Here is a 144179-nt window from a genome sequence, read left to right as displayed (position 1 = left end):
TGTCATCCAAGATGACGTCGCTTGAATTCCGATTGGTTGATAGAATTCCATCAGCCAATCAGAATTAAAGGTGAAAAAAATCCTATTGGCTGATGCAATCAGCCAATAGGATTGAGCTTCAATCCTATTGGCTGATCCAATCAGCCAATAGGATTGAGCTCACATTCTATTGGCTGTTCCAATCAGCCAATAGAATGCAAGCTCAATCCTATTGGTTGATTCTAGGCTATGCAGACTGTTTGCTTTAGTTCCTGGGAAATAAAAACAGGGTTTCCCTGAGATCCTTAGATTCTCATTTTGATTCTGTTTTTATTTTCATTCTCTCCTTCCCGATTTAAGATGAGCAAGTCTAAATGTTTTGCGTCAGTTTTCCAGTCAGATCAACCTTTTTATGGGAAGCTTTGAAGATAGATTTATTCATGGCTCGGCTTGGAGTGCGATTTTAGTATTCTATCAAAGATTTATTGATGATGTCTTTATTATTTGGGAATGTGACATGGAATTGCTTCTTCTATTTCTAGAGGATATAAATAATAATGATAGGGGTCTAACTTTTACACACAAAATCAGTAAAGAAGCAATGACTTTTTTGGATGTAGAAGTCAATATTGTAGATTCCAGAATTAAAACAAAGACATTTTTTTAAAAAGTGAATTTGAATAATTTCATCCATATGGAGAGCTGCCATCTAGATAGATTGATTAATAACATCCCCAAAATCTAGTTTCTAAGGATTAGGATGAACTGTTCAGAATTGAGTGACTATGACATACAAGCAGAACATCTAAAAAGAAATTTAAGGAAAAAGGATATAATAGTGAAAATATAAAAAAAGCAATAGAGTTTTGGAGAGAAACTAACAGGGAGAGTCTATTAATAACGGAAAAGAGAAGCGATGTAGCAAATGACGATATAGAAAACAAATTATTTATCCCGTTCATAACAAAATACAATTCACAAAATAAATTTATAAGATCACTTATTAACAGACATAATTAGAAAGGATAATATTCTGGAGATAGAGATAAGAAAGCAAAAAATCTAAAGAACATCTTAGCCCCAAGCGAGTTTAAAAAGAAAAAAGAGATGAAAGAGGTTAATTTGTATGGAGACAAACTACATGGTTTCTTTCCATATTACAGTTGCACAGCCTGTAAATATAGTGTCAAAACCCAAAAAATTAAATCAAAAGTGAATGATAGTGAAATGATAATTAGAGAAACCATAAAATGTAAAGACAAAGGAATAATATATATGATAAAGTGTCCATGTTAGAAGCAGTATTTTGGTCAAACAAAAAGGATGCTAAGAGATTGTATTAGAGAACATATCTGCAATATAAAGAATTGATTTGAGGGTCATTTGTTATCTAAACATTTCAAAGAAGCACATAAACCTAGATTTAGAGTTTTGCGGCCAAAGGGGTGCGTTAGCTACGCGTGTTTTTTTTCTAGCGCTGCTTCTAAACAACGCTGGTATTTAGAGTTCTCTGAAGGGCTGCATTAGGCTCTAAAAAGGGAGCGTACAGGCATATTTACCGCCACTTCAACTCTCAATACCAGCATTGCTTACGGTAGCGGCTAGCTGGAAAAACGGGCTCATGCACGATTCCCCCATAGGAAACAATGGGGCAGTTTGGGCAGAAAAAAAACCTAACACCTGCAAAAAAGCAGCGTTAAGCTCCTAACGCAGCCAGATTGTTTCCTATGGGGAAACACTTTCTAAGTCTGCACCTAACACCCTAACATGTACCCCGAGTCTAAACACCCTATACCTTACACTTATTAACCCCTAATCTGCCGCCCTCGCTATCACTGACCCCTGTATTACACTATTAACCCCTAATCTGCCGCTCCGGACACCGCCGCAACCTACATTATACCTATGTACCCCTAATCTGCTGCCCCTAACATCGCCGACACCTAAATAATATTTATTAACCCCTAATCTGCCCCCCCAACGTTGCCGCTACCTTACCTACACTTATTAACCCCTAATCTGCCAACCGGACCTCACCGCCACTCTAATAAATGTATTAACCCCTAAACCGCCGCACTCCTGCCTCGCAAACCCTATAATAAATAGTATTAACCCCTAATCTTCCCTCCCTAACATCGCCGCCACCTAACTTCAAGTATTAACCCCTAATCTGCCGACCAGACCTCGCCACTACTATAATAAATGTATTAACCCCTAAAGCTAAGTCTAACCCTAACCCTAACACCCCCCTAAGTTAAATATAATTTTATTCTAACAAATAAATTTACTCTTTATTAAATAAAGTATTCCTATTTAAAGCTAAATACTTACCTGTAAAATAAACCCTACTATAGCTACAATATAACAAATAATTATATTGTTGCTATTTTAGGATTTATATTTATTTTACAGGCAACTTTGAATTTATTTTAACTAGGTACAATAGCTATTAAATAGTTATTTACTATTTAATACCTACCTAGTTAAAATAATTACAAAATGACCTGTAAAATAAATCCTAACCTAAGTTACAATTAAACACTACACTATCAATAAATTAATTAAATAAATTAACTACAATTACATACAATTAAATAAACTGAACTAAATTACAACCCCTCCCCCACTAAATTACAAAAAATAAAAAAAGATTACAAGAATTTTAAGCTAATTACACCTACTCTAAGCCCCCTAATAAAATAACAAAGCTCCCAAAAATAAAAAAATTTCCCTACCCTAATCTAAATTTAAAAAGTTTACAGCTCTATTACCTTACCAGCCCTTAAAAGGGCTTTTTGCGGGGCATGCCCCAAAGAAATCAGCTCTTTTGCCTGTAAAAAAAACACAATACCACCCCCCAACATTACAACCCACCACCCACATACCCCTACTCTAACCCAAACCCCCCTTAAATAAACCTAACACTAGACCCCTGAAGATCTCTCTACCTTGAGCCGTGTTCACCCAGCCGGGCACCGATGGACCAAAAGAAGACATCCGGAGCGGCAGAAGTCTTCATCCTATCCGGGCAGAAGAGGACATCCGGACCGGCAGACATCTTCATCCAAGCAGCATCTTCTATCTTCATCCATCCGACGAGGAGCGGCTCCATCTTCAAGACCTCCGGCGCGGAACATCCTTCTTCAATGACGACTACCCGACGAATGAAGGTTCCTTTAAGTGACGTCATCCAAGATGGCGTCCCTCGAATTCCAATTGGCTGATAGGATTCTATCAGCCAATCGGAATTAAGGTAGGAAAAATCTGATTGGCTGATTCAAGTTCAATCGGATTGGCTGATCCAATCAGGCAATCAGATTGAGCCCGCATTCTATTGGCTGATCGGAAGGATGTTCCGTGCCGGAGGTCTTGAAGATGGAGCCGCTCCTCATCGGATGGATGAAGATAGAAGATGCCGCTTGGATGAAGATGTCTGCTGGTCCGGATGTCCTCTTCTGCCCGGATAGGATGCCGCTCCGGATGTCTTCTTTTGGTCCATCGGTGCCCGGCTGGGTGAACACGGCTCAAGGTAGGGAGATCTTCAGGGGGGTAGTGTTAGGTTTATTTAAGGGGGGGTTTGGGTTTAGAGTAGGGGTATGTGGGGGGGTGGGTAATTTTGTAATTATTTTAACTAGGTAGCTATTAAATAGTAAATAACTATTTAATAGCTATTGTACCTAGTTAAAATAAATACAAAGTTGCCTGTAAAATAAATATAAATCCTAAAATAGCTACAAAATAATTATTCGTTATATTGTAGCTATATTAGGGTTTATTTTACAGGTAAGTATTTAGCTTTAAATAGGAATACTTTATTTAATAAGAGTTAATTTATTTCGTTAGAATAAAATTATATTTAACTTAGGGGGGTGTTAGGGTTAGACTTAGCTTTAGGGATTAATACATTTATTATAGAAGCGGCGAGGTTCGGTCGGCAGATTAGGGGTTAATACTTGAAGTTAGGTGGCGGCGATATTAGGGAGGGCAGATTAAGGGTTAATACTATTTATTATAGGGTTTGCGGGGTGGGAGTGCGGCGGTTTAGGGGTTAATACATTTATTAGAGTGGCAGCGAGGTCCGGTCGGCAGATTAGGGGTTAATAAGTGTAGGTAAGGTAGCGGCGATGTTGGGGGGGGCAGATTAGGGGTTAATAAATATTATGTAGATGTCGGCGATGTTAGAGGCAGCATATTAGGGGTACATAGGTATAATGTAGGTGGCGGCGATGTGCGGTCGGCAGATTAGGGGTTAAATTTTTTTATTATAGTGGCGGCGATGTGGGGGGGCCTCGGTTTAGGGGTACATAGGTAGTTTATGGGTGTTAGTGTACTTTAGAGCACAGTAGTTAAGAGCTTTATGAACCGGCGTTAGCCCAGAAAGCTCTTAACTACTGACTTTTTTTCTGCGGATGGTTTCTTGTCAGTAGAGGGTCTAATGCTCACTTCAGCCAAGACTCTAAATACTGTACCGGCGTTAGGAAGATCCCATTGAAAAGATAGGATACGCAATTGGCGTAAGGAGATCTGCGGTATGGAAAAGTCGCGGCTTGGAAGTGAGCGTTAGACCCTTTCCTGGCTGACTCTAAATACCAGCGGGCGGTAAAAAGCAGCGTTAGGACCCCGATAATGAGAACCCTAAAGGTATGCTTTTTTGGGGAGTGAAAAAAATCAGCAATAATCACAGAGGGGAAATATAGAAAAAGATCTGCTATATAAGAAGGAAGAATTATTATTTGAATTTAAAAGTTTACACCCGAACGGTCTCAATGCAGAGTTAGATCTAAATCCTTTTCTAAATTAAATTAGATCTAATTAATCCTAAACAAACCTCATCTGAGAATAAAATATCAATACTATTATTCAGTAACATTTATACTGTCTTGAATCATTCCTGTATAATGTTTAATTTAAGTTGATTTTAGGTCAGTAAATATAAACTAATCTCCACTTAAATTTTTAGCTGGATAATGAGAAGCTAAATTATTTGCCTAGATCTTATTTGTTTAATATATAGATATATAATACTGTTCAAATGTATGCAAAATGTGGACGTTAAAAACCTGAAAGAGAATGAAAGAATGTATTGCTTCTATGATTTATAACAAACAAACGGTTAGATTACGAGTTTTGCAGTATGAGTGAAAAAGCAGCGTTAAGGCTCATAACGCTGCTTTTTCACTACCGCTGGTATTTTGAGTCTTGCAGATTTAGGAGCACCAAACACTTTTTTGGCCTTAACGCAAAATAACTGTTACAAACTGCTGTTTGTAACTGGCCCTTTAAATGGAAAATTGCCCTGCTTCCCTGGATTTTGGAGAAGCCTATTTGCCAGCCTCCTTCCACATGACTATGGCCCCTGGAAGATTGTGCCCCTGAGAGTATATTGACTTTTGTTGGGTGTGTGTGGCCCTTTGGGAACCGTCTGGGGACATATTGTGACTTTAAGCCCCCTTTAAGACTATGTCCCCAGACCTGTGAAATGACTTGTCCCTGGCTTTCTCCCACTTGGTTCAGTTTCATTGTGTGCCATTAAGAGTTACATTTTGTTCAGCTTCAAGAAACCTATTCTAAATACAAGTCTGCTGGGATTAGCTCTAATAGGTTTAGTGATCAACTTTCCCATTGTCTAATCAGACTAGTATTGATAAGGTGGACTGCATTGTTTTATTGTGTGTAAAATGTTATCTGCTGAAGTAATGTTGTGGCCTGTCAAAGGGAGTGTCTCTCTATCTAATATCAAATGTGTGATGGGGGATTTTATGCCTCCCCCTGAGAGTGTCCTGTTTGCATGTAACCTCAATAAAAAGGAGGCTGTGTGCTCCAGCACATGAGACCTATTTTTGACCCTCTAACTTGCAGCTTTGACTCATGTTTGTAGGGGACAGCTTATAATCACTACAGGGATTGCTATGTTTTTCATACTCCCTTAGCTACAGGGATTGCTACAGAAGGAAGAGGTTCGCCTACTGGAGCCTGGTCGTAGGCAGAGCAGACGGCGAGATACCAGCCCAGCAGCGGTGGTTCATATAGTCTGCATTACTGATGGTGGCTGCGCAGTAGTTATAGTGTCCACGGTGCTGCTGCTCCTTTGGTGAGCGCTAGGAGCATCCTTTTCTACGGTCCAACTTCCAGCCAGCCTGGAGGCAACCGTAACATTTGGCGGCAGCGGGGGGATTGGCGTCCTAGCGCAAGGAGCAGCACCACAACAGCACTGGTATCGTAGGAGAGTAATTGAGGGCAACGCTAGCCACTGCGCAGCGTCCCTACCTACAGCAGCATGGAGCTGACAAGATACTGGTCAGAACCATGTGAAGAGCACCTCAACCGGATCCGTCGCTATGAGGGCGCGGATTTCGTTCCAGAGGTAAAGAGGCAGCTAGTCCGATATGGTCCAGACCCTGCGCAGGAGGTAGTCAGTCGCATCATCCGGGAATTGGATACGGAGAACAAAGCGGCACGAGCCTTTGAGCGCCAACTGTGGAGTTTGAGGGTATGGACACCTGGTCTCTCTCCCCAGCCGCAGCATGTTCCACAGGGAGAGGAGAGCAGCGACCTCCCTCCCCAGCGGCAGTATACTGTGCAGAGGGAAGAGACAACCGGTCTCCTTCCCCAACCCCAACCAGAGATACCAGAGGCAGCAGGCCTCATAGACTGGTCCTGGGAGGACCCCCAGCAGGTAGGTGGAGATGGGACCGCAGTCTCTCTACCGGCCCTACAGGGATGCTGGGCAGGCGGCCCAGATCCCCAGCAACAGACCCAGCTACAGGGAGGGGAGAGCATCGACCTCCCTCCCCAGCTGGAGTGTGCCTTCCAGGGAGAGGAGACAACCGGGTCTCTCTCCCCAGCCGCAGCATGTTCCACAGGAAGCGGAGACCATCGACCTCCCCTTCCCAACGGGCCGCCGGAGTATCAGGAGGAGGAGGTAAGCCAATCTCCCCCTCCCCAGCTAACTCCTAACTTGGGCCCAGGGTTAACAGTGGAGATGTTAACCCCCACTGACCCCAATGTTCCCTTTGCCACCGGGCAGGACTATGCCCCAATTCCCCCAGCAGAAGAGCTGGCATCAGGACAGAGCACTGCTGGCCTCTGCCCTACAGACCTTGTCCTTGTTACAGAACTGGCCTGCAAACCCCTCACCCCAGCAGAAGCGCTGGCACCAGGGCAGAGTGCCGCTGGCCTCTGCCCCCCAAGTACCATCAGCTATTTGCCCAGCTGCGCCAGGAAGGCTGAGGATGCTACACTTTCATCCTACAACCTGGAACTTACAGGCCAGTACTACGTATTGTGGGGGGGCTACTTTGCTGCTAACGATTATTTGTGGGTGGGTTGCGAGACTAACTTAGGCACTGACCGGCAGAAGGTCAGGTGCCTGGTTAGTCTCCCTCCAAAAGGGGAGATATGTTACAAACTGCTGTTTGTAACTGGCCCTTTAAATGGAAAATTGCCCTGCTTCCCTGGATTTTGGAGAAGCCTATTTGCCAGCCTCCTTCCACATGACTATGGCCCCTGGAAGATTGTGCCCCTGAGAGTATATTGACTTTTGTTGGGTGTGTGTGGGCCCTTTGGGAACCGTCTGGGGACATATTGTGACTTTGGTGAACAATGCCCCCTTTAAGACTATGTCCCCAGACCTGTGAAATGACTTGTCCCTGGCTTTCTCCCACTTGGTTCAGTTTCATTGTGTGCCATTAAGAGTTACATTTTGTTCAGCTTCAAGAAACCTATTCTAAATACAAGTCTGCTGGGATTAGCTCTAATTAGGTTTAGTGATCAACTTTCCCCATTGTCTAATCAGACTAGTATTGATAAGGTGGACTGCATTGTTTTATTGTGTGTAAAATGTTATCTGCTGAAGTAATGTTGTGGCCTGTCAAAGGGAGTGTCTCTCTATCTAATATCAAATGTGTGATGGGGGATGTTATGCCTCCCCCTGAGAGTGTCCTGTTTGCATGTAACCTCAATAAAAAGGAGGCTGTGTGCTCCAGCACATGAGACCTATTTTTGACCCTCTAACTTGCAGCTTTGACTCATGTTTGTAGGGGACAGCTTATAATCACTACAGGGATTGCTATGTTTTTCATACTCCCTTAGCTACAGGGATTGCTACAGAAGGAAGAGGTTCGCCTACTGGAGCCTGGTCGTAGGTCCAGGGCGCAGAGCAGACGGCGAGATACCAGCCCAGCAGCGGTGGTTCATATAGTCGGCATTACTGATGGTGGCTACGCAGTAGTTATAGTGTCCACGGTGCTGCTGCTCCTTTGGTGAGCGCTAGGAGCATCCTTTTCTACGGTCCAACTTCCAGCCAGCCTGGAGGCAACCGTAACAATAACTTATGCAATTTGAGTAAAGTCTTTTTTCAATTGGACTTCTATAGCGCCGGTATTACAAGCTTTTTCTGGGAGGCCAAAAAGTGAGCGGTACAGCCTATCCCGCAAGATTTGTAACGCAATCTAAAGTCAGTAGTTATGAGTTTTACGCTACAAAGCTGTAGCATAAAACTCATGACTAAAGTGTTAAAAAGTACACTAACACCCATAAACTACTTATTAACCCCTAAACCGAGGCCCTCCCGCATCACAAACACTAAAATAAAATTATTAACCCCTAATCTGCCGCTCCCGACATCGCCGCCACTATAATAAACATATTAACCCCTAAATCGCCCCTCTCCCGCATCGCTAACACTAGTTAAATATTATTAACCCCTAATCTGCCGCCCCTAGCATCGCCGCCACCTACATCTCCCGTCCCCAATGTCGCCACAACCTACCTACACTTATTAACCCCTAATCTGCCTCCCCCAACGTCGCCGCCACTATAATAAACATATTAACCCCTAATCCGCCGTACTCCCGCATCACAAACACTAGTTAAATATTATTAACCCCTAATCTGCCGCCCCTAACTTCACAGCCACCTACCTAGAGTTCTTAACCCCTAATCTGCTGCCCCCAACATCGCCGCCACTATACTAAATTTATTAACCCCTAAACCTAAGTCTAACCCTAACCCTAACACCCCCTAACTTAAATATAATTAAAATAAATCTAGATAAAAATTCCTATAATTAACTAAATAATTCCTATTTAAAACTAAATTCTTACCTATAAAATAAACCCTAAGTTAGCTACAATATAACTAATAGTTACATTGTAGCTAGCTTAGGGTTTATTTTTATTTTACAGGCAAGTTTGTATTTATTTTAACTAGGTAGAATAGTTACTAAATAGTTATTAACTATTTACTAACTACCTAGCTAAAATAAATACAAATTTACCTGTAAAATAAAACCTAACCTGAGTTACACTAACACCTAACATTACACAATTAAATAAATTACATAAATTAAATACAATTACCTAAATTACAAAAAAACCCCCACTAAATTACACAAAATAAAAAATAAATTATCACATGTTTAAACTAATTACACCTGATCTAATAGCCCTATCAAAATAAAAAAGCCCCCCCCAAAATAAAAAAGAACCCTAGCCTAAACTAAACTACCATAGCCCTTGAAAGGACCTTTTGCGGGGCATTGCCCCAAAGAAATCAGCTCTTTTACCTGTAAAAAAAATGCAAACACCCCCCAACAGTAAAACCCACACAACCAACCCCCCCAAATAAAATACTAACAAAAAAACTTAAGCTCCCCATTGCCCTGAAAAGGGCATTTGGATGGCATTGCCCTTAAAAGGGCATTTAGCTCTTTTTCTGCCCAAACCTTAACCTAAAAATAAAACCCACCCAATAAACCCTTAAAAAAACCTAACACTAACCCCCGAAGATCCACTTACAGTTTTGAAGACCGGACATCCATCCTTAACAAAGCCGGAAGAAGTCTTCATCCAAGCGGCAAGAAGTCCTCAACGAAGCCGGGAGAAGTCTTCATCCAAGCTGGCAGAAGTCTTCATCCAGACGTCATCTTCTATCTTCATAAATGCGGAGCCGGTCCATCTTCAAGACATCCGGCGCAGAGCATCCTCTTCAATCGAAGTCTTATTCCCGAATGAAGGTTCCTTTAAATGACGTCATCCAAGGTGGGGCCCTTGAATTCCGATTGGCTGATAGAATTCTATCAGCCAATCGGAATTAAAGGTGAAAAAATCCTATTGGCTGATGCAATCAGCCTATAGGATTGAGCTTCAATCCTATTGGCTGATCCAATCAGCCAATAGAATTCTATTAGCCAATTGGAATTCAAGGGCCCTATCTTGGATGACGTCATTTAAAGGAACCTTCATTCGGGAAGAAGACTTCGATTGAAGAGGATGCTCTGTTCTGGATGGATGAAGATAGAAGATGCCATCTGGATGAAGACTTCTGTCTGTCTGGAGGAACACTTCTGCTGGCTTGGATGAAGACTTCTCCAGGCTTTGTTGAGGACTTCTTGCCGCTTGGATGAAGACTTCTCCCGGCTTCGTTGAGGTTGGACGTCCGGTCTTCAAAACTGTAAGTGGATCTTGGAGGGTTAGTGTTAGGTTTTTTTAAGGGTTTATTGGGTGGGTTTTATTTTAGGTTAGGATTTGGGCAGAAAAAGAGCTAAATGCCCTTTTAAGGGCAATGCCCATCCAAATGCCCTTTTCAGGGTAATGGGGAGCTTAGGTTTTTTTAGTTAGTATTTTATTTTGGGGGTTGGTTGTGTGGGTGGTGGGTTTTACTGTTGGGGGTGTTTGTATTTTCTTTTACAGGTAAAAGAGCTGATTTCTTTGGGGCAATGCCCCGCAAAAGGCCCTTTCAAGGGCTATTGGTAGTTTAGTTTAGGCTAGGGTTTTTTATCTTGGGGGGCTTTTTTATTTTGATAGGGCTATTAGATTAGGTGTAATTAGTTTAAATATCTGATAATTTATTTTTTATTTTGTGTAATTTAGTGTTTGTTTGTTTTTGTAATTTAGGTAATTGTATTTAATTTATGTAATGTATTTAATTATTGTGTAATGTTAGGTGTTAGTGTAACTCAGGTTTGGTTTTATTTTACAGGTAAATTTGTATTTATTTTAGCTAGGTAGTTAGTAAATAGTTAATAACTATTTAGTAACTATTCTACCTAGTTAAAATAAATACAAACTTGCCTGTAAAATAAAAATAAACCCTAAGCTAGATACATTGTAACTATTAGTTTATTTTATAGGTAAGTATTTTATAGGTAAGTATTTAGTTTTAAATATTAATTATTTAGTTAATGATAGGAATTTTTATTTAGATTTATTTGAATTATATTTAAGTTAGTGGGTGTTAGGGTTAAGGTTAGACTTAGGTTTAGGGGTTAATAAATTTAGTATAGTGGCAGCGACGTTGGGGGCGGCAGATTAGGGGTTAATAAATGTAGGTAGGTGGCTGCGAAGTTAGGGGCGGCAGATTAGGGGTTAATAATATTTAACTAGTGTTTGTGATGCGGGAGTACGGCGGATTAGGGGTTAATATGTTTATTATAGTGGCGGTGACGTTGGGGACGGCAGATTAGGGGTTAATAAGTGTAGGTAGGTTGTGGCGACATTGGGGACGGGAGATTAGGGGTTAATAAATATAATGTAGGTGTCGGCGTTGTTGGGGCAGCAGATTAGGGGTTAATAAGTATAATGTAGGTGTCGGCGATGTCAGTGGCGGAAGATTAGGGGTTAATAAATATAATGTAGGTGTCGGTGATGTCGGGGGGCGGCAGATTAGGGGTTAATAAGTGTAAGATTAGGGGTGTTTAGACTCAGGGTTTATGTTAGGGTGTTAGATGTAAACATAAATTTTGTTTCCCCATAGGAATCAATGGGGCTGCGTTAAGGAGCTTTACGCTGCTTTTTTGAAGGTATTAGACTTTTTTTCAGTCGGCTCTCCCCATTGATGTCTATGGGGAAATCGTGCATGAGCATGTAAAACCAGCTCACCGCGGCTTTCAGCAGCGCTGGTATTGGAGTGCGGTATGGAGCACAATTTTGCTCTACGCTCACTTCTTGCCTAATAACGCCGGGTTTATGAAAACCTATAATACCAGCTCTGTAGGAAAGTGAGCGGTGACAATAACGTGCAAGTTAGCACCGCACCCCTCTTACCGCAAAACTCGTAATCTAGCCGATTGGGTGCAGTTTTGATTGACAGTACAAGGAACCAATAATAAAAATAGTCAAGAAAAAAAAAAAAACTATAATAGAAGAGAAGGACCACACTAAGAGTATCTTGACAAAGGTTAAGGCTGAAATGCGATATCACAAACAGAGCACTCTGTTTACTGTGGAACGAATCCAAGCACCGTCATTGGCAGAGGAAGGATCACGTGATCCAGAGACGTCACAAACCCGAAAACGAAGAGAAAGTCAATTGGAGACACGACAAACATGCTACTCAGAGTCACTGCACCACTCTGGATAAGTCAGCTCTCACAAACGCCTAAACCAGATAACCAAACTAAAGGAGGAAGCGGGTAAGTGAACTGTGCGTATCAGTTCTACACTACTGCATAACCTGACTTCCCAGGGGGAAATAGAAAATAAGAAGAAGGTAAGTGAACTGTGAAGAACGGAGAAAGGGTGCCCACTTAAAGAGTATTCTACATTTCAACTTTTTAAATATTTATTTTATGGCTATCAACATTTCAGAGACACTAAGGGAAATTGTTTTTTCTAAGCCAATTAGATGAAGGAGTTGAAAAGGGGTATATCAATAGAAAAAAAGCTGAATGTTTATGTGTACAATACCCTAAGACACCTGCTTTTCATCTTTTACCCAAGGTCCACAAATTCCTGGAAGACAGAGGGAGACCTATTGTCTCTGGGATTCACTCTGTGCTAGAGCCACTCTCTGAATGGGTGGATAGTGTGTTACAACCTATGGTTATCCAGCTGTGGAGTTACCTCAGGGATACCAAACACCTGTTGAATTTATTTGCTGATTTTAAGTGGGAGAATTGCCATAGCTAGATAACCATAGATGTTGTTTCGCTCTAATTCCCCATACTTGGGGTCTTATGGCAGTAGAATATTCCCTGGCATCCGCTACCTATTTTGATTGTGACCAAATTTCCTTTTTTGTTAGGGTGGCCCGTTACCTGCTCGAACATAATTTTTTTGAGTTTGAGGCGTCATTCTACCTCCAGAAACGCCAACCTGTTTCTAGGTTGGTGGGAGGCGTCCCACATCTTTGGAGATAGAAACCGTTTTAGGTCATCGGTAGTCTTTTATAAAAGATTTATCGATGACCTGATTTTGGTGTGGAATGGTACCCAGGATGAGACTGTTTTGTTTTTGGAAAGCTTGAATTCTAACAAGATAGGAATGCAATTTACTATGGAATGGCATAAAACTACCATTAATTATTTAGACATTACGTTAATGTCTGATAATTGCACTAATAGGATTGAAACCAGGACTTATCAAAAGCCCATAGCTAAGAATAATCTGTTGCATTCCTCGAGCAGTCATCCTAAAAACACAGCTAGAGCGATTGCCAAAGGGCAGTTCATTAGAATGAAACATAACTGTTCTAGAGAGGCTGACTTCAGTGAGGAATGCAAGAGATTGAGTGAAGACTTACTCCAGAGGGGTTATGATAAGAAAATTATAACACACGCTTTGAAAGAAGTAAATTGTATCCCTAGGAGTAACCTTTTAACAGAGAGAATATTTGAGTCGAAAAACTCTAAAAACAATTCTAAAAATAATTCTAAAAATAACTTAAAAAATAATTCTAAAATCACAAGTCACTTTTGTAACAAGCTACAGGGATCAGTATCCACAAATTTGTAACATTGTAAAAAAACATATGCCTATCCTTTTGGCGGATGCCAAATTAAGGGATACTGCCAATCTAGGGTGTAGATTTTCTTATAGATGGAGTATGACACTAGGTAACATATTATCCCCTACAGTCCTTCCGAAAAAAGAGACTGGTAGCAGTTGGCTAACACACAAGGGTACTTTTAAGTGTGGTAGCTCGAGATTTAAAGCATGTGATTATATACTGACCAGTTCACAATTTGAGTCATATTGAACAGGAAAAAGGTTTGAGACATCTCAGTGTATTAACTGTAGCATGGGTTTTATTGTATATCTTATTTCTTGTGTTCAGTGTAAGCTGCAGTATGTTGGCGTCACCACTAGGGAGGTGAGGTCAAGAATTTGTGAACACTTAAGTAACATCAACTGTAAAAAAAGATGGTTCTGCCCTAGCTACACATTTTATACACTGACATCAGTAATAAGTAGAAACAGTAAAATGGCAAGCAATTGAACTTGTGGGAACCCCTAGAAGAGGGGGTGACAGAGTCAAAGAGTTATATCGCAGAGAAGCTTTCTGGATATTTAAATTAGAGACAAGATATCTGAAGGGCTTTAACTCAGCTTATGACATAATGAATCATTGGGGAACATTAGAATATACTTAGTTAGAATACTATTCTTTTATTCTTTTAAGCTAGATTAGAATTATTTTTCCATAGTATATAACATTATGTGGAGACAGTAACTCTTTCTATTATTTCATGTTCATTAAAGTGGTAGGGTAATTTGCTTATAACTAACTTACACAGTTTATACTTATGTAGTTAACGGTTTTTGTCTGTGTACAGTATCATTGCCATTATTACCATTTTTCACATAATTAATAAGGGGTTTATTAATTGTAGACATTAATAATATATATATGTTTTGCTTTTAAGTATTTACTTTAACTTCTGTAATTATATAAGATATATTTGACAGGTATTTACTTTAATGGGTAATCCATTAGTACCGCTCCTAATAAGGTATATGCAGGGTAATTTAAAGGGACACTGAACCCAATTTTTTTCTTTCGTGATTCAGATAGAGCATGCAGTTTTAAGCAACTTTCTAATTTACTCCTATTATCAAATTTTCTTCATTCTCTTGGTATCTTTATTTGAAATGCAAGAATGTAAGTTTAGATGCCGGCCCATTTTTGGTGAACAAACTGTGTTGTTCTTGCTGATTGATGGGTAAATTCATCCACCAATGAACAAGTGCTTTCCATGGTCCTGAACCAAAATAATAGCTTAGATGCCTTCTTTTTCAAAGAACAAAGAAAAATTGATCATAGGAGTAAATTAGAAAGTTGCTTAAATGTGCATGCTCTATCTGAATCATGAAAGAAAAAAATTTGGGTTCAGTGTCCCTTTAAGAATATCTTATGATCTGATTGTATGAGTCTTTATAGCGATAATTGTAATTTTCACATATATTGAGCAGATGGATACATATATTGAGAAGGGAATAATATTTAGGGTATGACTCTGTATCCATTTTGATATTAGCATAGCAAATTGTAGCACCAGGTGTATGATTAAAGTTTGTTTGATAAATGCACGTAGAGCACCCTCCCCCCACTATCTGTGAGTACAGGGAAACCCGAAATGCGTCCTTTGTCAGGGATGTGTGTTGCTCTCTATTGTTTTTAATTCATTTTTTGTATGTTGTGCAGCCCGCGGTGGTTACTACATTCTTTTAATGAATAAAGTCAAATTTGTTTTCAGAGTCGTTCTAGCCTTTTCTTCTTTTGGATTGCTGCCATCTTGAACTTACCTATGGGGCTCTTTAAACTCCAGTCGAAACAATGGAGTTTCATAGGACCTGGCATTCCAGAGTTAGTTTGGCGGAGCGTGTAAAACGCATTTGTAGTGTTATCCTCACTCAGGTTGTGCGGCTAAACTCCTGCATACCGGATCATTGCCCAAGAAGATTCTGCAAGTGGCTGAGCATGTAAAACACTGTGGAAGTACTGTATTATCCTAGATATAGGTTTGCGAGAGCATCTGCACTTCTGATTACTGCATATGAAGATAATGTAAGTGATTTATGCTTACTTTCACTGCATGGTTGTTCAGTTTTCTACTTGGACATTTACATATTTATCAACTGGATATTGTGTAACAGTCTAGTTATTTTAGGAAGGCAGGGCTAGTGCTGTATACGCCATTGTTGCTTTTATTCAAATTCGAATGTCACATTCAAATTCGAATATTACATTTATAAAACACAGTACTAGACTAGAAAAACTATTTCGGATTTGAATGTGACATTCGATATCGAATGTCACATTCAAATTCGAATATTACATTCGTAAAACACAGAATTAGACTAGAAATTCTATTTCGAATTAGAATGTGACATTCGAATTTGAATGTCACATTCAAATTTCGAATATTATATTTATATTATATATATAATATATATATATATAATATATAATATTATATTTATATTATATTATATTTATAAAACACAGTATTAGACTAGAAATACTATTTTGAATTCGAACGTAGCATTCAAAATCGAATATTACATTTATTAAACACAGTTGTAGACTAGAAATACTATTCAGAAGTTTGAATGTTACATTTGAATTTGAATGTAGTATTCAAATTTAAATATTACATTTAGTAAACACAGTTGTAAACTAGAAATACTATTTCGAATTCAAATGTGACATTCGAATTCGAATGTGACATTCAAATTTGAATATTACATTTCGAATGTAACGAATAAATCCAAACTAATTCAGATTTATTTGGTACAAATGCATTCAGATTAGTTTAGTTTCATTGCTAGGATTCGGAAATTCGAATGGAACGCACATGTCTATTACTCATCTGCTATCTAACTTGTTGTTTCTCCCGGACCGTGACGTTTGTGCAAAAGGGGGATGCAACGATTAGTTGATTGCAGATGAGGATCGACTCTTACCCGTATAGCGTTTCATGTGAAATATCTCTGAAGATAATTATATACTAAACATTTCATGATTGAAAGTCTCATTCATTTTTTAAATTCTATCGTATGACTTGAGCTAGTACGCTCAACTTTCAATTCACTTTATTGCCACACCAAACTGAAGGGTGTTTAATTGTATCTGTTGGTTTTAGCCTATTTTAGGAATGGCCTAGGGCTGGAATTGTATATTGCGTTAGGACTGGACTACTCTTACCTGTGTGTGCACTTGATTGTTCTTAAGGAGTTTCCCCTTGCATGTTTTTAAGCTTTAATAAATTTTGAACCTTTTTTTATTTTGCTATGGATCGTTCATTTTTGCTGGGAACCAGTGCGCACCTCCTCTGGATTCCTGGAATTGTATATTCCCTTCAAGTTTGATTCCTTGTGTCCTTTTTTCAAAATCTATTTTGTATAAGATTAACTAAACTCTCTGTGATTTCTTTAAGAAATAGTCTGTCCATCATTTTAAGATCCTATGGATTAAAAAAGTAAGTTCCGTATACAGTCTCACTGGCTGCTCAGTCATTTGATGAAATCATTAATAAACATACTATGATGTAGTCCTGCTAATATATATTTTTTTGTTAGACAATAGTCTTGGACAGTCTTACAATTAACTGACTGCTAACAATGGCTATAAAAGTATACTTACATATATTCCCATTGCTATATAAAGTCTTGTTTGATCCTGATCTGGAGCCTTGTAAATATATTTCAATTGGCATTAGCTTATTATGCTTTTGTGTGAGTTTGTACATCTCTGTATATGGGCATGTGTAGGCATTAGTTTATTATGCTTTTGTGTGGGCTTGCACACCTCAGTATATGGGCTTGCATATGCCTTAGTTTATTATGCTTTTGTGTGGGTTTGCACACCTCCATATATGGACATGTATACGCGTTAGTTTATTATGCTTTTGTGTGAGTTTGCACACCTCTGTATATGGGCTTGTATACACCTTAGTTTATTATGCTTTTGTGTGGGTTTGCACTATGGTTGCACCGATACCATTTTTTTAAGACAGAGTACAAGTACCGATACTTTTTTTTAAATACTCGCCGATACCAATTACCGATACTTTTTTATGTCATGTGACAGTGTCCCAAGTACAATACAGACTAATGATTTAAGATAGCTTCATTATAATTATGAAGAACTGTAACTCAAAAAGACATTATGAAATAATAAAACTGTTTTATTTGCTTGTTGTCACAAAGCAAATATTACATTAAAATATATTCCTAATAACAACAGTAAATAACCAATGTAATATCACAACCAACAAAAAGTGCAATACAGTAAAAAATATACCAGTGCACTGTTTAAACATGGGGAACACTATGTGCTAGCTTACATTTGACTGGTAAGATTTACCAATGCTCTCATTACATGTCCAACTCCATTAAAGTCTACTGAGTTGGAAATGTGAACAGAGCATTGGTAAAGCTTACATATTAAATGTAATCTAAATCTAGTCCTATTGTAAGATGTGTGTTCATATGAATTAACTTAATTTTTTCTATAAACACTCCTGCAATTATATAAGCTAAGGATGTTCTTCAGAGTACAGTATGTTTTGAGCATAATTGTGCAAGATAAGAACTAGCAGTATAACAGGCAATCTAGCAATTAAAATATTTTTTCAAAAGTTAGTAGCAAGTTCTTTTTAAGGAACAGCATCTCTGTATGTTCAGCTATACGTCTGTTTCTGCTATCAGTAATGTCGTTTGATGCTAAGCTGAACAGTCTTTCACTTTCAGCACTACTGCATGGGGCAGAAAGATAATTTTGGGCCATTTTAGCCAGAGCTGGAAATCTCAGTTTATTAACTGCCCAGTATTTCAGGGGTTTGTCTGAACGAGGTAAAGTGATCTCTCTTACAATAATACAATACAACAGCAATTTGTATTGGCAGAACAGAAGTGAACCATTTTTAGTTGAGTCTCCACTACAGCTTAAAATGAAATGGAAACATGCAGTTTGAAAAAACTCCACAAGATAGCGTATGGGTAGGAAGTGGAGATATCGGTTTAAGTATCGGTTTAAGTATCGGTGCATTTGCATGAGTACAAGTACTCATGCAAATACTTGGTATCGGCACCGATACCGATACTAGTATCGGTATCGGTGCAACCCTAGTTTGCACACCTCTGTATATGGGCTTGTATACGTCTTAGTTTATTATGCTTTTGTGTGGGTTTGCACACCTCTGTATATGGGCTTGTATACGTGTTAGTTTATTATGCTTATGTGTGTGTTTGCACACCTCTGTATATGGGCTTGTATACGTGTTAGTTTATTATGCTTTTATGTGAGTTTGCACAACTCTGTATATGGGCTTGTATATGTGTTAGTTTATTATGCTTTTGTGTGGGTTTGCACACCTCTGTATATGGGCTTGTATACGTGTTAGTTTATTATGCTTTTGTGTGGGTTTGCACACCTCTGTATATGGGCTTGTATATGTGTTAGTTTGTTATGCTTTTGTGTGGGTTTGCACACCTCTGTATATGGGCATGTATACACATTAGTTTATTATGCTTTTGTGTGCACAACTCTGTACAGTATCTCACAAAAGTGAGTACACCCCTCATATTTTTGTAAATATTTTATTATATATTTTCATGTGACAACACTGAAGAAATTACCCTTTGCTACAATGTAAAGTAGTGAGTGCACAGCTGTATAACAGTTTAAATTTGCTGTCCCCTCAAAATAACTCAACACACAGCCATTAATGTCTAAACCGTTGGCAAAAAAAGTGAGTACACCCCTAAGTGGAAATGTCCAAATTGGGCCCAAAGTGTCAATATTTTGTGTGGTTACCATTATTTTCCAGCACTGCCTTAACCCTCTTGGGCATGGAGTTCACCAGAGCTTCACAGGTTGCCACTGGAGTCCTCTTCCACTCCTCTATGACAACATCACGGAGCTGGTGGATGTTAGAGACCTTGCGCTCCCCCACCTTCCATTTTAGGATGCCCCACAGATGCTCAATAAAGATTAGGTCTGGAGACATGCTTGGTTAGTCCATCACCTTTACCCTCAGTTTCTTTAGCAAGGCAGTGGTCATCTTGGAGGTGTGTTTGGAATCGTTATCATGTTGGAATACTGCCCTGCGGCCCAGTCTCTGAAGGGAGGGGATCATGCTCTGCTTCAGTATGTCACAGTACATGTTGGCATTCATGGTTCCCTCAATGAACTGTAGCTCCCCAGTGCTGGCAGCACTTATGCAGACCATGACACTCCCACCACCATGCTTGACTGTAGGCAAGACACACTTGTCTTTGTACTCTTCACCTGGTTGCCGCCACACACGCTTGACACCATCTGAACCAAATAAGTTTATCATGGTCTCATCGGACCACAGGACAGTTCCAGTAATCCATGCCCTTAGTCTGCTTGTCTTCAGCAAACTGTTTGCAGGCTTTGTTACGCATCATCTTTAGAAGAGGTTTCCTTATGAGATGACAGCCATGCAGACCAATTTGATGCAGTGTGTGGCATATGGTCTGACCCCATACCCCTTCAACCTCTGCAGAAATGCTGGCAGCACTCATACGTCTATTTCCCAAAGACAACCTCTGGATATGATGCTAAGCACGTGCACTCAATTTCTTTGGTCGACCATGGCGAGGCCTGTTCTGAGTGGAACCTGTCTTGTAAAACTGCTGTATGGTCTTGCCCACCATGCTGCAGCTCAGTTTCAGGGTCTTGGCAATCTTCTTACAGTCCATCTTTATGTAGAGCAAAAATTTTTTTTTTCAGATCCTCAGAGTTCTTTGCCATGAGGTGCCATGTTGAACTTCCAGTGACCAGTATGAGAGAGTGTGAGAACGATAACACCAAATTTAACACACCTGCTCCCTATTCAGACCTGAGACCTTGTAATACTAATGAGTCACATTACACCGGGGAGGGAAAATGGCTAATTGGGCCCAATTTAGACATTTGCACTTAGGGGTGTACTCACTTTTGTTGCGAACGGTTTAGACATTAATGGCTGTGTGTTGAGTTATTTTAAAGGGGACAGCAAATGGGGACAGCAAATTTACACTGTTATACAGGTTGTAAACTCACTACTTTACATTGTAGCAAAGTGTCATTTCTTCAGTGTTGTCACATGAAAAGATATAATAAAATATTTTAAAAAATGTAAGAGGTGTACTCACTTTTGTGAGATACTGTAAATGGTCATGTATACACGTTAGTTTATTATGCTTTTGTGTAGGTTTGCACACCTCTGTATATGGGCATGTATACACGTTAGTTTATTATGCTTTTGTGTGAGTTTGCACACCTCTGTATATGGGCATGTATATGCGTTAAAACAAGACGTTAAGAGGGTGGTGTGCACACGGTACACACCACACTCTAAGGGGGCGCTATCTAATGTATAACACCTACAGCAACAACACATATAAGTATAGCTAAGGCTGTTAACAATGACACAATTTATACATTCAAAAATTCAAACCCGAATGAGTGGAAATGGGCATATGAGTGTATGCAGATATCACACAAAGTCCACAACAGATCTTGAAAAAACAAGGATAAAGGCAGCTCTCTGTCATAGGACGGTCATCCTGATGTAACGTGGTCTGAAAAAAGAAGAGGAACAGAGGCGCCAAGCATGGCCTAGTAATGTCAAAACACCAGAGCACACAGGACCAACAAGATAGAATATACTCACAAGTGAAGTGCACCCTTATGGTGCTATTGTAGCAGACTGGAACTATAAACGTGGTCCAGCTCACGTCACCACCAGCTAGAGATCCGAAACCAGATAGAGATCCGATCATCTGGTTTGGAATCTCTAGCTGGTGGTGACGTGAGCTGGACCACGTTTATAGTTCCAGTCTGCTACAATAGCACCATAAGGGTGTGCCTCACTTGTGAGTATATTCTATCTTGTTGGTCCTGTGTGCTCTGGTGTTTTGATGTATATGCGTTAGTTTATTATGCTTTTGTGTGATTTTGCACACCTCTGTATATGGTCATATATACTGTACGCGTTAGTTTATTATGCTTTTGTGTGGGTTTGCACACCTCTGTATATGGGCATGTATAAGCGTTAGTTTATTATGCTTTTGTGTGATTTTGCACACCTCTGTATATGGGCATGTATACGCGTTAGTTTATTATGCTTTTGTGTGATTTTGCACACCTCTGTATATGGTCATATATACTGTACGCGTTAGTTTATTATGCTTTTGTGTGGGTTTGCACACCTCTGTATATGGGCATGTATAAGCGTTAGTTTATTATGCTTTTGTGTGATTTTGCACACCTCTGTATATGGTCATATATACTGTACGCGTTAGTTTATTATGTGTGGGTTTGCACACCTCTGTATATGGGCATGTATGCATATTAGTTTGTTATGCTTTTGTGTGGGTTTACACACCTCTGTATTTTTGCATGTATAAATGTTAGTTTATGTGTGATCTAAACCTTTAGTTTTTGTTCTTTCTGATTTGCTTGGTTTCTTTTGCTACTCCCATGGAATCCCATCTTTAAAATGTACCATTTTTTTACCAAATGTATTTACCATTTGAACAGAAAGTTATATTGATCAGTATTTCTTTAGAACTAAGTAGCTTATAGGGCATAAACCCAAAATGAACCAGTGGCAGACACAAAAAGCCAGTATAAGAGTGCTGCCAACATAACAAAATATACATACAGGGCTAAATTACAAGTGGAGCTCTATATTTCACTTTCATGAAAGCGATATTAGCGCTCCACTTTGTAATACCAGCGGACGATAATATGCACTGGTATTACAAGATAGCCACAATGCGAAATTTGCCCGTTTGCGGGAGCACAATAAGTTAGAGCTCCACTTGTAATCTAGCCCATAGTCTCTAATATTACAGACTAATTAATACATGTATTAGAGAGTGGTTATTGATAAAAATGAAGTGGTTAATGTTATAACAGAGCATACACACAGCAACTAGTTGCAACTAGGCTTAATGATAAGAGCAGATAAAAAGTGTTTGATGGAGATAGGAGAGAATAGTGACGCATGGAGATATTCCAATGTCCTCAAAGCAAGTTCAAAGTTACCCAAGGACTGAACCTTGCAGAGATTAAGCAGAGAGAAGGCATTTTTTTTTATACACAACCGTACGTGTGTAGGTCTAATTGTAGATTATCAATAACTGTGTATCAATTAGACAAGTTCTGTCCTAAAATGTATAATATAATCCACTGAATGTTCTCATATTTATTATCTGCAGGGGTAATTTTTGCAATTACAAATTCATATTGCATACATTTTTTATAGTATATTTTTTAAAACTTTGTTCTCTAACTTATTTTTATTCCTACTATTTTCATATCCTCAAAAACTGGGGATTTTTTTATGCATAATATAATAATATACCCTTCATTTGTTTGGTTGCTTTGCTTTTAAGCATATCTCTCTAGACTTGCGTTTTTTTTATTTGTACATACACTCTGTACCCTAATACATTTTCATTGAATGTGATCTTATCAAATAATACATAGGGCTTCATTTATATAGCAGTGCGTGCTGCTTTGGAGGCCGATCGTTTCAGGCTTTTATGTGGCGGATTGAAATCATCCCGATCTGATCCGATTGGGATCATTGACAGCCTCTGCTAACGGCCGCCAGTGAACAGGGGACGGCATTTGCACAAGCATTTCACCAGAATGCGGACAGTGTATGCTGTCTGTATTTAGCAATTGTCGAGCAAATCATGTCCGCTCGACAGTTAATAAATCTACCCCATAGAGTGCAAAAGATTACAGTTCTTTTGGTAAATAAAAATGTGTATTTAGTTACACAGAATTATGGTCATCTAGAAAGATTCTGCATAGATAGACAAAAATACGAGTGGAGCGCTAACAGTTATGTGTGATCGATAAAGGGTTTATCACGGGTGTTTTTACGTGTGTTGGGTTTTTCGCTCGTATTACTAGTTGAAAGTAAACATGATCGCTTGAGCATAATTTAAGGTAATGTTAATTGGGTTAACTCGTCCTCAGAGGTCTGGTATGTTGTTCTGCAAAACAAAAAAATGTCACAAAACACATCATAAATACATAACAAAGTACATTTACAGTCATAATATCAGTGTGTAAAAAACAATATTTAAAAAAAATAGTGCCTGAATAAAGGGCTCAAAGATATGAGGTCTCAGGTGTAAGAAAAGAAAAAAAAATGTCAGGAAAAGGGCTTTAACATAGACATACATACATAAACATGTCTAAAGATTAATATTTATATACAGGTATGTCCATATTTGTGTACGTATGTATTTATGTATTTATATGAGTATATATGTATTTCGATAAATACTTATGTACACATATTTACAGTAGACATATATGTATATATATATATATATATATATATATATATATATATAAATATATATATATATATAAGTGCATTGGAGCCCTTTGCTCAACATGAAAAAAACATATTTATGCAATATTCATTTTTAATAAATATTCTGCAATCCTCCAACATACAGAAAACAGGCTGTAGTCTTGTAGCTATTAATACAACATACAGAGACCAAATATGTAGCCTATATTTTAATCTTCATAGACCAAATAGTCCAAAATACATAGGGTCAGATTACAAGTGGAGCGCAAAATATTGCTTTAGCTAAAGTGATATTTGTGCTCCACTTTCTAATACCAGCACACGTTAATGTGCACTGGTATTACAAGTTTACAGCAATGCGAACACAAGTTCATGTTCGCATTGCAGGGAAGCATTGGCGCTCATGAGAGCGCACTTCCATAGGCTCCTATTGGATAGATACACATATATATATATACATAAGTATATATGTATATAAGCATACACATATATATTTACTGGGGGGGAAACAGACCATAGACCGCGATGTAAAGGCACTTTTCAGTGCCATTTTTTCTAACACCCCTCACCTGCCAACTTTAAAGCCCCAAAACTGCCTAGTGCAGTTTTGTATTAAAAAAAGCTCCCACTTGTAATGGCTGGTTATTTATTGTGCACCTGCAAACGGTCAAATTTGCCCGTTTCCAGGCGCGTAACAATTAAGCGCTCCAGTTGTTATCTAGCACTAAATGTGGTTTGTTGGAAAATGCTAAATGTTGGCCTACTTCAGTTAATATACCGTAATATGCATAAACGTATCTATAAATTGAAATGATATAATAGTATCAGGTATAGAGCTATTAGTATGAATGTGTATTAATTTAGCTTCATATTGCCACCAATTTCTCCCTAGTAGTTTATGTGGAAAATATTGTATATCATAAACTGTGAGTATGAATTAAACTTGGCAACACTGATATAAAGGTACTTTTTTTTCTATGTACCACAATTTTCGGTGTCATGCAATTATGGTTAATCTGCCCTAAAATAACTGTTGAAAATATATAGCTTTCTATGAAAACAGTTCTGACTTAGTCCAATCTCTATTGGTTAAATATATATGTCATCTAAGTTAATAAAGATCAAACTAAGCAACAATGATTTGGAAATTTCTGCACTATATGCTAAAAATAATGTACTTTTGTGTAACACATCAGCAATTAAATAAATTACTTTTATGGGGACTGGAGTAATAGCAGTAATGCTGAGAACAATCAGTTAGGGTTGTTGGTGCTAAAGAGTCCAGGGTTAATTAATAAATATTTCAATTATAGTGGTACCTATAATTGTGCCCAAAAGTGTTCCCAATAGATTCCTGTGCAATTATTGTTAACTTCAGGTTAATAAAGATGTAGGTACTAATTTGCAGCAGTTATACATGCAAGTTATATGCTAGCAAAAGTGTATTTCTAACACATTATTACTTTTTCTTTTTACACTTGTTTGTGCCTTTTATCATCATAGGTGTCTAAACATCAGTATTGGGTGGTCGTTAGAACCAACTGTAAGAAGTTGTTGTCACGGATACCAGACAGTTAAGGCTACCCGCCCCCCCCCCCCCCCCCTACAACCTCACCCCTGTTGTTTCTCCGTGGTTTTGGGCTCCTCAGAGCAACCACCATCTCTGGAAGCTTTTGTTTGCATGGTTTTGTGTTCCAAACTTGTTAAGAGAAGAGCTGGTGTATAACCAGGAAAACCCTCCTAGCCTGGCCGGGCTCCTGGAACTCCCGGTCGGCCGCCTCACAACAGACACCCGCCTAACCCCTCTCAGGCTGGCCAGGCTCCTGGAACTCCCGGTCGGCCACAGGACAGCAGGACATCCGCTAAATTTACCCTTGGTCGCTCCAGCAGCCCTTTGCCCCAGAGCTCCGCTCTTTTGGGGATTGGTAGCCCCTAGGGAGGACAAGAGCTGGGGGAATTATCGGAGGGGAGCTCCTTTGGAAACCGGGGGTTTTGGACACCCCTAACCCCATAACTTCAACAGACTGTAACTCCGGTCCCCATTAACGAATCATGCTGATTTTTAGACTGTGGCATCTGGGGACCGAGAGCTCCACCAGGATCACCCCGAAACCACCACCCCTGTGTCCTGGGATTTTGTGGGACTGTGGCTGCTATGGAAGTGACGGTCCATCTGAAGGGGCAGGGATGGCGGGAAAATTGTGGGATTATCCAGGGTCTTATCAAGATGAGCTGTGTGTATGAAAGGAGTGTGTGTTTTCAATAAAATGAGTTCCTGTTTCCCCTGAATGCTAGTATGTCTAGTTATTTGGGTGGGCTCCTGCTAAAATCACTTTCCTGGGCTACATAGCAGCCTGTTCCAGGCAGAGGAAGGACCCTCTGGCAGAGCTACCTAGTCTGGGTAGCCAGAGTCTGCCATAGGGTGGGACCCTGAATACCGGTGCTGTCGGGCATCAGGGGTGACTACAGGCTGTGGTCACTTGCCAGCTACATAGCTGCAGTCGGCAGCGAGGAAGCAGGACCCATTTGGTGGAGCTACCCAGTCGGGGTAGCCAGGGTATCCGTCACAGTTGTTATTATTTAATGAACCACAAGGGCAGCAGGTATGGCGTTGGCATACAACTGACATGGGCTGCAGGTAAGGATGTCTGATCTAAAGTCCTGATGTGGGCATACAACTTACAGGGGATGCAGGTAATGGGGTCTGATGTGAGGCCTGATGTGGTCATACAACTAGCAGGGGCTGCAGGTAATGAGGTCTGATTTGAGGCCTGATGTGGCCATACAACAGACAGGGGCTGCAGGTAATAGGGTCTTATCTGAGGTCAGATGTGGGCATACAAATGACAGAGGTCAGAGGTCAGATGTGGACATACAACTTAAAGGGGCTGTGGGCAATGGGGTCTGATCTGAGGTCTGATGTGGGTATCCAAATGACAGAGGCTGCAGGTAATGATGTCTGATCTGAGGTCTGATGTGGGTATCCAAATGACAGAGGCTGCAGGTAATGATGTCTGATCTGAGGTCTGATGTGGGCATACAATTAACAGGGGCTCCAAGTAATGGGGTCTGATTTGAGGTCTGATGTGGGCATGCAACTGACAGAGGCTGCAGGGAATGGGGTATGATCTGTGGCCTGATGTAGGCATACAATTAACAGGGGCTGCAAGTAATGGGGTCTGATCTGAGGTCTGGTGTGTACATATAGCTGACAGACGTTTCTTAGCTCTGATCACCTGCTGCTAGTTCCAATATTTTTGTGGAGGATTGTTGGACAGATCGGGACAATTATATTCTGTTGCTCCTCAATATCAAACTTCCGATTCCACATCACAAAACAGCTTTTTCTCCCTGCTTGTTCTTGGTTTACAAATCGAATAGGGCCAGGTAAACTACTGTCTCTTAACGTACATATGTTCGTAAGCCTATTCAAGGAGGATTCCGTGTTCACATTAATCAGCAAGATTCCTTTGCAGGTATGTTTGGTTACAGTCAATCTAGAAAGTGCCAGAAGCAGCGAACAAGCTTATAGTTATGCTCATTACTCAGAAATAAAGGTATCCAAGTGTTTAATTATCTAGATGACATTCTAATTATGGCCCCTTATAAGGATCTTGAAAAGAAACACATAGATGACACATTTGTATTCTCAACCTGGATCACCTTATGCCCAAACAAACATGTGCTTTCTTAGAAGAGTGTTGGGACTTGTTTAGACGTAGGTGTCCTACCAGAGGGAAAACCCAGTCACCATGCCTCAGCGAGTTCATCACATTAAAGGGACACTGAACCCAATTTTTTTCTTTCGTTATTCAGATAGAGCATGCCATTTTAAGCAACTTTCTAATTTACTCCTATTATCAATTTTTCTTCGTTCTCTTGCTATCTTTATTTGAAAAAGAAGGCATCTAAGCTAGGGAGCCAGCCAATTTTTGGTTCAGTCCCTGGACAGCACTTGTTTAATGGTGCCCTGCTAAAGATGTGCTTGCAGATAAAACCTGATAGTCCCATAGGAAATGTGCTCTCTTGTAAACAGCAGAGGCAGAATTCAAACCTACAAAGAGAAGAACTGATTTTGAACAATACAAAGAAACAATATCTCATCAAGAAAATGAGTGAACAATACTCAAATGTCATTATTTAATGTGCTTTGTAAACAAATGAGTCTTGTTTTGGAGGGTTTAATACATTTATTGAATGTTGGTTTGATAGATCTATTGGATGTTGGTGAAATACACAGAATAGATTAGTGATTTTAGATGTTACCAAGTGAATGGTGCTTGGTTCTGTGTTCCTTATGTCTTATTGGGGTCAGTAACCCTTCCAAGAAGCAGAGGCATTCCACTGATGTCACTTGCTAGGATGAAAAAGAAAGGTTTCTGAAGACTAAAAGTAGAGACTGTGCGAGCAAGAGAGATAGACGTAGCAGCTGCTGCAGTGACACCCTCTTCCTTCACCTCCAGAACAGCATGTTGGATAACATCATCAACTACAATATCAGTTTGGTTCGATAGAGCACAGAGGTCCGGCGAAGAGAAGAGATCATAAAAACCTGGTGGCACAGAAACATGCAATATTATTTTAAATTGCTCTGTTTTAGGTATGGTGGAAAACAAGACCCACATTTATCAAGTTGACTCTTTTTAGCTCTCCTGTGATCCAAACCATACTTTAAAGGGGCAGTGTACACCATATTTCCTATAACTGCATATAATAGACACTACTATAAAGAAGACTATGCACAGATGCTGATCTAAAAACCCAGTATAAAACCTTTTAAAAAACATAATTTATGCTTACCTGATAAATTTATTTCTCTTGTGGTGTATCCAGTCCACGGATCATCCATTACTTGTGGGATATTCTCCTTCCCAACAGGAAGTTGCAAGAGGATCACCCACAGCAGAGCTGCTATATAGCTCCTCCCCTAACTGCCATATTCAGTCATTCGACCGAAGACAAGCAGAGAAAGGAGAAACCATAGGGTGCAGTGGTGACTGTAGTTTAAAATTAAAAAATACCTGCCTTAAAATGACAGGGCGGGCCGTGGACTGGATACACCACAAGAGAAATAAATTTATCAGGTAAGCATAAATTATGTTTTCTCTTGTAAGGTGTATCCAGTCCACGGATCATCCATTACTTGTGGGATACCAATACCAAAGCTAAAGTACACGGATGAAGGGAGGGACAAGGCAGGTACTTAAACGGAAGGTACCACTGCCTGTAAAACCTTTCTCCCAAAAATAGCCTCCGAAGAAGCAAAAGTATCAAATTTATAGAATTTTGAAAAGGTATGAAGCGAAGACCAAGTCGCCGCCTTGCAAATCTGTTCAACAGAAGCCTCATTTTTAAAGGCCCATGTGGAAGCCACAGCTCTAGTAGAATGAGCTGTAATCCTTTCAGGAGGCTGCTGGCCAGCAGTCTCATAAGCTAAGCGGATTATGCTTCTTATCCAAAACTGAAAGAGAGGTTGCCGAAGCCTTTTGGCCTCTCCTCTGTCCAGAGTAGACAACAAACAAAGCAGATGTTTGACGAAAATCTTTAGTAGCTTGTAAATAATACTTTAAAGCACGAACCACGTCAAGATTGTGTAATAGACGTTCCTTCTTTGATGAAGGATTAGGACACAATGATGGAACAACAATCTCCTGATTGATATTCTTATTAGATACCACCTTAGGTAAAAACCCAGGTTTGGTACGCAGAACTACCTTATCTGCATGGAAGATCAGATAAGGAGAATCACATTGTAAGGCAGATAACTCAGAAACTCTATGAGCCGAGGAAATAGCTACCAAAAAAGAACCTTCCAAGATAAAAGTTTGATATCTATGGAATGAAGAGGTTCAAACGGAACCCCTTGAAGAACTTTAAGAACCAAGTTTAAACTCCATGGCGGAGCAACAGGTTTAAACACAGGCTTGATTCTAACTAAAGCCTGACAAAATGCCTGAACGTCTGGAACATCCGCCAGATACTTGTGCAAAAGAATAGACAGAGCAGAAATCTGTCCCTTTAAGGAACTAGCTGACAATCCTTTTTCCAATCCTTCTTGGAGAAAAGATAATATCCTGGGAATCCTGACCTTACTCCATGAGTAGCCCTTGGATTCACACCAGTAAAGATATTTACGCCATATCTTATGATAGATTTTCCTGGTGACAGGCTTTCGTGCCTGAATTAAGGTATCAATGACTGACTCGGAGAAGCCACGCTTTGATAAAATCAAGCGTTCAATCTCCAGGCAGTCAGTCTCAGAGAAATTAGATTTGGATGGTTGAAAGGACCTTGAAGTAGAAGGTCCTGTCTCAGCGGCAGAATCCATGGTGGAAAGGATAAAATGTCCACCAGATCTGCATACCAAGTCCTGCGTGGCCACGCAGGCGCTATCAAGATCACTGATGCTCTCTCCTGCTTGATTTTGACAATCAGACGAGGGAGCAGAGGAAACGGTGGAAACACATAAGCCAGGTTGAAGGACCAAGGCGCTGCTAGAGCATCTATCAGCGTTGCCTTGGGGTCCCTGGACCTGGATCCGTAACAAGGAAGTTTGGCATTCTGGCGAGATGCCATGAGATCCAGTTCTGGTTTGCCCCAACGATGAATCTATTGTGCAAACACCTCCGGATGGAGTTCCCACTCCCCCAGATGAAAAGTCTGTCGACTTAGAAAATCCGCCTCCCAGTTCTCTACACCTGGGATATGGATAGCTGATAGGTGGCAAGAGTGAATCTCTGCCCAGCGAATTATCTTTGAGACTTCTAACATAGCTAGGGAACTCCTTGTTCCCCCTTGATGGTTGATGTAAGCCACAGTCGTGATGTTGTCCGACTGAAATCTGATGAACCTCATTGTCGCTAGCTGAGGCCAAGCCTGAAGAGCATTGAATATCGCTCTTAGTTCCAGAATGTTTATTGGAAGGAGTGTCTCCTCCTGAGTCCACGATCCCTGAGCCTTCAGGGAGTTCCAGACTGCCCCCCAGCCTAGAAGGCTGGCATCTGTCATTACAATTGTCCAATCTGGCCTGCGAAAGGTCATTCCCTTGGACAGATGGACCCGAGATAGCCACCAGAGAAGAGAATCCCTGGTCTCTTGATCCAGATTTAGTAGAGGGGACAAATCTGTGTAATCCCCATTCCACTGACTGAGCATGCATAGTTGCAGCGGTCTGAGATGTAGGCGTGTAAACGGCACTATGTCCATTGCCGCTACCATTAAGCCGATTACTTCCATACACTGAGCCACCGAAGGGCGAGAAGTGGAATAAAGAACACGGCAGGAATTTAGAAGTTTTGATAACCTGGACTCTGTCAGGTAAATCCTCATTTCTACAGAATCTATTAGAGTTCCCAGAAAGGAAACTCTTGTGAGTGGAGATAGAGAACTCTTTTCTTCATTCACCTTCCACCCATGCGACCTCAGAAATGCCAGAACTATGTCCGTATGAGACTTGGCAATTTGGAAATTTGACGCCTGTATCAGAATGTCGTCTAAATAAGGGGCCACTGATATGCCCCACGGTCTTAGGACCGCCAGAAGTGACCCCAGAACCTTCGTAAAGATCCTTGGGGCTGTAGCTAACCCAAAGGGAAGAGCTACAAACTGGTAATGCCTGTTCAGGAAGGCAAACCTGAGAAACCGATGATGATCTTTGTGTATCGGAATGTGAAGATAAGCATCCTTTAAATCCACTGTAGTCATGTATTGACCCTCATGGATCATAGGTAGGATGGTACGAATGGTCTCCATCTTGAATGATGGGACTCTGAGGAATTTGTTTAAGATCTTGAGATCTAAAATTGGTCTGAAGGTTCCCTCTTTTTTGGGAACCACAAACAGATTTGAGTAAAATCCCTGTCCTTGTTCCTCCTTTGGAACTGGATGGATCACTCCCATAACTAGGAGGTCTTGAACACAGTGTAAGAATGCCTCTCTCTTTATCTGGTTTGTAGATAATTGTGAAAGGTGATATCTCCCTTTTGGAGGAGAAGCTCTGAAGTCCAGAAGATATCCCTGGGATACAATTTCCAACGCCCAGGGATCCTGGACATCTCTTGCCCAAGCCTGGGCGAAGAGCGAAAGTCTGCCCCTTACTAGATCCGATAGGGGGCTGATACTTCATGCTGTCTTAGGGGCAGCAGCAGGCTTTTTGTCCTGCTTACCTTTGTTCCAGGTCTGGTTAGGTCTCCAGACCGACTTGGACTGGGCAAAAGTTCCCTCTTGTTTTGCATTAGAGGAAGTTGATGCCGCACTCGCCTTGAAGTTTCGAAAGGCATGAAAATTAGTCTGTTTGGCCCTTGATTTGGACCTATCCTGAGGAAGGGCATGACCTTTTCCTCCAGTGATATCAGAAATGATCTCCTTCAAACCAGACCTGAATAGGGTTTGCCCCTTGAAGGGAATGTTAAGCAGCTTAGACTTTGAAGTAACGTCAGCTGACCATGATTTAAGCCATAGCGCCCTGTGCGCTTGAATAGCAAAACCAGAATTTTTAGCCGTTAGTTTAGTCAAATGAACAATGGCATCAGAAACAAAAGAATTGGCTAGCTTAAGTGCTCTAAGCTTGTCAAGTATGTCATCCAATGGGGTCTCTACCTGTAAAGCCTCTTCCAGAGACTCAAACCAGAAAGCCGCAGCAGCAGTGACTGGGGCAATGCATGCAAGGGGCTGTAGAATAAAACCTTGTTGAATAAACATTTTCTTAAGGTAACCCTCTAACTTTTTATCCATTGGATCTGAGAAAGCACAACTGTCCTCGACAGGGATAGTAGTACGCTTAGCTAGGGTAGAAACTGCTCCCTCCACCTTAGAGACTGTCTGTCATAAGTTCCGTGTGGTGGCATCTATTGGAAACATTTTCTTAAAAATAGGAGGGAGGGAGAACGGCACACCTGGTCTATCCCATTCCTTAGTAATAATTTCTGTAAACCTTTTAGGTATTGGAAAAACATCAGTGCACACCGGCACTGCATAGTATTTGTCCAATCTACACAATTTTTCTGCCACTGCAATTGTATCACAGTCATTCAGAGCAGCTAAAACCTCCCTGAGCAACACGCGGAGGTGTTCAAGCTTAGATTTAAATGTAGACATATCAGAATCAGGTTGAATCTTCTTCCCTGAGTCAGAAACATCACCCACAGAAAGAAGCTCTCCTTCCTCAGCTTCTGTATATTGTGAGGGAGTATCAGACATAGCTCTTAAAGCATCAGTATGCTCTGTATTTCTTCTAACTCCAGAGCTGTCTCGCTTTCTTCTAAACTCAGGTAGTCTGGATAATACCGCTGACAGTGTATTATCCATGACCGCCCCCATGTCTTGTAAAGTAAACGCTATGGGCGCACTAGATGTACTTGGCGCCATTAGAGCGTGAGTCCCTTGAGCGGGAGTCAAAGGGTCTGACACGTGGGGCGAGTTAGTCGGCATAACTTCCCCCTCGTCAGATTCCTCTGGTGATAAATTTTTTAAAGACAGAATATGATCTTTATTACTTAAAGTGAAATCAGTACATTTGGTACACATTCTAAGAGGGGGTTCCACCATGGCTTCTAAACATAATGAACAAGGAGTTTCCTCTATGTCAAACATGTTTAAACAGACTAGCAATGAGACCAGCAAGCTTGGAAAACACTTTAAATCAAGTTAAAAAGCAAAAAATAAAAACGGTACTGTGCCTTTAAGAGAAACAATTTTTGTCAGAATTTGAAAAACAGTGAAAAAAAGCAGTAAATCAAACGAAATTTTTACAGTGTGTATAATAAGCTAACAGAGCATTGCACCCACTTGCAAATGGATGATTAACCCCTTAGTTCAAAAAACTGATAAAAAAAACGATATAGACATTTTTTAACAGTCACAACAAACTGCCACAGCCCTGCTGTGGGCCTACCTTCCCAAACAAACGACTTTGGAAATCCTAAGAGCCCTTTAGAGAGGTCCTATAGCATTCAGGGGACTCCTGGAGGAAGCTGGATGTCTCAGTCTGTAAAAGTTACTGTGCAATAAAGCGCTAAATTAGGCCCCTCCCACTCATATTAAAACAGTGGAAAGCCTCAGGAAACTGTTTCTAGGCAAATTTAAGCCAGCCATGTGGAAAAAAACTAGGCCCCGATAAAGTTTTATCACCAAAGTATATATAAAAACGTTTAAACATGCCAGCAAACATTTTATATTGCAAATCTATAAGAGTATTACCTCTGAAAGTAAGCATGATACCAGTCGCTATTAAATCACTGTATTCAGGCTTACCTTACATAAATCTGGTATCAGCAGCATTTTCTAGCATTTACATCTCTAGAATTTGTTTTTTAACTGCACATACCTCATAGCAGGATAACCTGCACGCCATTCCCCAGCTGAAGTTACCTCTCTCTTCAGTTATGTGTGAGAACAGCAATGGATCTTAGTTACAACCTGCTAAGATCATAGAAATCACAGGCAGATTCTTCTTCTATTTTCTGCCTGGGACAAAATAGTACAACTCCGGTACCATTTAAAAATAACAAACTTTTGATTGAAGAAAAAAAACAACTACGTTTCACCACTTCTCTCTTACTACCTCCATGCTTGTCGAGAGTTGCAAGAGAATGACTGGATATGGCAGTTAGGGGAGGAGCTATATAGCAGCTCTGCTGTGGGTGATCCTCTTGCAACTTCCTGTTGGGAAGGAGAATATCCCACAAGTAATGGATGATCCGTGGACTGGATACACCTTACAAGAGAAACTTACTTAGAAGCTCCAAGTTTAGCACTGTTGATGAGGTTAGACTGGGACAACAAGTGAAAGGGGATGGGAAAAAAATGAGCAGCCCCTCCCCATTCCCTGCATATGAAAAGACAGATAACATAAATAGGAGCCACCAGGAGTCCTGTAAACACATGTGACATAGTAACATAGTAACATAGTAGATAAGGTTGAAAAAAGACCGAAGACCATCGAGTTCAACCTATACAAATCTAAAATACTTACAAAAAGCTCCAGTTAAGCTTAAATAACCCACTAAAAGGTGACACATTTAATACTAGCAATCATATCCATGAATTTTGTTTATATACAGAAATGTATCCAGACTATTTTTTAATGTATCTAGGGTATTGGCATTCACTACCTCCTTTGGTAATGAGTTCCACAATTTTATTGCTCTTACAGTGAAAAAACTTTTCCGTTGCAGGAGATTAAATCTCCTTTCCTCCAACCTTAAATTGTGACCCCTTGTCACAAACAATTTTCTTGGAATAAACAGAGTTTCTGCCATCTCTGTATATGGGCCTTGAATATATAAAGTAATCATGTCACCTCTCAAGCGCCTTTTTTCTAAGGAAAACAGACCCAGTTTGACTGTATACATCATAAACACTCTGGGGCTTGGTTAGGAGTCTATAAAACAGCAGAATTTTATTAAAAAAAATAAGCAAAGCTATACATTGTTACAAAAACACTACCAGATTGGCTACATAAATGGATCATCTACAAAACATTTATGCAAAGAAAATTATAGTGTACAATGTCCCTTTAAGTGTGTTGAGCATGAGCAATTAAACTAAAAACAACTACCATAACAAGTGAATAGCTCTAATATTGGTAAAAATTTTGTTAAAAAATAATTTCACCCTTTAATTTAGAAATATACAAAGTTAATCTGTAACATTGTAATATAAATAGGCACTGTTATATATTGAAACATTGACTCATTGTTTTATATACATTTCAAGTTAAAGGACATAATACTCTTCTAAATCATTTGAAAGTGATGCAGCTTAACTCTTAAAATCTGACAAGAAAATATCACCTGAACATCTCTATGTAAAAAAAACTAAATTTATGCTTACCTGATAAATGTCTTTCTTTCCGGATATGGAGAGTCCAAAACATCATTCAATTACTAGTGGGAATATCACTCCTGGCCAGCAGGAGGAGGCAAAGAGCACCACAGCAAAGCTATTAAGTATCACTCCCCTACCCATAATCCCCAGTCATTCGACCGAAGATAAATGGAAAAAGAATAACACAAAGGTGTAGAGGAGCCTGAGGTTTAGTCAAAAATAATTGTCTTAATAAAGGGTGGGGTCGTGGACTCTCCATATCCGGAAAGAAAGAAATTTATCAGGTAAGCATAAATTTTGTGTTCTTTTCTAAAATATGGAGAGTCCAAAACGTCATTCAATTACTAGTGGGAACCAATACCCAAGCTAGAGGATACAGAATGAACAGGGAGGGAGAACAAGACAGGCAGACAGAAGGCACCACTGCTTGAAGAACCTTTCTCCCAAAAGAGGCCTCGGCCTGACAAAAAGATTGAACATCTGGCACATCTGCCAGACACTTGTGTAACAAAATAGATAATGCAAAAATCTGACCTTTCAGAGAACTGACTGACAACCCTTTCTCCAGACCTTCCTGGAGAAAAGAAAAAATTCTAGGAATCCTGACCCTACTCCAAGAGTAGCCCTTAGATTCACACCAATAAAGGTATTTAGGCCATACCTTATGGTAAATTTTTCGAGTAACAGGCTTGCGAGCCTGGATCATAGTCTCAATGACTGACTCAGAAAATCCATGCTTAGACAGAACTAAGTGTTCAATCTCCAAGCAGTTAGCTTCAGAGAAACTAGATTTGGATGGAGGAATGGACCCTGAGTTAGAAGGTCCTTCCTCAAAGGCAACCTCCAAGGCAGTTGAGAAGACATCTTCACTAGGTCTGCATACCAGATCCTGCGAGACCATGCAGGAGCTATTAGAATTACTGATACTCTCTCTTGTTTGATACGAGCAATAACTCGTGGAAGGAGCGCAAATGGAGGAAACAGGTATGCTAGAACGAAATCCCAAGGAACCGCCAGACCATCTATCAGAGCGGCCTGGGGATCTCTTGACCTTGAACTGTACCTTGGAAGCTTGCCGTTCTGTCGAGACACCATCAGATCCAACTACGTCACCCCCCATTTGAGGGTTAACCTGGAGAAAACATCCGGATGGAGAGCCCACTCCCTGGGATGATATGTCTGTCTGCTCAGGAAATCCGCTTCCCAGTTGTCCACTCCAGGAATGTGGATGGCAGATAGACAATTGTAAGCTTCTGCCTACTGAATAATCCATGCCACCTCCTTCATGGCTAAGGAACTCCAAGTTTGTCCCTGGTGGTTGATGTAAGCCACTGAGGTGATGTTGTCCGACTAAAACCTGATAAACCAGGCTAAGGACAATTGAGGCCAAGCCATCAGAGCATTGTAAATCATTCTCAATTCCAAGATGTTTATGGGGAGAGCAGACTCCTCCAGAGTTCATAGTCCCTGTGCCTTTAACAAGTCCCAGACTGCTCCCCAGCCTATCAGGCAGGCGTCCATAGTCACAATCACCCAGGAAGGTCTCTGGAAGCATGTGCCCTGAGACAGATGGTCCTGAGAAAACCACCATGGGAGAGAGACTCTTGTCGACTGGTCTAGATCTATCATCCAAGATAGATCCAAATGGTCTCCGTTCCATTGTCTGGGCATGTATAATTGCAGAGCTCTCAAATGGAATCGAGCAAAGGCAATGATGTCCATAGAAGTGACCATCAGACCAATTACCTCTATACATTGAGCCACTGATGGGCGAATAGTAGACTGAAGAGAGAGGCAAGAGGAGGGAATTTTGGATTTTCTGACCCCTGTCAGAAAAATGTTCATAGATAGGGAATCTGTTATGGTCCCTAAGAAGAACTGCTGGTGCAATGATAAATGCAGAGAGCGTATGCTGTTGGCATTTATCGAAGTGCAGCGGACATGATCCACAATATTGGATCATGTCCACTCGCACAATGATAATTCGGCCCCATAATCTTTATTAGAGTTACTATGCAATCATACAGGATAGAGTTACTATGCAATCATACAGGATACCCCCTCCCAGGTCACTTACCCAACTATAATCCCCCTCTCCCTCCTTCCCATGCACTAGATTACTTTTTGTAGCGTAGCGGTCTCACCCGCTCCCGCCCCTCTCTTGCCCTCTCCCGCCCCTCTCACACCTTCGCCTGTGATTAACTCAGTAACAATAGACATGCAGATATATTTACAAATCTATACTATAATTGCGTTTGTCCGTCGCCAGTTGCATGCGTCCTGAATCGAATGTTGGCAGCGCAAGGCAGCCAAAAGAATGTTGCTGGCATTTTCAGAATCCACCTGGCAGCGTAGGCAAACCCGAAGCCTAAAAAAACCCACGCAACTCGCTGCACTGAATAAAAATAAAAACACGTATATTTTTAGTATACTTTTTAGTATAACAAAAAACACCTAACTTCCAGCAAATTTATTATTAACGAACACCTAAACCGCAAAATCCCACATCGCAAAAGTAATTAATCCCTAATCCGCAAATAACATAATTAAAATATTAACCCCTTAACCGTCAATCACCCACATCGCAATAAACCTAATTAATCTAATAACATGTTATCCACAAAACCACAAAACCCCCACATCGCAATAAATCTATCTAACCTATTAACCCCTAAACCGCAAACCCCAAACATCGCAATAAAACTATTTAACCTATTAATCCCTAAACCATCAAACACCCACATCGCAATAAACCTATTAAACCTATTAACCCCTAAACTAGCAACCCCCCACAATGCAAGCACCCTAATTAACCTATTAACCCCTAATCCGCCAAACCCCGCAACGCAAATAACTAATTAAATTACTAAGACCCCTAACCAAACACTCCCTAACATAAATAAACTCCAATTACCGAAATTAAAAAACACTAAATTACGATGAAAATAAAAAAAACTAACATTAAATAAGTTACAAAAAATAAAAAAGTCTAACGTTACAAAAAACAAAATTATCCAAAATTTTACAATTACACCTAATCCCTATGAAAATAAAAAAGCCCCCCAAAAATAAAAACACCCACTAATCTATTGCTAAGATACCAATAGCCCTTAAAGGGGCAATTCGTAGGGCATTGACCTAAAGTTTAACAGCTCTTTTATGAAATAAAATTACTAAGACCCCCTAATAATTACAACCCCCCACTCATCTAACCCCCCAAAATAAAAAAGACCTAACTAAAAAAAGAAGAATTGATAATAGGAGTAAAATAGAAAGTTGCATAAAATTTGTAATGTCCCTTTAAATTAACTCTCCACCCCCATGACTATCACCCTATTTAACCTCACTTCCTCTCACCACTCATTGCTTGAATATTTTGTTACTATTATCCGGTTCTAGGAATTGCCATTCTCAAATGTTTAGGACCTCTCAAGCTCATTCCACTGAATTTCAACTTGACATTGTGTTCTGATCCGCTAACCGGATTCGTACTGTGATAACAAATAATCTCTCTCTCTGACTTTCATTCAAGTACCTGCCAAACTTTGCACAGTGACTAGTGAGCCTCGTTTTCACTGCAAACCTCTACACAGAGCCTAAACGGAAACCCCGCACTACGGAACTACTCAACCAAACAGCGTTGCTACTGTGAGTACTATTCCAGCATCCGGTTATCTACCATTTACTTCAACGCCACGGATAACTGTATCAGCAGGCAGAAGTCATCTGTATCGTATACTACCTTCCAAGGAAGATTCACAGAACCACAAGTATTTTGTTTAACACAACTTGTGATTAGCTTGTTACCAAACTGTTGCAAACATCCGCAAGTTTTGTTGCCAAATAATCTGGGATATATCTGTAGCGTCTCAGAATCAATTTGTTTCTCTAACATTGTCTCCAAACACTTACGTTCTGTTTGTAACATTTCAGTACGTAGTGTTCCCTGAAGCAGTTATCAGATTTACCTTAACCTCAAACTGATATCTGAATATCTTATATCTAAAATAGTCTCGAAGTTTATCACATATTGTGAAAATCTATAGGATATTGAATCAAATGGCTGAATATTTGGGTTTAGTATCCCTTTAAGGTTAGCATGCTAAAACCGCCTTTTGCAGTTGCTGGCTCTTTTTATGATAGGTAGTTAGAGACTAGGTAGATACGAATGAATTCATTTTAGCAACAAGCTAAACATTAAACATTCACAGACAAAGACAACATTAAAAAACATATGACCTGCAACAACTGACACTAGCATTATAACTTGAGTAGTAGGTTTGGAGTAATACCCTTGTATTGTACATACAATAATAAATCTTCTCATTTACAAATATTAAAAAAAGTATATCATGTTACATGTAGTGCTGTCTATTCTAGGGTGACCAGACGTACCATTTTTAATGGGCTTGTCCCGTTGTCCTCAGAATTTTTTTTGTTTGTCCCGTTTTTGTTTTTTTACATTATTAGTAGTAGTTTCAGTGGTTACTTTAATCTTATTTTTATTTTATTATCGCCATTGCACGCACTTTTTGTGCACAACACTTGACAGTTATTTTTATGGCAGCTCTGAAGCTGGGGACTACACTTCCCTGCATGCTGGAGTGATTGCCTTGCCTGGGAGGCATGGTCCATTCTGCAAGCCTATTTGCCAGCCTCTGATTGTAGTGGGACTGTGGGAGCAAAGGCAGGCAGCTTGTGAGGAGTGAGTAATGAGACAGAGCAGCATTGAGCAAGTGGAGAGGAAGAAGTGAGCAGTGTTGAGCGAGTAGAGGGACAGAGGTGAGCAGTATTGAGCAAGTAGAGGGAAAGAGGTGAGCAGTACCAAGCCAGTGGAGAGACAGAGGTGAGCAGTATTGAGCGAGTGGAGAGATAGAGGAGAGCAGCATCGAGCGAGTGGAGAGACAGAGGTGAGCAGTATCAAGCAACTGGAGAGACAGAGGTGAGCAGTATCGAGCACCTGGAGAGACAGAGGTGAGCAGTATCGAGCGAGTGGAGAGACAGAGGTGGGCCGTATCGAGCAAGTGGAGAGACAGAGGTGAGCAGTATCGGGTGAGTGGAGAGACAGAGGAGAGCAGCATCGAGTGAGTGGAGAGACAGAAGCAAGCAGCATTGAGCGAGTGAAGAGACAGATCTTGCCTTAAAAGTAGCAATTGGAGAGACATAGCTGACCAGTGACTAGAAGAAGTGGAAAGACAGAGCTGGGCATTAGAAGAAATAGAGAGACAGAGCTGAGCAGTGAGTAGAAGTAGAGAGACAGAGCTGAGCAGTGACAAGAAGAAGTGGAGAGACAGAGTTGGGCATTAGAAAAAATGGAGAGACAGAGCTGAGCAGTAAGTAGAAGAAGTGGAGAGACAGAGCTGAGCAGTGAGTAGAAGAAGTGGAGAGACAGAGCTGGGCATTAGAAGAAATAGAGAGACAGGGCTGAGCAGTGAGTAGAAGTGGAGAGTCAGAGCTGAGCATCAGAAGAAGTAGAGAGACAGAGCTGAGCAGTAAAGGATAGGAGAGACAGAGCTGAGCAGTGAGTAGAAGAATTGGAGAGACAGAGCTGAGAAGTGAGTAGAATAAGTGGAGTGACAGCTGAGAAGTGAGTAGAAGAAGTGAAGAGACAGAGCTGAGCAGTGAGTAGAAGAAGTAGAGAGACAGAGCTGAGCAGTGAGTAGAAGAAGTGGGGAGACTGAGCTGAGAAGTAAGTAGAAGAAGTAGAGAGACAGAGCTGAGCAGTGAGTAGAAGAAGTGAAGGGACTGAGCTGAGCAGTGAGTAGAAGAAGTAGAGAGACAGAGCTGAGCAGTGAGTAGAAGAAGTGAAGGGACTGAGCTGAGCAGTGAGTAGAAGAAGTAGAGAGACAGAGCTGAGCAGTGAGTAGAAGAAGTGGAGAGACTGTGCTGAGAAGTAAGTAGAAGAAGTGGAGAGACAGAGCTGAGCAGTGAGTAGAAGAAGTGGAGAGACAGAGCTGAGCAGTGAGTAGAAGAAGTGGAGAGACAGAGCTGAGCAGTGAGTAGAAGAAGTGGAGAGACTGAGCTGAGAAGTAAGTAGAAGAAGTGGAGAGACAGAGCTGAGCAGTGAGTAGAAGAAGTGGAGAGACAGAGCTGAGCAGTGAGTAGAAGAAGTGGAGAGACAGAGCTGAGCAGTGAGTAGAAGAAGTGGAGAGACAGAGCTGAGCATTAGAAGAAGAAGAGACGCAGCTGATCAGTAAAGGATAGGAGAGACAGAGCTGAGCAATAATTTAGTGTTGAGACAGCTGGGCAGCAGAAGATGCAGAGAGACAGAGCTGAGCATCTAGTAGAGAGACAGAGCTCAACCTGTCTTACCAAGAGGAGGCAAGCTGAGCCGAAAATTCACAGTCCCTTACCACAAGCACCACCAACTGTCAATATAGACACAGAAGGTAATCAAAATTGTATTTACTATATATATATATATATATATATATATATATATATATATATATATATATATATAGTGGGGCAAAAAAGTATTTAGTCAGCCACCAATTGTGCAAGTTCTCCCACTTAAGAAGATGAGAGAGGCCTGTAATTTTCATCATAGGTATACCTCAACTATGAGATACAAAATGCGGAAACAAATCCAGACAATCACATTGTCTGATTTGGAAAGAATTTATTTGCATATAATGGTGGAAAATAAGTATTTGGTCACCTACAAACAAGCAAGATTTCTGGCTCTCACAGACCTGTATCTTCTTCTTTAAGAGGCTCATCTGTCTTCCACTCATTACCTGTATTAATGGCACCTGTTTGAACTTGTTATCAGTATAAAATACACCTGTCCACAACTTCAAACAGTCACACTCCAAACTCCACTATGGTGAAGACCAAAGAGCTGTCAAAGGACACCACAACCTTGTGAAGACTTACAGAAAACGTTTGACCTCTGTCATTGCCAACAAAGGATATATAACAAAGTATTGAGATTCATTTTTGATATTGACCAAATACTTATTTTCCACCATAATTTGCAAATAAATTCTTTCCAAATCAGACAATGTGATTGTCTGGTTTTGTTTCCACATTTTATCTCTCATAGTTGAGGTATACCTATGATGAAAATTACAGGCCTCTCTCATCTTCTTAAGTGGAAGAACTTGCACAATTGGTGGCTGACTAAATACTTTTTTGCCCCACCGTATATATACACAGAACATATATATATATATATATATATATATACACATACACAGTATAAATATATATGTATAATAATTCATCCTTTGTTTTTCATAACTAGTTTTCAATCGCCTAACCCACTTCCTGTCCTCCAACTCATTGCTTGACCCCCTGCAATCTGGCTTCTGTCCCCAACACTCAACTGAGGCTGCCCTCACCAAGGTTACTAACGATCTTCTTTCTGCTAAAAACAATGGCCACTACTCTATACTTATCTTACTTGACCTGTCTGCTGCCTTTGACACTGTTGACCATCCCCTCCTCCTATGGACTCTCAGCTCCCTTGTGCTCTGTGACATTACCCTCTCCTGGATCCACTCTTATCTCTCTAATAGGTCCTTTTCTGTCTCATTTGATGGCGACTACTCCTCTTCATTGCCTCTGTCTGTTGGAGTACCTCAAGGCTCTGTTCTAGGCCCTCTACTCTTCTCTATCTATACTTCCTCACTGGGTAAACTTATCAGTAGTTATGGCCCTCAATCCCTCCTGTATGTGTTTGTAAATGTTGTCCTGTCTCTTACAAGTCTTATATTGTTTTATTTAAATGAATTGTATCCATGGACAGCGCTGCGGAATATGTTGGCGCTTCATAAATAAAGTATAATAATAAAATAACTATCACCTCTATGCTGATGATACTCAGATCTACCTATTCACCCCTGCACTCTCTCCTTCTGTCCTTTCCCACATCAGTGGCTGCTTATCTGGCATTTCTACCTGGATGGCCTCTCATCACCTAAAAATCAGCATTTCCAATACTGAGCTTCTTCTAATCCCCTCATCTAATTCTACTCCAGTTTTAACTTTACTATCACTGTTGGCGACACCACTATCTCCCCATCACCCCAAGTCCGCTGCCTAGGAGTTACACTTGACTCCAATCTGTCCTTCATACCCCACATCCAATTTCTCTCTTCATCCTGTAGCAGCCACCTATGCAATATCTCCAAAATTTGTCCTTTTTTGAGTGCTCAAACTACTAAACATCTAATCCATTCCGTAGTAATTTCCCGGCTTGACCACTGTAATAACCTACTAACTGGCCTTCCTCTTTCCTGCCTCTCCCCCCTTCAATCCATCCTAAATGCCTCTGCTAGGCTAATCCACATCTCCCGATGCTCTGTATATGATGCACCCCTCTGTGAGTCCCTTCACTGGCTCCCTATTCACAGCAGAATTAAATTCAAAATTCTTACTCTGACCTACAAAGCCCTCATTAATGCAGCCCCCCCCACCTGTCCTCACTCATCAACAAATATACTCCAGCTCGTCCCCTAAGATCCAACAATGATCTACTCCTTGCATCTTCTACCATCACCTCCTCCCATGCTAAACTACAGGACTTCTCTCATGCGGCACCAACCCTCTTCTTTGAGCTGTCGGACTTTCCCCCAACCTCTCCTCCTTTAAACACTCCCTAAAAACCTTCTTGTTCAGGGAAGCCTATCACCAAATTAGTAACTAATGAATTCCACTTGCCTAATAGTTGCCCTCATCTAACTCCACAATAACATCATTCCCACCTTTGCAGTCCCCACCTCCTGTTTCTCACCCTCCTACCCATCTAAATTGTAAGTTCCTACGGGAACAGGGCTCCCAATTCTCCCTGTATTTGTTTGTTAAATTTTGTCTGGTGTCTCATATTGTACTATCCTTTGGAATCTGTTGGCGTTTTATAAATAAAGAATAATAATATGTTGAATGCATCCCTTAGTTTTGCGTGTGTTGTGTGTTGTTGATGGAGTGTTCCTTTTTTCCCCTCAGATCTGGTAACCCTAGTCTATCTCTTTCATCATCTAAGAATCACCTTCATGACAAAACTTACCCATTACACTAAGCACATTATTTAATTTATGTTGCGATTTCAGCTTAAGATGAGGGATGGACACAGCCATTGGTTTTGCAGGCATCTCTATCAGTTGTTGGACCAATATATGCAAAACCTCCTGATTCAGGCGACCCACTACATTCGTAAGAGCTTTTGGATCAGATGAAAATGGCAAAAAGAAGAGCAGGCTTATGTTATGTGTCAGTGGGAAGCGTGCCACCTGATAAGAGAGACAGAAGACAAGATGTTGAGTTAACTGTGGCATTATTTTATCAACTGCAATATTTTTATCTCAGCAACATTATTGAGAAGACAATTTTGTGGATGAGAAGCCAAACTAAAAACATCTGTAAATACTACCCAACCTTGTGTATCAGTATTTATTCAAAGGTGAGATATTTCAATGAATGTGCACCCACAAAAGTCATATGAAGCACAAGTACACAATGTCTTTCCAACAGTCTCTCAGCAACAGTCCACATAAGACCTTGGTTTATACAGCTCTACCCTCTTATACTCACTGTGACATTAGCAGTGTGCTCTATTAAATTCAAGAAAGTACAGCAAAATGTTTCTACACGTCTAAGGCTGAAATCCCTTTGTGCTTGTTTAACCTGAGTTGCTTTCTCAGCTCATTTAACTGGACTCAGCAGGGGTATGAGATAAGAACAAGCAAAATGTCGGATTTTGTAGAAACTTAGGAGAATTGGATAGACCAGCATTTGCATTAATTCCCTGTAAAGTCACCTCTGAAAATAATGGATAAAGTGCATAAACATAAGAATGTTTTAGTTTGACTGACCCTGCTATATGCTATTTATTGATTGCATAGATCTGGCTCTAATTGGCCACAAGGTAAAAGCACAAGGCTTTCAAGGATTGTCTCTGTGGAATGGTGTATATTAGCAAAACAATGGGCTAGATTCATTGATTTTAATTAGGCCGTCAAGGGGCCTTGCTGTGAAGACAAGATCATGTTATCGTAACATACGGTATATAGTTTTGTTGAAGGGACAGTAAAGGGAAAATCAAACTTTTATGATTCAGATAGATCATTTCATTTTTAACAACTTTTCAATTTCCTTTTATTATCAAATTTGCTTTGTTCTCTTTGTACCCTTCATTGAAAAGTAGGGTTAGGAGCAGCAATGCACTGCTGGGAGCTAACTGAATTCATCTGGTGAGCCAATGGCAACAGGCATATATGTGCATTCACCAATCACCAGCTAGCTCCCAGCAGTGCATTGCTGCTCCTGTCCCTACCTCAGTATTCATTTCTAAAAAGTATACCAAGAGAATTAAGCAAATTTGATAAAAGAAGTAAACTGAGTTGTTTAAAACTACATGCTCTATCTGAATCATGAGTTTAAATTTGTCTCTGTTGTCCCTTTAACCCCTTAATGTTAGAAGTTGGAGACAGCTGTGACAGTAGGGTCGGCTCCACGGGGGGGCATTGGGGGGCAATGCTTACCCAAATGGAATGCTGTGCCCCCTCAAAACACAGGATTTTTTTTAATTATTTTTTTATTTTTATTTTTACTTAAAAAAAAAATTTTTTTGCCCCGCAACTTTTCTGGGGGGCGGGGCTTGTGCGTGCTCAAATGTGCACTCAGTCAGTGCAGTGGAAGGCTGGGGTATGAGAGAGAGCGTCTGCGTCAGTCAGGAAGTGGAAGGAAGAACTTGAAGGTAAGGTGCTTAGTTATAACGTGCACTTTAGCAATCCAGCCTGCCTGGGGTTGACGACGTTTAGCTCTGCAGTAAACACTCAGGGCCCGATCCGATATGCAGCGTCGCCCGCAAAAGCCGGCGACGCCAAATTTTGTGCTGGTTTGGTATCACATATACGGCGTAACCTAGAAGTTACGCTCGTATATTTCTGCCTTCGGCCGTAGTTTTTTGGGCCATAGACAGGTATACCAAACCAGCGCAGTTTGGTATCCAATATACAGCGTAAGGACACGTGGCGAAAATGGAGAAATCTTACTCCATTTTCACCTCGCCACAAATTGCAGGCGTAGTAAGCCTTACGCTGTGTATTGGAGCCCCGTAACTCCCTAAACTACCTGCAAAATAAGACCTAACACATAACGCATGCGAAATGTCTATCTACCTGTCAACCGCGATCCCCTGCCGCAATCCCTAATAAAGTTATTAACCCCTAAACCACCACTCCTGGACCCCGCCGCCAGCTACATTAACTACCCCCTAATGTGAGCCCCTTACACCGCCGCCACCTACATTACCTACCCCCTAATGTGAGCCCCTTACACTGCCACCAGCTATATTAAATTATTAACCCATAATCTAATCCCCCTACCCCGCCGCCAGCTATATTAAATTATTAACCCCTAATCTAATCCCCCTACCCCGCCGCCAGCTATATTAAATTATTAACCCCTAATCTAATCCCCCTACCCCGCCGCCAGCTATATTAAATTATTAACCCCTAATCTAATCCCCCTACCCCGCCGCCAGCTATATTAAATTATTAACCCCTAATCTAATCCCCCTACCCCGCCGCCAGCTATATTAAATTAATTAACCCCTAAAATAATAAAATATCCCTACCACTAAACCTAAGTCTAACCCTACAAATAGCCCTGAAAAGGGCTTTTTGCGTGGCATTACCCCAAAGTAAACAGTTCTTTTGCCAGCCCTTAAAAGGGCTTTTTGCGGGGCTTTGCCCCAAAGTAATCAGCTCTTTTACCAGCCCTTAAAAGGGCTTTTGGTGGGGCATTGTCACAAAGTAATCAGCTCTTTTGCCTTTAATCTAAATCCCCTACACCGCCGCCACCTATAATAAATGTTTTACCCCCTAATCTAATCCCTCTATACCGCCGCCACCTATAATAAATGTATTACCCCCTAATCTAATCCCCCTACACTGCCGCCACCTATATTAACTCTAATTATATTAGGGTTAATATAGTTAATATAGTTATTATATTATATATATTAACTATATTAACCCTAATTATATTAGGGTTAATATAGTTAATATAGTTATTATATTATATATATATTAAGTATAATAACCCTATCTAACTCTAACACCCCTAACTAAATTCTTATTAAAATACATCTAATTAATATTAATATTATTAATTAAAATATCCCTATTTAAATCTAAATACTTACCTATAAAATAAACCCTAAGATAGCTACAATGTAATTAATAATTACATTGTAGCTATTTTAGGGTTTATATTTATTTTACAGGTAACTTGGTATTTATTTTAACTAGGTACAATAGCTATTAAATAGTTAATAACTATTTAATAGCTACCTTGTTAAAATATTACCAATTTACCTGTAAAATAAATCCTAACCTAAGTTACAAATACACCTACACTATCAATAAATTAAATAAACTACAAATATCTAAACTAAAATACAATTAAATACACTAAACTAAATTACAAAAAAAAAAACTAAATTACAAAAAATAAAAAAAGATTACAAGAATTTTAAGCTAATTACACCTATTCTAAGCCCCCGAATAAAATAATAAAGCCCCCCAAAATAAAAAATGCCCTACCCTATTCTAAATGAAAAATTAACCAGCTCTTTTACCAGCCCTTAAAAGGGCTTTTTGCGGGGCATGCCCCAAAGCAAACAGCTCTTTGCCTGTAAAAAAAAAACACAATACCACCCCCCAACATTACAACCCACCACCCACATACCCCTGCTCTAAACCCACCCAAACCCCCCTTAAAAAAACCTAACACTAAGCCCCAGAAGATCTCCCTACCTTGAGTCGTCTTCACCCAGCCGGGCCGAACTCCTCATCCAATCCGGGCGATGTCTTCATCCAAGCGGCAAAGAAGAAGTCTTCCATCTGGGCGATGTCTTCATCCAAGCGGCAAAGAAGAAGTCTTCCATCCCGGCGATGTCTTCATCCAAGCGGCAAAGAAGAGGTCCTCCATCGGGGCGAAGTTTTCCTCCAAGCGGCATCTTCAATCTTCTTTCTTCAGACCTCCTACGCCAGAGCTTTCCAAACTTTTCATGTTGGTGACACACTTTTTAGACCTACATAATTTCGCGACACAGTAATTCAGTTGTACTGTACCAGCAAACAGGAGGTTAAACTAACTTGTTTTAAGAGATACGGACACATACATAAATTATATAATAATGAAATTTACAAGTAACAATATGTACGTGCAAGAATTAAAAAAAAGTGTAATAACACCAATAGCTACTTACTATTTTAATGTGATGTATGAGGTTGATGGGATGAACACAATTTCTGAATATTTGGTGGAATATTAGATAAAGACACTCGCATTTCATCATCAAGCATTTTTAAGTTTCCACTTCCTATCCATATATCAAGAGCTAGAGCAGCAATGCACTACTGGGAGCTAGTTGCAAAAAACCCCCACTGACTTCTGACTTCAGCTCAGCGTTTAAGCTGCCGCCCTCAGAGTTGGGTGAGTCCGATTGACTACTGCCCGCGCTGCAAACACACTGCTGTCCCACTCAATGACTACACATGCAGTCACAAGCCAATTAAGGAGACTACACGTGCAGTCAGGAGCCAATGTGCCGCCAAAGCCGCCAATGGGAATAGTTTCAGTTCCCACTGAGCTGCGCCAATTGGTTAAGATGATCTGTGACCCACAAGGTATCAATCATGTGTCAACCATGTGATATGCGTAGCAGGCAGGCGGAAAGTCAGAAACCAAAAAAATAAATACATTTAAAAAAATTTGTGCTGAAGCAGGGACACACCTACACACTGCTGCCGACACACTAGTGTGTCCCGACACACAGTTTGGAAAGCACTGTTCTAAAGTCTCAAAATGTGGATAACATAATATTTTGCTTATAGTATTATGATCAAGTCTCCTTAATACTGAACATTTATTTTGATCATTTCTATCTCACGATATAAAGCAGCACATAACAACCGATACTCTGTTTATATTATATTGTGATCATCCAATTGCTACTACACGATATACACCCCCCCAGTTTATCAATCAGTGACTGGCTAAGAGGTTGACTCACATACGCCTCCCAACTCACACTCCCTCATTACGCATAAGAGCTCCACACGTCAGAGCTTGTCATAATGATGGACAGATCCAAGACCGAATTGGATCAACCCAAATCGTGAGTGGCAACCAATCAGGGCTAAGAGGTGGGACATTAGCCTCATAAAGAACGCCGAGTAGCAGCGGCCCGCACCCCCTCTGAGGAAGCATTCTGTGAAACGCGCGTCAGGGGTCCAGCAGGAGTAGCTGTGTCTCTCCTGTCTGTCGCTTTTAACTTGCTTACCTATGTTCAAATAAGAATTTAAGTCTTTAAATTTCTGCTGATACATGGTGCCCACTACCTATATTAAGAGTTAATACCTAAAAGTAATTTAGCCCTCGGATTGTAAGGGCTTAGCTTACTCTAGATTATTTTTCTTGTGGGCCCATGTTAACAAATATTTTTGCTTATTTAGTGAATCTACAATTATTGTTGACTGGGTTTAAGTGTTTTTAACTTTTTTTTGGCTACTACTGTGTGAATGTTTGTTCCTAGCTTTATGAATAAAGATTTAAAGTATGAATGATATGGAACATTTTAATATATAGAGTAATCCTATATCCAATTCATCATTTGGAGTTTATATTAATAATACTTTTGTGGAATTCTTTGCTATCAATTCTAAATGTATTCTCTGTACAATTAGTATTTCTAGTTGTTTAGATAGATATTTGTACAAATACATAGATAGATATTTTTACAAACACATGATAGATAGATCGATATTTTTACAAAGAAAGAGAGATATTTGTACAAAGAAAGAGATATTTCTACACAGAGCATCTTTTTAATATCATGGTTTTAATATTTTTTTTCAGAGTTGAACATATTGTTTCTACATTTATAGTGAGACAGATAGTTCGACAGATAGATATAGTGACACCTATAGATAGAATAGAGATACAACCGGCCTGCAGCAACACTACAATCTCAATTTATTACATTATCACATTTACATAAAAGCACATTCCTTTATAGAAATCATGTAGATGGGACTATTTATGCAACATTCTAGTGTATATGTTGGAATATTATTTTTAACCGTCTGTATGTTAGTGTATATGTTGGAATTGTTAGTGTATATGTTATAATATTCTTTTTAACCGTCTGTATGTTTATGTATTCACTATTTCTGTAACAGTCTTTTTGTACGCCTACTGTATGGCCTCTAGTTATGAAGCCGTCTACTTACCTGCATTCACCGGCCCAATACGCTCGCCTAAGCTCGCCTCACATCATCGCCGCGGACCTGAATACGTTCGCCAAAGTTATCGATAAATCTGTCAAAAAGCCGCGCACCAAGTACGGGGCGATGAGCAGCGGACTGTGATAGTTATCACTCATCAATCTCGCTGCTCTTCGGCTTTTTTACAGCTTTATTGATACCTCTGTCACTAAGCACTCACACTATGCTATACTGTTCTACCCCCTATAGTTAATAACTATTTAATAGCTAGCTTGTTAAAATAATTACCAATTTACCTGTAAAATAAATCCTAACCTAAGTTACAAATACACCTACACTATCAATAAATTAAATAAACTACAAGGGCTGGTAAAAGAGCTGATTACTTTGTAATGTAGAATAGGGTAGGGACTTTTATTATAATTTTTTTATTATTTTATTAGGGGGCTTAGATTAGGTGTAATTAATTTAAAATTCTTGTAATATTTTTTTATTTTCTGTAATTTAGTGGTTTTTTTTTGAGATTTAGTTTAGTTTATTTAATTGTATTTAATTGTAGGTATTTGAAGCTAATTTATTTAATTAATTCAATGATAGTGTAGTGTTAGGTTTAATTGTAACTTAGGTTAGGATTTATTTTACAGGTTAATTTGTATTTCTTTTAGCTAGGTAGTTATTAAATAGTTAATAACTATTTAATAACTATTGTACCTAGTTAAAATAAATACAAAGTTGCCTGTAAAATAAAAATAAATCCTAAAATAGCTACAATGTAATTATTAATTACATTGTAGCTATCTTAGGGTTTATTTTAGAGGTAAGTATTTAGTTTTAAATAGGATTAATTTAGTTAATAAGAGTAATATTATTTAGATTTATTTAATTAATATTTAAGTTAGGGGGGTGTTAGGGTTAGTGTTAGACTTAGGTTTAGGGGTTAATAATTTTATTATAGTGGCGGTGGTTTAGGGGGGGCAGGATAGGGGTTAATAAATTTATTATAGGTGGCGGCGGTATAGGGGGGGCAGGATAGGAGTTAATAGGTATTATGTAGGTGGCGGCGGGGTCCGGGAGCGGCGGTTTAGGGGTTAACATATTTATTATAGTTGCGGCGGGGTCCGGGAGCGGCGGTTAAGGGGTTAACATATTTATTATAGTTGCGGCGGGGTCCGGGAGCGGTGGTTTAGGGGTTAAACAATTTATTTAGTTGCGGCGGGGTCCGGGATCCGCTGGATAGGGGTTAATTAGTTTATGTAGGTGGCGGCAGTATAGGGGGCAGCAGATTAGGGGTTAATATGTATAATGTAGGTTGCGGCTGGGTCTGGGAGCGGCGGTTTAGGGGGTAATAACTTTATTTAGTTGTGAAAGGGTAGGGGGGCCAGATTAGGGGTGTTTAGACTTGGGTACATGTTAGGGTGTTAGGTGCAGACACTTCCCATAGGAATCAATGGGATATCGGGCAGCAGCGAACATGAGCTTTCGCTATGGTCAGACTCCCATTGATTCCTATGGGATCCGCCGCCTCCAGGGCGGCGGATTGAAATCCAGTTACGCTGGCCCGGAATAGTGGCGAGTGTACCTGGTAGTAGTTTAATAACTACCAAAAGTAGTCAGATTGTGCCGAACTTGCGTTCGAAACATCTGTAGTGACGTAAGCATTGATCTGTATCGGACTGAGTCCGGCGGATCGAAGCTTACGTCACTAGATTCTACTTTTGCCGCACGGGCAGTAGGGCTTGATAACTAAGGCGAATCAGCCTCGCCACAAATACGCTGCGGAATACCAGCGTATTTGCGGTTGGCGGCTTGATAACTAGAGGCCTATAAGTCTATTGTGTAAGAACAAACTCAAAATCTAATTTTTGGTTCTAGATTTGATCTCTTAGCTGATACATGTGTTGAAATCTCTACACCTTCATGAAGTTGTCACTTTTATGAAATATAAACATTGTTTGGATAACATGTCACGTAAGCATTTGGTTTCTGCTTATAGATCAGTTACAGACTATTTTGTAATTTATTAGTGACTAATTATATAATTCAACATGTATACACAGCACAATATACACACATAGTGATGGATAGATACATACAAATATAGATACCTTGAAATTGTTAAAAAAAAAAAAAATATATATATATATATATAATGTATATACTTTTTGTATGAAATTTATTTTTTCCTTTTATGTGTTTTTTATGTGTTTTTGGTATATGTGAATCTTCAAGCTTGGTGAGTACTTGTCTTATTATATGTTTCTGTGTCTATTTTGTTATAATGTTTATCCACATATTTTACATCCTATTACATCTTTGAAATGACTCTTACTATAAGAGAGATAGAGTTATAGAGAGAGTGTTATAGAGAGAGTGTTATAGAGAGAGAGCGAGTTAGAGAGATAGAGAGATATATAGATATCTATTCAGAGCTTGCATTGTGTGGCTGTGTTGGGGACTCAGGTATTGGAAAGGACCTTGACGTGGTACCTTAGCTTGTCCCATTTGGCCAGATGCGGTAACTAACCTTTCCATTTTTTCTTATAAATCTTTACTGTGAGCACATGAGAGAGAGAGGAGAGAGAGAAAGAAAGAGAGAAAGAGAGAGAGAGAGAAAGAAAGAGAGAAAGAAAGAAAGAAAGAGAGAAAGAGAGAGAGAAAGAGAGAGAGAAAGAGAGAGAGAGAGAGAGAGAGAGAGAGAGAGAGACTCAGAGCTTGCATTGTGTGGCTGTGTTAGGGACTCAGGTATTGGAAACGACCTTGACATGGTACCTGAGCTTGTCCTATTTGGCCAGATGCGGTAACTAACCTTTCCATTTTTGCTTATAAATCTTTACTGTGAGCACATAGATATCTATATCTAGATATATCTATATCTAGATATATCTATATCTAGATATATCTATATCTATATATATCTATATCTATATCTAGATATATCTATATCTATATCTATCTATATCTAGATATATCTATATCTATATCTATCTATATCTATATCTATCTATATCTAGATATATCTATCTATATCTAGATATATCTATATCTAGATATATCTATATCTATATAGATATATCTAGTTTTAGATTAGGGTTTGGGCAATTGAAAAAGAGCTAAATGCCCTTTTAAGGGCAATGCCCATCCAAATGCCCTTTTCAGGGCAATGGGGAGCTTAGGTTTTTTTAGTTAGGTTTTTATTTGGGGGGTTTGGTTGTGTGGGTGGTGGGTTTTACTGTTGGGGGGTGTTTGTATTTTTTTTACAGGTAAAAGAGCTGATTTCTTTGGGGCAATGCCCCGCAAAAGGCCCTTTTAAGGGCTATTAGTAGTTTATTGTAGGCTAGGTTTTTTTTTTATTTTGGGGGGGCTTTTTTTATTTTGATAGGGCTATTAGATTAGGTGTAATTAGTTTAAATAATATCTGATAATTTCTTTTTTTATTTTGTGTAATTTAGTTTTTGCTTGTTTTTGTAATTTAGGTAATTGTATTTAATTTAGGTAATTTATTTAATTGTAGTGTAAGGTTAGGTGTTAGTGTAACCCAGGTTAGGTTTTATTTTACAGGTAAATTTGTATTTATTTTAGCTAGGTAGTTAGTAAATAGTTAATAACTATTTACTTACTATTCTACCTAGTTAAAATAAATACAAACTTAGCTGTAAAATAAAAATAAACCCTAAGTTAGATACAATGTAACTATTAGTTATATTGTTGCTAGCTTATGGTTTATTTTATAGGTAAGTATTTAGTTTTAAATAGTAATTATTTAGGTAATGATAGTAATTTTTATTTAGATTTATTTTAATTATATTTAAGTTAGGGGGTGTTAGGGTAAGGGTTAGACTTAGGTTTAGGGGTTTATAACTTTAGTATAGTGTAGTATAGGAATCAATGGGGCTGGGTTACGGAGCTTTACGCTGCTTTTTTGCAGGTTTTAGGCTTTTTTTCAGCCGGCTCTCCCCATTAATGTCTATGGGGAAATCGTGCACGAGCACGTAAAACCAGCTCACCGTGGCTTTCAGCAGCGCTGGTATTGGAGTGCAATATAGAGCACAATTTTGCTCTACGCTCACTTCTTGCCTGATAACGCCTGGTTTATGAAAACCTGTAATACCAGCGCTGTAGGGAAGTAAGCGGTGACAATAACGCAAGTTAGCACCGCACTGCTCTTACCGCAAAACTCGTAATCTAGCTGTTAGGTTTTATTTTTATTTCACAGGTAAGTTTGTATTTATTTTAACTAGGTAGACTAGTTAGTAAATAGTTATTAACTATTTACTAGCTACCTAGTTAAAACAAATACAAATTTACCTGTAAAATAAAACCTAACCCGAGTTACACTAACACCTAACATTACAATAAAATTAAATAAATTAAATTAAAAAAATACATTTATCTAAATTACAAAAAATAATAAACACTAAATTACACAAAATAAAAAAAGAAATTATCAAAAATAAAAATGAATGACTCCTAATCTAATAGCCCTATCAAAATAAAAAAGACCCCCAAATAATAAAACCCCTAGCCTACACTAAACTGCCACCACCCATACAACCAACCCCCCAAATAAAAAGCTACCTAAAAAACCTAAGCTCCCCATTGCCCTGAAAAGGACATTTGGATGGGCATTGCCCTTAAAAGGGCATTTAGCTCTTTTACATTGCCAAAACCCTAAACTAAAAATAAAACCCACCCAAAAAAACCTAACACTAACCCCCGAAGATCCACTTACAGTTTTGGAAGACCGGACATCCATCCTCATCCAGCCAGGAGAAGTCTTCATCCAAGCGGCAAGAAGCCTCAACAAAGCCGGGAGAAGTCTTCATCCAAGCGGCAAGAAGTCGTCCTCCAGGTGGGCAGAAGTTGGAACAGCCAATAGAATGCAAGCTCAATCCCATTGGCTGATTGGTTCAGCCAATAGGATTGAAGATCAATCCTATTGGCTGATTACATCAGCCAATAGGATTTTTTAAAAGAAACAAATGCCAGCGAGCCTCAAGGTGATGCATAAAAAGTTCTTTAATAAATGGAGTCAAAAAAGTAAGTTAAACGAAATAATGCTTATATCCCCAGCATTAGTGAATAGGTAAAAGTCCTACGCGTTTCGGCAGCCCCCTGCCTTATTCATGGACATAAAGTGTAAGGTAAACTCACCCCTTAAATACACCTGTGTCCACAGGTGTTAATATCACATGATGCATACTATTAAAGGGATATTACAACTTTGTTATTGGAAAGCTTGAACTCTCTTAGAATTGGTATGGCAGACTTAGATACATTTGATTTAATGAAATGTAAACCAGATTTAATAATTAACTATTTAAACAACTAAGCAGACTTATTTACTACTTCCATTATTGTGACCTGTAATAATTATTATATAACCTGTAATACTATCGCTATGTTAATAACATGTAAAAGATTTTGCTTTGGATTCTAGTAATAACTAGCAGAGAATGATAGCAATAATAGGGATAGCCATCCAGGAGGATAAACACCTAAACTTGAATGAATCTAATAACTCCCTAATTATGTGAGAACAACCGAACTAATTAATTTAGTAATATCTAATGGTGTTTGGAGACCTGAAGGATAACAGCTGGAGGAAGTAAGTACTTAGGAATTATATTTATTTAGCAAACCGTCCGATGATACTATTGATAACTAGGTATATGCATAACTCCAAATATTTATCAAACCCCAACATTAGCAAAATGCTATTTTCCTAATCCAATAGGATTTTTTAACCTTTAATTCCAATAGGCTGATAAAATTCAATCAGCCAATCGGAATTCAAGGGACGCCATCTTGGATGACGTCCCTTAAAGAAAACCTTCAGTGTACGGCTGGGACCGTATGAAGAGGATGCTCCGCGCTGGATATCTTGAAGATGGAGCTGCTCCGCGTCGGAAGGATGAAGATAGAAGATGCCGTCTGGATGAAGACTTCTGCCCGTCTGGAGGACCACTTCTGCCAGCTTGGATGAAGACTTCTCCTGGCTTCGTTGAGGACTTCTTGCCGCTTGGATGAAGACTTCCGGCTTCGTTGAGGATGGATGTCCGGTCTTCAAAACTGTAAGTGGATCTTCGGACATTAATGTTAGGTTTTTTAAGGGTTTATTGGGTGGGTTTTATTTTTAGCTTAGGGTTTTGGCAATGTAAAAGAGCTAAATGCCCTTTTAAGGGCAATGCCCATCCAAATTCCCTTTTCAGGGCAATGGGGAGTTTAGGTTTTTTAGGTAGGTTTTTATTTGAGGGGTTGGTTGTGTGGGTGGTGGGTTTTACTGTTGAGGGTTGTTGTTTTTTTTTACAGGTAAAAGAGCTATTGGCAGTTTAGTGTAGGCTAGGGGTTTTATTATTTGGGGGTCTTTTTTATTTTGATAGGGCTATTAGATTAGGAGTAATTCATTTTTATTTTTGATAATTTCTTTTTTTATTTTGTGTAATTTAGTGTTTATTATTTTTTGTAATTTAAATAAATGTATTTTTTTAATTTAATTTATTTAATTTTATTGTAATGTTAGGTGTTAGTGTTACTCAGGTTAGGTTTTATTTTACAGGTAAATTTGTATTTATTTTAACTAGGTAGCTAGTAAATAGTTAATCACTATTTACTAACTAGTCTACCTAGTTAAAATAAATACAAACTTACCTGTGAAATAAAAATAAAACATAAGCTAGATACAATATAACTATTAGGTAGTTTATGGGTGTTAGTGTACTTTGTAACACTTTAGTTATGAGTTTTATGGTACAGCTCTGTAACGTAAAACCCATAACTACTGACTTTCTGGTGGCGGTACAGATCTTGTAGTTATAGGCTGTATCACTCACTTTTTGGCCGTATAGGCAAACTCGTAATACCGGCGCTATGGAAGTCCCATTGAAAAAATGACTTTTTGAAAGGTGCGGTAGTTGCGTTGCGTTACGGCCAAAAAGGTGTGCGGTACACCTATACCTACAACACCTGTAATACCAGCAGTAGTGAAAAAGATCCATAACGCTGCTTTTTCAGTCATAACGCACAACTCGTAATCTAGCTGTGATTTAGTTAATGATTTTTTTCATATACAGCTAAACTCACAACCAAAAGATACCATAGCTTTTTCTTTTTTCTTTTTTTTCTTCCTTTTTTCTCTTCCTTTATGCTTTAATACAGAGCTGATATTTCCATTGTTATGTGTTATACATTTCAGAAGATTTTAGTTTAATTTGTTTTGTATATACACAGAGAAATCTCCTGGAAAACAGCTCTAACTGTGATCAAACACATTTAAAAAGAGCTTTTCAATTGACTATTAACCTTTGGAAAAAAAATTTAATTGACAAAGTTGTGATGTAACTGATTTTAACAGTTTTTTAACTGTATATCACTAGTTCAGCTAGTGTATGTTGGAGATGTTTGCTGTTCTATTGCATTTAAGGCAAATCAGTGTTCTTTAACAAAATGGCAGTCACTCAAATGTCCTTATTTCAATCCATTGGAAGTTCCAAGCAAAAACATTAGACCAGATTACAAGTGGCATCTAAATTACTTTTTCACACATAAGCTAACTGCTCTCAAAGTAAAAATGTATCGCGGCCGGGTTAGAGCACGCTTTACAAGTTAGGGAAAGAGAAAAAGTTAGATGCACGCTAACTATGGGACTTCAGATATCGTGACCATGCTAACTCCTTCTCTGCATAGATTTCTATGCGGCATGCTGTAAAAAAACACTAACAATTATCACTTGTGCGCTAACCTGACATATCGTTAAACCAACTGTGCTAAACAGTTAGAAATACTTTACATTCCAATGTTCTTCACATAGAAGAAAATGTTCTTTTCATTTTTAAATTTAAATAAATATATATAATATATATGATTATTATTTTGTAAATTATATGCAGTATCTATACCTATAAATCTAAAAAATATATATATATATATATATATATATATATATATATATATATATATAAATATATATTTAATTATATTTAGATAGATAGATATTGTATATACAGATAAATGTAAAAATATTTACTTAAAAATAAAAAGAATTGTGAAGAACATTAAAAACATTTCTATATAAACACATTAAAACATGAAAGCATAAAAATAATATAGCATGTTTCAAGGTGTTTGGAAATGGCTCAAAAGTTTATGTATGTAAATATATATATATATATATATACAGTTCAGGGATCCAAGCACTCACTGTATATGTGAATTGCCTGGGTGCTCTATTGTAGATAGGTAGAAACTTCAATGAAAGAAGAGGCAATCACAGGACTTAATAGTTAATATTTTTTATTAGTATTTCAACAATAAAGATTCAGTCTCAGTCAATGTTTCGGTCCTCCCAGGGACCTTTGTCAAGACTTTTTCTTAATCCGTATGTGCCATATGTTCTCACCGCTGAAAATATCGCACATACGGATTAAGAAAAAGTCTTGACAAAGGTCCCTGGGAGGACCGAAACGTTGACTGAGACTGGATCTTTATTGTTGAAATACTAATAAAAAATATTAACTATTAAGTCCTGTGAGTGCCTCTTCTTTCCTTGAAGTATATATATACAGTATATATATATATATATATATATATATATATATATATAATATATATATATATATATATATATATATATATACACACAGAGAAGCACACTCACAGGAACGAACAATCGGCTCAGTATCATTGTTAGCCTGTTCACCTGGGTGCATCTTCTTTTTTTATATATATATATATATATATATATATATATATATATATATACACATACACACACATATATATATATACACACACACGTGTATATGTGTTTATATGTGTATATATGTATATGTGCACATTCATATTTACACATATAAACACATAAATACACATGTATACACATATATAAACATGTATATATACATACATACATACATACACATATTTATATATGACACACTCAGGAGACGGAATTAACTCCACTACAGAACACCCTCTGAGGAAGAAGGAAAATTAGAACCTTTGAAACGCGTAAGGGATTATAAATACACATATATTCTTTTTATCTCCATTTGGAGGTTTTTCTATGTTACTGATATTTGAACAATAACATCCTCTGTGTGACATTCATCATCAAGTTTGTTATATTGCATAATAACAAACTGGTGTTTCTACACAACTTTATTATTATTTTGATGTGGCGTTTGGAAGAACTTATTTAAACCCTTGACTGTGACTATGCTATAACAACTACAGCTTCACCATCTACTGGGTTCATATATCAAAACTGTATCTAAGTGTATCTACATGCCTCCTATGTTTGAGGACTTTTAATGTGAGTTGCCATTTGTCTGTTTTTTAAATACCTTAATTTTTATTAAACGGTTTTATGCTATGTCCTTGCACTTTATTTCTTTTGCATAATCCTGCAGGAGCATGAAGGGAACAGACCACCAGCCTCTATCAGGACTGAAAGTCCATACTCTAAGAGGGGAAAGGCACATACTCTGAGAGGAGAAGGACACTACCACTTGGCTTTACCACTACTGCCACACCAGGACCACGGAAGTTTCACACTTACAAGAGGCGGCAACTTACCTCAAATGATTGAGGTTTGTTCTAGTAAGTGTAATACCTACCAGATTTTCCTGCTTACTACCTACCTGATACCTAGTCTCCATTAGAGACAACCGAATTGACTGTTCACTTTATGGTTTTTTAATCATTTACTATTATTGTTATTACTACCACTCTTAATACAAGTGACATCACATTGTGATTCTATATTTCTTTACAGAGTGTCCTCATGTAACCGTGTACACCGATATTCATCTATATTCACTTATAAACATCTTATTATCACCACTAGTGAGAACAGGTATTAACCACTAGGATAAGCGCTGTTTCTCTCTCTTTCCTCCTGCCATTTTTTGTTTGTCAGGATTGTTCTACTCTCTTTTGAGCAGACAATCCCTTCACACACCCCGAATTACAGCTGCATTTCCTGGTTCCCTAACTCATATTTCAGTTAAACAGAAAAACACAGCGCTAACTTTTATTGTGTTGGGTACCCTCCCTCACAATTCAACTCCCCCCTACATATTTATATATATGTTGTTTTTTTTTAGCAATTCCCAATCAAAAATGTTGCCATATACCATATCCCTTTTAACACTTTAAAAACATTATATTAATATGATATATTTATATTAAAATAGTATATGTATACATATACTACACACAAATATATGTATATATATATATATATATAACTTTATTTTAATGTGTTGTGATGTGTTTTGTTAATATTTATTTTTAACCTTGACACTTTACTTAGTCGCCCTAAATATTCTAGTGCAGTTTCGGCTTTTACTCGAGGGCAAACAATAACTTTCCACTTGTAATACCAGCACAAATTATTGCGAACGATATCATTGCAAGTATAGGCTCCGTTTGAGTCGGCCACGATAACCCTTCACTGGTTAACGCACTTTACCATGGACTTGCGCTCTAATGATTGATCAACCAAGCAAAATTGGTTATCACACTTACAATATCATTAGCATGTCACTTGTAAGCTGGCCCATTGTATAGAAGCTTGGGTAAATTATGGTTTCTTTTACTAACAACAGCAAACCTTCCAGCTCACGTGTATTGTCTTTCTTGGTGCAAGCTCTAGAGTCTAGACAAAGACCCCAATACATAAACAGTTTCCATGAAGGTAGCACTGAATAGACAACTTTTTGGGCTTTCACTCCATAGCATGATTAAGGGCTGATTGAGTGAAACATAGTATAGTTAGTGTTCAACAACAAGAAATGGTTTAATAAATTCTGCAAGAATTAATTTAACTCTTCAGAGAGAAATCTTTTCTAGTTCTGTGTTATTATATTGAACCAATTCATTAACTCTTGATGTACCTCTCCAAGATTTTGTAAATTAGCTATACAGTATGCCATAGAGTTTGTTTTTGCAATGGAAAATTATCTGAATATTTAACACTAAAGTAATGACTCAGATGAAGCATGCAATAAAAAAAACCCTAATTGCTTCTGTTATCAGTTTTTTTATTTTTGAGGAGTAAAACTAGGTAGGGTTAGGAGGTTGGATATGTCTTTAGCGCTCTTTGGCGGTAGTGTTTGCAACAATGCTACATTGTTGCAAACATTGTGGGTGAGATCCGATATACGCCGCAGGTTTCGGCGCAAGCGTGGAAACCTGCGCCGCCCGTAGTTTCACATCACATATACGGCGCCGGCAGTTGCTAAAGTGCCATAATTCTGACAAACTAGCGATGTCCAGAAATCTGCGTAAGTACAAATTTCTGGAGTCGCCAGTGACTTAAGGAACTTTAGAAACTGCCGCCGCCTACAAAAACTGACTAAAATATTAAATCTCCCGTTACTGTATAACACGCCTCCCAAACATAGCCCGACATGTATACCCCTCCATCCGCAATCCCCCTCTCATTACTAACAATAAATATATTAACCCCTAAACCGCCGCTCCCGGACTCCGCCGCCACCTATATTAACTGTATCACCCCCTAATGTGAGCCCCCTACACCGCCGCCACCTATATTATATATATTACCCCCTAATGTGAGCCCCTACCCCGCCGCCACCTATTTAAATTACATTACCCCCTAATGTGAGCCCCTACCCCGCCGCCACCTATTTAAATTACATTACCCCCTAATGTGAGCCTCCTACCCCGCCGCCACCTATTTAAACTACATTACCCCCTAATGTGAGCCCCTACCCCACCGCCACCTATATTAAAATGATAACCCCCTAATGTGAGCCCCTACACCGCAGCCACCTACATTAAAATTATTAACCTCTAATCTAATCCCCATACCCCGCTGCCACCTACATTAAAATGATAACCCCCTAATGTGAGCCCCTACACCACCGCCACCTACATTAAAATTATTAACCCCTAATCTAATCCTCCTACCCCGCCGCCACCTACATTAAAATTATAACCCCCTAATGTGAGCCCCTACACCGCCGCCACCTACATTAAGATTATGAACCCCTAATCTAATCCCCCTACACTGCCGCCAGCTATATTAAAATGATTAACCCCTAATCTAATCCCCCTACACCGCCGCCACCTATATTAAAATTATTAACCCCTAATCTAATCCCCCTACACCGCCGCCACCTATATTAAAATGATTAACCCCTAATCTAATCCCCCTACACCGCCGCCACCTATATTAAAATGATTAACCCCTAATCTAATCCCCCTACACCGCCCCCACCTATATTAAAATGATTAACCACTAAACCTAAGTCTAACCCTAACACCTCCTAACCTAATTATTATTAAAATAAATCAGGACTGAAAGTCCATACTCTAAGAGGGGAAAGGCACATACTCTGAGAGGAGAAGGACACTACCACTTGGCTTCACCACTACTGCCACACCAGGACCACGGAAGTTTCACACTTACAAGAGGCGGCAACTTACCTCAAATGATTGAGGTTTGCTCTAGTAAGTGTAATACCTACCAGATTTTCCTGCTTACTACCTACCTGATACCTAGTCTCCATTAGAGACAACCGAATTGACTGTTCACTTTATGGTTTTTTAATCATTTATTATTATTGTTATTACTACCACTCTTAATACAAGTGACATCACATTGTGATTCTATATTACTTTACAGAGTGTCCTCATGTAACCGTGTACACCGATATTCATCTATATTCACTTATAAACATCTTATTATCACCACTAGTGAGAACAGGTATTAACCACTAGGATAAGCGCTGTTTCTCTCTCTTTCCTCCTGCCATTTTTTGTTTGTCAGGATTGTTCTACTCTCTTTTGAGCAGACAATCCCTTCACACACCCCGAATTACAGCTGCATTTCCTGGTTCCCTAACTCATATTTCAGTTAAACAGAAAAACACAGCGCTAACTTTTATTGTGTTGGGTACCCTCCCTCACAATTCAACTCCCCCCTACATATTTATATATATGTTGTTTTTTTTTAGCAATTCCCAATCAAAAATGTTGCCATATACCATATCCCTTTTAACACTTTAAAAACATTATATTAATATGATATATTTATATTAAAATAGTATATGTATACATATACTACACACAAATATATGTATATATATATAACTTTATTTTAATGTGTTGTGATGTGTTTTGTTAATATTTATTTTTAACCTTGACACTTTACTTAGTCGCCCTAAATATTCTAGTGCAGTTTCGGCTTTTACTCGAGGGCAAACAATAACTTTCCACTTGTAATACCAGCACAAATTATTGCGAACGATATCATTGCAAGTATAGGCTCCGTTTGAGTCGGCCACGATAACCCTTCACTGGTTAACGCACTTTACCATGGACTTGCCCTCTAATGATTGATCAATCAAGCAAAATTGGTTATCACACTTACAATATCATTAGCATGTCACTTGTAATCTGGCCCATTGTATAGAAGCTTGGGTAAATTATGGTTTCTTTTACTAACAACAGCAAACCTTCCAGCTCACGTGTATTGTCTTTCTTGGTGCAAGCTCTAGAGTCTAGACAAAGACCCCAATACATAAACAGTTTCCATGAAGGTAGCACTGAATAGACAACTTTTTGGGCTTTCACTCCATAGCATGATTAAGGGCTGATTGAGTGAAACATAGTATAGTTAGTGTTCAACAACAAGAAATGGTTTAATAAATTCTGCAAGAATTAATTTAACTCTTCAGAGAGAAATCTTTTCTAGTTCTGTGTTATTATATTGAACCGATTCATTAACTCTTGATGTACCTCTCCAAGATTTTGTAAATTAGCTATACAGTATGCCATAGAGTTTGTTTTTGCAATGGAAAATTATCTGAATATTTAACACTAAAGTCATGACTCAGATGAAGCATGCAATAAAAAAAATCCTAATTGCTTCTGTTATCAGTTTTTTTATTTTTGAGGAGTAAAACTAGGTAGGGTTAGGAGGTTGGATATGTCTTTAGCGCTCTTTGGCGGTAGTGTTTGCAACAATGCTACATTGTTGCAAACATTGTGGGTGAGATCTGATATACGCCGCAGGTTTCGGCGCAAGCGTGGAAACCTGTGCCGCCCGTAGTTTCACATCACATATACGGCGCCGGCAGTTGCTAAAGTGCCATAATTCTGACAAACTAGCGATGTCCAGAAATCTGCGTAAGTACAAATTTCTGGAGTCGCCAGTGACTTACGGAACTTTAGAAACTGCCGCCGCCTACAAAAACTGACTAAAATATTAAATCTCCCGTTACTGTATAACACGCCTCCCAAACATAGCCCGACATGTATACCCCTCCATCCGCAATCCCCCTCTCACTACTAACAATAAATATATTAACCCCTAAACCGCCGCTCCCGGACTCCGCCGCCACCTATATTAACTGTATCACCCCCTAATGTGAGCCCCCTACACCGCCGCCACCTATATTATATATATTACCCCCTAATGTGAGCCCCTACCCCGCCGCCACCTATTTAAATTACATTACCCCCTAATGTGAGCCCCTACCCTGCCGCCACCTATTTAAATTACATTACCCCCTAATGTGAGCCTCCTACCCCGCCGCCACCTATTTAAACTACATTACCCCCTAATGTGAGCCCCTACCCCACCGCCACCTATATTAAAATGATAACCCCCTAATGTGAGCCCCTACACCGCAGCCACCTACATTAAAATTATTAACCTCTAATCTAATCCCCCTACCCCGCTGCCACCTACATTAAAATGATAACCCCCTAATGTGAGCCCCTACACCACCGCCACCTACATTAAAATTATTAACCCCTAATCTAATCCCCCTACCCCGCCGCCACCTACATTAAAATTATAACCCCCTAATGTGAGCCCCTACACCGCCGCCACCTACATTAAGATTATTAACCCCTAATCTAATCCCCCTACACCGCCGCCAGCTATATTAAAATGATTAACCCCTAATCTAATCCCCCTACACTGCCGCCACCTATATTAAAATGATTAACCCCTAATCTAATCCCCCTACACCGCCGCCACCTATATTAAAATGATTAACCACTAAACCTAAGTCTAACCCTAACACCCCCTAACCTAATTATTATTAAAATAAATCTAAATAATATTAATAATATTAACTAAATTATTCCTATTTAAATCTAAATACTTACCTATAAATTAAACCCTAATATAGCTACAATATAACTAATAATTACATTGTAGCTATTTTAGGGTTTATATTTATTTTACAGGTAACTTGGTATTTATTTTAACTAGGTACAATAGCTATTAAATAGTTAATAACTATTTAATAGCTACCTAGTTAAAATAATTACCAAATTACCTGTAAAATAAATCCTAACCTAAGTTACAAATACACCTACACTATTAATAAATTAATTAAATTAACTACAATGATCTAAACTAAAATATAATTAAATACACTAAACTAAATTACAAAAACAAACAGTAAATTACAAAAAATAAAAAAATTACAAGAATTTTAAGCTAATTACACCTAATCTAAGGCCCCTAATAAAATAACAAAGCCCCCCAAAATAAAAAAATATCCCTACCCTAAACTAAATTACAAAAAGTAATCAGCTCTATTACCAGCCCTTAAAAGTGCCTTTTGTGGGGCATTGCCCCAAAGTAATCAGCTCTTTTAAAAAAAAAAGAACAACCCCCCCATTACAACCCACCACCCACACACCCCTACTCTAAAACCCACCCTATCCCCCCTTAAAAAAACCTAAGTCTAACCCCCAAGTGGTCCTTACCTGTCCTGAAGACCGGCGGAGAAGGTCCTGTTCCAGGCGGAGAAGTCTTCTTCCAGGTGGCGACCTCTTCTTCTTCCAGGAACCAGCCAGGGCGGAGCGGAGGAGTTGAAGACCGATGACCGCGGAGCTGAAGACCGTCCTCTCTGGAACTGAAGACCGGTGATGCAAGAACTGAAGATCGGCGACACTGGAACTGAAGACTGGAGCCATGGAGCGTGGAGGATCCTCTTCATACGATCGCTGCCGTACACTGAATAGGAATTCAAGGTACGCGATTAAAAATGGCGTCCCTTGAATTCCTATTGGCTGATTTGAGCCTTCAAATTCAAATCAGCCAATCGGATGAAAGCTACTTTAATTCTATAAGCTGATTTGAATAGCCAATAGAATAAGAGCTACTGTAATTCTATTGGCTGATTAGAATAGCCAATAGAATGACAATAGCTATTATTCTATTGGCTATTCAAATCAGCCAATAGAATTAAAGAAGCTTTTATCCGATTGGCTGATTTGAATTTCAAGGCTCAAATCAGCCAATAGGAATTCAAGGGACGCCATTTTTAATTGTGGTCTTGAATTCCTATTCAGTGTACGGCGGCGATCGTATGAAGAGGATCCTCCACGCTCCATGGCTCCGGTCTTCAGTTCCAGCGTCGCCGATAGTTTAGATCATTGTAGTTTATTTAATTAATTTATTGATAGTGTAGGTGTATTTGTAATTTAAGATTATATTAGGTTAGGATTTATTTTACAGGTAATTTGGTAATTATTTTAACTAGGTAGCTATTAAATAGTTATTAACTATTTAATAGCTATTGTACCTAGTAAAATAAATACCAAGTTACCTGTAAAATAAATATAAACCCTAAAATAGCTACAATGTAATTATTAGTTATATTGTAGCTATATTAGGGTTTATTTTATAGGTAAGTATTTAGATTTAAATAGGAATAATTTAGTTAATATTATTAATATTATTTAGATTTATTTTAATAATAATTACGTTAGGTTGTGTTAGGGTTAGACTTAGGTTTAGTGGAGTAGGGGGCTCACATTAGGGGTAATGTAATTTAAATAGGTGGCGGCGGGGAAGGGGCTCACATTAGGGGGTAATGTAATTTAAATAGGTGGCGGCGGGGTAGGGGCTCACATTAGGGGGTAATGTAATTTAAATTGGTGGCGGCGGGGTAGGGGCTCACATTAGGGGGTAATGTAATTTAAATAGGTGGCGGCAGGGTAGGGGCTCACATTAGGGGGTAATGTAATTTAAATATGTGGCAGCGGGGTAGGGGCTCACATTAGGGGGTAATGTAATTTAAATAGGTGGCGGCAGGGTAGGGGCTCACATTAGGGGGTAATGTAATTTAAATAGGTGGCAGCGGGGTAGGGGCTCACATTAGGGGGTAATGTAATTTAAATAGGTGGCGGTGGGGTAGGGGCTCACATTAGGGGGTAATGTAATTTAAATAGGTGGCGGTGGGGTAGGGGCTCACATTAGGGGGTAATGTAATTTAAATAGGTGGCGGCGGGGTAGGGGCTCACATTAGGGGGTAATGTAGTTTAAATAGGTGGCGGCAGGGTAGGGGGCTCACATTAGGGGTAATGTAGTTTAAATAGGTGGCGGCAGGGTAGGGGGCTCACATTAGGGGTAATGTAGTTTAAATAGGTGGCGGCAGGGTAGGGGGCTCACATTAGGGGGTAATAATTTTAATATAGGTGGCGGCAGTGTAGGGGGATCACATTAGGGGGTTAGACATTTAATGTAGCTGGCGGCGGGGTCCGGGAGCGGCGGTTTAGGGGTTAAACATTTTATTAGGGATTGCGGCGGGGGATTGCGGTTGACAGGCAGATAGACATTGCGCATGCGTTAGGTGTTAGGTTTTATTTTGCAGGTAGTTTAGGGAGTTACGGGGCTCCAATACTCAGCGTAAGGCTTACTACGCCTGCAATTTGTGGCGAGGTGAAAATGGAGTAAAATTTCTCCATTTTCACCACGTAAGTCCTTACGCTGTATATTGGATACCAATCTGCGCGGGTTTGGTATACCTGTCTATGGGCCAAAAAACTACGGCCGAAGGCAGAAATATACGAGCGTAACTTCTAGGTTACGCCGTATATAGGATACCAAACCAGCGCAAAATTTGGCGTCGCCGGCTTTTGCGGGTGACGCTGCATATCGGATCGGGCCCTGTGAACACTGTTGCCATAGAGTAAGAGTAAACTCCTATGAGCTAACTTCGGTTTACTTGTCAACAATGGATACCAATAAAGAAAATAAAATTTCATAATAGAAGTAACTTGAAAGTTTAATTGGATAGTATACTGTAATTGCTATCCCATTGATGTGTTTTCAATGATTTGTTATACCAGCAGCAGAGTATAAAAGGTATGAGAGATTTCCCATTTAGGTTTTTTTGTATATTAAATCGCTGTTTTTGTTCTTTGACACCACAACCAAATCAAAATGAATTGAGCTTGCAGGGAAATTAGATATCCTTATTTTATCACTTTCTGTACACACAAATGCTTAACCCCTTAATGACCACATCACTTTTTTCCATTTTCTGTCCATTTGGGACCAAGGCTATTTTTACATTTCTGCAGTGTTTGTGTTTAGCTGTAATTTTCCTCTTACTCATTTACTGTACCCACACATATTATATTCTCACCATTAAATGGACTTTTCTAAAGATACCATTATTTTCATCATATCTTATAATTTACTATAAAAAATATATAAAAAATGGAAAAAACACACTTTTTCTAACTCTGACCCCCAAAATCTGTTACACATCTACAACCACCAAAAAACAACCAAGCTAAATAGTTTCTAAATTTTGTCCTGAGTTTAGAAATACCCAATGTTTACATGTTCTTTGCTTTTTTTTCAAGTTATAGGGCAATAAATACAAGTAGCATTTTGCTATTTCCAAACCACTTTTTTTCAAAATTAGCGCTAGTTACACTGGGACACTGATATCTTTCAGGAATCCCTAATTATCCCTTGACATGTATATCATTTTTTAGAAGACATCCCAAATTATTGATCTAGGCCCATTTTGGTATATTTCATGTCACCATTTCACCGCCAAATGAGATCAAATAAAAAAAAATGTTCACTTTTTCACAAATTTTTTCACAAACTTTAGCTTTCTCACTGAAATTATTTGCAAACAACTTGTGCAATTATGGCATAAATGGTTGTAAAAGCTTCTCTGGGATCCCCTTTGTTCAGAAATAGCAGACATATGTGGCTTTGGCATTGCTTTTTGGTAATTAGAAGGCCGATAAATGTCACTGCGCACCACACGTGTATTATGCCCAGCAGTGGAGGGGTTAATTAGGTAGCATGTAGGGAGCTTCTAGGGTTAATTTTAGCTTTAGTTTAGTGTAGTAGACAACCCCAAGAATTGATCTAGGGCCATCTTGGTATATTTCATGCCACCATTTCACCGCCAAATGCGATCAAATAAAAAAAATCGTTCACTTTTTAACAATTTTAGGCTTCTCACTGAAATTATTTACAAACAGCCTTTGCAATTATGGCACAAATGGTTGTAAAATCTTCTCTGGGATCCCCTTTGTTCATAAATAGCAGACATATATGGCTTTGGCATTGATTTTTGGTAATTAGAAGGCCGCTAAATGCCACTGCGCACCACAAGTGTATTATGCCCAGCAGTGGAGGGATTAATTAGGGAGCATGTAGGGAGCTTCTAGGGTTAATTTTAGCTTTAGTTTAGTGTAGTAGACAACCCCAAGAATTGATCTAGATCCATCTTGGTTTATTTCATACCACCATTTCAACGCCAAATGCGATCAAATAAAAAAAAATCGTTCACTTTTTCACAATTTTAGGCTTCTCACTGAAATAAATTATTTACAGTGTTAATTTTAGCTTTAGTGTAGAGATCAGCCTCCCACCTGACACATCAGATCCCCTGATCCCTCCCAAACAGCGCTCTTCCCTCCCCCACCCCACAATTGTCACTGCCATCTTAAGTACTGGCAGAAAGTCTGCCAGTACTAAAATAAAAGGTATGTTTGAAAAAAAATATATATGTTTTTTTAGCATATTTACATATGCTGATGTGTAGGACCCCCTCTTAGCCCCCAACCTCCCTGATCCCCCCCAAACAGCTCTCTAACCCTCCCTCTCTACCTTTCTGGGAGCCATCTTGGGTACTGGCAGCTGTCTGCCAGTACCCAGTTTCCCCAAAAATATGCTTTTTTTCCCCTTTTTCTTTTTTTTTTCTGTAGTGTAGCTTCCCCCCCAAAGAACAACCCCCCTCCATCTCCCAGATCTCTTAGATTTGTTTTGAAATTATATTTTACCCCACTTTTATATTTAAAAATTTAAATTTTTTTCTGTAGTGTAGCCGTTCCCACCTGCTTCCACCCCGTGCACGCGCCCTCCCCCACCCCCTGGCAATCCCGCCCATGATCCCGCCCCCCTCCACTCCACACGGCCCATCGATGGCCGCCCACCAGCCTCCCAGAATGACTCCCAAACACCAACGATACCGGCCATCGATGTCCAGTGCAGAGAGGGCCACAGAGTGGCTCTCTCTGCATTGGATGGCCAAGGGGGCTTATTGCAGGATGCCTCGATATCGAGGCATCACTGCAATAACCGGAAAGCTGCTGGAAGCGATCAGGATCGCTTCCACCGCTTTCCAAGACCAAGGATGTACGCCATACGTCCTCGGTCATTAACTTTATTTTTTTTGAGGACGTATGGCGTACGTCCTTGGTCATTAAGGGGTTAATTACCTTATCACTGTATACCAAATCACAAGATGATCTAAAGCTCACTGCTCAGGTGAGATGATCTAAGAAGTCTCACCAGTACAGCAAGGACCCTCAAAGAATTTTAGAAACACAAACTTTACCTTGAAAGATGTTTACCACTGACAAAATCAGCTATTTAAAATGGAAATATAAAGGCAAAGGAGCTATTTGTAAACAATGTAATACACTCCAGCAGGTAAAATGGATCACTGGGAACAAATTGAAGGGGGCAAAAAAATAGGTTACACTGTCCCTTTAAGTTCCCCCACCCCCTGGCAATCCCGTCCATGATCCCGCCCCCTCCACTCCACACGGCCCATCAATGGCCGCCCACCCGCCTCCCAGAATGACTCCCACCCACCAACGATACCGGCCATCGATGTTCGGTGCAGAGAGGGCCACAGAGTGGCTCTCTCTGCATCGGATGGCCAAGGGGGCTTATTGCAGGATGCCTCGATATCGAGGCATCACTGCAATAACCGGAAAGCTGCTGGAAGCGATCAGGATCGCTTCCACCGCTTTCCAAGACCAAGGATGTACGCCATACGTCCTCGGTCATTAACTGTATTTTTTTTTAGGACGTATGGCGTACGTCCTTGGTCATTAAGGGGTTAATTACCTTATCTCTGTATACCAAATCACAAGATGATCTAAAGCTCACTGCTCAGGCGAGATGATCTAAGAAGTCTCACCAGTACAGCAAGGACCCTCAAAGAATTTTAGAAACACAAACTTTACCTTGAAAGATGTTTACCACTGACAAAATCAGCTATTTAAAATGCAAATATAAAGGCAAAGGAGTTATTTGTAAACAATGTAATACACTCCAGCAGGTAAAATGGATCACTGGGAACAAATTGAAGGGGGCAAAAAAATAGGGTACACTGTCCCTTTAAGTTTGACTTTACTGTCCCTTAAATGGATCTTGAAAACTTTTTAAAATGCAGTTCGATGATTCTATAAGTAATAAAACCATGTGACATTTACATTATATCATAACAACTAGCAACACACACATACTTATAGCACAGACGATGACATACCTGTGCTTCAAGATGTCGATCTCTGAAAACCTGAACGGGATATTTGTGACTGTTCATCATTAAGACTTTCACAGGATCTAATGATGACCGGAAAAAGATATCCTTCCTTGTGTGTGCTTTATTAAAGAGAGACAGCCACTTTCCTGGGGACAAATGGCAGAGACGTTACTATTTAGGGGGATTTACAAATCTAAATAATCGTCACTTGCAGATACTGCAACTAGATCTCTATATCAAACAGGTCAGGGAATGTGTTCTTCTTCATCAAAGAAAGAGACATAAAAGTATTGTATAGAAAATTAGCAAATCTAGGCAAGTATCCTTGCTTGCCTTTCCTCAGAAGTACTCTGTATACATTGTTACCAATGCACCAGGGAACTATGGGAAAGATATGCAAATTAGATACACAATATCTTATGCTTTTTGCTTCCAAGTACTGATAGGTATTAATTTGCTGCTTGATGAAAATGTATTGCCAGAGAAAAAAAAATATTAATTGAGTTATGGTAGAGATAAAAGAAAGAGATTAAACCCATCCATTTCATGAAAGTAAGAGACATAGGGGAATATTTATAAAATGTCGGGAGGACACAATCCGTTATAGCGGATCATGTCCACCCGACATCGATAAATGCTGACAGCATATGCTGTCGGCATTTATCATTGCACAAGCATTTCTTGTGAAATGCTTGTGCAATGCCGCCCCCTGCACATTCGCAGCCAATCGGCCATCAGCAGGGGGTGTCAATCATCCCAATCGTATCTGATCGGGATGATTGCTTTCCGCCACCTCAAATTTTGTCTTTCATGATTCAGGTACAGCATGCAATTTTAAGCAACTTTCTAATTCACTCCTATTATCAATTTTTCCTCGTTCACATGCTATCTTGATTTTAAAAAGCTAGACTGTAAGCTTAAGAGCCGTCCCATTTTTGGTTCAGCACCTGGGTAGCGCTTGCTGATTGGTGGCTAAATGTAGCAAACCAATCAGCAAGCGCTACACAGGTGCTGAAGCAAAAACCTTACATTACTGCTATTTCAAATAAAGACAACAAAAGAACAAAGCAAATGTGTTAATAGGCCCAAATGAGAAAGTTGCTTAAAATTGTATGCTCTATCTGAATCATGAAAGAAAAAAATTGGGTTTAGTATCCCTTTAAGTTTCAGGCGGACCTGAAACTTCGGAGGTACATTGCAGCATCAGCTGCTTGATAAATCTATCCCATAGAATCATTGCCTAGATTTGCTAATTTTCTATACAAGTACTTGGAAGCAAAAAGCATGAGATATTGTATATCTAATTTGCATATCTTACCCAGTCTTCCCTGGTGCATTGGTAACAATGTATACAGAATACTTCTGGGGAAAGAAAAGCCTAGAATTGCTAATTTTCTTTACAATAATTATATGTCTCCTACTTTTATGAAATAGAGGATTTTTATCTTGTGCTTTTATCTCCACCATAACTCATATGAGCATTCTTCTTAAAAGAGCAATGGGTTTAATGAAAACTGTTTTAGCTGTCACACAGAAATCCAATATTTGTATTTTTATTTAGAACAACCCCCCCCCCCCACAAAAAAACCCCAAAAACTATAAAATACACAACTTGCTTCTCCTTGGTGTCAATTCCTCTTAAAATCATTGTTCTTGTTTCTTTTCCTCATCCCTTCAATTTCTTTCACTTTTTTTAAAACATCGTTATTTCACAACCCCATTCTTTTTTTTTTTTTTTTATTTGATCAAACTAAAATTCACCATTAAACTCTAAGCAATTGCTTTTTTTATAGAAATAAATTATTTGAAAAGCTTTTCTAAAGGATTATATTATGCCAAATGTTTTTTTAAATGGAATCAACTATTCTCATGCAGCTAATTATAAAATTATTTAAAATGATATAACATTATTAAATGCACACATGTTAAGAGATCATATTAATAGTACAATTAAAAAAATTGCTTTAGAAATTGCTTTAGAAATATTAGTCAGGCATCATAAATACTGAATTAAAGGAACATTAAAAACTATATTGTCTTGCAATAAATACTGCGTTTGAAAAATGTCTGAATGCATTAACACCAGGGGCGGACTGATCAGTCGGGCAAATAGGACCTGGACCGAGGGCCCAGCATGTAGAGGGGCCCACAAATGGCATCTCCATGGGTCCAGGTGTGCTGCTTAAGCTGGGGTTGATAGCTACCCTATAATTACCTAAGGAGTTAAGTGTGTGTTTAGTGGAGGCCCTGGCCTCAGAGTGGGGGCCTTGTGCCTGGATGTGGGGTTTGTTGCTTGGGGGCCCTAACGTGTGGGGGGTCCTGTCGGGGTCTGTCACTGTGAGGACCATAGCGTGGGAGGTCTGGCCCTGGAGGTTGGGAGCCCTGTCTCTTGTCCTGGACATTGGGGGTTCTGGCCCTAGAGGTTGGGGGGCCTGTTGGGGGGCAGGGTAGGAAGGCTACCATATTTATTTGCATAAATTTTAATACATTTGGGTCAGTGTGAGACAATTGGGGGCCCGTCCCTAATTTTTGCCCTGGGCCCTGATTTTTCTCAGTCCGCCCCTGATTAACACTTTGCTGCAATTTATTTAAATAGCCAAACTCCACCAACCATTTGCCTTCTTTGAAGGAGCCAATCTTTGGCAGGCTCCTTCTTGATCCTCAGTTTTTCCAAAAATCACAGAAATTTCACTTCAGTGCATTACACCAACTGCCCGAGGGGGAGCTAAGTCCCCAGGGCAGAGGCAACCATTGTCCTTGTTGCTTCTTAGTTGCACGGTGAGACATTTTTTTTCTCCACTTCTGGAGCTTTTGATGGATTATCCATCTCTTCTATCTCTCCTCCAGGATCCCCATCTTCACCCTGGATGGTAAGGGTGTGTTGGTGTGTGACAGGGTAACTTGATCCCTTTACTGTAGCTTCTGGAGCTCACACATCATTAGAGGGCTTTCAGCTTCAAAAGACTTCCTTTTTTAGTTGCATATTACATGACTTAATTCTTTTTTATTGTAAACATTCACATTCCAATATTTTGCACATATCAGTATATGTTCTAAGTATTTTTAAATAGATATTCCTATATATATCTGCAAATATTTATTCATATATATAATTATATGAATAAAAAAACATATTCTGCTATGTGCAGAACATTAGAATGTGAAATATTCATATTTTCATGTCATGTTAGTGCAAATGAGATTATGCGATCGCGTTTGCATGCAAGTAGTGTGTTTTTCCCACTTTTTTGCTCCATTGACTTCTATGGGAGAATAGGTTATTGCACGTGCGATATTGTAATTTTGCCTTTTTTTGCTTGCATTGGGTTATAATACCAGTGCGCAAAAAGTTTATTTCTAGCACAATTAGCGCTCTAGTGAAAGTGCTAAATAGCACTCCACTCGTAATCTAGCCCTATGTTTATTATAAAAAATGTGTTTTCTTAATTCCGCAAGGTTTTGGTTTATAAACAAGATTAACAGAGTTGCATATTAATATCTTGCATAAAAAAGGACGCAATGTTACTCATTTACAGTAGTGGCCTTTAAATATTTCTATTAAGTATTTCTCATACTGTAAACCATATTTTGTAAAATGTTGCAATTTCTACCATTGGAAATAATCAGCCTCTTAATTCTCGCAAAACTTTTTCTAGCCGTTCAGTAAATGATAAGGTTACATTCTGTACAGTGAGAATTTATTTATTTCATGGTGGTGAGAGTCCACAGTCTATTACTCTTGGGAATTATTCTTCTCTACCTCTTGGAGGAGGCAAAGATTCCCAAACTCCAAGAGCCCTATAAAAACGGTCCCACCTCACACACACCTCAGTCTAACATATAGCAAAGCAAAGTGAGATAAGAAAAATAAATGAGTCACAAAAGGAGCAGGGGAAAAAGATGTGCTAAAGAAAAAATAACCCTAAAAAACATAAGGGTTGGGTCTCGTGGACTCTCGCCACCATGAAAGAAACTAATTTATCAGGTAAGCAAAAATTATGTTTACTTTCATACAGGTGGTGAGAGTCCACAATCCATTACTACAGGCTGGGGAGTCCACAAATAATTACATAAAGGGAGGGATTTAAAAAAAAATTTTCACTGAAAAATTAAATCCACAACCCCAATAAAATTATTATTATTATTTTTTTGAATGCACTTAAAAAATAAATTAAACAGGCAAAAAAATCAGCAGATACCTGAAGAACCTTCCTACTAAAGTCGGCTCCAGAAGAAGCAAAAACATCCAAATGGTTGAATTTTGTAAAAGTATGCAAAGAAGACCAAGTAGCTGCCTTGCAAATCTGGCCAACTGAAGCCTCATTCTTGAAAGCCCAAGAAGTGGAAACTGAACTAGTAGAATAAGCAGTAATCTGTTGCGATGGAGGCTGACCTGCCTCCAAGTAAGCCTTGTGAATTAAATGTTTCAACCAAGAGGCCAAAGAAACAGCAGAAACTTTCTGACCTTTCCTAGGAGCAGAAAAATGAATAAACAAACTAGAAGTTTGTCTATAGTCTTTAGTAGCATCAATGTAATATTTCAATGCTCTAACAACGTCCAAAGTATACAAAGATCTCTCTGAAGCACTCTTGGGATTTAGGACACAAGGAAAGAACAAAAACCTTTATGCTAATTTTGTCTGAAGAAAAAAAATTAGGCAAAAGTCAAAAGAAGTCCATAAAACTGCCTTATCCTGATCAAAAATAAAATAATGAGCATCACAAGAAAGAGCAGATAACTTAGAAACTCTTGTAGCAAAAGAGATAGCCAAAAGAGATAACACTTTACAAGAAAGTAGTTTAATATCCACCTTAAGCATAGGTTAAAATGGAGGAGCCTGCAAAACTCCAAGTTAAAACGCCAAGTTAAGATTCCATACAGAAGAAATTGGCTTGATTACAGATTTATTATGGACCAGAGCCTGAACAAAACCATGAATATCATGAAAAAAACTGAAAAAGCAGAAATCTGCACCTTCACAAAACTTATCCAAACCATCCTTTAAGAACTGCAAAATCCTAGGAATTCTGAAAGAATGCCAGGGAAAATAATGATCAACACACCAAGAAATAAAGGCCTTCCAGACCTTGTGATAGATTCTAAATAAAAAGCTTGAACTTTTACAGGATTGTTCATTGGCCTTGTTCTGAATCCTATTTAATTTCCCTTCATGCAGATTAGGTAGTAAGGATAGATTACTTATCCTGCTTAGATTTGTTCAAGTTAGTAATAGACTGAGGATGAGTTTCAAATGAGTAGAAGTAGAAGAGAAATTTCAAAGTTATATTTATATATATTCACATATATACTGTGAATTCTTGGAATATGCTCAGTAGGAGCTGGTGCCTCAGAAAGTTTGCATTTAATAAAAATTGTGCACATTTTGATAATTGAATTGAAAAGTTGTTTTGCTACAAAGTTGTGCTCTATCTGAACCATGAGAGTTTAATTTTTACAAAATGTTCCTTTAATCTTTGCATTCAAACACTTATTTAACCCGTTTTTTGTGACTATGTAAATTTTATTTTAACAAACATCATTAGGAACAGTGTTGAAAGAGCTCGATCAAACAAGGACTTGAACCCTTTTTAAATTTACACCAAACATACTGTTTTCCCCGCAAGATGTATACATACTTTAATTGTAAGCTTCAATATTTCCTCCTTGAATAGACTGAGCCATACGTACCTTGCTTCTGTGCAGAGGAGTAAAATTTTTATTTCTTATTCTGATAAAAGGAACAAAAGTGATTAGAAGCTTTAGATTTCCCTCTGGGCTTTTTGTCCTGAGGAAGAAAACCTGCTTTACCTCCAGTAACAGTAGATAGAATCTAAATCAGAATCAAACAACTTCTTTACCTGAAAGGAAAAAGATAATAATCTGGATTTTGACACCATATCAGCAGACCAAGATTTAAGACATAAGGCCCTCCTGAAACGAACTGCCAAAGACATGCTTTTGACATTAATTTTTATAATATCAAATACAGCATCACAAATCAAAGATTTGGCTTGTTTGAGTAAACCAAAAAGATTAGAACTAGCAGAGTCATCAGAACATTGTTCTGAAAGGCTAGACAACCAGTTAGTTAAAGCAGCACTAGGGATGGGCAAATGTTTCTAAAAATTCCAAATTTAAAATGAATTTTGATACATTTGTTCATTTAAATCAAATTTAGAATGTTTATATAACATTTAAACATTCTATTTTTGAATTTTCGTTTTTTGAATTTTTCAATAAAATTTGAAAATATTCATTTGAATAATAGAATGTTTAGCTATGTATTCATTCAATTTTGAAATTTAATATTCGAATTCGAATTTGACTTTCAAATTCGAATGTAAATTTTGAATTCAAAATAGTATTTCTAGTCTACAACTGTGTTTAATAAATGTAATATTCGATTTTGAATGCTACATTCAAATTTGAATGTCACATTCAAATTCGAAATAGTATTTCTAGTCTAATGGTGTGTTTTTTAAATGTAATATTCGATTTAGAATGTGACATTCAAATTCGAATGTAACATTCAAATTCGAAATAGTATTCTAGTCTACAACTGTGTTTAATAAATGTAATATTCGAATGCTACATTCGAATTTGAATGTCACATTCAAATTCAAAATAGTATTTCTAGTCTAATACTGTGTTTTTTAAATGTAATATTCAAATTTGAATGTGAAATTTGAATTTGAATGTAACATTTGAATTTGAAATAATATTTCTAGTCTACAACTGTTTAATAAATTTAATATTTGAATTTGAATGCTACATTCTAATTTGAATGTAACAATCAAATTCGCAATAGTATTTCTTGTCTAATACGGTGTTTTATAAATGTAATATTCGAATTTGAATGGCACATTTGAAGACTGTAAATAACATTCGATAATAGAATTTTTAAGAATATTCGTTCTTATCAACATTCTATTATGTAAATCAAATTTCTACAATAACATTTGTTCTAACATTCGAATTTGAATATAAACACATTCACCCATCCCTAAGTAGCAGCCATATCAGCGATAGAAATAGCTGGCCTGAGCAAATACTTTGCTTGTAGAAAGGACTCTAATTTTTCTAAAGGGTCTTTTAAAGAAGTACTGTCTTCCAAAGGAATAGTAGTACATATAGCCAGAGTGTAAATGGCCCCTTCCACCTTGGGAACTGGTTTTAAAACCTTGCAGAAGGAGTAAATGAATTACCTGGCTTAGACCATTCACTAGAAATCATGTCAGAGACAGCATCAGGAATAGGGAAAAACTCAGGGAGATTAACAACAGTCTTAAAAACTGAATTTAATTGATTACAAGGCTTATCATTTGAAACTTTAGGATTGTTAACCCCTAAAATAATTAAAACCTCTATTAACAAATAAGAGGAAATATCAGGTTCAACATCAGTTGAAGATTCCTCATCACAAGAGAAAACTTCACCATCTGAAGACATAACAGTATCCCTGGTTTCAGGGCACATAGAACTTGAAAGGGAAAATCTAATCTGACCTTGTTTAAAGGTAGAAAAGAGCAGTCAGTGCCTCAGATACTGCAGTCTTGATAACAATTTTCACAGTAGGTAAAACATTATCAACATTCTCCTGTAATGAACAGAATGTGCATTAATACCCAAATAAAAAGCATTAGGTTGGTCTGATTGCATTAATAATTCAAAACATGAGTCACATAATGAGATGGAGAAGGCACCTCAGCTTTTTTACCACAAGCACACATAATAATGGTAGAAAGGTGAACAAAGAACCACAAACCATACCCCATATACATCTCTCTAGCAAGCACTGTACTCTGAGAGGAAACCAGGCCTCAATATAGACTGAAAACCCCTCTCTCTGAAGAATCAAATGCACATCTTCATTCTTCAAACCACCTCCAGCGGAGGCAAAGTAAAGACTGAGGTATGTGTGAGGTAGAGGGGTTTTATATGGCTCATGGGGTTGGGGAATCTTTGCCTTCTTCTAGTGGTAGACAAGAGAAATTCCCAGGACTAATGGATCATGGACTCTCACCACCTGTATGAAAAAAAAGCATTTGAAAGGACAGATCGCAGCTGGTAAAAAGGAATACACTTTATTTAATTAATTGATTGTTGACATCAATTTAAGAAAAAAGAAAAGCACATACCATATAAATTACCTGAACAGATTTAAATTCTTTGCAACTGTTAAACTTAACTTTCATTTTAGATTTTGGCATAAGCATATGTAAAGCAATAAACTACATCATTTACTTAAATCCACTAAGTGCTAGATAAATGATTTGCCTCATATATGCAACCTGGTTTTGACTTTATGAGTTAGGAGTGTGTGTGCACCTGACAGCACTATCTAAAGATATTTACAAATACACACATAGGGGCCCATTTATCAAGCTCCGAACGGAGCTTGCGGGCCCGTGTTTCTGGCGAGTCTTCAGACTCGCCAGAAACACCAGTTATGAAGCAGCGGTCTAAAGTCCGCTGTTCCATAACCCTGTCCGCCTGCTCTGATGAGGCGGACAGGAATCGCCAGAAATCAACCTGATCGAGTACGATCGGGTTGATTGACACCTCCCTGCTGGCGGCAGGCCGTGAGTCAGCAGGGGGCGGCGTTGCACCAGCAGCTCTTGTAAGCTGCTAGCGCAATGTTAAATGCGGAGAGCGTATTGCTCTCCGCATTCTGCGAGGTCTTGTGGACCTGATCCGCACTGTCAGATCAGATCCGCAAGACCTTTGATAAATAGGCCCCATACTGTATATCATTTAATTGATTTCAACTTTTTCTGTACAGAGAGGATGGAGTGGATTCATAGGCCTAGATTTAGAGTTCGGCGGTAAAAGGGCTGTTAACGCTCCGCGGGTTTTTTTCTGGCCGCACCATAAATTTAACTCTGGTATCGAGAGTTCAAACAAATGCTGCGTTAGGCTCCAAAAAAGGAGCGTAGAGCATTTTTACCGCAAATGCAACTCTCGATACCAGAGTTGCTTACGGACGCGGCCGGCATCAAAAACGTGCTCGTGCACGATTCTCCCATAGGAAACAATGGGGCTGTTTGAGCTGAAAAAAAAACCTAACACCTGCAAAAAAGCAGCGTTCAGCTCCTAACGCAGCCCCATTGTTTCCTATGGGGAAACACTTCCTACGTCTGCACCTAACACCCTAACATGTACCCCGAGTCTAAACACCCCTAACCTTACACTTATTAACCCCTAATCTGCCGCCCCCGCTATCGCTGACCCCTGCATTACACTTTTAACCCCTAATCTGCCGCTCCGTAAACCGCCGCCACCTACGTTATCCCTATGTACCCCTAATCTGCTGCCCTAACATCGCCGACCCCTATGTTATATTTATTAACCCCTAATCTGCCCCCCACAACGTCGCCGACACCTACCTACACTTATTAACCCCTAATCTGCCGAGCGGACCTGAGCGCTACTATAATAAAGTTATTAACCCCTAATCCGCCTCACTATCCCTATCATAAATAGTATTAACCCCTAATCTGCCCTCCCTAACATCGCCGACACCTACCTTCAATTATTAACCCCTAATCTGCCGACCGGAGCTCACCGCTATTCTAATAAATGTATTAACCCCTAAAGCTAAGTCTAACCCTAACACTAACACCCCCCTAAGTTAAATATAATTTTTATCTAACGAAATAAATTAACTCTTATTAAATAAATAATTCCTATTTAAAGCTAAATACTTACCTGTAAAATACATCCTAATATAGCTACAATATAAATTATAATTATATTATAGCTATTTTAGGATTAATATTTATTTTACAGGCAACTTTGTAATTATTTTAACCAGGTACAATAGCTATTAAATAGTTAAGAACTATTTAATAGTTACCTAGTTAAAATAATTACAAATTTACCTGTAAAATAAATCCTAACCTAAGATATAATTAAACCTAACACTACCCTATCAATAAAATAATTAAATAAACTACCTACAATTACCTACAATTAACCTAACACTACACTATCAATAAATTAATTAAACACAATTGCTACAAATAAATAAAATTAAATAAACTATCTAAAGTACAAAAAATAAAAAAGAACTAAGTTACAGAAAATAATAAAATATTTACAAACATAAGAAAAATATTACAACAATTTTAAACTAATTACACCTACTCTAAGCCCCCTAATAAAATAACAAAGCCCCCCAAAATAAAAAATTCACTACCCTATTCTAAAATACAAATATTACAAGCTCTTTTACCTTACCAGCCCTGAACAGGGCCCTTTGCGGGGCATGCCCCAAGAATTTCAGCTCTTTTGCCTGTAAAAAAAAACATACAATACCCCCCCCCCAACATTACAACCCACCACCCACATACCCCTAATCTAACCCAAACCCCCCTTAAATAAACCTAACACTACCCCCCTGATGATCTTCCTACCTTGTCTTCACCATGCCAGGTTCACCGATCCGTCCTGGCTCCAAGATCTTCATCCACCCCAAGCGGGGGCTAGACATCCACTGAAGAAGTCCAGAAGAGGGTCCAAAGTCTTCCTCCTATCCGGCAAGAAGAGGACATCCGGACCGGCAAACATCTTCTCCAAGCGGCATCTTCTATCTTCTTCCATCCGATGACGACCGGCTCCATCTTGAAGACCTCCAGCGCGGATCCATCCTCTTCTTCCGACGACTAGACGACGAATGACGGTTCCTTTAAGGGACGTCATCCAAGATGGCGTCCCTCGAATTCCGATTGGCTGATAGGATTCTATCAGCCAATCGGAATTAAGGTAGGAATTTTCTGATTGGCTGATGGAATCAGCCAATCAGAATCAAGTTCAATCCGATTGGCTGATCCAATCAGCCAATCAGATTGAGCTCGCATTCTATTGGCTGTTCCGATCAGCCAATAGAATGCGAGCTCAATCTGATTGGCTGATTGGATCAGCCAATCGGATTGAACTATATTCTGATTGGCTGATTCCATCAGCCAATCAGAAAATTCCTACCTTAATTCCGATTGGCTGATAGAATCCTATCAGCCAATCGGAATTCGAGGGACGCCATCTTGGATGACGTCCCTTAAAGGAACCGTCATTCGTCGTCTAGTCGTCGGAAGAAGAGGATGGATCCGCGCTGGAGGTCTTCAAGATGGAGCCGGTCGTCATCGGATGGAAGAAGATAGAAGATGCCGCTTGGAGAAGATGTTTGCCGGTCCGGATGTCCTCTTCTTGCCGGATAGGAGGAAGACTTTGGACCCTCTTCTGGACTTCTTCAGTGGATGTCTAGCCCCCGCTTGGGGTGGATGAAGATCTTGGAGCCAGGACGGATCGGTGAACCTGGCATGGTGAAGACAAGGTAGGAAGATCATCAGGGGGGTAGTGTTAGGTTTATTTAAGGGGGGTTTGGGTTAGATTAGGGGTATGTGGGTGGTGGGTTGTAATGTTGGGGGGGGGGTATTGTATGTTTTTTTTTACAGGCAAAAGAGCTGAAATTCTTGGGGCATGCCCCGCAAAGGGCCCTGTTCAGGGCTGGTAAGGTAAAAGAGCTTGTAATATTTGTATTTTAGAATAGGGTAGTGAATTTTTTATTTTGGGGGGCTTTGTTATTTTATTAGGGGGCTTAGAGTAGGTGTAATTAGTTTAAAATTGTTGTAATATTTTTCTTATGTTTGTAAATATTTTATTATTTTCTGTAACTTAGTTCTTTTTTATTTTTTGTACTTTAGATAGTTTATTTAATTTTATTTATTTGTAGCAATTGTGTTTAATTAATTTATTGATAGTGTAGTGTTAGGTTAATTGTAGGTAATTGTAGGTAGTTTATTTAATTATTTTATTGATAGGGTAGTGTTAGGTTTAATTATATCTTAGGTTAGGATTTATTTTACAGGTAAATTTGTAATTATTTTAACTAGGTAACTATTAAATAGTTCTTAACTATTTAATAGCTATTGTACCTGGTTAAAATAATTACAAAGTTGCCTGTAAAATAAATATTAATCCTAAAATAGCTATAATATAATTATAATTTATATTGTAGCTATATTAGGATGTATTTTACAGGTAAGTATTTAGCTTTAAATAGGAATTATTTATTTAATAAGAGTTAATTTATTTCGTTAGATAAAAATTATATTTAACTTAGGGGGGTGTTAGTGTTAGGGTTAGACTTAGCTTTAGGGGTTAATACATTTATTAGAATAGCGGTGAGCTCCGGTCGGCAGATTAGGGGTTAATAATTGAAGGTAGGTGTCGGCGATGTTAGGGAGGGCAGATTAGGGGTTAATACTATTTATGATAGGGTTAGTGAGGCGGATTAGGGGTTAATAACTTTATTATAGTAGCGCTCAGGTCCGCTCGGCAGATTAGGGGTTAATAAGTGTAGGTAGGTGTCGGCGACGTTGTGGGGGGCAGATTAGGGGTTAATAAATATAACATAGGGGTCGGCGATGTTAGGGGTAGCAGATTAGGGGTACATAGGGATAACGTAGGTGGCGGCGATTTGCGGTCGGAAGATTAGGGGTTAATTATTTTAAGTAGCTTGCGGCGACGTTGTGGGGGGCAAGTTAGGGGTTAATAGATATAATACAGGGGTCGGCGGTGTTAGGGGCAGCAGATTAGGGGTACATAAGTATAACGTAGGTGGCGGTCGGCAGATTAGGGGTTAAAAATTTTAATCGAGTGGCGGCGATGTGGGGGGACTTCGGTTTAGGGGTACATAGGTAGTTTATGGGTGTTAGTGTACTTTAGGGTACAGTAGTTAAGAGCTTTAGAAACCGGCGTTAGCCAGAAAGCTCTTAACTCCTGCTATTTTCAGGCGGCTGGAATCTTGTCGTTAGAGCTCTAACGCTCACTGCAGAAACGACTCTAAATACCAGCGTTAGAAAGATCCCATTGAAAAGATAGGCTACGCAAATGGCGTAGGGGGATCTGCGGTATGGAAAAGTCGCGGCTGAAAAGTGAGCGTTAGACCCTTTCCTGACTGACTCCAAATACCAGCGGGCGCCCAAAACCAGCGTAAGGAGCCTCTAACGCTGGTTTTGACGGCTACCGCCGAACTCTAAATCTAGGCCATAGAATCCTATATTTACTGACCTTGCAACATTCTAATTTATATATCTGTCCCTAACTAGCCGCAGAAAAGGAAATAAGGTAAAGATACTTTACTTATATCTCTGGAATACAATAAAATGCAATTTGTTCTAAAAAGAATGACAGTTTTAAAATTGATTTAATGCAGACATCAGTACTGCAGTGCTTAAAAGGACACTAAATACATATCATGCAACTCCCTCTAATTATGTGTGTCGCCATTTTGGAACATAGGTTACATTGTAGGTATCTGAAGGAGAGTTGCTGCTGCACATATGGAAACTCATCAGATAAATTTCAACATGGTGGCATCCATGACCAGAGGAAGACAGCGAATAACCTCAATACTATGCTTATAAAATGTATTTAGTTTTTATTGTCCCTTTAATTGCTAATATATACTATATTAGCTTTACTAACTGTTTAATGTGTAGGTTTATACCAGAAGCACTTAAGTCCACAAGCAGTTATGACAATTTACCTTGGTAGAAGATGACATTTAGAAGCAGCAGCTGGAAATCCTTGGGGAGCTCATTCAATAAGTTTTGAATGTTGTTATTAGTTTTTTCTGATACCCATTTATTAATTATTTTAAGGTTACTCTTATTTTTTTCTCCTAGGGGCATCCCACGGCTCCCATAGAAACGATTGGATTGGTCCAGAAACTCAGGATTTAGCGATAAACCTGAGAGGGAACAAAATAAAGATTAAATTCTAATATGTGATCATCAGAAAATAGAAATGTGTTTCTATTGTATGTCTATGTGCCAGTCTACGTCTTTACTGTACATACTGTACCTGTTAGCATGGGCATCTGCAGGCCTTGTTTTCAAAACAAAATAAAAAGCCCTGAATATTATAATATCAATGGCAACATTTGCAGTAGGAGGGGACATTTTGTTCACATGGTCAGTGCATCATTTTTTAAAAAGACATGGTGGTTTTATAATATTAAAATGGACTGAAATGGATTCTTATGTTTGGATAAAAAATTGGGGACATTTTCCCCATCTTGTAACACCCCCCAGACACCTCTGTATAGTAATGATGAAGTGCTAGCATTAGATTCTGCTAATGATTACCTCTCATTTGATGAAAAGTAGTAAGGGCTCCCCAGAAGTAGTTGATGTCTTTCTACATCTTATAGTATTAGGTTTGTTTTATGTAGGGCACCAAGCAATATTTTCTCTCTGACCTTGACTTTGATGCATTTGATGAAAGTCTTTTGTCTCCTAATTAAACTTTCACTTACTGATACTATACATCCTTTCTTTAGCATCTCATCTTCCTTCTTACAGTGGGCCTGATGATCTAAAGCTCTCCGAAAAGGTGAGATGATCCAAGAAGTCTTGTCGGTATAGTGAGGTCCCTCAAAGAATTTTAGAGATGCAAATCTTAGCTTAAGGGTTGTTTATCTGGCTATGCAGGATTCTGGATGTGAAGGAGCGATGCCTACATTACAATACAATGAGCCACATTTATTTAACTGCTTAAGGTTCTTAACTTGAGAACTTATCCGGACGGCTTCGTGGCATACGGGTAGTGGATCCTGTTCGTCCGCTGCGTGTATGTGCCATCACACACTCAAGTGAGAGTGTAATGCTGCCCCCTTTCCTCGCACAACCAATTACGCAAGAGAAACGCCTGTTATTCACCCTGAGCTAGCGTATTCAGGGTGATTTCTCTCCACAAACTAAGATGACCACTACTTCTTACATAGCGGATGCAAGCTCGCATGTGCAATCCTGCCCCGCAAGAGTTCCAAAGCAGCTTATGCTGCTTAGTACATGGAGCCATATTCTATAAAAAAAATCTCAAAGATTTTGCATGATTTCTCTTCATGCCGGTGAGTGAGGATTGTCTTTCTTTACGGCCTTAAAGAAATGAGGTCTCAGGTGTTAGGAAAAAAAAAGGCAGGCAAAGGGCTTTAAAGGGACAGTCAAGTCCAAAAAAACTTTCATGATTCATTTTGGGCATGTAATTTGAAACAGCTTTCCAATTTACTTTTATCACCAAATTTGCTCTTGGTATTCTTAGTTGAAAGCTAAACCTAGGAGGTTCATATGCTAATTTCTTAGACCTTGAATGCCACCTCTAATGTGAATGCATGTTGACAGTTTTTCACAACTAGAGGTCATTAGTTCATGTGTTTCATATAAATAACATTGAGCTCATGCACGTGAATTTACTGTGGAGTGAGCACTGATTGGCTAAAATGCAAGTCTGTCAAAAGAAATGAAATAAGTAGGCAGTCTGCAGAGGTTTAGATACAATGTAATTACAGAGGTAAAACATATATTAATATTACTGTGTTGGTCATGCAAAACTGGTGAATGGGTAATTAAGGGATTATCTATCTTTTAAAACAACAACAATTCTGGTGTTGACTGTCCCTTTAGATGGGGTATTTAAAGGCCAAGTATTCTTGTCAAAGTACATCTCTTGACAAATTTCCCACGTTGAGGAATGAAACGAGCGTCGAGACGTACACCCAATTGAATGCAACAGGTGTTTGCAACAGGACGTGTGTTTTATTGCAGTAAGAGACTCTCTAACGGATTCCTAACACAGCCGATCCAAAGACGGACAAACATTGAGTTGGGTCGAAATAACCAGAGGAACTTTTAACTTCATCAGAATTCTATTGGATGGTGAAACGGGAGCAACATGGAGGCTGTAAGACTTCACGGCATTCACCTGCCTAAAGAGTATATTTGATGTGCTTTTTATACTTTTTATTCTGGTATGCTTAATACCATTTTTTAAGGTTTTAACGTTGTTATTAAAAGGTTTACACTTGAGTCCAGGTTGCGCTTCTCGATTTCTATATTTCCTTGTTTATATTTGGCGCAAATTGCTGATACACCCCCAGGAGAGCAGCACACACACTTCGGTATGGACACAGGTGTGGATCATTGCATACCATTGTACACTTCACTCTGCGGGGTTTGCACTTTCAAACCATTGGAAATACTGACTTCTAAGACATCAGATTGTGGGGCCCATTTAACAAGCTCCGTAGGGATCTTATGGGCCCGTGTTTCTGGCGAGTATTCAGAATCGCCAGAAACACAAGTTATGGAGCTACGGTCTAAAGACCGCTGCTCCATAACCCTGTTCGCCTGCTCTGAGCAGGCAGACATCGCCACAATTCAACCCGATCGAGTACGATCGGGTTGATTGACACCTCCTGCTGGCGGCCGATTGGCCGCGAGTCAGCAGGGGGCGGCGTTGCACCAGCAGCTCTTGTGAGCTGCTGGTGCAATGCTGAATACGGAAAGCGTATTGCTCTCCGCATTCAGCGAGGTCTTGCGGACCTGATTCGCAGTGTCGGATCAGGTCCGCAAGACCTTTCTTAAATAGGGGCCTGTATGTATTTTTGTGGACTTTGGACTCATATAGATTGATAAGATTGTTCACTATACCCCTTTTTGTGATAGAGTTGTCACTGTGGCAGCAAATTGATCACTTAGTGTTATCTAGATCCGTAAACTTCAGAAGCGCTGCCTTCCTACCCTTTGTTTCTTTGTTTCTACTTGTATCACTATGAGCCAGCAGCACTCTGAGGATAAGGATGAATCTGTGTTTAATACATTTAGGGATAACAATAATAGATCTAATAGAAATAGAGGTATTAATCTATTGAGTGGGAATACTGAACAACCCATTGGTGATCCGCTAACATTATTTAGAAACTTGGGGAAATTATTGACAACTGACCCCAAAGAATGGCAAGATTTAATATTACTGTACAATTTTATATTACATAATGTAGTCTCTAGGGGGTTAAGAATTTTGTAATTCCCTGCATTTGATTTAGAGGAGGTAGAATTCAGTACAGAGTGGAACCAAATTCCACATGATTGCTCTATCAAACTAATCAGACTCCTCATAAAATATAGGGAAATTAAACTAGAAAAAGTAAAAATTGAGATAGAAACAGCTATTAAAACAGTACAACCATATAAAAATGAACAAAAATGGAAAGAATTCAATGACAACATTCAAAAAAGAGTTGATAATTTTGATAAAGATTTATCCACAAATAAGGCAAAGAAACTAAAGAGAGATTTAGAGGATTATAAAAATAATGTGGTATATAGCTACAAAAATAAATCTGATGATAAATCATAAAAAAGAGGAAAAAGTACAGGAGGAAGAAATAATAATAAAAACTTCCACTCATCCAAAAGTTGGAAATAACAATTATAATAAATACAACAATAACAGGAATAGTATTAAAAATAATCAAGGTCAAAAATACAATCACAATTATCAACATAATCAATATAAGGGTCAAAATAGGGATAAGGGATCACACTTTGCAAACTCTAATCATCAAGAAAGAATAAGAACTAATAGCAACAGGAGCAATATGCAAAGAAACCAATCATATGGTCATTATGGGAATCATATTACACTACATAATAGGTATGACGCTCTTTGAGAAAATACCCAAAATAAGAACTGGGAGGGACAGGGATCTAAACCAAAACTCCCTTGGCGCCAAAATCAAATAGAACAGATTTTTTTAGGGGTATCCCCCTGGGAACGGGGGAAACCACAAAGAAACAGGTACCAAAACAGTGTAAAAGAACAGGAAATGCAAAGAAAACCAAAAAGACGTTTAGATTCTAACAAGTAAGAAGCGGAGGAAAGAGAAGTAGAAGGCAAAAACAGAAAAATATGGAGATAGAGAACTGTAAAAAGGATATATTCAATCTCTAAAGCAAATCGTTTACTGAGAACGAATATATGCTTTTAAGTAAAGGGTTAAATTTCTCCCCTAAAACATTTGCAAACAAATTTGAAACATTTATGGATATACAGAAACTTATTAGAAAGTTAACGTTACAACGTTACTTTCTAAGTAAAAACAAAAATGTTTCAAACAATGTAGCTGATAACCATAACTACGATCATAATGACATTTCTCTATTTTTAATGTTAAGACATCTAGAAAAAGAAAATAGTGTTGTCAACCAAGACATTACTAATATGCAGGACCACACAATAGAGGAAATATTAGATTTTAGCATACATGAAGAACATCCCACAATTATACATAGTGGTCTGAAAAAACAGTCAACATTTTATCCAGTTCAGAACCAGGGGGAATATATGTCCTTATTTAACAAACTGGTTTTTGATTATTTGATTAAAGTTATGGAGAAAAATAAAAAAAATCACTCAAAAAGAGACAACTTAAGCATAGAGGAAAAACTATCTTTAAAATCACTTACTGAGGATACTAATATCACTTTTAGAGCAGCAGACAAAGGTGGAGGGTTGGTCATCCAAGATCACCAGGATTACCTGAAAGAGGACTATAATATATTGAATGATGCTAATACATATAAAAAAATCACCTTTGACCCCCACTTTAGAATATAACAAAAAATTAGTAAGCATTTTGACAAATGCAAGAGAACAAAACATAATTAATAATGACGAATATAACTATATACTTATCCCTAACCCTAAAGTGGCGATCTTCTATCACCTCCCGAAGGCCCACAAGGATAGACAGAACCCCCCAGGAAGACCAATCATTTCGGGGATAGGCTCCCTCTGTAGTAATCTTTCAAAATACATAGACCACTATTTACAACCAATAGTGGGTAATACAAAGGCATTTTTAAAGGATACTACAGATGTAATAAAGAAATTTGAGAACTACAAATGGAATGAACAAAATTTATGGATCACATGCAATGTTACAGCCCTTTATACGAATTTATCGCACAAAAAGGGTACAACTGCTGTCCTAAACCAATGTAGAAAAACAGGTAATTTGTTGGACAAACATATTTAATTTTTAGGGGAGGGTATAGACTATATTTTAAATGATAATTATTTCTTCTTTGATGGTATTTTCTATAAACAGATTAATGGCACAGCGATGGGGACAAACTTTGCCCCATCCTATACCAATCTGTACATGGCAGAATTTGAGAACAACTATGTGTGGAAGAACAACACATACAAAAATAATGTAATCAAATATTACAGATTCATAGACGATATTATCGTTCTATGGGAAGGGGATATAGTAGAAGCAGATCATTTTGTAAAACACTTGAACAGCAACAATATGAATCTATCATTTACGGGAAAAATCAATAAGGAACACATTGAGTTCCTAGATCTTATCCTTTCCTCACAACTAGACAAAATAATTGTCAGAAATTATAGAAAGCCAACTGATAAAAATAGCTTCCTAAGGGCCAATAGTGGACATTTACAAACTTGGAAATGAAACATACTCTATGGGCAGTTTCAAAGAATAAGAAGAAACTGTACAGATATAAATGATTATCAGAATGAAGCTAAAATATTAACTGACAAATTTAAACAGAAAGGATATTCAGAAACAATGGTGGTCAGTGGCAGTGAGAAAGTACTTAATATGAATAGATCAGATCTAATAGAGTACAAAAATAAAGATTCTAATCGCACCAAATCTAAAATAGAGCAACCGAATAGATCTAATGTTAGGTACATAACAACGTATAACAAAAACCACAAAGGTATCCAAAGAATTATAAATAAACAGTGGGGAATCCTACTAAAGGACCCTATTCTAGAATTTCATATAGATAGAAAACCCCATATTGTCTATAAAAGAAAAAACAACTTAAAAAATATACTGGCACCAAGCAAACTAAGAGGCAATAAAAAAGATCCCAACACCAACATGTGGTTGAAGGCCAAGAAACGATAATTACAACAAGTCACAATCATATATATGTAAAAGTACCGGTACATGTGATAGTACATATGTTGTATATAAACTTACTTGTAAATGTGGGAACATTTACATTGGGAGAACAAAACGCAAATTGAAATACAGGATACAAGAGCATATTAGAAATATTGAAAATGTGTTTGAAAATCACATTGTGTCAGAACATTTTAGAGTAGAACATAACAGTGACCCAGCTGGTTTAACCTTGAAAGTGATTGAATGGATCCCCCCTAACAAATTAGACCATAACAGATTTTTTAAAACTTAGGAAAAGCGAAACCTTCTGGATCTATACCTTAAAAAGCTTACATCCAAAGGGTTTAAATATAGACTTGGACATACAGGCATTCCTGGTCTGAATTCGACTGATTTAAAGAAAGCCATCTAAGCATTAGGCATTAATATATGTTATTGCATTAATTTGTATCTATACTAAAATAAATATGTCTATTGCTCTCTTTATGAGACCTATGATAATAAGATTAAGGCCATAAGATAATTTCACATAATATGTGGGACTATACCTTTACATATTTTAAAGCATACGCTAACACTATTATTGTTGAAAAACTAAATGTTGATTATAATTGTATATGTTTACAGAGAACAAATATCAGAGTATAATGATGTAAAAGTTATATTGTGGTCAATATGGATATGCATAATTTTCTGAAATTTGTAAGTTCATTTCGAATTTCAAATGTTTGTACAACATTCTAAGATTTGTTTAATGTAATAGTATTTCTAATGCTACCTTTAAAGGGACACTGAACCCAATTTTTTTCTTTCGTGATTCAGATAGAACATGCAATTTTAAGCAACTTTTCTAATTTACTCCTATTATCACATTTTCTTCATTCTCTTGGTATCTTTATTTGAAAATCAAGAATGTAAGTTTAGATGCCGGCCTATTTTTGGTGAACAACCTGGGTTGTTCTTGCTGATTGGTGGATAAATTCACCCACCAATAAACCAGTGCTGTCCAGGGTACTGAACCAAAAATTGGCTAGCTCCTTAGCTTAGTTGCCTTCTTTTTCAAATAAATATTGCAAGAGAACAAAGAAAAAATGATAATAGAAGTAAATTAGAAAGTTGCTTAAAATTGCATACTCTATCTGAATCATGAAAGAAAAAAATTGGGTTCAGTGTCCCTTTAACCCCTTAAGGACAAGGCCATTTTTCAATTTCTTTCCCTTAAGGACCAGGGCTATTTTTACATTTCTGCGGTGTTTGTGTTTAGCTGTAATTTTCCTCTTACTCATTTACTGTACCCACACATATTATATACTGTTTTTCTCGCCATTAAATGGAGTTTCTAAAGATACCATTATTTTCATCATATCTTATAATTTACTATAAAAAAAAATTATAAAATATGAGGAAAAAATGGAAAAAAAAAAACAAAATCTGTTACACATCTACAACCACCAAAAAACACCCATGCTAAATAGTTTCTAAATTTTGTCCTGAGTTTAGAAATACTCAATATTTACATGTTCTTTGCTTTTTGTGCAAATTATAGGGCCATAAATACAAGTAGCACTTTGCTATTTCCAAACCAGTTTTTTTCAAAATTAGCGCTAGTTACATTGGGACACTGATATCTTTCAGGAATCCCTGAATATCCCTTGACATGTATATATATATTTTTAAAAAGACATCCCAAAGTATTGATCTAGGCCCATTTTGGTATATTTCATGCCACCATTTCACCGCCATATGAGATCAAATAAAAAAAAGTTCACTTTTTCACAATTTTTTTCACAAACTTTAGGTTTCTCACTGAAATAATTTGCAAACAACTTGTGCAATTATGGCACAAATGGTTGTAAATGCTTCTCTGGGATCCCCTTTGTTCAGAAATAGCAGACATATATGGCTTTGGCATTGCTTTTTGGTAATTAGAAAGCCGCTAAATGCCACTGCGCACCACATGTGTATTATGCCCAGCAGTGAAGGGGTTAATTAGGGAGCATATAGGGAGCTTCTAGGGTTAATTTTAGCTTTAGTGTAGTGTAGTAGACAACCCAAAGTATTGATCTAGGCCAATTTTGGTATATTTCATGCCACCATTTCCCCGCCAAATGCGATCAAATAAAAACAAAACGTTCACTTTTTCACAAACTTTAGGTTTCTCACTGAAATTATTTACAAACAGCTTGTGCAATTATGGCACAAATGGTTGTAAATGCTTCTCTGGGATCCCCTTTGTTCAGAAATAGCAGACATATATGGCTTTAGCGCTGCTTTTTGGTAATTAGAAGGCCGCTAAATACCACTGTGCATCACATGTGTATTATGTCTAGCAGTGAAGGGGTTAATTAGGTAGCTTGTAGAGAGCTTGCAGGGTTAATTTTAGCTTTAATGTAGAGATCAGCCTCTCACCTGACACATCACACCCCCTGATCCCTCCCAAACAGCTCTCTTCCCTCCCCCACTCCACAATTGTCCCCGCCATTTTAAGTACTGGCAGAAAGTCTGCCAGTACTAAAATATATTTTTTTAAGCATATTTACATATGCTGATGTGTAGGATCACCCACAAACAGCTCTCTAACCCTCCCCCTCTACCTTATTGGTAGCCATCTTGGGTACTGGCAGCTGTCTGCTAGTACCCAGTTTACTAAAAAAAATGCTTTTTTTTTTTAAATTTTATTTATTTTTTCTGTAGTGTAGCTTCCTCCCCCCAAAGACCAACCCCCCATCCCCTCCCAGATCACTTAGATGTTTTTATTTTATTAAATTTGACCCCACTCTATCCCACTTTTAGCCAAAACATTTTCTGTAGTGTAGCCGTTCCCACCCGCTTCCACCCCGTGCAAGCGCCCGCCCCCTCATGCACACGCGTGCCTCCGTGCGCGCCCCCAGCTATCCCGCCCCCGATCCCACCCCCCTCAACGTGATGGGGCCCATAGATGGCCTCCCACGTCAGCTCCCACCCACCAACGATACCGGCCATCGATGTCCGGTGCAGAGAGGGCCACAGAGTGGCTCTCTCTGCGTCGGATGGCCAAGGGGTGTTATTGCAGGATGCCTCGATATCAGGATTGCTTCCAGCCTCTTTAACCCCCTAATGTCGTACAGGGTAAGTCGCTGGTCTTTAAAGACCAGTTTGTGCAAGACGTACCCTGTACGACATGAGTCGTTAAGGGGTTAAATGTAATATTTAAATTATACAATATTCGAAATAGAAAAAAACAAATCAATATATTTGTGTCTATTATGCATCATTTTACTTAATTCCCTACCACATAAACTATTGAACCCCCCACACTCTAGGGTCCCCCGAGTAACAAACCCCCCATCTAGGCACAAGACCTCCACTTGAGGGCCAGGGCCCCCACTAAACCCACACTTAACTGCTTAGTTACTGATAGGGCAACTCAAAATCCCAGCTTAAGCAACACACCAGGAGTCATGGAGATGCCATTTGTGGACACGCCTACTTGCTGGTCCCTCGGTCCAGATCCTATTTGCCCGCTGATCAGTCCGCTCCTGCTGTGCAGGATATAAAACTACCAGGCCCTGGACATGTCCAGCTAAAATTGACCGGGCCTTGAGGTCATTTTGGTTGAGAACCACTGAACTAGAGCATGTAATATTACCACTGCAATGTCCATTTAAAATACCAATTTTCCTCTGTGATTTTGCACCTTGCTTATGTTTCTCAGTTCCTTTTTTATTCCAACTTCTTACCTTTTGCATAGAAGATTTGGGAGGCACTAAGGAATGACTCATATTTTGTCATTTTCCTAATTAGCTCATGTACACATTCATTATTCGTCAGTCCCTCATACAACGTTTTTAACATAGCATCCCGAGTTAATCTGCCAGTTCCTGGTTACAGAAAGGAAAAATAGACAATTCATATTAAAATCAATAAAGTAGTTTGGTCTATAAGACACTCTACAACCAAATACCACTGCAGAATACATTTTTTTTCAATCCCTTTTCATAGACTTTTTAGATTTTTTCTAATTGGAACTGTTAAAGTGCAATCTGGCCTGATTTGAACATTCCTTGGCTGTTTGCAATTCATTTTTGTCTAATGCACATTCTGTTCACATAGCAACAAAAACATTTTTTTAAATAAAAAGTTAAAAATATAGTTTAAATCATCACACTTAAAGGGACATTAAACCCATTTTTTTTCTTTCATGATTCAGATAGAGAATACCATTTTAAACAACTCTCTAAATTACTTCTGTTATCTAAGTTGCTTCATTCTCTTGATATTCCTTCCTGAAAAGCATATCTAGATAGGCTCAGTAGCTTCTGATTGGTGGCTGCACATATTTTCCTCATGTGATTGGCTCACCGATGTGTATTGCTATTTCTTTAACAAAGGATATCTAAAGAATGAAGCAAATTAGACAATAGAAGTAAATTGGAATGTTGTTTAAAATTGTATTCTCTATCTGAATCATGAAAGAAAATGTTTTGGTTTAATGTCCCTTTAAATAGTATCATCTAAGCCAGAGCTTTCCAAACTTTTCATCTTGGTGACACACTTTTTAGACCTACATCATTTCGTGACACAGTAAATCAATTGTACTAGCAAAAAGGAGGTTAAACTAACTTGTTTTAAGAGATACGGACACAAACATAAATTATATAATAACAAAATGTATTTACAAGTAACAGTATGTATGTGCAAGAATTAAAAAAAGTTTAATAACACCAATAGCTACTTACTATTTTAATGGGATGTATGAGGTTGATGGGATGAACACAATTTCTGAATATTTGGTGGAATATTAGATAAAGACGCATTTCATCATCAAGCATTTTTAAGCTTCCACTTCCTATCCATATACCAAGAGTAGGAGCAGCGATGCACGACTGCAGTTAGCTGCAAAAAAAATCCTGACTTCTGACTTCAGCTCAGTGTTTAAGCTGCCGCCCTCAGAGCTCGGTGAGTCCAATTGACTACTGCCCACGCTGAAAAAACACTGCTGTCCCACTCATTGACTACACATGCAGTCACGAGCCAATTAAGGAGGCTACACATGCAGTCAGGAGCCAATGTGCCGCTAAAGCCACCAATTGGAATAGTTTCAGTTCCCACTGAGCTGCGCAAATGGGTTAAGATGATCTGTGACCCCCTAGGTATCAATAACTTGTCAACCATGTCATATGCGTAGCAGGCAGGCGGAAAGTCAGAAACCCAAAAAAAAATGTAAAAAAATTTGTGCTGAAGCAGGGACACACCTACACACTGCTGCCGACACACTAATGTGTCCCGACACACAGTTTGGAAAGCACTGATCTAAGCATTTGGAGGTTTAAACATGCTCAATAAAAAATGATGGAAAATAGATAAATTAATTAAAGGGATATGAAACCCAAACAAATTTCTTTTGTGTTTCAGACAGAGCATACCATTTAAAAAATGTTTCCAATTTACTTGTATTATTAAATTTAATTCTGTCCCATTTTATTCTTTGCTGAAGAGATACCTAGAAAGGTGACTGTAGCACTATATAGCAACAAACAGTGCTGCTAATGTGTAACATTCTTACAAAACTGCTGCCATAAAGTGCTCCAGACACGCCCATGCCCTTGGGCTTACGTCCCTGCTTTTTAACAAGAAAGTTTTATAATATGGGGTAGATTTATCAAGCAGCAGAAGCTGCTTTCCATGCCAGAAGTTTCAGGTCCACCTGAAACCTAAGTTAAAGGGACAGTCTAGGCCAAAATAAACTTTCATGATTCAGATAGAGCATGTAATTTTAAACAATTTTCCAATTTACTTTTATCACCAATTTTGCTTTGTTCTCTTGGTATTCTTAGTTGAAAGCTTAACCTAGGAGGTTCATATGCTAATTTCTTAGACCTTGAAGGCCACCTCTTTTCAGAATGCATTTTAACAGTTTTTCACCACTAGAGGGTGTTACTTCACGTATTTCATATAGATAACACTGTGCTCGTGCACGTGAAGTTATCTGGGAGCAGGCACTGATTGGCTAAACTGCAAGTCTGTCAAAAGAACTGAAATAAAGGGGCAGTTTGCAGAGGCTAAGATACAAGATAATCACAGAGGTTAAAAGTATATTAATATAACTGTGTTGGTTATGCAAAACTGGGGAATGGGTAATAAAGGGATTATCTATCTTTTATAACAATAAAAATTCTGGTGTAGACTGTCCCTTTAAGAAGCAGCGGTCATAAGACCACTGCTCCTTAACTCGTCCACCACCAATCCGATACGATCAGTATGACTGACACCCCCTGCTAGCGGCTGATTGGCCACGAATGTGCAAGAGGCGGCATTGCACAAGCATTTCACCAGAAATGCTTGTGCAAGGATAAATGCCGACAACGTATGCTCAACATTTGATAAATCTACCCCTAGACGTAAATTAGAAAGTTATTTAAAATGACTTGTTCTATCTGAATCATATTAAAAACAAGCTTTGGGTTTCACGTCCCTTTATAATACATAATTATGTTTTGATTTGACATTAGTAACAAAACAAAAACTATATTCAAACATATTAGGCAGTTTAGATATTGAAGTTAATTAGTTGTGTTTTACTTTAGTTGAGGATGAGTTTGTGAAAATTCTTCAGAAATCCTATTTGAAAACCAATACCTGTGTATTTTGTTTGCTTTTCTCGCGTATTTATAAAGCTTTTGTTGTTACATCATTTTCTAATTCAAGCATTTTTTTTTAATTCAGAAAGTGGCTCTTCTTAAAGGGACATTAAAGTCAAAATTAAACTTTGTTGAAAAGCTTACCTTGATAGGCTCAGGATCAGCAATTCAGTATTGAGAGCTAGGTGGTGATTGGTGGGTGGTTATACCCATATGCCTCTTGTTATTGGCTCACTAGATGTGTTCAGCTAGACCCCAGTGGTGCATTGCTTCTCTGGAGCTGGACCATTTAAATACAGTAGAATTGCATAATAAAAATATACAATGCAATAACACTTTAAATAAGCTGTAGATTTATTCCTGACAAATGTATCCCCCCCCATTTGCTGGCCCCCTGTATCATGTGACAGCCATCAGCCAATCACAGACTAGTATACGTATACACTGTGAACTTGTGCACATGCTCAGTTGGAGTTGGTGCCTCAGAAAGTGTGTATATACAAATTTGCTAAATGTATTTGTTAATAGAAGAAAAATGGAAAGCACTTAAAACTGGGTGCTCTATCTGATTTAATGTTGACTTGGGGGGGGGGGGGGGGGGAGTGTTAGCACTTGCCCTTCTCAAAATCTTCTTCCTTTGTAGAAACTGCTGTGGTGGGTTCACATGTCTAAAGATAATTATGTCTGTGGTAAATACATAATTTTACTAGAAATAACATGAAAAAAATCCTCTGTAGTTTCAAACTTTTTGAATCAATGTTTCAACCAGCTCTATGTGCAAACGTTTGTACAAGGTTATGAACACAGAGTTCAAATTTGTGTGATAACACAAGTGCCCTTAAAATGCAAATAAAACAAGCAAATAATGGTTATAAAAGTAACATATTGTGATAGAGATAAAACATATATGCTTCATTCTTGTTTTGAGGTCTGAGTTAAAACATATGTGCACACAACCATATACTATAGAACAAAGGTGGCACACCTATAGCACAAGTTGGTGCTCATAACATATTTACTGGCACTCTCCATCTCTGGGCTAACAACATACCCTCTTTGGTATCATTGGCTGCAACTGTAGTGCTACATTAAAGGGATATGAAACATAAAAAAATGTCTTTTATGATTCATATAGAGTGTGCAATTTAAACAACTTTTCAATTTACTTCTATTATCTAATTTGCTACATTCTCTTGTTGTCCTTTGTTAAAAAGAATACCAAGGTAGGCTCAGGAGCAGTAAAGCAGTACTGGGAGCTATCTGCTGATTGGTGCTGCACACATATGCCTTTTGTAATTGGCTTACTTGATGTGTTCATCTAGCTCTCTGCAACAAAGGATACTACAAGAACAAAGCAAATTTGAGAATAGAAGGAAAGTTTGTTAAAACTGTATGATCTATCTAAATCATGACAGAAAACAAAGTTTGGATTTATGTCCCTTTAATGATTCTTATGAATCTATTCTATATATCGAAAATTAAAGGATCAGTCAACACAGTAGATTTGCATAATCAACAAATGCAAGATAACAATACAATGCAATAGCACTTAGTCTGAACTTCAAATGAGTAGTAGATTTTTTTTCCTGACAATTTTAAAAGTTATGTCTTTTTCCACTCCCCCTGTACCATGTGACAGCCATCAGCCACTCATAAATGCATACACGTACCATGTGACAGCCATCAGCCATTCACAAATGCATACACAATTACTCTTGCACATGCTCAGTAGGTACGCAAGAGAATGTTTTAGAAGATTATGACCACCCCTTCTATAGAGGAAACATAGCTATGTATTATAAGTTGTTCCCCCAAATAGGTGGACTTTATTTTAAAGGGATTCTGAGGATTATCAAACATTATTTCTGATATCTCAAACTGACTCATACAATCTCCGATCTTTCACCAACCCTCCACTTCCTGAAATACACTGTCCCTTTTTCACACATACACACAAACAGTTTCTGGCACCAAAAAGTGATCAATTGTTGTTTTAAATACAACTTCTGTGACTAACTTACACTTGCCCAGCCAACAAAAGTGCATTATAGAAAATATAGTCAGATGTTTTGGTCACAATTCAACTTGGTGCATTGAGGCGCAATGGGCTAGATTTGTTTAAAAGAGAAAGTTTTAGTGAGACCATCTCCAACCTCTGTAGTAACATTGCACAAGATTACAACATAAGCATTAGTTGTATTAGTAGGGTGGTCAGATAGCCAATCAGATGGGACTACTAAAGAATTTATCTTTTTTTGAGAGATATTGCCACTTTAAATTTATGTTAATCCTTCATTTAATTTATTTTGTGGCTAATAGGTCCTATGGGGCATATTTATCAAGTTCTGTACGGAGCTTGAAGCCCTGTGTTTCTGGCGAGTCTTCAGGCTCCCCAGAAACACAAGTTATGAAGCAGCGGTCTAAAGACTGCTGCTCCATTACCTGCCTGTCTGCTCTGAGTAGGCAGACAGCGATCGCCAGAAATCAACCCGATTGAATATGATCGGGTTGATTGACACCCCATGCTAGCGGCCAATTGGCCGCGAATCTGCAGGGGGCGGCGTTGCACCAGCAGTTCACAAGAACACTATTTGGGCTTTCACTCCAGCACAAGCCATTTCTTTCGACTTCCAATATAAAAGATGCTTAAATGTGCAATAATTATACCGAGTATCACAGAAAAAGGTGATTAGAATAAATGTGATAAACATAAAAAACATAAAACTTAAAACAAACACAGGACCAAAAGTTCATATGTAAGGATATATCCGTGTTCTCTGGGTTCAATTCCCCACTTCTTAACGTTCCTCAATGAGTTCTCAGATAAAAGGAAACAAAAGAGATAACATAGTGTGACTCTGTAACCACTTGTAGAGGAGTAATTCGGTGTTGTAACGAGTAACTACTCACATTTGTTGGAGCTTACAACTGAGCTCAAGGAAATGTGCACTCCCACTTTATACTGGTGGGAAAACAGTACTCTCAGGCAAATCTTTAAAACAAATATTTATTTAAAATACATAAAAAGCGTCACAAGTGCCTCTGTAACACCTAAAGTTACGGGTAAATGAGCAATGCTGATATAACAATTACTCAAAGAAGCAAGTCTTGAATGGGTGTGGATGGACCAGCAATGGTCTATACTCTGCTGGTCCATCCACACCCATCCAAGACTTGCTCCTTTGAGTAATGGTTATATCAGCATTGCTCATTTACCCATAACTTTAGGTGTTACAGAGGCACTTGTGACGCTTTTTATGTATTTTAAATAAATATTTTTTTTAAAGATTTGCCTGAGAGTACTGTTTTCTCACCAGTATAAAGTGGGAGTGCGCATTTCCTTGAGCTCAGTTGTAAGCTCCAACAAATGTGAGTAGTTACTCATAAAACACCGAATTACTCCTCTACAAGTGGTTACAGAGTCACACTATGTTATCTCTTTTGTTTCCTTTTATCTGAGAACTCATTGAGGAACGTTAAGAAGTGGGGAGTTGAACCCAGAGAACACGGATATATCCTTACATATGAACTTTTGGTCTTGATAAAAGATGCTTTGCACGGTCTCAATATCCATTGAAAGTATGGGGTGAGCTAAAGGGATATTGGCTTTGCTAAACCTTCTCTGGTAAATCTGTTTTTATTATGGACTTGTAATACCAATTTGCAAGCTAATTATAGAGCAGTCCAGCAATATTGATATTGTGGTATACGCTAGCATTAGTTCTCCACTTGTAATCAGGGCCTTTGTTTTTTACTGCTACAAAATTACACAATATTACTATTCAGTTGTGAACATTGAGTTCCCCATGTCACTCATTACTCATCCAATACTTTTGTGAAGGACCTTTGGTCTTCCTAAAGTTTACTGTCATTTGAGAAACCTATTCATATGTAATGAATTTAGGCCACAAGCCAAATGTCATGTAAAGTCTTTGTAAAGATATACAAAGTGTAAGGACAACAAGTATCTTACCAAGAAGGAGGTGTGACAATGTAAGTGCAACACTTAATGGAGATATCACAATATTTGGTTGGTTGTCACTCTTTGAGAGTTCCTTGTACATATTAAGGGAGAAGGTGGTTAGCGCTTGTACTATTTCTGTAGAGGCATTCTTTAGAGAGTGTGCTGTGCACTCTGGCCACTGAGGACACGCAGGTGGAGTTGGAGATACCTGCAAATCTTTCTCACTATATGGTGTACTGGTATTTGGTGTACTAGTATATGGTGTACTGGTTTCTGTCTCCATATTTTCATTTACTGAATCCGTCTTCACCTCTGTGTCTCCCAGTATATCGTCCTTATCTATCGGTCTTATGCCCTCTATTTCTTTTGAGTTTGTTTCTTTTGCTGTCGTCTCTCCCACTTTCCTGATTTTACATTCATCATCTCTCGCTATAACTGACTCATCTTTGTTCACGTTGGCGTGTGTGGTATTATGTATTTCTTTTGCTGTCTCATTATTTCCTAAATCTTCAAATCGATTGATCTCGCTAGTTACAACTAGTGAGCAATCTTTTTCTTCTTTATGGAACGTGACATTTTTTGTCTCTGTATCATCTTTTTCTTTTGTTGTCTCTTTCACCTCTACTTTTGAATTCACTTTGGTCTCTTCCATAAATGTTGGTGTTCCATGTGCGCCCTCTTTAGATGATAGAATCTCTTTTTCTGTATTTTTTATATCCTTCTTTGCATTTGTTTCTGTGTTTGAAGTTGGTGTTATACTTAATGTTGGACATTGTATAGCCTCATGAAATACTTCTGGTGCTGAGGTACTCTGCATAGAGAGAGATAGAAGAATGAGTAATTTTCACAGAGGAATGACAAAGATGGAAGAGGGAATGATTAAATATAACACAAATGAGCAATACCAAGAGTAATTTAATAGTTTAAAGGGATATGAAACCCAAAAATGTATTTTGTGATTTAGACAGAGGCCCATATTTATCAAGGTCTGTCGGAACTGATCCGACAGTGCGGATCAGGTCCGACAGACCTCGCTGAATACGGCGAGCAATACCCTCGCCGTATTCAGCATTGCACCAGCAGCTCACAAGAGCTGCTGGTGCAACGCCGCCCCCTGTAGACTCGCAGCCAATAGGCCGCCAGCAGGGGGGTGTCAATCAACCCAGTCTTTGTGACCGCTGCTTCATAACTGCTGTTTCTGGCCAGTCTGCACTCTCGCCAGAAACACGGGGCATCAAGCTCCATTCAGAGCTTGATAAATATGCCCCAGAGCATGCAATTTCAAAAAAGTTCCCAATTTACTTCTATTATAAAAGTTGCTTAGTTCCCATGGTATTCTCTGTTTAAGAGCTACCTAGTAAGGCATCATGAGCTCTACATGACAGGAAATAGTGCTGCCGTCGAGTGCTCTTGCAAATGGAAAAAAATTCTTCCAAAACTGCTGCCATATAGGGCTTAAAGAATTGGTCCGGCTCCTAATAATATGTCCCTGCTTTTCAACAAAAGATACCAAGGAAACAAAGAAAAATTGATTATAGCATTAGAAAGTTGTTTAAAATTGCATGCTCTATATGAATTATGAAAATTACAATTTGGGTTTTATAGCCCTTTAAATTAGCTTGATAAAATACTGTATAAATGTTCTTGTTACATCACGATTGAAATTTGTCAATCTACATTAGTTGCTCTGACCTCAACAGACTGTGGCCCAATGACAGCTTCATCACCTCCTTTAGCAGTAGACGCCACAAGTGCGTGGATGAAGAATAGAAAGAGGCTGAATGTTAAAGGTTGCATCATAAGATCAGATATATCTGTAGAAACAACATAAGAGTCATGAGAAGTACATTTTAGCTTGCCTGATTAGCTGGTCTATTGAATTGTCTATCTGCTACTTACCTCTGTTTTTGCTTTGGTCTCCTATACCAGGTTGTTTTGGTCACTTGCAGCTTGTGTGTTTATCTCTTGTGATCGTTCAGTTTGTCTGAAACTCTGTTATCTTTCATCCCTTGCAGAGTAAATATGTGATGTCTCTCATTGGCTGGAGCAAAGAGAATGAGTTAAATATTTCCCAGATAAGTAAATTCCTGTAAATTCAGTGATTATCTAAAAATTCAACCAAAAAAAAAAAAATGATTACAAACACAACCAATATCCACCCCCTCAGCCCTTCCCCCCAAAAGCAAATTCTGAAGATCTGAGGTTTATCCACTGAAAAGGATTTTTTAAACTTTAACATTAATTTAATAACTTTATAGAGCAAAACACTAGATTTTACTTTGGTTAACATTTACTCTGATATTAAAGAGACAGTGAACACTTTGTAAGCAGAAGACATTTCTGTTGTGTTGCTATAGAATGACATATGAGCCAAGTCTAATTTTTAAAAAAAAAAACAGATTAACATCCTTTTTACTGCAATTGTTTGTCAATAGCCAAACTCCACCCACTATTTGTCTTATTTGTAGGAGCCAATCAGGGCTTTAATCTCCAGACAACAAGGCTAGTCACTGTCATATTGTTAGTATAAAGTGCATTATTTTGCAGTTGTTATCAGTTAAAGCCAATTAGAGAAACATCTCTTTTAGGGTTAGTCTTGGGTGTCAGTAGGGTGTATTACTCAATTTTCAGAGCTAAATTACATGAAAAGGGTGCAAAAGAAATAATGATAGTATACTACAAAGTTGTTTCATTACTTTTAAATAAACATTTTATATAAATAAATGTCAAGATGTTTGCTGTCCCTTTAACATTGTTTGTGTCATATTGCTGTATTTGTTGTTTCCCATTTCTGCTGTATAATTACAACAGTTATTTATGTGGCCCTTCCTTGATATTACTCTACCTGTGGGTCTACTGGTTCTCACAGGGTTTTGTTGTGGAGATAATTTAAGGTTGTTTGCTTGGTGTTCTAATGACATCTCATAAATTTGCACTGTGAACTTACTAGATGATATTTTGGGGTTGATTTATCAAGCTGCGGAGGACAGGGGCGCACATAAGTCCCCCTGTCCGCCGCAGCTTGCCTCTGGTGGTCTGAATTCCGCTGCCGAAATTCACCATTGCACACGAGCACTATTTTGCGCTCACATGCAATCCCGACCCCTGCCTGCGCACAGCCAATCAAGCGCGGGCAGGAGTTGTCAATCTCCCTGGTCTCGTCCAACCAGGGAGATTGACATCTAAGAGGTGGCGAAAGGTTAGGGAAGCAGCGGTCTGATGACCGCTGCTTGTTAAATACGGACTGCAGGTTATCTTGTGAACTGTCACTAGAGTTTTTCCAATCTATCATGTATGTAATATAGGTACTTGTCATTCAAATATATTCTGTGAGTATGCTTTATATTCCTCCCATACCTTTACCACACTCACTGGCCTGTGCAACTTCAATTAACCCCTGCCATCTCTGGTCACCCACAGCAGTAACTTGTGCCCTCAAGGACCATCATTTGCATAAACTCTTACTCCTAGGACCACTCTCAGTGCATTATTCACTCTTTTTATATACCTCTAAGGGGTCTAAACTCATCCCTGTTTTAACCCTTCAACCACATTAAGCTCCACTTCTTGCATGAACAGCATCACCTACAATTTTCCCAATACCCATTACTGCCCCTGACCTCCCCACTACAAGCAATTTCTTTTGAATACTATCACAACATCAACCCTCTATAATTCCACCAAAAAAATCCATATCATGAAAAAGTATAAAACTGTTAAACAATAAATGACTCTGCACCCATAAGGATTACCCATAAAAATACCCTGTCCAAATTATCCGTCTAACCACAAATGCCCCACAACCATGAGGTCCATTAACCAACAAGACTCCCTGCCCAATTTAACCTCCCAACTCCCAAAAAAATAGACACCCCAAAGAAAATAATAGAAGCTGAAAAGTGAAAAAATCTACACGTATATAGACATGTATATGTATGTATCTCTATGTTAAAGTCCTTTGGCTGCCTCATATGTTTGAGCCTTTAAAACTTTTGTGTGTAATATTTGTTTTTAATAATTGTTATTAGATAAAGTTATTATAAGTGTAACTATACTTTCTAATGTAGTTTTGATGTTTTGTGCAATTTTTTAGTTTTGCAAAACAATTAACCAGAGCTCTGAAGTTGCGGTAATCATTCTAGCGTAAATCCCGATTGCGCTCAAGTGATCACATTTACTTTCAACTTAACTCAAGTGGTAAGCCAGACATGCTCAAACATCCGTGATAAACCCCTTATCCCTTGGGCACAAATATCTGTGCTTCACTCGTAATGGCCATGTACATATAATGTAGTCTTGCCTTGATATTCAATATTTAAAATTGTATGCATTGTAATTTATATTGCATATTATTTGAAGTATTGCATATAAATTAAAATGTTTTTTATGTTAGCTGGTTGTGTTTATTAGTGATAACATATACATATATTATTTACTAATCATTTGAACAGCCAATAGGATTTTAGCAGCTCTAATTCCTATTGGCTGATTCAAATTTTTCAGCCAATAGGAATGCAAGGGACGCCATCTTGAAATGGCTTCCTTGCATTGAAGATTCAGTGTACGGCGGCGACCATATGGAGAGGATGCTCCGCGCCGGATGTCTTCAGGATGGACCCGCTCCGCGCCGCCGGGATCAAGATAGAAGATGCCGCCTGGATGAAGATTGAAGAGGCAGCCTGGATGAAGACTTCTCACCGCCGGGATGAGGACTTCGCCGCCAGTTGAAGATTGAAGAGGCCACCTGGATGAAGACTTCTCGCCGCCTAGATGAGGACTTCGCCGCCGGGATGAAGAACGTTCAAGCGGGACTTCAAAAACTGTTAGTGGATCGTTGGGGGTTAGTGTTAGGCATTTTTAAAGTTTTTTTTGGGTGGGTTTTTATTTTAAATTAGGGTTTGGGCAGCAAAATAGCTAAATGCCCTTTTAAGGGCAATGCCCATACAAATGCCCTTTTCAGGGCAATGGGTAGATTAGGTTTTACTTTATTTTTATTTTGTGGTTTGGGGTTTGTATACTGTTAGGGGGGGTTTGTTTGTTTGTTTTTTGTAGCAAAAGAGCTGTTTACTTTAGGGCAATGCCCTACAAAAGGCCCTTTTAAGGGCCCTTGGTAGTTTATTCTAGATTAGGCTTCTTTTTTTGGGGGTGGATTTTTATTTATTTTTAAAAGGGTATTAGAATAGGAATAATTTAAATTTTTTTGTATTTTTTTTTTTTTTTGTAATAGTAGTTTGTTTTATTTTTTGTGATTTTAGTGTTTTTTATTTTTTGTAATGTTAGGTTTTAGTGTAAGGCAGCTTAGGTTTTACTTTTATTTTACAGGTAAGTTTGCATTTATTTTAACTAGGTCGTTATTAAATAGTTAATAACTATTTACTAACTAGTCTACCTAGTTAAAATAAATACAAACTTACCTGTGAAATAAAAATAAAACCTAAGCTAGCTACAATATAACTATTAGTTATATTGTAACTAGCTTAGGTTTTATTTCACAGGTAAGTATGTATTTAGTTTTAAATAGGTATTTAGTTAATAATTGTAACTTTAATTTAGCTCTATTTTAATTATGTTAAAGTTAAGGGGTGTTAGGGTTAGGTTTAGGGTTATGGTTAGGGTTACGTTAGGTTTAGGGGTAGATGTAGAGGTTAATAGTTTAATTTAGATTTTTGCGATGTGGGGAGCTGGCGGTTTAGGGGTTAATATATTTATTTAGTGGTAGTGATGTGGGAGGCCAGAGGTTTAGGGGTTAATAGCTTTATTTAGTTGTTGCGATGTCGGGGAGCGGCGGAAAAGGAGTTAATAGATTTATTATAGTGTGGGTGATGTTGGGGTGCAGGGGAATAAGGGTTAATAACTTTAGTTTAGTGGTGGCGATATCGGGAGCGGCAGATTAGGGGTTAATCGTTTTATTTAGGTGGCGGCAATATCGGGGGTGGCAGATTAGGGGTTAATAACATTATGTAGGTGGCGGCAATATCGTTTTATTTTGGTAACGGCGATATTGGGGGCAGCAGATTAGGGGTGTTTAAATTCGGGGTTTATGTTAGGGTGTTAGGTTTAAACGTTAGTTTTTTTTCCCCATAGACATCAATAGGACTGCGTTATGGAGCTTTTCGTTCCGCAATCGCAGGTGTTAGGTTTTTTCTGACACCTTCTCCCCATTGATGACTATGTGGAAAGCGTGCACAAGCACGTCAAAACAGCGCTTGTTTTTTGTGCGGTATGGAGCTTAAAAGCACCATATCGCAAACACAACTTTTTCAAAACTTGTAATGGCAGCGCTATGGAGGGTGAAATAACACAACTTTTGTGGCGTTCATTTCGCACCCTCTATAGCGCAAAACTTGTTATCTAGGTGAATATGAGTAGTACTTTTCTTTTTACAGTGGAAGAGGTTTCAATAGCTTTATCAAAAATTAAAGTAAATAAGTCTGTGGGTCCAGATAATATTCATCCAAGGGTTCTAAGAGAACTTCAATCCGTAATAGCTACTCCATTAGCTGATTTATTTAATCAGTTACTTCTAACAGGAGTTGTTCCAAAAGACTGGAAAATTGCCAATCTAGTCTCTCGTCATAAAAAAGGGTAGTAGGGAAGATTCTGCTAATTATAGGCCAGTCAGTTTGACCTCAATTGCAGGAAAATTAATGGAAACTCTTTTAAAGGAAAGACTTGTAACTTTCCTTCAGACAAACAACTTAGAAGACAAAGTACAGCATGGTTTCACTACTGGAAGATCATGTCAGACTAATCTAATAGATTTCTTTGACCATGTAACTACAATAATAGACCTGGGAGGAGCCGTAGATGCTGCTTATCTAGACTTTAGCAAAACATTTGACACCGTTCCACACAACAAACTTATTCACTAAATGTATTGCCTTGGAGTAGATGCTAAGATTGTTAAGTGGCTAGAATGCTGGCTTAAAGATAGACAACAGGGGGCGTGTCCAGGCTATGGGCCAAGATGGCCGCTAAAATGGGAGCTCTGGGCTACAGTTTTACATTCCGCCTGTAAGCTGCTAACTACATAGCCATCCAGCTAACATTTATATCTCAAGTTGTAGGGGACATTTGGCTGAATAGACTGATATAAGAATTTTTTCAAATAACGCAGGACTTCCCAATCTGGACTGCTGAAGGTCCCTGGCGGCTCTTAAGGAGAGGGATCTCAGCCTCCCCCCCCCCCGGGAAACCGGGTAATCAGAGAATACAGAGATTCTCTACATAACACTCACACCATGGAGGAGGATTTTTGCGCTAAGGTACAAGCCCTATTTGATGAATCTGAGCGGCTGATGCTCTACAAATTTGACCGCCTTATGAAACTGCTTGAAACCCCTGTGGCGCGATCTGGCAGGCCTGCTGTGGAAGGAGAGGTGGCTCCACGCATAGAGAGCGGTGATACCCAGCCGCAGAAAGAACTCTCACTCACCAAATCCACCGTCATGGAGAAGGGACAGCGAGATTCTAGTTCTGGAGATAAGAAGTGGGGAGCTGTCAATACTCTGGGAGTGCCTAAAATAAAAGAACCGCCTGAAAGGGATGGAACGGCAGCGTCTGTCAGCATCGCACGAGATAAGGTAGTGGCTCGAGAGGCCTATCCCACTAGAAGTGTCCAGCTCACTGCCGCTTACCTGGACATATGGGGGAGACCGACCGGCTCCCCTGCGAAAGGCTGTACGCTGGTGGCTCATCATAACTGCCCTGCTCTGGCTCTCAGTGTGGGCTGTGTCCTAGAGCTAAGGCGCAAGCTGAGGTTTCTGCCCGACCTGGTTTCTGAAGTGCTGCAGAGGATACCCGGAGGCCTTCAAGATCTGAGTGACAACATAAAAGCCGGATAGGGTAAAGTAAAGGCCACTTTTGGACTGCTGGGGCCGATTTAACTCTACCTCAGAACTTTTCCCCTCTTGGACTGGGGGTTCAGGAGTGACATATGTGTAAAATAAATACTGTATCGCATATTAAGCTGTTGCTTCACCATTTATAAATGCTTATAGCCTGTTTTTTCTCAGCAGATATGCGCTGCTAACCTATATATCCAGCTTCTTTCAACGCCTTTTATGTAACTATTTATATGTATATTGCTGAGATAGCACAATAGTAAGTAAGTAAAATTACAAGATGGCTGTAGGTTTCTAGAATTGCTCCCACTTTATAGGGGCTATTGGCTTAACTGAGCTATCCCCTCCATCCATGTAGTGTTATTACTTAGGTAGAGGTCAGTCTCACACCTTTCTGCTGTTACTTATATATAGCAATTAAGGGCCCAAAAGTGGCCCTATCATCTAAGGTCTAATGGGCTCTATATAGCTATTCTGAACATGTATTGTATATTATGCTTTATCTTCATATCACCTATGATGTTGGTCTTAGGGACACATAAAGTTTTATATAAAGGTATGAATGAAACCTATAATCTTTCCAGTTTTAACTACCCCTTGTGTGCCCTTCACATGTGCTGAGATAAACGGGGGCCTATACCACCGACAGTACTGTCTATATAGAATTCACTACCAGGCTGGGCCCTAGAAGGCCCCTAATAGCTTTATCCCCTACGCTTCCTACAGTACTTATTTTTTTAAGATTTGTGACCTGAAGGTGGCCGTTAACTCTTAACTGAGATTCGTCTCATTCATACTTTAACACAGTTTAAGGGGAGTGGATGGCAAAATATATAATGCCTATAGTGTTAATATTCTTGTTGAAATGTTTTATTACTAAAATTGTATGTAATATATGTTCTGCTGCAGATATCAAGGACGTGTACAGGCCTACATAGGCTAAGATTTGGCTATTGCATTTAGGCCTACGCCAAAATAGGTGTTAGTTTTGTGCCATATGTCCTTCCGTATAAGTACTTTTATAAAATGAGGTAATATACATGGCTGGAAAATGTACCTTTGGATTAGGTTACGCTTTGATCTTACAGTTGTGAAGATATGCTTGTTTTATTAATTCTGTAAATCCTGATGTATGACAAATGGGCATGTTGCCATGATGTTTCTTTTTGGAATTTTGTCTGTTTGCCGTTTTACCTCAATAAAAAAATATATTTAAATAAAAAATAAAATTAAAAAAAAGATAGACAACAGAGGGTTTAAATTAATGGAGTACATTCAAATTTGGCGTCAGTTACTAGTGATGTTCCCCAAGTGTCAGTTCTTGGGCCTGTTTTGTTTAACATGTTCATAAGTGATATTGGAAGTTGGTTTAAGGTGAAGGTTTGCTTGTTTGCTGATGATACAAAAATTTGTAACAGGGTAGATGTTCCAGGAGGGGTTGATCAAATGAACAGTGATATTAAAAAACTAGAGGATTGGTCAAATAAATGGGATCTGAAATGTAATATTACCAAGAGCAAAATTATGCATATAGAATCCAAAAACCCAAACGCCAATTATAGTCTCAATGGTACATAACTGACTGTAACTAAAGAAGAAAGGGACTTGGGAATTATTATTTCAGATGATTTACAAATTGGTACAAAATGGAGCAGTGCAGCCTGTAAGGTCAGTCGAATACTTGGTTGCATTGGAAGAGGTATTAGTAGCAGAAATAGCAAGGTTCTTAAGTCACTTTACAGATCATTAGTTAGGCCGAATCTGGAATAATGTGTACAGTTCTGGAGACCATATCTTCAGAAAGATATAAATAAACTAGAAGCTGTCCAAAAGAGGGCTACTAAAATGGTACATGTTCTGAAATATAAAACGTACAAAGAAAGACCCTATGAATTAAATATGTATAGTTTAGAGGAGAGAAGGGAAAGAGGTGACATGATAGAAACCTTTAACTATAAGAAGGGACTTAATAAAATAGAAGCTGAAAACATTTTTCACAAAAAAATAAATGCCAAAACAAGGGGTCACAATCTAAAATTAGAGGGTAGCAGATTCCGGAGAAATTTGAGGAAGCATTTTTTATACAGAAAGGGTGGTGGATTCATGGAATAAACTTCCATTTGAGGTGGTAAACACAGAGGCATCTACTTATCAAGCCGTCAACCGCAAATATGCTGGAAATCTGCAGCGTATTTGTGGCGAGCATGATTCCCATTAGTTATCAAACCCTACAGACCGGCAAAAGTAGAGTTTTGTGACGTAACATACGATCCGCCGGACTCAGTCCTACACAGATCGATGCTTACGTCATTACAGATGTTCCGAATGCAAATTCGGCACAATCGCCCAGCGTACCTGGTTTTCAATCCACCGCCCTGGAGGCGGCGGATGCCATAGGAAGCAATGGGAGTCTGAAAGCAGCGAAAGCTCATGTTCGCTGCTGCCCGATATCCCATTGATTCCTATGGTAATGTTTACACCTAACACCCTAACATGTACCCCGAGTCTAAACACCCCTAATCTGTCCCCCCTACACCGCCGCCACCTACATTATACTTATTAACCCCTAATCTGCCACTCTCTACACCACCGCCACCTACATTATACTTATTAACCCCTAATCTGCCCTCCCTACACCGCCGCCACCTACTTTATACTTAACCCATAATCTGCTGCCCCCCTACACCGCCGCCACCTACATTATACTTATTAACCCCTAATCTGCCACCCCCTACACTGCCGCCACTATATTAAATTTATTAACCCCTAAACCTAAGTCTAACCCTAACCCTAACACTCCCTAACTTAAATATAATTGCAATAAATCTAAATAAATATTCCTATCATTAAATAAATTATTCCTATTTAAAACTAAATACTTACCTATAAAATAAACCCTAAGCTAGCTACAATATAACTAATAGTTACATTGTAGCTAGCTTAGGGTTTATTTTTATTTTACAGGCAAGTTTGTATTTATTTTAACTAGGTACAATAGTTATTAAATACTTATTAACTATTTAATAACTTCCTAGTTAAAATAAATACAAATATACCTGTAAAATAAAACCTAACCTAAGTTACAATTACACCTAACACTACACTATAATTAAATAAATTCCCTAAACTAAATACAATTAAATAAATTAAATAAAATTATCTAAAGTACAAAAACAAACAAACACTAAATTACAGAAAATAATACACAAATTACAAGATTTTTAAACTAATTACACCTAATCTAATTCTCCTAACAAAATAAAAAAGCCCCCCCAAAATAAAAAAAAGCCCTACCCTACACTAAATTACAAATAGCCCATAAAAAGGGCCTTTTGAGGGGCATTGCCCCAAAGTAATCAGCTCTTTTACCTGTAAAAAAAATTACAAACCACTCCCCAACATTAAAACCCACCACCCACACAACCAACCCTACTCTAAAACCCACCCAATACCCCCTTAAAAAACCTAACACTAACCCCTTGAAGATCACCTTACTGTGAGAAGTCTTCACCCAAAGGGGCCGAAGTCCTCAACGAATCCGGCAGAAGTGGTCCTCCAGATGGGCAGAAGTGGTCCTCCAGACGGGCAGAAGTCTTCATCCAGACGGCATCTTCATCCATCCGGCACGGAGCGGGTCCATCTTCAAGACATCCGATGCGGATGACATCTTCTTGTTGAATGAAGGTACCTTTAAATGACGTCATCCAAGATGGCGTCCCTTCAATTATAATTGGCTGATAGAATTCAGCCAATCGGAATTAAGGTAGAAAAAATCCTATTGGCTGATGCAATCAGCCAATAGGATTTAAGTTCAATCCTATTGGCTGATCCAATCAGCCAATAGGATTGAGCTCGCATTCTATTGGCTGTTCCAATCAGATTTTTTTTGGCTGATCCAACTCAGCCAATATAATTTTTTCTACCTTAATTCCGATTGGCTGATAGAATTCTATCAGCCAATCGGAATAGTCAAGGTATAAGTAAAGATTAATATATATATATATATATATATATATATATATATATATATATATATATATATATTTATTAATCATATATTTGGCTAGTCAGTAGCAAATGATTCATTCATTCAAAATAATTGACTTAACTCATGTTCAGTTCTCCCCCATTCAGTATGCAAAGTTATTTTAAACATTTGGTTTATTTAACTTTAACAGCCATTTCAAAAGACCATATGGTTACTGCCTGAAGATGTATGATAAAATCTCCTGGTCCTCACAGAATAGTCTAAAAGTCTGGTTTAAGTGATGTATTTTGTGGGAATGTGACCACTTACATTCAAATGCAAATGACCCCTGCTATGTAACTCTGACACTTAAATATACGTAATGCATTACGTCTAGAGGGGATAACACTGAACAAGGGACTTTGGAGATAAAAACATTTTTTTTTATTTTCTCTGTTTTCCAGAAATCTAATGAAAATTATAAAAGCAACTGATTTAATTAGATATCTGGATGAATAAATATATAACAATGTATAATTTGCTGGATTTTTGTATAATTTTGAACACTGCATAGACATGAATGTGTGTATATATATATATATATATATATATATATATATATATTTTAAAGCATAAAATGTCTTAGCCTCTGTGTTTTTAAGAATATAAATATAGATATTTGTGGACCTAAAAAAAAGAAATGATTAATAACACTTATTTTTATTTCAGATGGACAATAGACAAGATTCATGCATTCAGAATTTGTTAGAAATGTGAAACATGCTGTATTTGTATGAATATATATATATATATAACAGATGTATAAATGCCATTAATTTCAAAATAGTTGGCAATATAAATTGCTTTACTATAATATAATGTTAAAGATACATGGTGTTTCATATTAAAATAATCAGAAAAATGTTATGATGCTGCCCCATCTATAATTAATATTATGAGTGATTGATGCAGGAAGTTATGGTCTGATGAATAACCACTTCATAGAAATACTGAATTGTTAAAAATGTTGGATGGTGAAATGTATTGCTGTGTTGTTGTCATGCTGCCCCCGATGGAAAAAATCTGGTGTTGCGATGCAGGTATTACAGCCAAGAGACGATTGGTTGTTGCAGGGATGCATCTCCCTGACAACATGCATTCCCAGATGAACCAATCCATGTTCAGTTTCAAAGGGCCAATCCGAGACAAGCTTCCGTTTGGGCGTTTCCAATCTCACCAATGATGGGTACTGATCAAAAAAAGGGGAGGGGTGAGATTAGATGATTTAACCCCAAGCATAGAGGGAAAAAGGTGCTGCTAGCTTTGAGTGCTAAAGGCTACAGGCTGCTAACTTGGAGTGAGAAGGCTACAAGCTGCTGGCTAACGCTGGCTAATCCTGAAGGAAAATAACTGCTGCAGTTATTATAAAGTAAACAGCTACTTTTATGCTCCATATGTGAATATCCCCAATTTTTGTATTCTGAGGTGAGATTGTTCCTGTCAAGAAATACTGGATATCGATTGGTGTTTATCTTGGTAATGTATTAAAAGATTGCTGTAGTAAATAAATTTAAAGAGCAGTTTGTATTTTAGCTCATATTCATAGTCTATGTATTGTTAAACACATATCCTTAATGCTAAATCTGTGCAAATATAGAGTTATAAGTCAGAGTTTGGCTATTGGCACAAATAATATATACAATTACTGATGTTTTAATAGAAGTATATATTGTACTATTGTTTAACTTAGCACTGTTAATTGTATTGTTGAATGTTAGTAGCTGCTATCTTAAGTTTCATTGTGAATAAGGTAAACTTTTAGGAACTTTGCACAGCATATTTTAATAGTTTTTAAACATGTATAGTATTGATTCACATTCTGATTCCTACAAATATATTTCAATATGTTAATAGATATCAACTAATAAAAAGAATTCAGGAATGTATATTAATTTTATTGTCTAGTATATGCATATTGATTGAGGGTTTCAGTTTAAAGGATAAATATTAAATATATTGTGTTATAACCCTGCCATATACTGACATATTATTTGGAGAGCACTGCTGAGATATTATAAATATACTTACATATTATTTGGAGAGCACTGTTGAGATTCTTATAAATATACTGACATAATATATGGAGGCACATTGCGTGAGATATTATAAATATTTATCATATTGATATAATATATTTGTGGTAAATAGAAATTATTATAAAAGAGAGAAAGGAATTTCATATTTCAAAATTAATATTTTGAAAATATATATATTTTTTTTAAATTGAAATATTGATTTTCATGTTCAAGATTAATATTAATATTTTGAAATATTATTAAAAATTAATTTTTGAAAAATTAATAAAAATATTGATTTTTCATATTTCAAAATTAATCAAAAATATTAATTTTTCATTTTTCAAAATTCATAAAAATATAAAAAAAAATCATATTTCAAAATTCATAAAAATGTAACTTTTTCATATTTCAAAATTAATCAAAAATATAAATTTTTCATATTTCAAAATGAATCAAAATATTAATTTTTTATACTTCAAAATTAATATTGATATTTTTGAAATATACGTTTTTTTTTCCCTCTCTCTTGATCAAAATTGTATTAGCATTTTTATCTTATTAAGTACAACACTAAAATAACAATGTCTTCAGCAAAAGTAATGCTAGCGTTTCTGTACAAGATGAAATTGTGCCCTCCCCAAGATCCTATGTCCATGAAGTGGTTCAGGAAAAAACTCTCAAATTAGAAGCCATGAACCACATCATGACTAGACTTGATATTGGGGACGATGTCTCCATGTATATTAAGGGGTGTAAAGCTAAGGCCAAAGATTTAGTTAGAGATATGTGGTTTGAAGATGGGGAATTATACCAAATGTTACTGCAACTTAATGAATGCACGGAATTTAGAGGACGTGATGAATTAATTTTCAAAACTTAGCCGATCCTAATGTATATGAGCTGTGAGATGCCTAACCAAATGGCAGGACAGGACAGACAATTAGGACGGCTAAGGGTTGAAAATGAATCATTACGAGAATTTGAAGAAGCCTTTATTTATGGAAAGGTAGAGGTTTTCGAAGCTAACAAAAAGGTTTCTGACTTAAATAAATATAATCAGAAATTAGTGGCTGAATTTAAAGCTTTCGTAGAAGAATATGAAAAATGCCAAGATGAAAATAAAACTTTAAAAGCTAGATATCGTGAGGCTGAAAAAGGATATGAACAGGCAATAAATAAATTAAAGAGACAAATCAGCAGTAATAAGGAACCTTTAAGTAATAACCCTAATGCTGAAATGTTTAACTCCATTAAGGACTGGGGCAGAAATGAGTTTCAAGATACCAGGCGGGAGGATAGACAAAAATACACAAATTAAGATAGGACAGATGAAAGGCACCCTAATTCAAATTGAATTGAAATGGTAGAAACTGCAGGGAGATATTATGTATTAGCTGAGCTACAAGATTCAGTCTCCAACCCTATCATGGGATTAATTGATACTGGGTCTCAGGCAACTATCTTATCCCACAGGTACTACACACAGCTAAACAAGCTAACACCCCACAAACCTAAAATAAAAGAATTTGATGGTTCTCTACTAGGTGTTGGGGGTGACTCTCTAAAAGTCTACGGTACGGTCTGGTTAAAATTTAAACTAGGGAACAGGGTCATAAGACACCCTGTCATTATAGTGGATCTGCCAACTGATTGTTTAATTATTGGTAGGGATCTCCTGAAGCGATTAAGCACCATAATTGATTGCATAAATAATGTAATTTGGTCACAAGTGAAAAGGCCTATTAATTATGAGAAATCTGATATATCTCGCCCCCGACATAACTGTCATGTGGTGGAAGAGAAGCCAGATGCTGTGGAGATTCATTTCAGGAATAACCTTGTACCTGAAATCACTATCCTACAAATAGATGATCAGACTCCTTTAAGTGGCTCTGATGGTAATACTTTTAAAATTTCGCCTGGGAAGATAGCAAATATTTCCTTAGATGGCGATGTATTAACCATATCTCTCCACAAGGGGGATCATAGAATCCCTAAGGGAGAGGGCCACGCTCAATACCTCGCAGGGATTGAGAGAGTTAAAGAGGATCTATTTATTCCTATACAAGTGCATGACCTTGGTACAACAAAATATGCCAAATTGAGCTTGAAACAGGAAGCTAGCTATATAAGCGAAGGCGTATTAGCACAGATAGCTGAACCTAAAGTGATTAAATATCTTTCTCCCCAAGACCACTGTATCCACTGCCTGGATAACAGGTTTGAAAGCTATAACATCACAGCTAAGTGCTTATTATCCATCTCTATAGGTAATAAGTCAGTGAAGCACCTGTTTTTAGTTTTAAATACTCCCCATAATCAAATATACATTGGCAATGATATCTTACATAGATATGCCATACAAATAGATTTTATTAACTCTTGCCTCTGGAGCAGGTTAAGGGGGGACCCTAAAGTATTTCAGGATGAAAATGCAGCCCTGAAATCAAACCAGCAATTGCCATATGCTGTGAATATGCAGGTGTCTAGCGATTTTATAATTCCTGCTGGGGCTGATAAATTTCTTTTGCCCTTACAGATAAAGAGAGGTCAGAAATTAAAAACTTCTGAAATACTAATTTGCCTCTCCCATAGAATACAAAATCTGGGTGTCACAATGGCCTATACTCCTATGATAAATATTGGAACTATTCCAATACATGTTATTGTGCATAACATGACCCCACAGGATATAACCTTATCCAAGGGGACTACCATAGGATATGCGCTGGAATCAAGTTATTACACTTTTGGATTCCAGAATAATGTAATTGGGCTAATACCTGAAGGATACTTAACTGAAGAACAATTAATAGAACAATCCTTTGCCTCTATGCCAGAGGGTCTATTTACTATTCAGTCTATTTATTCCTTCAGCTCAGAGGAAGGCATCTGTAAAATTGAAGAAGCTTCTCTAGTATTTGATAAGCCGATCAAACAACAAGATTACCCCAATACCCAGAGTCATGGGGGAAATGTAAATTATAATCAAGGGGATCTCACCTCTAGATTGGAAGAAGCCTATGAAATAGGACAGCCTGAAATCTTTCCAGGAATTCAGCAAATTGTCGAAGAACAAATATACTTAGCTAATGGCTGTTCCAGCGATAATGAACGCCAACTGCTGCGAGAACTCCTGATGGAGTACAAGGATATTTTTGCTAGGGATTCTTATGACTGTAGTACTACAGACTTGCACATTGCAAGAATACAAACAGATCCCAATGCACCACCTGTCTTTGTTAAACAATACAGACTTACTTTAGCCTCATATGATTCTCTTGCAGAAATCATAAGGAACTTGGAAGAAAGAGGTATTATCAGACAGGCACACAGCTCTTACAACAATCCTATTCTAGGTGTTCTCAAGCCCAATGGACAATGGCATTTGTGTGCTGATTTAAGACAGCTAAACAAACGAATGTACATGTCTGGCTGGCCTGTACCATACATTGACCATTGCCTAGCACAGATGCATGGATCCAAAATATTCACTGCCATTGATTGTGCACAGGAATATTGGACCATAAAAGTACACGAAGAGGAATAGTATAAGCTGGCATTCTCATTCCAAAAGGTCCAATATGCATTTCAGAGACTGCCTTTTGGATACATAAATCCTGGACATGAATTTGCTGTATTCATGCATAAGGCTATGCCTGATACACTGGAAAGGGGGACCTTATCTTATGTTGATGATGTTTTAATCAAAAGCACAGACTTTGAAAAACACATCGCAGAGCTTAAACACGTCCTCAGCCAACTTAAAAGGGCAGGTCTCAAATTATCCCTTATCGTGTAAACTTCTTGGGACATGAAGTTACTTCTGAAGGGCTAAATCCTCAGAAGAAAAAGGTGGAAGCTATAGTAAATTCTAAAAATCCAACTAACTTGAAGGAATTGAGATCATTCCTGGGTATGACAAATTATTCTCGCAAATTCATTGATAATTATGCAGAGTTAGCTAAACCTCTACTACTTCTTCTAAAGAAGGATGTGAAATGGCACTGGAGTGAGTCTCAAGAGACAGCCATCAAAGAGCTGAAGAGAAAACTCACACAAGCACCTTGCTTAGCAAACCCTTAAGGGGTAAACTTTTCTTCTTAGAGACAGGTTACACGGATGTAAGCATGAGTGCTGTCTTATACCAAAAGCATGATAATTTAAGCAAAGCCATTGCTTATGCGAGCAAAACTCTATCCCCAGTAGAAATAAAATTTAGCGATTGCGAAAAAGCCCTCTTATCTACTGTATGAGCTCTACAAAATTTCCGCAGCTATGTACAGGGCGAGAAAATTATTGTAGAAGCGGCCCACCAGCCTTTGCTATATTTGCAAAGTGAGAGAATAAGAGATGGGAAATTGTCAAATAGCCGCATAACAGCATGGACTCTTTCCTTACAAGGCTGGCCTTTAGAAATTCGCTACAAGCAGAGTAAAAAGAATACAGTCGCACAGGGGCTTGCTGAGCTCCACGACTGTACTGCTAAAGATCCTGGGGAAAAATTGTCAGCAGATGATTTCTTGGAGGAACAATTGCTTTCCCCATATAAAATGTACAATGAGGACAATTGCCAAGAATTACCTTGGGTGTATGTTGATGGTTGTTCTTACCATGCCACTATTGATAATGAACGCAGATTAGTCGCTGGCATTGGTATAACCTGGGCAAATGGATTCTGAAATATATCTATAGGTTTCAACATTGGACCAAGATCCAGTCAAGTTGCAGAACTCACTGCTGTTCTAAAAACCATTGAAATGGCTATTGAACATGGTATTCATGAATTTGTGATCATAACTGACTCAAATTATGTGTGTGACAGTTTTGTTGAATACCTGCCAACTTGGAAAAGAAATGGCATGCAGAAAAGCAATAACAAACCAGTCAAGCATGGCAAGTTGTTCTGCGAGATTGATAATCTGGTGGTATCCAATGATTTAACCATACACTGGAAGAAGACCAAGGGTCATTCCAGGGTGCTAGGTCCTGATAAGGAAGGCAATGATCTTGCAGATTCATAAGCCAAACAAGGAGCCATAACTGGAGAACTCCTTAATATTGACCACTTAATGGGTGAAATTCAGGTAGAAGCCGTTACCAGAAACCAGGCAAAACAACAGAGTGAGCCTAACCTGGTACAATGGAGTCAGGATGCTCCTAGTGAGGACCTGATCACTAGTCAAAAAGAAGACCCCATTGTAGGCACCTTCTATAAACACATAGAAGATCCTGAAAATAACCCCATATCAAAAGATGATTGTATTGGCAAGGAAGATCTTAGAATCTTAATGAAATCCAGAACACAATTCAAGTTACAGGATGGTTTGTTAATTAGAACCTCCAAAACTGGCATCCAGCAATGGGTAGTACCCACCAAGTTCAGAGGTCTATTGCTTCAACATGCCCATGATGCTCCCACATCTGGTCATTGTGGTGCCAAACTCACATATGAAATATTGCGTGACTACGCTTTTTGGTCACACATGTTGAAAGATGTTCAAACCTACTGTCAAGGGTGTCTAATCTGTCCACGGTTCCAACCCACTGCGCTAACGCATAGAGCGCCATTGCAGAAAAGGGGGATGGTAATGCCATGGTCAGATATACAAATTGATTTTATTGGTCCAGTAACAAGGTCATCAAGAGGTTACAAATACATGTTAACCGTGACATGCCTGTTCACTAAATGGGTAGACTGCATCAGTGCACCTAACAATAGTGCTGAAACATGCGCAGCATTGCTCATCAACCACGTGTTTTCCAGATTTGGTTTGCCCCAAAGAATCTAATCAGATCGGGGAACCCACTTCACTAGCGAAGTGATGACCAAAATGTGGAAAATACTAGGGGTTAAAAGAAAGCTCCATATTGCATATAAAGCTGCCTCAAGTGGTGGTGTAGAGCGTTACAACCAGTCCATTGTTAAAATCCTCAAAAAGTTTGTGAGTGAAACGGGTAAAGACTGGGATGTAAAACTACCTCTTGTCTTAATGGAATGAAGAGCAACTCCAAGTAGTGCTACCAAGATGTCACCTTTTGAACTGATGACTGGTAGGATAATAGTTCTACCTCAGCATCTGCTGTACCGTACATCAGACCAAAACTTGATAAACGCTGCCAATACACATCAATATGTGGAGAACCTAAGAAAACACCTGCAATATGCCTTTGCATTTGCTCAAAGGAATTTAGAGAAAGCCGCAACTGCCACTAAAACCTATTATGATCTCAAAACGTCCAAAAAGGAATATGAAATAAATGATAAAGTTTATCTTTATAACTTTGGAAGAGATCAGGTTAGGGAGAAGAAATTTCTTCCCTCATGGAAAGGTCCTTTTGTCATTAATGACAAAATATCTCCAGTGGCCTATAAAATACGGATCCCCAAAAATGAAAGTTTCATAGATAAATGGGTCCATATCAATCAGCTGCGAGCGTGTCATCCTAGATCCCAACTAAAAATAATAGAGGGAGAATGAAGTCATATCCCCAAATGCACTAAAGAAATATTGTAGTTTAAAGATGCCTAGCTGATAAACATGAAGGCTCAAAAATGACAGACTTTCTACATAGAAGACTGTCTATGATGTGTACGGTCAACACCATCACCAAATACCATTGACTCTAAGCCAATTTAAATACATGTGTCCTACATCTATTTAAAATTGGAAGGGGGATTTAAGTCAATGTATAAGTAAAGATTAATATATATATATATATATATATATATATATATATAAAAATAAATATATATATTAATCATATATTTGGCTAGTCAGTAGCAAATGATTCATTCATTCAAAATAATTGACAACTCATGTTCGGTTCTCCCCCCATTCAGTATGCAAAGTTATTTTAAACATTTGGTTTATTTAACTTTAACAGCCATTTCAAAATACCATATGGTTACTGCCTGAAGATGTATGATAAAATCTCCTGATCCTCACAGAATAGTCTAAAAGTCTGGTTTAAGTGATGTATTTTGTGGGAATGTGACCACTTATATTCAAATGCAAATGACCCCTGCTATGTAACTCTGACACTTAAATATACGTAATGCAGACATTACGTCTATGGGGGATAACACTGAACCAGGGACTTTGGAGATAAAAATATTTTTTTTTATTTTCTCTGTTTTCCAGAAATCTAATGAAAATTATAAAAGCAACTGATTTAATGAGATATCTGGATGAATAAATATATAACAATGTATAATTTGCTGGATTTTTGTATAATTTTGAACACTGCATAGAAATGAATGTATATATATATATATATATATATATATATATATATATATATATATATATATATATATATATTGAAAGCATAAAATGTCTTAGCCTCTGTGTTTTTAAGAATATAAATATAGATATTTGTGGACCTAAAAAAAAGAAATGATTAATAACACTTATTTTTATTTCAAATGGACCATAGAGAAGATTCATGCATTCAGAATTTGTTAGAAATGTGAAACATGCTGTATTTGTATGAATATATATATATATATATATATATATATATATATATATATATATATAACAGATGTATAAATGCCATTAATTTCAAAATAATTGGCAATATAAATTGCTTTAATATAATATAATGTTAAAGATACATGGTGTTTCATATTAAAATAATCAGAGAAATGATATGATGCTGCCCCATCTATAATTAATATTGTGAGTGATTGATACAGGAAGTTATGGTCTGATGAATAACCACTTCATAGAAATATTGAATTGTTAAAAATGTTGGATGGTGAAATGTATTGCTGTGTTGTTGTCATGGTGCCCTGATGGACAAAATCCGGTGTTGCGATGCAGGTATCTCCCTGACAACATACATTCCCAGATGAACCAATCCATGTTCAGTTTCAAAGGGACAATCCAAGACAAGCTTCCATTTGGGCGTTTCCAATCTCACCAATGATGGGTACTGATCAAAAAAAGGGGAGGGGTGAGATCAGATGATTTAACCCCAAGCGTAGAGGGAAAAAGGTGCTGCTAACTTTGAGTGCTAAAGGCTACAGGCTGCTAACTTGGAGTGAGAAGGCTACAAGCTGCTGGCTAACTCTGGCTAATCCTGAAGGAAAATAACTGCTGCAGTTATTATAAAGTAAACAGCTACTTTTATGCTCCATATGCGAATATCCCCAATTTTTGTATTCTGAGGTGAGATTGTTCCTGTCAAGAAATACTGGATATCTATTGGTGTTCATCTTGGTAATGTATTAAAATATTGCTGTAGTAAATAAATTTAAAGAGCAGTTTGTATTTTAGCTCATATTCATAGTCTATGTATTGTTAAACACATATCCTTAATGCTAAATTGTTTTATCTGTGCAAATATAGAGTTATAATTCAGAGTTTGGCTATTGGCACAAATAATATATACAATTACTGATGTTTTAATAGAAGTGTATATTGTACTATTGTTTAACTTAGCACTGTTAATTGTATTGTTGAATGTTAGTAGCTGCTATCTTAAGTTTCATTGTGAATAAGGTAAACTTTTAGGAACTTTGCACAGCATATTTTAATAGTTTTTAAACGTGTATAGTATTGATTCACATTCTGATTCCTACAAATATATTTCAATATGTTCATAGATATCAACTAATAAAAAGAATTCCGGAATTTATATTAATTTTATTGTCTAGTATATGCATATTGATTGAGGGTTTCAGTTTAAAGGATAATTATTAAATATATTGTTATAACCCTGCCATATACTGACATATTATTTGGAGAGCACTGCTGAGATCTTATAAATATACTTACATATTATTTGGAGAGCACTGCTGAGATTCATATAAATATACTGAAAGAATTGAAGGGACGCCATCTTGGATGACGTCACTTAAAGGTACCTTCATTCAACAAGAAGAGGTCGTCAGAAGAGGATGCACCGCGTCGGATGTCTTGAAGATGGACCTGCTCCGCGCTGGATGGATGAAGATAGAAGATGCCGCCTGGATGAAGACTTCTGCCCGTCTGGAGGACCACTTCTGCCCGTCTGGAGGACCACTTCTGCCGGATTCGTTGAGGACTTCGGCCCGGTTGGGTGAAGACTTCTCATGGTAAGGTGATCTTCAAAGGGTTAGTGTTAGGTTTTTTAAGGGGGTATTGGGTGGGTTTTAGAGTAGTGTTGGTTGTGTGGGTGGTGGGTTTTAATGTTGGGGGGGTTGTAATTTTGTTTACAGGTAAAAGAGCTAATTACTTTGGGGCAATGCCCCGCAAAAGGCCCTTTTAAGGGTTATTTGTAATTTAGTGTAGGGTAGGGCTTTTTTATTTGGGGGGGGGGCTTTTTTATTTTGTTAGGGGGATTAGATTAGGTGTAATTAGTTTAAAAATCTTGTAATTTGTTTATTATTTTCTGTAATTTAGTGGGGGGGGGTTTTTTGTACTTTAGATAATTTTATTTAATTGTATTTAATTTAGGGAATTTATTTAATTATAGTGTAGTGTTAGGTGTAATTGTAACTTAGGTTAGGTTTTATTTTACAGGTATATTTGTATTTATTTTAACTAGCTAGTTATTAAATAGTTAATAACTATTTAATAACTATTGTACCTAGTTAAAATAAATACAAACTTGCCTGTAAAATAAAAATAAACCCTAAGCTAGATACAATGTAACTATTAGTTATATTGTAGCTAGCTTAGGGTTTATTTTATAGGTAAGTATTTAGTTTTAAATAGGAATAATTTATTTAATGATAGGAATATTTATTTAGATTTATTTAAATTATATTTAAGTTAGTGGGTGTTAGGGTTAGGGTTAGAATTAGGTTTAGGAGTTAATAAATTTAATATAGTGGCGGTGGTGTAGGAGGGCAGATTAGGGGTTAACAAATATAATGTAGGTGGCGGCGGTATAGGGGGGCAGATTAGGGGTTAATAAGTATAATGTAGGTGGCGGCGGTGTAGGGGCGGCAGATTAGGGGTTAATAAGTATAATGTAGGTGGTGGCAGTGTAGGGGGGGCAGATTAAGGGTTAATAAGTATAATGTAGGTGGCGGCGGTGTAGGGGGCGGCAGATTAGGGGTTAATAAGTATAATGTAGGTGGCGGCGGTGTAGGGGGCGGCAGATTAGGGGTTAATAAATATAATGTAAGTGGTGGTGGGCTCCGTGAGTGGCAGTTTAGGGGTTAAACAATTTATTTAGTTGTGGCGGGGTCCGTGAGCAGCGGTTTAGGGGTTAATACATTTATTAGAGTTGCGGTGGGCTCCGGGAGCGACGGTATAGGGGCTAAACAGTATAGTATAGTGTGGGTGTTTAGTGACAGGGTACCAATAAAGCCGAAGAGCAGCGAGATCGATGACTGTTAGTTAACAACAGTCCACTGCTCATTGCTCCGTACTTGGTGCGCAGCTTTTTGACAGCTTTTTTGGTAACTTTGGAGAATGTATTCAGGTCCGCGTCCGCGATGTTAGGCGATCTTAGGCGAGCGTATTGGTGCTGTTGAATGCAAGTAAGTTGACGGCTTGATAAGTAGATGCCAAAGACTGTAAAGGAATTAAAAAATGCCTGGGACATGCATAAGGCTATCCTAAGGAAAAAGTAACATGTAATATGGGTAGACTTGATGGGCCTTTTTGGTTCTTATCAACCGTCAAATTCTATGTTTCTATGTAAATGCCCTTTTCAGGGCAATGGGTAGATTAGATTTTATTTTTAGTTAGGTTTTTAGGTTTAGGGGTTTATACCCCTATAAAAATACAAGATCCCCACCCAAATAAAAACACCCTCTAATCTAATACTAAATTACCAAAAGCCCTTAAAATTACCCCCTAACAGTAAAACCCCCAACCCAACCCATCCCCCTAAAATAAAAAAACCTAAGCTACCCATTGCCCCTAAAGGGACATTTGTATGGGTATTGCCCTTAAAAGGGCATTCAGCTCTTTTACTGTTCTTAAAAGGTCAATCAGCTCTTTTGCACCCTATTAAATCCCTAATCTTAAAAAAAAATATATAAAAAAACTCCTAAGACTAAGCCCCAAATAGGTACTCACCGTTCCTGAAGTCCGGCGGTGAAGGTCTTCTTCCATGCGGCTCCATTATCTTCTATCTTCATCCGGAGTGAAGGCAGCGGTGTGGAGGCTCCTCTTCATCCGATCTCTGGCGTACACTGAAAATTGAATGCAAGGTACCGCATTCAATTTGGGGTAACTTGCATTTCTATTGGCTGACATTTTGAAATCAGTCAATAGGATTGGAGCTACTGAAATCCTATTGGTTGTTTAAATCAGCCAATAAGATTTCAGTAGCTTTCATACTATTGGCTGATTTCAAAATTTCAGCCTATAGGAATGTAAGGTACCCCAATAAAAGGGTTAATATTGTAATTTATTAAGTTGGCGTTGTGGGGGTTTGGCGGTGTAAGGGTTAGGTAGTTTCTGGTTTTTTTTTAATATACGGGAGGTTATGTTTATTTTTTTTCTTAATACTTTGTGTGGGTAGTTAGTTTTTTTTTAATACTTTGTGCGGGCGTTTATTTTTATTTTTTTTATACTTAGTGCGGGCAGTTCGATTTTTGTTTTTTATTTCTTGCGGGAGGTTACGTGTATTTTAGTTATTTTGTGCGGGCGGTTGCACGTTTTTTCTTTTTTAAGGGCTTCGTTTGCCTACACGGCCATTTTTGGAATCCACCTGGATGCAGCGTAAGCTGCATCCAGGTGAATTCTTTTGGCTGCCTCGCGCAGCCAACATTCTTTTGGCTGCCTCGTGCAGCCAACATTCCTTTGAGGATGCGTGCACAACTTGTGACACAGACGGATGCGTTACAAATACGATTATAGTATAGATTAGGGTTTTTTTATTTTTGGGTGTTTTTTTTTTTTTTTTTTTAAACGGGATATTAGAATAGGTAAAAAATGTATTATTTTGGATATTTTAGTCTTTATTATGTTTTGTAATCGTAGTTTTAATTTTTTTTGTAATGTTAGGTTTTTTATTTTTAGTAATCTTAGGATTTTTATTTTTAGTAATTTTAGGTTTTTTTTAGTTTAACCCCTTAATGACAACTGACGTACCAGGTACGTCCTGCAAAAACTTGCAGTTAGTGACAATGGACGTACCTGGTACGTCAGTTGTCTTAGAGAGTGCTGGAAGCGATCGCAATCGCTTCCAGCAGCTCTCAGGGTATTGCAGTGATGCCTCGATATCGGGGTTAGGGCAGCTACACTACAGAAAAAATAAAAATAAAACATGTAACAAAACAACAAAACACTTTATTTTTTGGGGAAAACTGGGTACTGGCAGACAGCTGCCAGTACCCAAGATGGTGGCAATTAGGTAGGTGGGGAGGGTTAGAGAGGTGTTTGGGGGGGATCAGGGAGGTTGGGGGTTAAGGCAGGGGTCCATCACAGCTGAATAATTAAAAAAAACAAAAAAAAACCACCTTTTATTTTAGTACTGGCAGACTTTCTGCCAGTACTTAAGATGGCGGGGACAATTGTGGGGTGGGGGAGGGAAGAGAGCTGTCTGGGAGGGATCAGGGGGTGGGATGTGTCAGGTGGGAGGCTAATCTCTACACTAAAGCTAAAATTAACCCTGCAAGCTCTCTACAAGCTACCTAATTAACCCCTTCACTGCTGGGCTTAATACAAGTGTGGTGCGCAGCAGCATTTAGCGGCCTCCTAATTGCCAAAAAGCAACGCCAAAGCCATATATGTCTGCTATTTATGAACAAAGGAGATCCCAGAGAAGCATTTACAACCATTTGTGCCATAATTGCACAAGCTGTTTGTAAATAATTTAAGTGAGAAACCTAAAATTGTGAAAAATGTCACTTTTTTTTTTATTTGCTCGCATTTGGCGGTGAAATGGTGGCATGAAATATACCAAATGGGCCTAGATCAATACTTTGGGTTGTCTACTACACTACACTAAAGCTAAAATTAACCCTTCAAGGTCCCTACAAGATCCCTAATTAACCCCTTCACTGCTGGGCATAATACACGTGTGGTGCGCAGCTGCATTTAGCGGCCTTCTAATTACCAAAAAGCAACGCCAAAGCCATATATGTCTGCTATTTCTGAACAAAGGGGATCCCAGAGAAGCATTTACAACCATTTGTGCCATAATTGCACAAACTGTTTGTAAATAATTTCAGTGAGAAACCTAAAGTTTGTGACAAAATTTGTGAAAATGTGAACAATTTTTTTTATTTGCTCGCATTTGGCAGTGAAATGGTGGCATGAAATATACCAAAATGGGCATAAATCAATACTTTGGGTTGTCTTCTAAAAAAAAATATATACATGTCAAGGGATATTCAGGGATTCCGGACAGATATCAGTGTTCCAATGTCACTAGCGCTAATTTTGAAAAAAAGTGGTTTGGAAATAGCAAAGTTCTACTTGTACTTATTGCCCTATAACTTGCAAAAAAAGCAAACAACATGTAACCATTGGGTATTTCTAAACTCAGGACAAAATTTAGAAACTATTTAGCATGGGTGTTTTTTGGTGGTTGTAGATGTGTAACATATTTTGGAGGTCAAAGTTAGAAAAAGTGTGTTTTTTTCCATTTTTTCCTCATATTTTATATATTTTTTATATTAAATTATAAGATGTGATGAAAAAAATGGTATCTTTAGAAAGTCCATTTAATGGCGAGAAAAACGGTATATAATATGTGTGGGTACAGTAAATGAGTAAGAGGAAAATTACAGCTAAACACAAACACTGCAGAAATGTAAAAATAGCCATTGTCATTAAGGGTAAGAAAATTGAAAAATGGTCCGGTCATTAAGGGGTTAAAGGGACACTAAACCCAAATTTTTTCTTTCATGATTCAGATAGAGCATGCAATTTTTTTTTTTTTAATTTATTCTTTATTAACCAACAAAAAGTAATGGTATACAATAATACGGACTTGGCTCACAAAAAAAGAAGAACAACAAAAAAGAGTTATCATCATCTGAAGGTTCACATAATTTCAGCCCACAAAGAAAAGAAAGAGAAGAAAAAAAAAAAAGAAAAAAGAGCAGATTATATTTGATGGCATCTAGCCCTTAGTCTTCTCCAAGAAGAGATTACTTTTCTTAAAGTCCAAAAAACAAACACTAATACCTTAAATCACCTTATGTTGGGTTTTTTCTTTTTTTTTTGTAGGAAGACCAACAAAACAAACACATAAACAAACAAAAAGGGAGAGAGAAGGAAAAAAAAAAAAAAAACAGGTAGAAGAAACTCTCTCTCATGTCCCCCACCACCCCATCTACCAGATACCTAACAGAATCAGTTCCGAATTTTGAAAAGGAAGAATCATATATTCTCTTTCATTTTCAGAGAGTGACTTAATATATAGTGCCCATTTATTAAAAAAATTCCTTATGTCTTCTTCATTATCTATGTCTGTGTCCTTCTAATAAACATTGTTTTTTCAAACAATTCTTAATTTCAGACACACTAGGTACAGAGCGCATTTTCCATTTTTTACAAATCAAATATCTGGTAGCTAAGATAGAGATGGAGATGAGTTTGTCGTTAGGATGACACTTATATAAATTGTCAATACATAATATGATCTGATATAGGGTAAGGGTTACTGAGGGAATTTTTAGTACCCTATTCAGCCAGTATTCTAACTTACGCCAAGTGTTTCTTACTTTTGGACAGAACCAAAACATGTGTTCAATGTCAGCTGCTGGGAGTGAGCATTTAGGACATTTGTCAAAGCCTGAGTTGTGTACCCTGCGGCCCTTTTCCAGAGTAAAATATGCTCTGTGGAGCACTTTAATGTGTGCTTCCCGCCATGTGGCAGAGAGAGTTATCTTTGCCACTTTATTTATGGAATATTGCAGCGTTTTTGAGTTCACCCTGTTCTGCTCTGACAGTGAGGCTCATGTTGAGGCAAGTCTTGCCAGATTTAAGTTGCCCCTATTGACACCCAGAAGATGATAGCATACATAAATAGACATCCGGCCAGTATTCATAAGTGTAATCCAATTTTCAAGTTTACCTAGCTTCCAACACCAACCTTCCTCTCTGGTAATTTCAGAAAGAAAATGCCTTATCTGCAAATCGGCAAAGAAGTCTTTATTCGGTAGGTTATATTCTCCTTTTAGTTTTTCAAATGTTTTAATGGATTTTCTATCATTATCTATCAATAAGATCATTTTATTTAATCCAGAGTTATGCCATCTGTTAAAAACCTCAGAATGTAGTCCGGGTTGGAATTTTGGGTTCCCTATCAGGGGAAGGTAATTCGTAACCTTAGGGTTAATAGAGAGGAGCTTTGATATTTTCCACCATGCCTTGATAGGATTGAGGATGGTTTTAAGCTTTTTAATTTCTGGAGGCACCTCTTTAGGAGGGGAATGTAGTAGTGCTAAGGGGAGGTAGGGGTCACAGACATTGGTTTCAAAATGATTATTTAAAATGTAGTCTTTAGACAGAATCCAGCCAGTCGCTATACGTGCCAAGAAGCTAAGGTTGTATGCCCTAATATCTGGGAGTGCCAGACCTCCCAGCTCGCATGAAAGAGAAAGCTTGTTAGATATTCGTGCTTTTTTCCCCTGCCAAAGAAATTGACTAGTTAAACAGTTGATCAGCCGTACATCCTTTTCAAAAAGAATAACTGGGACATTCTGAAGTATATATAACAGTTTCGGGAGGAGGACCATTTTAAACAATGCTACCCGTCCCGAAATTGAAAGTGGTAAGCTTTGCCAAGTTCTGAGTTTTTCCTTGATTTGTCTGATAATTGGAGGTATATTTAGTTCATATAAATTGTCAGATTTCGTCGGGATATTTATCCCTAAATATTTAAATGAATCTATTACTCTTTTGTATGGATTATCTATAAATGAGTCACTATTCCTACGAATCCAGTAGATTTCTGATTTGGATGCGTTTATTTTGTATCCTGCAAAGGAACCAAAATGATCAATTATCTGCATGAGCTTTGGGATGTTAATTTTAGTATTTGATAAGTACAGCAGAACATCGTCTGCATATAGACCAATTTTCATCTCATGATTTGAGATCTTTATTCCCTCCAAGCTTTGTCTTATCATAATTGCCAAGGGCTCAATAGCCACATCAAACAAGAGTGGGGAGAGAGGGCAACCCTGGCAAGTTCCTCTTTCCAAGGTTATTGGTGGTGATACAGCTCCATTGACTATCAAATTTGTGGCTGAGCATTTATAGAGATTCTCTACAAATTCAGGGAATTTACCCTTAATGCCGAATTTCAGTAAAGATGTATTAAGGTGTTTGAAGGTGACTGAGTCAAACGCTTTTTCTACGTCAATGGAAAGAATAGCCATATCCGGTATACCAGGTATTTCCTCTCTCCCCACTCCCGTCCGCAGGTTTTTTTCAAAATATTCCAGCGTGACTAATACCTCTCTAATTTTAGCCGAGGAGTTTCGTCCATTTAAGAAGCCAGCTTGGTCCTTGTGGACCACTTTTGGTAGGATTAGCTGTAGCCTGGATGCTAAAATAGAGGTTAGAATCTTGTAGTCTGAATTGAGTAAAGCTATTGGCCTATAAGATTCTTTGAGCCGCGGATCCTTTCCTCCCTTTAATATTAAGGTCGTATAAGAAGATGAGAATGAAGCTGTTACTGATTTACCGTTAATATAATAATCATTATATAAATTTGTTAAGTAAGGGGAGATTTCTGAAGAAAGTATTTTATAAAATTCACTAGGTAGTCCGTCCGGACCCGCTGCCTTATTAATGGGAAGTCTAGAGATTGCCTCAGCTACTTCTTGTGCTGATATAGGGGTATTAAGATTATTAATACAATCATCTGTTACCGAGGGGCTTATGATCTTATTCCAAAACTCTGCAGATTTATCATGATCATAGCCCTTACAAGAGTATACATCTTGATAATATTTCAGAAGTGCATCTGCAATTTTATCGGGGTTTGATATTCGCACACCCTTATCCAGGAGTTCTTCGATGTAGGATTGCTTTTTTTCATTATTAATCAATCTGGCCAACATCCTTCCAGACTTGTTCCCAAATCTGTACAGTTTGGCCTGAATTTTTAATTCTTTCTGTGTTTGCTGAGTCAGGATAAATGTATCCCGGACTTCTTTAGCTTGCACATACTTATCCCAGTTTAGGGCATTTTTATGGAGCATAAATTTATTATATGCATTGGTTAATGCTTTATGTATTTCTTTTTCCCTTAGCTTCAATTTCTTGGTGAGTGCTATATTGTAGGCCAGAGTTTCACCTCTGAGCACCGCTTTAGCAGCTCCCCAGAACAATTCTGGGCGTTCAATGTAATCAGAGTTAAACTGTAAAAATTCCTCAAACTTATATCTAAGACGGGTTTTAAACTTCATATCTGTCACTAAGTAATATGGAAAATAGAAACGCAAAGATTTAAGTCTCGATTGTTTAAACTGAATATCCAATGTAATAGGGCTATGGTCTGATAATAGTATGGGAGTGATTCCTGCTTGTACCTTTGATAATCCTAGGCGCTCGTCTATAAGGAATAGGTCTATTCGAGAGAGAGTTTTGTGCGCTTTTGAGAGACAAGTAAATTCCTGAATGTCCGGGTTCTGGGTTCTCCAAATGTCATGAAGTGCTAAGTTTTGCTTTATTTTCTTAAGCAATTTGGCTTCTAAATTATCCTTTTTCTGTTTTTTCTGTTTCATGGCTTCTCGGAGCCTGTCTAGCGGGCACTGCGGGGCCATATTGAAATCGCCTCCCATAATTAAATGCCCCTGACTGTACAGAAGGAGTTTAGATTGTATTCTATTCCAGAACTCTGGGTCAAATGTATTAGGCCCATAAATATTACAAATCGTATAGATTTCCTGGGCGATTCTTACTTTTAGCAGAACAAATCTTCCCTCCGGATCAGGCTCACAGTGAACCACCTCAAGTTGAGCCCTTTTCCCAATTAAAATGGCCACTCCCCTTTTTCTGCCAACACTAGGCGAGTAGAATACTTCACTGACCCATGAGGCTCTAAGCTTGCAAGATTCCTCTGAATTAAGATGTGTTTCTTGAATTAACCCTATATCCGTCTGAAATTTCCTTAATTGCGTCAATATGGTTTTTCGTTTAATGGGAGTAGAGATCCCTCCCACATTCCATGATATTATTCTAAGTTTTTCTATTCTTTTGTATCTTCAAGGTTTATCTGTAGGGGGAGGTGAAGGGGAGAGAGAGAGAGAGAGAAGAGAAAAGAAGAGGGAAAAAAAAATAAAAAAAAATAAAGGGGGAAAAATAAAAACCGAGAAGGGGAGAAAAAAAAAAAAAATTTTGGAAAAAGGAGGGGGGAGGACCCAGCAATTGCCCTGATTGCCCCATCTGTCCCCGTTTAAGGGATCTCCCCGTTTATTGAGCCTGCTTTGACTAAGTAGGGGCTGTTCCCTCTGCTGCTACTGAGTCTAAGGATGAAAATAATTTCTCGGCTGCATGTGCCTCCAGGAAGTAATGTACTGTTCCTTCCACAGTTACTTTAAGTTTAGCTGGATACATTATAGTTGCATTTAATCCAGATTTTATAAATTTGGTGCATATGGGTGCCAGGTCTCTCCTCTTGGAGGCTGTTTCAGCCGAGAAATCCTGAAAGATGAGGATCTTAGCCCCATTGATGATAAGAGGTTGACTTTTACGAAAGTGTTGTAGTAAGGAAACTTTGTCTTGGTAATTGAGTAATTTTACAATGACTGGTCTAGGCCTATTAGCATTTTTAACTGTTTGTGGTGGTCCCAGCCTATGGGCCCTCTCTACCAGAATACTATGATACAAGGATGGGAGTTTAAGAGCTGTCTTCAAAGTGTCAGAAACAAAAAGGGCTAGGTCTTCATATTGTTTCTCCTCTGGAAGACCTATTATCCTGATATTATTTCTCCTACTACAATTTTCTAGGTCTTCCAACCTCGAGAATTTTTTTTGGGTGTTACTGCAGATATTATCAAGCTTGGTACCTTGCGACACTGTCATGTCTTCTAGATCAGACACTCTCTGCTCAACCTCCTGCATTCTAGAGGAGAATTGTCTAATTTCTTGCGACAAGGAGGAGATGTCCTGTTTGATCTCCATCCTTAGCGCATCAAATTTAGGAGAGAGGGCTTCAGAAATGCTGGTAACTAAACTTTGAACATTTAATACTTCGGGTAGGGCTGTATTTGATAGAGCTGATTGAACATCAGCTGTTGGGTCCTGTGTGCCCTTAGGTTTCCTATCTCTTTGTCTGCCTGCCATTGTTGGAGAAGATGTTTTGGCAGGGATGCCAAGGAACTTATCCATCCACCAGTTGTGGTATGGTGATAAAAAACAAAAAAAAACAAAAGGAAGGGAGGAAGGAAAAAATTAGTGATCTCTGTGAGTGAGGTTACAGCGTAAAAGTGCTTGTAGCTACGCCTAATCTAAGGCAGTAGACTGTGTATTATATTGACCACATGTGCAATGTGAATTTGTGAATACTAATAAGAAGTTGTGAGGAAACAGCAACAAAAAAAAAAAAAAAAAAAGAAAAAGAAGAAAAAGAAAAAAAAAAGGGAAGAGGAAGAGAAGCAAGTGAAGGAGGGAGAGGATTAGTGATCCCTAGTTGTGCCTAGGACGAAAAGGCGCAGTAAATGCGCCAGTTCTTAAAGTGACATGTTGTGTACTGTGACACCCTAATTTGCTAAATTGAGTGAAAATTACCACTACAGTGTGAGGGAAAAAAGAGGGGGGAAAATTAGGCAAACTGTGATGGAAGGGAAGAAGGTGACCCCTAATTGTGAATACAACAAGTGAGCGCTATAAATGCGCCAATTTGGATGTAGCGGGCTGTGTATTGTGGCGCCCTAAATTATTTAAGTGAGTAAAATTACCACTACTGGTTGAGGTTCAGTGAGAAAAGAGACAAAAAAAAGTAACAGTACAAAGTTTTAGTATCTTTTTCTTATATGTAAGCAGTTAACCTTTCCAGTGAGATTTCAGTAGTTAATGTATATAGATAGATAATTGTTTTATCTGTAATTCCAGTAAGGGTTATGAGAGGGCTTTAATGTTTAGGTTAGTCCTATATGTTATTCATTTGTTCAGTTGCCATTTTAAATTTTAATAGCCTTGCTATTTTCAGTCATTGAGTTATAGTGTTTACAGGGGCAATAGCACCTGTGAACCAATGAGACACCTCCTAAGTGCTGTGAACACAAGTTGTCTGCAGTCTTGTTGCAGCCTTGTACTCTGATGTTCAGTGCTTATATGAGTTAATACTAGTCAAGGTTACATAGTAAGTTAAGACAGGAAACTATTGCCCGACTCCAAACATAGAGTTACTTCCTTGTAATTCAGTATCTTTTATCGTGCAGTGACCTAGGGCTTTCAGCCTCTGAGTAGGAACAGTTTAAGTAATAAAGAAAAGGCAAAGGAGATAATAAAAAAAAGAAAGAAAACAAATTATCAGCCCACTAGACTGGTCCTGAATATGCAAGCAAAAGATTATACTATAGAATGTTTTAGGCAGGGTAAAGAGGTACAGAAAAAATTAAGTTAAAGCTATCCTGTCCCTCATACAAACTCAAGCACATTTATGAACAGGTATATACCTTTAGCACCTTAGGGGGTTAGACAGCAGTTTTTTATTGCAAAAATATAAAGAATTTTCACCCTTTTTGCAGGTATTAATTTCTGCAGTTAATAATAAGCTAAAAAATTACTGTCTATACCCCATTTGAGTGCTTATGTTTTTTATGTAGCAAGAAAAAAAAAAAAAAAAAAAGACAACAAAAAAGTTCCATTCGCATAGAAACAAAAATAACAATTTTGCCAGTGTTTTGACTATATAACAATCATCCCAATTTAGAGAAAATCATGTTGCAGCCAATTTATCAGAAATAGGATTTGTTGCTGACAAGGCTCGGGCTAGGGATCACAGTATAGGGCCAGCATACAGTTCCGATTATATGTGCGAAAAATGTCAGTAGGACAGTTCTGAGTGACTCACCCTCTCTTGTGCTGCCTGCTCACCCGCCGAGGTCTTCATCAGCGCGTAGGTCACTGTGATGTAGGTCCAGTCGCAGTGGGGCCACCTTCAGGCGTTTCACTTTACGGCTCCTTCCGCGGCTCCGACCTCAACTCCCCTCTCGCAGCATCGGTGGGAGGGGAGAGGGGGGCCGCGTCATGCACAAACACCAGCGAAGTGGACAAGTTCCTTACCCGGTCCTCTGCTCAGAATTAAGTCTGACTCCCTCTCACGCAGCACCGGTGGGGGAGGGGGTGGGACAGTTATCCGGTAACAGGAGCAGCAGACCGGTAGTGAAAAGATCTTCAGCGGAGCAACAGGTAGGATTATAGATGTTCGGGACACACTTAGTTCCTAGAGTTGACCTGGCAGGGGGAGCAGGCACGGGGGGGAAGGGATTGGTAATCACACAACTAGCGCATCTCCTCCAGGGGAGGGAAAATGAGGAATATTGTCTTGAGGCTGAGATACAGGTAGCGTATCACACTTCTCTCAGAAACATGTAGGTTAGTTGGGACATGCAAAGTAGGCTCAAGATATGTTTCAGTGGGTTGGTAGTCCACCAAATAGGGTTCCAGAGGCGTTTTTACTGACTGTCCTCTACAGCAGCCCCAGAATCTGGGGTAAGGCGCGAAGGTGTCCACCGCCAGAAATTGCAGGACTGGAGGTGTGAGCTCAGCAACACCTGTCTGACTCCTCCTCCACCGGAACCAAGCTCCAGAATATACCAGAGCATGCAATTTTAAGCAACTTTCTAATTTACTCCTATTATCAATTTTTCTTCGTTCTCTGGCTATCTTTATTTAAAAAGCAGGAATGTGATGCTTAGGAGCCGGCCGATTTTTGGTTGAGAACCTGGGTTATGCTTGCTTGTTGGTGGGTAAATGTAAGCCTCCAATAAGCAAGCACTATCTATGGGGCTGAACCTAAAATGGGCTGGCTGCTAAAAAATAAACGGCTAGATTATGAGTTTTGCGGTAACAGGGGTGCGGTGCTAACTTGCACGTTATTCTCAGCCCTCACTTACCTGCAGCGCTGGTATTACGGGTTTTTATAAACCCAGCATTAACAGGCAAGAAGTGAGTGTAGAGCAAAATTGAGCTCCACACTGCACTCCAATACCAGCGCTGCTTAAGTGAGTGGTGAGCTGGTTATACGTGCTCGTGCACGATTTCCCCATAGACATCAATGGGGAGAGACGACTGAGAAAAAGTCTAACACCTGCAAAAAAGCAGCGTAAAAGTCAGTAACGCAGCCTATACCTATGGGGAAACACATTTTATCTTTACACCTCACACCCTAACATGAACCCCGGAGTCTAAACACCCCTAATCTTACACTTATTAACCCCTAATCTTCCGCCCCCGACATCGGCGCCACCTACATTATATTTATTAACCCCTAATCTGCCGCTCCGGACATCGCCGCCACCTACATTATACTTATGAACCCCTAATCTGCTGCCCCCAACATCGCCGACACCTACATTATATCTATTAACCCCTAATCTCCCTCCCCCAATGTTGCCGCAACCTACCTACATTTATTAACCCCCTAATCTGCCCCCCAACGTCGCCGCCACTATTATAAATTTATTAACCCCTAAACCTAAGTCTAACACTAACCCTAACCCCCTCTAACTTAAATATAATTTAAATAAATCTAAATAAAATTACTATCATTAACTAAATTATTCCTATTTAAAACTAAATACTTACCAGTAAAATAAACCCTAAACTAGCTACAATATAACTAATAGTTACATTGTATCTAGCTTAGGGTTTATTTTTATTTTACAGGCAACTTTGTATTTATTTTAACTAGGTAGAATAGTTACTAAATAGTTATTAACTATTTAATAACTACCTAGCTAAAATAAATACAAATTTACCTGTAAAATAAAACTGTTACACCTAACACTACACTACAATTAAATAAATTACCTAAATTAAATACAATTAAATACATCAAATACAATTAGCTAAATTACAACAAAGACCCCCCACTAAATTACAGAAAATAAAAAACAATTTACAATAAAACTAATTACACCTAATCTAATAGCCCTATCAAAATAAAAAAGCCCACCCCAAAAAAAAAAAAAAACCTAGCCTAACCTAAACTACCAATAGCCTTTAAAAGGGCCTTTTGCGGGGCATTGCCCCCAAGAAATCAGCTCTTTTACCTGTAAAAAAAAATACACACAACCCCCCCAACAGTAAAACCCACCACCCACACAACCAACCCCCCAAATAAAACCCTAACTAAAAAAACCTAAGCTCCCCATTGCCCTGAAAAGGGCATTTGGATGGGCATTGCCCTTAAAATGGCATTTAGGGGGCGTGTCCAGGCAGCGCTGGGAGAGGACGCAAAACCAGAGATCTCTAGCCTGAGATTTTAAATCTCTCAAATTTCATAGAAACCAAACAGCACAGGCTGTAAAATATTGTTCAGCCACCTAAATGAATACCTGCTGCTCAAGAAAATACTAAGCTCTGGGACATTCATCTCGTCTATACTTTGATCCAGACTGTTGAGACCTTGAGACGCAAGACCCTTGTCACCCTCTCCCGGCATGCCGAATACAATAATTAACTTTGGACAATCAATTAATATAACAATGTGATTGGTAGCACACCAGCTAATCAAGTCCCATATACAGTACCTGGGGGATAAAGTAAAGAAGAGAGACAATTTTTTACACACACGAAACACTGGATTAAGATGGAGGTGGAAGTCATCGCTGCACTTGCTGCACTGGAGTGTAGCATGAACTTGCAATTTGACAACTTGCTGCATCATGTCCTCCTTTTACGAAGCGGAGAGCCTGAATCACCTAGCCATGAGGCTTGTCAGTCAATTCCTTACCCTATATTGGCGGAAGGTGGGAGTGACACCCCGCTGCCGAACTCAGCTGAAACTTCTGACGCCCGGTCTCTTACTGCGCCTGGTACATATCCTGAGCAGGCTAAGGAGGTCCATTTTCGAGTGATCCTCTGTGTTCATCTTTATGGACAGCTGGACAAGTGCTCTGAGACTGTTACAGCGCCACTGAATCCTGCGGCGAGGTGGCCGATCGTCACGGGTCCAGAGATCAGATCCTTAACAGATGAGTACACAACGCAGCACCTCATATGCGCTCTACTTCATTTACAGTGTAGGAGAGCCCACCTGATCCTATTGACAAACCACAAGTGTTCCCTAAAAGCCACATACTATGGCAGCTCACTATCTGGACTGTGCGGGGAGATCTGGAGGGAAAGGGGAGCGAGAAGCACTACTAACTGTGGCTCTCAGTCACCAATGGAGGGCATAGGCTAACATTTTATAAAGGTCCTTCTGGTGGATATTGTAGGCTACTAGATTGTAGATATCTACTGTATCTCCCAAAGTGTGGTTTTATGTTCATTCTCTGAGTTCTCTTTATACTTAAATGTTCATTTGTTACTATACCATCATTGGTTTTTTTTTGGTTTTTTTTTCACATTTACCTCCTATATTGTTGAGACCTATGTAGATAAACTGTTACAAATCCATGTTCTCGTCAACCCTTACTGACCCTAATTTATTTTGCGGTTGTAGCTCCAGGCATGTTTCACAAGTTTATGATATTCTACTTGGAGCTTCAAAACAGGGCTTAAGCCTTTCCATCTAACTTATTTAAACCATACGCAAGGCTTTAGACCTCCATATCAGCAGCTGAGACTACAGGGTATAGTCACTCTTAATACGACGTTGACTAGCTATAACTTTACAATCTATATAGTGATTCCATACTAGGTACAGACATTCAGAATGACTGACTTGAACCATATATTAACTTTAATGATATGCCTATGTTAGTGAGGCATTGTACCTTAACACATAATCTACTAGTGGCACGGCTCTGCCCCCTTATGTCGCTCCCATTTTGGTGCATCCGAATAGCTGAGAATACATAGCGGAGGGTCTGGTCATTGATTTATGTTGTACTTATCATTATCCTTTATTGCTAGATTTCATTATTTAGACAACGCTAGATCTGTAGCTGCATACGCTGTTGCCTGTGAATAACAACTACTAATGGTAGCTAGAAGTGTTTAATATGATGACTAAGCAAAATATTTACATGTTCCTTACCTCTATTTTTCTATACTAATGTGTGCTGTATGCATATCTTGCCACTGCTGGGGGTTTTAGGCCCCATATTTTATAATCTCAATTCTGCCTCCCTGTATCCTATACCCTCCTTAAGCTCATCCTAGCAGTTTTAATGATAAGTTGTCATTACCCCATCCTTAACCCTATACATCACATTCTTGTGACCCCATTTACATCCTAATCTGTCCATATAATCCCATACACACCTGTAGCCTTCCTCCCCCTATAACTATAGTCTATTGGCTTCCCTTCCCTCCCCATTCTCTATGCTCCCTCCTAGATAGCATATACCCTTTATTAAAATTTGCTAACACTACGCCAGCCTCATTCCCCACTCATTACATCTAGGCTCTACTTGTTCCCAATTTGAGTGTCTCTGTATGATACTACCTCCCACAGTCACACCTCTATACTAATATAGGTCGGATTGGGCACACTCTTCGGCAATCGTGACACTCATAATATACTATGGAAAATCATCCCTTTCAGCCTTCATACCTATGTGCTTTTTTACTCTTCTCCATCTTAATACCCACACTTCAGGCAATAACTTAGAGCATTACACACAGCAGATACGTGTCTTACATCTAGAATAATGAAGACTTGTTTTTGTGCTTCAGCCACCTTTTTGCCCATCCCATTAAGTTTATATTGAGCCCAATAGAGATCCTACTAAACCATATTGTAATGACACCACTGTACCTCTAAAACACCTGGACACGTCCCCTCCTTTCTCCTTTTTTTTAACTAGAGCGGCTCCAGCCCGCTGAATTCCCCTTCCCCCCAAAAACAAAACCATGATTCTAACCCCCATCTTACCCCACTTCATTTTGCATAGATAAATTACTCTATGATTTCCATAGTAATTTGGGGATCATTCTTTTCCTCTCTAAGTCAAAGGTTATAAAATGAGGTCTTTTTATTATATGTTCCAGCCATCTCTGCCATACGCACGTCTTCTCTTTTCCCTTTCAACCCTATATACCATACATCTTATAATCTAAACCTCAAGCATACTTTTATAATCTTTGATAGAACTTATACTCTCATTGCTGAACCTGTTATTTGGTTATTTTGTATAGTTAAAGTTCTCATTTGCATGTATTTAGTATAGCTGCGGTCTAGACATGGTAATTATAACTGTAACACTGGTACCTTAATGTTTTGGACCTAGTCTAATTTCTGTATAAGAATTCTAAAGACGTTCTTTCCAAGTCTGATCTGTAACTGGACATATGTTCTGTTTCTCTGTTACTGCTCACTACCTCAATAAAAAAGTTTATTTTTTTTTAAAAAAAAGGGCATTTAGCTCTATTGCGGCCCAAAGCCCTAACCTAAAAATAAAACCCACCCAATACAACCTTTGATTGGAACAGCCAATAGAATGCAAGCTCAATCCTATTGGCTGATTGGATCAACCAATAGGATTGAACTTCAATCCTATTGGCTGATTGCATCAGCCAATAGGATTTTTTCAACCTTAATTCCGATTGGCTGATAGAATTCTATCTGCCAATCGGAATCTAAGGGACGCCATCTTGGATGACGTCACTTAAAGGTACCTTCCTTCGTCGGGTAGTCATCGTTGGAAGAGGATGCTCCTCGTCGGAATGATGAAGATAAAATATGCCATCTGGATGAAGACTTCTGCCCGTCTGGAGGACCACTTCTGCCCGTCTGGAGGACCACTTCTGCCGGCTTCGTTGCGGACATCTTGCCGCTTGGATGAAGACTTCTCCCAGTAAGTGGATCTTCGGGGTTAGTGTTAGGATTTTTTAAGGGCGTATTGGGTGGGTTTTAATTTTAGGTTAGGGCTTTGGGCCGCAATAGAGCTAAATGCCCTTTTCAGGGCAATGGGGAGCTTAGGTTTTTTAGTTAGGGTTTTATTTGGGGGAGTTGGTTGTGTGGGTGGTGGGTTTTACTGTTGGGGGTATTTTTTTTTCAGGTAAAAGAGCTGATTACTTTGGGACAATGCCCTGCAAAAGGCCCTTCTAAGGGCTATTGGTAGTTTAGGTTAGGCTAGGGTTTTTTTTTATTTTAGGTGGGCTTTTTTATTTTGATTGGGCTATTAGATTAGGTGTAATTAGTTTAAAGATCTTGTAATTTGTTTT

At 38.4% G+C, this 144179-nt stretch overlaps 1 protein-coding gene across 1 annotated transcript; it reads right to left on the bottom strand.

Annotated features, from left to right (window-relative positions):
- Positions 1-28181: 28181 nt before the first annotated feature.
- On the bottom strand, positions 28182-105091 carry SERPING1 (serpin family G member 1). The gene is made up of 8 exons (XM_053692286.1): positions 104987-105091; positions 104780-104901; positions 103097-103898; positions 96223-96363; positions 86261-86464; positions 72714-72856; positions 44895-45117; positions 28182-28607 (listed from the first exon to the last, which is right to left on the bottom strand). Exons 2-8 carry the CDS (start codon positions 104885-104887, stop codon positions 28351-28353), a joined length of 1878 nt encoding a protein of 625 aa, XP_053548261.1. The 5' UTR covers positions 104888-104901; positions 104987-105091; the 3' UTR covers positions 28182-28350.
- Positions 105092-144179: the final 39088 nt, after the last annotated feature.

Source organism: Bombina bombina, chromosome 9, assembly GCF_027579735.1.
Source record: "Bombina bombina isolate aBomBom1 chromosome 9, aBomBom1.pri, whole genome shotgun sequence".
Lineage (NCBI taxonomy): Eukaryota > Metazoa > Chordata > Amphibia > Anura > Bombinatoridae > Bombina > Bombina bombina.
The sequence above is the reverse complement of the archived record's forward strand: the minus strand, read 5'-3'. Positions and strand labels throughout refer to the sequence as shown.

Bases quoted from the DNA above. Each gene is read 5' to 3' on its own strand.
- SERPING1 (XM_053692286.1), bottom strand. From the start codon at position 104,887: ATGATGCAACCTTTAACATTCAGCCTCTTTCTATTCTTCATCCACGCA. The intron at 103,899-104,779 runs GTCAGAGCAACT...CTCTCTATGCAG, and splicing joins TTGGGCCACAGTCTGTTGAG to AGTACCTCAGCACCAGAAGT. The intron at 28,608-44,894 runs GTAAGTTTTGTC...CTGTGCCACCAG, and splicing joins TAATGTGCTTAGTGTAATGG to GTTTTTATGATCTCTTCTCT.